The sequence below is a fragment of the Trichosurus vulpecula genome, chromosome 8, assembly GCF_011100635.1.
Source record: "Trichosurus vulpecula isolate mTriVul1 chromosome 8, mTriVul1.pri, whole genome shotgun sequence".
In the NCBI taxonomy this organism is placed as follows: Eukaryota; Metazoa; Chordata; class Mammalia; order Diprotodontia; family Phalangeridae; genus Trichosurus; species Trichosurus vulpecula.
The window spans coordinates 13,966,963-14,111,141 of NC_050580.1; the positions used below are offsets into that span (position 1 = coordinate 13,966,963).

A 144,179-nucleotide genomic window follows, 5' to 3' on the forward strand; every position below is an offset into this window, starting at 1 on the left:
TTCCCAATTTTTCATTTACTTCTCTTACTTGCCTTTTTAAATCCTTTTTGAGCTCTTCCATGGCCTGAGATCAGTTCATATTTTTCTTGGAGGCTTTTGATGTGGGCTGTTTGACTTTGTTGACTTCTTCTGGCTCTATGTTTTGATCTTCTTTGTCACCAAAAAAGATGACATATTCTGCTTACTCAAGTTCCCAGCCAATCACTTGACCCTTGAGATTTTTGTCAGGGTATGACTGCCTTCAGAATGATGAGTGCTTTGTCTCAAGCTTCAGGGGCTTTGTACCACTGTTTTCAAAGCTATTTCTAAGCAACCACAAGCTGTGCCACACCAGAGCTCCTCCTCCCCCAAGAACCACCAACCAGGACCGTGATCCAGATCCAAGCAGGGCAAAGAAAGAGAATCTTGCCTCTGTGCCAGCAAGGTGCTCCCTGCACTCCTTCTCTTATCTGCCACTTGATTCCTCCCACCAGGTGGGCCTGGGGCCAGAAGCAACCTCAGCTGGAGCTCTGGAAGCAGCTGCAGGAGCTTCCTGCTGCTGCAGCCACCATGCCTCAGCTGCCCCTGGGGCTGGGGCCAATTGCGCATTCCTCTCACTCCGGTCCAGCAGTTTTCTCACTGACCTAAGTTGTCTTTGGCGGTTGTGAGTTGAGAAGCCTGGTAGCTGCCTCAGGTGAGTGATTCAGGGCCCTACGGCTTGCTCCATCTGATTTCCTCAGTGCCTGGTCTGCCCTGGTGCAGCCCATGCTGGGCTGCACTCCGCTTCCAACACAGTGCAATAGACACTTCCCAGAGACCATCCAGGCTGTCTTGAGCTGGAGACCTGCTTCCCTCTGTTATTTCATGGGTTCTATAACTCTAGAGTTTGTTCAGAGCCATTTTTTGCAGGTGTTTGGAGGGATTTGGGGGAGAGCTTAAGCAAGTGCTGTTTTCCTGCCACCATCTTGGCTCCACCCACCAAATATGTATTTTTTTCCTCTTTTAAAAATAATCGCTTTGATATAGAGTCAGTAGTGGTAACACTGGGTCAAAGTGACTTTTTCAGTGTTTGCAATTTGCTGAGCAGAATGGCTAGTAGTGTGGCATTCTGTGGGAGTCCATATCACTGTTTGTATGGAGATGGAGAATTTTCTTTGTCTCTTACTGAAATGTTCTTGCTTTGAACTAAAGTTTTCCTGAACTAGACTGCTAACAAACATCAGTGAGGATTTGTGAGTTGTGGTTTTGAGTGAATACTGGTACAACATATGATACACAGTTGGAGTAATTTTCAGGAGGACCATGACTGAGAGGGTCTTAGGCTTTACTTGTCTTAATAAAATCTCCTTGTAGTTTAATAGTTCAATGGACTCAGGATCTCATCAATTTGAGTACTCCCTCTTGTGGTATATATCACCACTTATTCCCGCCTCCTCATTCCATGATATTCTCATCCATATTTCCTCATTGCCCTAACAAGGATCTCCCCTGCTCACTGAAGGCCTTCTTCTAGGTCTCACAGAACTTTGTGGGTACCAATGCATTATTAAGGCTACCCATCTGCTATTTTTTGGTCTCACTGAATGCCTATGTCCTTTTCTGATTGTACAAGTCACCCCTAAATGTCATAATTCTATATTATTGTGAGTTATGATGACAGTGATTCTCATAAACCCTTGTCAGGAAGCCAGGGGGACATATTGACTATAACTATTCATCGCTTTTTCTGGGAAAAAAAAGAACACCTCAAGCAGCATTACTTAATGGTTGCTAATCTCTGCAGGAAGACACACACTCCCATGCCCATCAGTGCTGAGTATCTAAGCAGCCTTAAATGCTGCGTGGAGAATTCAAGCTAATACTGCTTAATAACACTCCTCTGGCTGAGCACACTCTGCTTGCAGTCTAACTACCTTGGGGGAAGGATGGGCCTGAACTCATAATTATCTCTTCCGTTCAAGTTTCCTTGGTTGTATCCTCATGGTGATGGCTGGAAATTATTTCTCTGATTTTGTCTGTGCAACCAGAGGACTTGGAAGCAACTGCAAAGACAAGAGTGAATCAGATCTCATTTTCTAGACACTGAATGTTACCTGCATTCTGGCCTCCTACACAGTGCTGTGCGTGTATGTGTGTGTGTGTGTGTGTGTGTGTGTGTGAGAGAGAGAGGGGGGGGGGAGGGAGTGTGTGTGTGTGTGTGTGTGTGTGTGTGTGTGTGTTTTTGAGAGAGAGAGAGAGAGAGAGAGAGAGAGAGAGAGAGAGAGAGAGGGAGGGAGTGTATGTGTGTGTGTGTGTAGTTCTAGATGAGATTGTGAAGGGTGATTTCCGGCAGCATAAATGATGGCTCGATGGGCCGTGACTTTCAGTGAACAAAAATAGGTCTGGAAAGGACTTTAAAGCCCATTTCACATGCCACCTTCCACATGAGGCCTTTCATTATCCCCACAATGGTCACTGGTTGTGGTTTGTCCTTCGTTTTCAAAAAGGACCGTGACATCAGGGAGATGATGACATGACTTGCAACTGACTTTGATTTCAGTGAGGGAGTGCTGTGCAAGGTCACCAGCCTCACTTTCTCCTCCAGAGCCATTTGGGTCCAGTGGCCAGATATCTATCAGGGCAACTGGAGATGGCCCAGAATGCAGTGGGAGACCTTGGTCCTTTTAAGCTAAGGTCTTTTTATTTTGAGTGGGGCAATGTCCATTGGGTGAATAGGTCTCTTTAAGAAGTGAGTCAAGGGATGACCCCTTTAATTAAAAAAAAATCAAACTGGGAGAGGAAGCATTGCTAGCCAAAAGAGAAACAGTTACTATTTACATTCACTCTGAGCCAGGAGGGTCCCAAGAATGACCATGAAGTGGTGCTTGGGCAGGGACCAAACCATGAGATCCAGAGTGAATTGGGGTTTAAGCTTTGTCTTTGAGAAAGAAATCTAGCCAGTAAACCCCAAATCAATTAGGCAGCTTTTGACCATCAAAATTTACCTTCCTTTGGGAAGAACACCCTCAGGCAAGGGAAAGGAGAGAAGAGAGGAAATGAGAGGGGTGGAGATTAAAGGTACTTTGCATTTGCTTTCTATTTCTTTCTGAGAGGCAATGTGCTACAATGGACCTGTCATTGGCTTTGAAGTCAAAGAACCTGACTTTGAACTTGGACTCTGAAACCTACTGGTTGCGTAACCTTGGGCAATTCATTTCGCATCACAGAGCCTCGGTTCTACCATCTGCAAAATGAAGGGGTTAGACTTGATGGCCTCTGAGATCGTTTGTGGCCCTAAATCTACTTCTTATGGTCTGTGTACATGCTGGCCAGCCTCGAAAGCACAGAGACCTCAGGCACATTCTGGCTGCGGCACCATGGGCACTAAACCAACCAATGCCAGGACAAACCTTTTAGCCTCTGTATCACAGAATCTAATGATCTGTTTCAGTGGAGGGAATTTGTACACTGGAACTTCCAGGTCTGGACTAAAAAAAGATCTCGAGAGCCTAGCGTAGTGTCTTGTTCACAATAGATCTTCAGTAATATTTCTTGAGTTGAATTGTTGAACTAGAGATTACCTGTCCCAGAACCAGCCAAGAAGGTTCCGAGGGGCTGATGGTTAGAAGCTAGAGGATCAGGCGATGATTCCTGTCGGTCTCAGTAACTCATGAAGACTACTGTGGAAAGGTGGCAATTGTGTGTCAGAGAATAGATCACTCCCACACCTTGTGGTGAAGGGGAAAGAATATTGTTTTTGAGGTCAGAGTGATGGGGTACAGGCTCTAGAAACCGCCCTGAACTCTGCTTGAATTTTCCCACTTGATCTGAACCTATAATCCCCTCAACTGGCCTTTCATCACTATGCCCGATTCTCTGTTACCCTTAACCTAGTCCAGGCCTTCGTGGTCCATTATCTTTGGATTGTCTCCGGCTACTTCCCACCCTTGATCCTATCTAAACCCCATTCTCTTGGCTCCTGGCCTCCTCCTCTAGTCACTTCAGCCTACTGGCCACTCCCATCAAGATCCTCCCCAGACCCCTCCTTCAGTCACCCCAGACTAGTTGGCCAACCCTAGATCCCTCCCACAGTCTTTATATAAGATCAGTCTTGTTTACATGAAAGTGCTTAGATTCCTTAAGAGTCTGGCAGATATGGGAGATTTTTAATAAACCTTGCTTTTCTTTGGCTGAAAGAAGGCTTAGGTTGAATTCATTTGGGTAGGACACACATGTTGCTATTTTGGGGTCCCAGCACCCCTAAACTTCAACAAGAGTATCCTAGTTCAAAACCTGCTACTTACTTCCTGTATTATCTAGGGCCAGCTACTTCTCCTCTCTGGCCTCTGTTTCTTTAGCTACAAAATGAGGAGGCTGGACTAGATGAGCCTAAGGCCCCTTCCAGGTTAAATCTCTGATCTGATTGGGTTAAGGCCGGGGGGATGAAATCATGGGTCTTTTGAAGTGTGGAAGGCTGCTTATCCATGGGATCCACTTTGGGCCTGATTCAAATTCCTCTCAGCCAATAGGAATTAGCTGTGAAAATTCTTGTGGTCAGAGATAAGACTGGGTAGAAGCCCAGCTCCAAATGTTCCTGTGTTTCTCTTCCAAATAAAAGCATTTAACCATTGGTAAGTAAACCACATGTTTGTTTTGTGGCAAGGTCTTTTATAAAACAGTCAATCTTATTAAAATCTATAGTTACCAAGGCAACTGTCCTTATAGGAGACATTAAAACATCTGGTATTTGAGAGCTGAGAATTCATTGAGATAAGACAGCTCTAGGGGGTGATTCTAGAATGGCACCCAGGGCTTCACTAATGAGTGCCCTCAGAAGCCACCCACATGCTCTTATGCTCACATGGTGCTTCTTTTCTCTCTAAATCCTCCCCCTCCCCAACCCCTCCTGTATCCTTTTCTCATCTAATTTAACAGCTCACTCCAATTCAATAAACTTTTTTCCAATTTCCTACTGTATGTCAATTACTGAACAAGGTTCTGGGAATCCAAAGGCAAAATAACATGCTCCCTGCCCTCAAGGATCTTACATTTTACTTGGAGGTTGCAACATGTCCTCAGAGAAACACATACGAGCCTGGTTGGTGTCAATGAGTCTGGAATTTGAGGTTAAAGGACTTCGGTTGTACTTCTTATAAGCCGGATGAGCTTGGCCGATCCCTTCATTTCTCTGGGACTCTGTTTCCTCATATTTCAGATGGAGGATTGGTCAAATTGATCAATCCATGTCCCTTCTCATTCTAATTCTATGATCCTATAAAGATAATTTGAGGAGGGAGAGAGTGTTAAGAGCTAGGGAGAAACTAGACATGGTTCCAAATGTGTGCATGTGTGTGTATGTGTGTGCATGCGTGCGTGTAAAACAGTAACAATCTCTAGTCATCCAGGAATTTATATTCTAATGGGATCAGGAAAAGGTTCCTGTAGAAAGTCAAATCGAGTGGAGACTTGGAGTTCTCAGAGAACTAGGGAAGGGGTGTGTTCCAGATGTGAAGGAGGGCTTATGCAAAGGCACAGAGGTGGAAGACGCTATGTCAAGTTTATAGGACAACAACAATTGGGATGGAATCATCACTTCTTGGATCATGAGTCTCAGCCTGGAGCAGTGTGCCTTCCAGGTGCTTTGGGGGCAAAGACAGGCTAGTTAAAGGAAAAGATGAAAGCCACAGGTGCTTGGAATGTTTGGCACCTTTTGCCAATTGGGCAGATGTAAGCTGTACCAGGTGTAAGTTTTCTAAGCTGTCATTCTTGAAATGGCTTCAGGCTTGGACTCTTCTCTGACCATCAGAGACATGTTGACAACTGATGGAAGAGAATGCTAAAGGATTTCGTCTTCATTTGTTAGGAGTTACTTAGAGATGATGACTTTCAACAGAATTCTGATCTTTCTTCTCTATATGTTTCATTGCTCCTTGGATGTGCCCCTTATCAGAGAATCACACTCTTTTGCTGCATCATTCTGTCTAACAATAGACAACCAAGGGCACATTCAAGGGCAAAGTGTTTTACACATGTAAGGGTGGAGAGATATTGATTCAATGGATCAAGGACAGCCTCCCCTCCTTAAAGGCAAATGATACAGTGATGATCTCTGAACCAGGTGAGAGCACATCTCAGTCAAAGACTTTACATTAAATTTAAGTTAACCCTTGGATGTCATTGGATGAATTAGTGTGACATTACCTAGGAGGTGTGTTTGGATTGGTTGGCCAAGCCTTGGGTTATCTATAAAATAGTGAGCCAGTTTGGGATTCAGAGATTCAAATATCTAGACACACTGTGGTGGACATCTCCCGCCATGCCCCAGAAATGAGTAACTTAGGGGAAGGAGGGAGATCACCTCTGCCTCCTCTTTGCCTGCCTCCTTGTCTGGAAAAGAGCCTTCTGAGCATTGGAGGCTCTGGAGGATTTGGGAGTTCCATTCTTCCCAACAGCATTCTTGCATCACCTCTGGGACAACTGTGGTCGACAGTTTGTGCATTGGGAGCTGAGAATTGCCTGGATGTGACGATGGATGGAGATTGAGGACTCTATTAGGGACAACAAAGATTAAGTTACAGCATGTCTAAGTGGATTCAATAAGTATCCCCCACGGGGGAGAAAAGGTCTTCTGGTGACTTGGGGCTGAGTCACTCTTTTGCCACATCATATGCTCTGAACCCGAGTCTGCTTTTCCTTGGACTCTGCATGGACTTGTGGGAGGATATTCTCCTATTTAAAAAAAAAATTTGGGGAAAAGGAGATGTTTTGTATGAACTCTATGAACATAGTAAATGCATGTTTCTAAAAGCCAATTAAATTTAGCTGACTAACTGATATCACTGATGATTGGAGGTGGGCAGAACACACCAGTGGGGGTTCATGACCTATAGCACTAGAAAAGGCATCCTCTTTTCTGTGCTACCCCTAGAATCTAAGGGGAGGGAGACCTAGCAGCTGTTTTCCAGGCATTCTGCCTGGAAGGTGTACCCGAAACTTGGGAGAGTAAGTCCAAAGCCTGAATTTGTTATCCCTTTGGAGTTTCACAACATCCCTGTGAGGCACATTCCTTCAGGTATTTCTCTCTAGTTTTTCCTAGAGCTCTCTCCTTTGCTTCAGTTATTCCCTACCTTGGATTTTGCTTTTCTGTGTTTCTGTTGTGTCTTTGTCCATCCCAAGTAGATTGTAATTTGCCAGAAAGCAGGAACTGTTGTTTTTGACTTTCTAGCTTTATCATAATTCCATCCTTTTGCAAACTCTAGTATGTGGTCTAGCCAAACTGGCCTTCTTGTGGCTCCTCAAATACATTGTTCCATCTTCATGCCTTTGCAGTGGCTGTGTCCCCTGCCTGGAGTGCACCCCCTCCTTCCTTTCACCTCGAAAATCCCTTATTTCCTTCAAGACTCAGACCAACTGCTACCTTCTAGAATGAAGCCTTTCCTGAACTCCCTGGCTACCAGGGCTCTTTTTCCCAAACTACTTTATATTTATTCTGTATTTGTTCTGTATGTACTTAGGTCTCCTCTAATAGAATTCTAATTTTTTTATTCTGACCTTAAGCACCAAATAGAATGTAAGTTTCTTAAAGGCAGGGACTGTATCTTTTTTGTCCTTTATATACCCAGCATGTGTCACAGTGTCTGGCACACAATAGGAGCTTAATAAATAGACTGATTTCTATCCCAAACATCTACCATAAAGCTTCAAATATAGTAGGTGCTTGATAACTTTATTGGGTTGAGATGAACTGAAGAATAAGATTGGGGGAAAGAGAAGTGAAAGATTACTAACCCCCCTAATCCTGACTGGTAGGAACCTTAGTTTCTGGTAGAGTTTAGGATGCAGGACTCCCAGGGTGCAGCAAGAGAGCCATGCTCATTCATGCTCATTCTCCTCAACATCCTGCTTTCTTATCTTCTTGCTGGAGCCACATGAGGCCTCTGTGGTGTCTGTCTCAGGCTTTGCAGCTCCAGCAAATAATTTGTTTCCTCCTTATTTTTCAGAATCCTTAAATATTCATGAGGGAGCTTGCTATAGTGAAACAAGCAAGGTGTAAGTAGAGCAACCTAGACCCAAGGTGCTTGGGCAGGGAAGAAACAAGTGAGCTTGGAAGTGAGTTCTGAAGAAGAATGAGTTTGAATAGGAGATGACCAATTGGCTTTCTTCTCTGTGTTGCAGGGCCTCTCCTGCCCCCTTCCTCACTAAAGCGTGATAGTGGAGCAGAGGGGAAAGAGTGCTGGGCTCTTAGTTAGAAGTTCTGGGTCTAAGTTCTGCCTTGGACACTTAATAGTTGTATGAATACACAGCAGAAGGCTCCTGAGATTTGGAATCCAGTGGTACTAATCCCATTTCTGCCTGTGTAGGCTTGGTCCAGTTGTATTCTCTTTCTGGACTTTGGTTTCCTCTCCTATAAAAAGAATATGTCAGAGGAAAGAAGCTCAAGTTTTCCTCATTCAATGCCTACCATTCTATCCATCACTGAACCCTCTTCTCCCCACCTCCCCTCCCTAATAACTCAACAGCCAGCGTTTGAGAAGGCTTCAGAAGTCATCATTCTGTGGCCAGCCTCAGGAGGACTCACTGTGTTCAGCTAGTCTGGTCCTATGATGAGACTGCACTGTAGGTTGCCAAGTTACCTCTGGAACTGCTGCAGTCTGGTTGTCCTTCGGATAGCCTGAACTCTACTGGCATTGGGGTAAGGGCTTATTGCGAGACAGTAATAGTAGCAATGCTAATAAGAGAAATGATGGTGATGGTGATGGCGGCTTACATTTTCAAAGATAACACCAAGTTTTACAGCCATAAAATCAAATGTTTATAGCAGTAGAGACTTGGTCACTGAGAGACCAGCCTGTGGCACCCTCTAGTGTCAGGAATGACTCTTAACGTGAACATGAGAAAGAACCCCTTTGTCCATGAGCCACAAACACCGGTCAGAAAAAAGCAGAAAGAGTCAAAGCCCTGATCTCTGCTGCCATGGGGCTCTTCTCCAGCCCAGAGGGCAAGTGCACTGGGAATACTAAAGATAACAAGGGAGGGCAGCCTTCCTTGATGGAGGCCGGGAAGTGCAGGAGGAATCTACAAAAAGATGAGACAAGAGAGAGAAAAGTGGGGAGAAGAGGGAGGCTTCTCTAGATAGAAGAAGGGAAAGGCAGCTCCAGGCTTTAGAAGCAGCATCTGGGGCTGGTGAATGGCAAGTCAACAAGCATCTTCTATTAGGTACCTACTATGTGCTAAGCATTGCAGATACAAACAAAGGCAAAACAGCAATGAAGACAGCCGATGACAGAGATGGAGCTGTGTCTAGTGACTGGTGATTGATAATAATAGTAAATAATAACAATAACCTGAATATGACACTTTAAAGGAGGGAGGAGCTAGGTGGTACAGTGGATAGAGTGCCAGGCTTGGAGTCAGGAAGACCTGAGTACAAATATAGTCTTAGACACTTACTTTGCTGTGTGACCCTGGGCAAGTCACTTAACTCTGCCTCAGTTTCCTCATCTTTAAAATGAGCTGGAGAAGGAAATGGCAAACCATTCCAGTATCTTCGCCAAGAAAACCCCAAATGGGGTCATGAAGAGTCAGACATGACTGAAAAATGACTGAAGAACAGCAAAAGCTTTGCAAAGTACTTCATACTTATTTTTTTTTACCTCATTTGATCCTCACAGCAGTCCTATGAAAGTAGATGTATTCTTATGTCCATTTTATAAATGGGGAAACTGAGAAAGGGAGATATTGGGTGACTTGCCCAGAGTAATCAGCTGAAGGCAGGATTTGCAGTCAGTCTCAGTGATCCTAAAGCCAGGTCTCTGTCTCCTGAGTCACCTGCTTGCACGTGGGACATGGGACAGGGGTTTTGAGACTGTTCAAGGCTTCTGCTGGGGAGATACTCCCAGGGCTCTGTGTGTAGTTGGGGGTAGGGCTGGGCAGGGGAGGAAGTTGCCATCTGGTAGATTTCTATTTTAATGAGTCATTCTTGGTAAAGAAGCGCTAAGCTCAGTTTTTCTGAAGAACTGAAAGTGGAGTTGGTGTCCCTCTAAACTTCAGGTGCAAAGCCCTAGCTGCAGGACCCTGGGAGCATTTTCAGACAACTCCTCAGGGAAGGGAAACAGTATGTCATGCAGAAGTGCGTGTGTGTGTGTGTGTGTGTGTGTGTGTGTGTGTGTGTGTGTGTGGAGGGTGGGGTGGGGTGGGGAGGGAGGAGTCCTTATAGAGAATAGCATTTCAATGGTGTGGTCTAGCTAACAGTATGCTTGGCTTGGAGTCAGAGTGAATATTGAATCTGGGGTGCCTACTGGACATCAAGGAGGACACATCCTCCAGGTATCTGGTACTGTGAGGCTGGGATTCAGGCAAGAAATTAGGGTTGGATTTGTGCAGAGATCAACATTTAAGCCATGGTGATTGATGCCGCAGCTGTTAGAGGAGAAGAGGAGCCCAGAGGGTGGACAGCTGTCAGTGCTGCAGGGCTTCATGGGCTAGAGATGGCTGACGGTGCAGCAAATAGACTGTGAAGGGTGGGTCAGGCAGGCAGGAGGACCTCAAGAGGTCTTCCAAGGTTTTAATTCCGTCTCTGCCTCTTAGTCCTTGTGAGACCCTGGGCCAGTCACTTTGACTCAATGAGCCTCAGTGACTTTCTCTGTAAAATGAGGGAGGTGAATGGAGGAGCTTATGACCTAGAGCAAGACACAATGCCTTTGAGTCTCAGTTTCATCACCACCAAGATCAAAAGATGCTCCATTTAACTTTTGAAGCCCTCCACAGCCTGGTGTCCTGGCAGAGCTGAGCTGAGATGCCCAGTCTAGTTTTCCACCCCACTGGTGCTGAAAGCTCAGTGCCCTAGTTTAGCTTAGTCCCTACATGATTCTGCATAGCAGAGGCTCCTGGACCTTGTCACACCGGTGTGGAGGCAGATGACATTTTCTAGCATTCTGTCAAGACCTACCAAGGTTCACCTTGAAAGCTCCTGTGTTCAAACACCAGGTCCAATCAAGCATACTCTGCTGTCTCTATGTAGCTCAGAGTGTGAGAATTAGTTCTTATGCTCTTATGCTAAGGGAGCTCACAGGAGGTTGCCCAGCGTCCTATTGCTTGGTCATGTCCTGGATTCTGGACCAAGGACTGGCAGCAGTTCTGACCACCGTAGGGGTGTATGAGCCATTGACCATAGCGATAGCGGTATGGACAACACTTATATTCGCCTTTAAGATCCACAAAGCCACTTTGCATATGCTGTCTCGTTTGGTCCTCACAGCAATCCTGCAGAGCAAGTGCCGTTATTATGTCCATCTTACAGGTACGGAAAGCAGCTTAAGGGATTTACTCAGGACAAAGCAATTTACAAAGTATCTGAGGCAGGATTAGAACTCTTAATCTTGCTGACTCCAAGTCTACCCCAGGACCCATCTAACCAGAGCTGTACATTATTGAATGATCAGACATTATCTAGAACCCTGAGAGAGGCACATGTTGCTAGTTTGTTGTTGTTTGTCCTTTGTTTTTGAAGAGGACCAACACCATCATGGGTGATGTATCGAATCGTGGATGAATTGGATTTAAGTGAGGCAGAACTGCACAAAGTCATCAGTCTCCCTCTCTCTTCCAGAGTCACAGAAATCCAGTGGTGGGACAAAAGTCTAGACAACTGGTGATGGCCTGGGATACAGTGGATGACCATAGTGTCTTCTGTGTGTGTGTGTGTGTGTGTGTGTGTGTGTGTGTTATGAATGGGAAACTATGCTTGAAAGAGAGTCCTTTCAAGACCAAAGATTCAACAATTCAATTACACAAACATTAATTAAGCCTCTCCTAGTCAGATACTAATGAGAGGGACATATTTACTTAAGGATAGGTCAGTTAAGTCAAAGGTCCATAATTCTGGTATAAGGCAAAAAGCCTTGGCTTTGAAATCAGGAGACCAGGATTCAAACCTTGGCTTGGCCACTTACTAACTGTCTGAATTTAGGCTAGACCATGCATCCTTGGATGTCTGTCTTGTCTTTCTGCTCACATTTGCATCCTTAATACTTAGCACAGCGATGGACACATAATAAGCATGTTGTAAATGCTTCTTGACTTGACTTGGCTGCTAGGTGGCTTCCTTGACTCAGCCCCATGGTCTAGATGACTAGGAGAAGTCTTTCTTTGCTTTTGGACACATCTCTGAAGTAAAACAAACACTCAACATTTCTGACATTATCCAGACCTGAAACTTGGCAGAACTTCCAGTAACCTTCCCACCATTTTATACTCATGTTTATAGCTTGAAATACATCTTGTAGAGACATCACTTAGGCTTCCTGTGGCCTTGAGCATTTGGGCTCGGGAAATGATTACACTTTCTGTTTTGAATTATTGGTCTGGTCGATCTTTACTGTAAATACAGTAAAATCGTCCACAGGGACCCAGCCTCTCTGAGGCAAAGTCATTGTAGCTTAGAGAATAGCTATTGTAGACAGCTTGGCTTTGTATTGTAGACATATTGTAGGCAAGTGGCTTTGTAAACCTTTTCTACTGGAGAGGGAAAAGGCAAACCACTCTGGTATTTTTGCCAAGAAAACCTCATGGATGGTATTGGTGTGATACAGTTCACAGGGTCTGGAAGAGTCGGATAAAACTGACTGACTGAACAACAGTAACAGTTGTAGACAGCCACGTAGACTTGTTTCACATTATAACCATGGGTTGTGTTTTCTGGATATCAGCATGAAGACAGGGAGGAAAATTCTCCAGCTTACAAAATGCTAGGTCCTTCATATATTTCCAGTTGGTCTCTCTATATATCTATATCTGTATCTATCTATCTATCTATCTATCTATCTATCTATCTATCTATCTATCTAATCTATCTATACATCTGTATATGACACAAGTTACAGTTAGCCCAAGCTTAGCCAGGAGCTTGGGTGAACAACAGTGATGGCATCCTCTTTGTGACTTGTAGGTGTTTGATGCTGCTATTTCCAGGTAAATACACACACATACATACTTACATACATATGTATATCATTGGTTACGACTTTTGGTACGTGAAAATGCACTTTAATTTCCATAAATATAGAAAGAGTTCCACACAACTTCCATACCAGGGAGATGGTTTACTAAATATTTTCATATGCTTACATCCTTAACATGGAACCACTATGCCAAAACAAACTATTAGCCTTCAAAAATAAAAATGTATACAGAAGCACATTTATATAATTACTTATTATTCTTCTCTGTTGTGGCTGTTAATTATGTCTTTATCTATGATCAGGCCCTATATGTGTAATACTGACTTTCAAAACTACATTTTGATGAACTCGAACAAATCTTTGGAACTCAATAGTTTGTTTTCACATGCGATTTCTTTTTCGGCAGTCATTTTTTTTCCCTATAGAAAACTAAATCTAGACTTGAAAGAGATGTACTGAGCCACTTGGTCCAGCTTGCTCGTTTTACAGATAAAGAAACTGAGGCCCAGGGGAGTTAAGGGTGATAGGAATCATTGTATATATTTATAAGATCCTTTCAGGGCTCTTTTCCCTCCCCTCTTAGAATTTAGCATCTTGTTGATTACCTGCTAGGCACCCGGTAAGTACTTGGTGAATCAAAACAAGGAGCCAAGTTAGTTGGGGAATCTTACTTCCTCCACTAAGGAACTTGGTTTCCTCACTTAAAATGAGGGTCTGTCCTGCTTTACGCCTCGTGTCTTATCTATGTAAAGACTCTATGCTTAAGTTCATCAACTGGGGAATGTCCAGTGGAGGGTCACCAGGATGGTCCAGCTCCTCAAAATTATGCCTTGTGAAGAGAGATTGAAAGATCTGGGGACTTTGTAGCTATGGGATGCCTGGGTTCAAATGGAAGGAGCTTTGGGTTAGCAAGAATCACAGCACAGTAGCAAAAAGACCTTTATTGAATAGAAGTAGGCTCACATCTTCAACCTCAAGGAAAACTCCTCAGAGACCCTGTGAAACAGCAGCCTGTAGGGGAATCTTCTCCAACACTGACCCAGTCTGGCAATAGTGGAATTAGAGTAATCCCTTATACACAGAGTGCTTCTGGGTGTGAAAACTAAATAGTCCTGGTGAGCCTCTAGGCAGTTAGAGATGAGGAGGGAGTTCTGCTGGCCAGAGGCCTTGCAGTTACCTAGCTGAGCAGACCTTGCACATCATTCTGTTTCCCAGGCTCACACGGCCATCACTTTGTTTTTGAAAGGAAGGAGGGGACCAAGATAAATCCTTTTGCTTCCTTTGTCTGTCAGTATAAAAACTTCTGCAAATTCCTTGTCTCCCATAGATGTTTATCCTGGAAAAGAGAAGGTTTAGTGGGGACCATTGGTCTAGAGATCATTGGTATCAGAGCTCATCTGGTTCAAGCCCCTTCATTTTTCACTGGAGGAAAATGGTCAAGGCCTAAAGCAATCTCCAGATATCTGAAAGATTGTCATATGGGGGAGAGTTTACACTATTTCTGCTTGATCCAAGAGGGCAGAACAAGAACTAAGTGATGGAGATGCAAAAGGGCCAATTTAGGCTGGATATTAGAGAGAACTTCCTAATCATTACATCTGTCCCCCGGGGGAATGGGCTGCCCTGGGAGATTGTAGATTCCTCCTCATGGGGAACCTCTAAGCAAAGGCTGCTTGTTGGGTGTTTTGTTGAAAGATTTCTTCTTCAGATCTTAGCTGGACTAGTCAGTTTTGGAGACCTCTAGATCTTTTCCAAACCCTGAGATTGTGTGAAGTTCTTACCACAAAGTGATTGTAATGAGAAAAAAGCACAATGTACCAGGTAAATCTGTCTCCAATGAACAAAATGTTCTTTTTTTTTGAGGGGGAAGGCAGGGCAATTGGGGTTAAGTGACTTGCCCAAGGTCACACAGCTAGTAAGTGTATCAAGTGTCTGAGGTCACATTTGAACTCAGGTCCTCCTGACTTCAGGACCAGTACTCTACTCACTGCCTCACCTAGCTGCCCCTAAATGTTCTTTCCTTTAAAAAAATATAAATATTTTTAATTCTAAGTAATTAGGTAGAGGATTTCTGGGTAGAGATTTGTAGAATCCATTAAAAAAGTCAGTTAAAATATTTTCCTCCACTAGATGGCAGATTTAAAATTTCATGAATAAACATGAAATGGGAAACCAAAGACCTCTACAACTATCTATTCCATATTGCGACTTTCCACATTGTGGTTTGAATATATGGCAGGTTGGCATAAGAAATTAAATGGGAATTTCTTGGGAGTTTGTGTAAGCTGCAGATGACATGTGAAGGCTAGCAGATGACACAGAAAAAGTTAGGAACTCATAATGCCTAAAGTATCTGTATAGTATTTTATAATACCAACCCAAATTTTACAGTAAAGTACTGTAAACTCCCCACAAAAGAAAAATAAAAAATTGAGACTTACTCTCTGATACAGGAGGAGGGTCAAAATTTTTATGTGGATTTTCCAGATCATGGGGGTACTGCACACCTACTCCACATGATGTGGAAGGGATAACTATACTTCTTGAAAAAGTCAGATTCTGGGAAGCTTTTTATGTTGAGTTTGTCTCATTAAGGTTGTCTTATGCTGTAATGTCAACTTTTTGATTGCAGGGACCATCTTGCTTTTGTTGGGCAGAGTAAGTGCTTAATGGATGCTTCTTGTTTATTTAATCATATAAATTCCATCTATCTGTCTGTCTATCTATCTATTTCTATTTATCATCTATTCCTATTTATCTCTCTCTGTCTTTGTCTCTGTCTCTGTCTGTCTCTGTCTCTGTCTCTCTCTCCCCAGGTTAGTTTCCCATGAAAATGCAAGTTCCTTGAGGGTAGGGTCTATTTCATTTTTGAATTTGTAATTCCCTCCTCCAACCCAGAAGAGTGACTGGCACCTGGCAGGTATTTAATTAGTCCTTGTTGAATGACAGATTGGCTTCCCCCCTCAAAAGAACAATAACTCCTGTCCTGGTGAAATGGTGAACCTAATAAGGAAAGAACAAATCAAGAGCTCACAGGTTAATTTAGATATTTAATAATGCCTTACAAGTCAATTAACAGTATCTGATCAGCCTAGAATTATAGAACATTTTACAATTTTATGGTTCCATTTCATCGACTATTCCACGGTGCCCATTGTGTTTATTTATTCCAAACCATGATTGTTTCACCAAACATGTAGATGATGTAATTTTGACTCACTCCATTGTGGGAGTTTACAGTGAAAATACTATATAAATATTGTACTAAAAGGACAAAATAAGTGCTTCTCACACACTCTTAATACTGTTTATGCCCATTTGGTTTTGTTGACCCAGTGAGAGAAAGTGAACACAACAATAAAGCCAACATGGAACAACAACATGGGACTCATGCAAGAAATGTGTTTGTCCAACTGCACATTTTGTTTTTTTCTAAGGCGGGGTGGGGTCTGAAGTGATTATTTTGGGCAATATTTCCATTAGTGATATAGCCTTCCCCCCAAAGGGAGAATTTGACAGAGAGAGATACAACCGGAATCAAATTAAACACCCATCACTGGATGAAATATTCAGGTTTCTGATCCTGATGATTTGCTTTAAATAGCTTTCTCTGCAGTCTGCAAAAACCAAAGTTCTCCAGGAATTGGAGAAATGAATGCCAAGTTTCTGAGCAAAATTCACATTTGTGAGGAAATCTAAAAATAGAAAAGAGCATATTCATTCATTTTTCTGCCCTTACCACAGGCCAGCTCTGCTTTGTGAACTGCATTTTGCATCTTCCTGCCCAGGAATGTACTTGTGAAATTAAAAGAATAATGAACCTAATGATTTCAGGCTGATAAGAAGCTTGACTCTCCACTAATTAATATACTTGGGCAATTCTGGAATCTGCATTTGACTTGAAAATTATTTTTAAAAAGTATTTCCCTATTTTGTAACTTGTCTCTTTTTTGCTTAGTCATTTATTTGGCATCTCTCCCCACCCCCACCAAAATATTTGGAAGATTGTTTTAACGTGAAAAAAAAGAAGATCCAGCATTGAATTAATCTAAATTAGCCAACCCAGACCAACTGGGAGTTGGAAATAGAAAAATGATTGGAAAAGAGCAAATTTCTCATTTGAGGCCTAAAGTATAACTGTTGAAAACATATTTCCCCAAAGTTAAAGAAAACTCTTGGCTATTGATGGGTGCAAAGTTAGTGTAATTATATTTTTTTTTAAAAAAATGGCTGAAAATGCAGAAAGGAAGTTGCCTTGAAGAGAATATTCACTGAAGAACAGGTGTTTCCGTAGCCTCCAAGAGAAGACACAGTGCCTAATGCTTGCTGTGGTCTTCTACAATAGTGGTAGGAGAAGGAGGAAGAGGAGAAATTATTTTTTTTAAAGGCATGTTATGGGGTAGAACTAAGACTCCTTCCTCCTCCATCCTACTCCAGTTCAGATATTTTTATTTTAAAATAGGTGAGGGACTGCGATTTATGTGAATATCTAGAGTGGAAAACGTCCAAGACAAGGGATCACAATGGAAATAAAATGAAGGAATCTGTGTACTTGCCAGCCTGTTGTTTGAGAGAGATGTGGGACGGAAGGGGGGGGAGAGAGAGAGAGAGAGAGAGAGAGAGAGAGAGAGAGAGAGAGAGAGAGAGAGAGAGAGAGAGAGAGACTTTGTAAAGTGATTTTAAGGGTATGCTTGGAAAGCCCACTTTTCTTTGGCCTCAGTTTCCCCATCTTACAGATGAGGTAGGTACACTGTCCAATCTCAGATTTATGATACAGGTGGTCATCAGAGCTGTAACAAGGGTTAGGAAAGCAGGCACTTGTTTTAGATGCGCAAAGCCGAGGGTCATAGTCATATGTATTCTATTGTCTGCATGACTTTAAAAAGCAATAATGAAGGCTGAAGTGGAGAATTTAATAATCATGCTGTCGCTATTTCTTATCTTCCCTATACAACCTCAGGAAATCATGATGAAGCTCATGTATAGGCTGAAATGTCCATGAGTTTGCTTCCTCTAATAATATACTCCAGTTAAATATTACACAAAGAAGGCCACCAGCTGTACATTAACCACAAACATTCTATTTTCTTTCTAATTGCTGCTAGAAAAAGTTGGCTATTTTAACACATTTCTGAGCAAAATAATATTATTCTGCATTCATGTTGCTTTTTTTTTGGGCTGCATTTTGTTTCTTATATTGTGTGATTAACTGCAATCAGATAAAAGCAGGGTTTGGGATCAGAAAATCCTATTTCTGTAATGATTTTATATTTCTGATCTACTTTTCATCTAAGGAGGACAGAACACAGACATCATTTCACTTCCTATAATTATGTACTGGGGATATTCAGAGCATCCTCTTAATACTTTTAGAGTAAAGCTAAATCTCAGGCCAGATCTTCAAAAATCAGTTCCACAGGACCCAGCGTCGGATATTACTCTCCTGGTTATTGCAGTTATGGGTGAGCATTAGTTGTTCATATCCCACAAAATACTGAGCATGTTGTGAGGGAATTTCACTCACTCGTTTGCAAAGTATCTCAAGGCCTCCAGGTAACGATTTTTTTTAAAGTCTGATCACAGAGTTCATGAATAAGTGTGAAAGAGAGGACTATTTCTCCAACATGTATTTGCAATATCTAAAAAAATGCCAAGTCTCTTTTTAGGTTTATTTTTAGTATTCCTCTCATCCACTAATTAGTGTACATATATTGGGTGAAGAAGTTTAGGTAACACAATTAGAAAAGGTCTTTAGAAAGTTGTCTTTAAGACAACTTCATAACCAGGTACACTGGAATACAAGTTATAGAAAATGAAAATCTCACTTCATATAAGCAACTATGTGACCTTCCTTCAAGAAATTTAAATACTCGAGTGTTCACTTTTGCTTTTGAGCAAAGACTAATCCTAAAATTAGGATAGCCCTGGGGAAATGCGGTAGCCAGTTTGATGGCTCTGCATGGAAGCCAAGGCCAATGATAGGGATTAGCATTCAACAGGCTCTCACACTACTTAAAAGGCCCCCAAAAGCCAAAGAAATGAAAAGGAAATTCCAACTTTTAGAATACTCCTCTAACCCAACAAATGATTCAGTGCAGACTATTCCTGTCCCCAATCGAATAACGACTCAATAGCTCCAAACAGAATTATAAAATGGAATTCGTTAAAAGTCTAGTGACACTCAATATAAACTGAAATTTAGATGGATATTGTTTTGATGAAAGACTGGCCTCTGGGCTGGAAAGAACATGGGGCTGAGTGCTTCCATATAAATAGAATAATATCCAAGAAAAAATGTTTCTATGTGGTTAATGCTGGTAAATAACTTATAATCTCATCCCTAATTCAGTCCAAAAGAATACCTGAAATGTAGCTCAAAATGTAGCTTTCTCTTGTGAGAATTACTCTGAATCCAACATTTTCCTGACCTGAGGTAACTTCCCAGTCACTTTCTGGGTGCCTTGCTAACAAAATCATTAGCTAAATATCAAGACATTTGGGATAACATTGAACTAGGACTGGGATGATCATCCAAGAAGGTGATTTGATCATTGAAGTCAATGACTTCCTTCCAGTGGTAACAAGGGAGAGACAAGGCAACCCAACAAAGGCAGAACCATGACAAGCTAATTGGGACAAAGATAGCATAGGTTGGACTGCCTCATTCACGCTTAAGGGATGAAATTTACATTGGGCTATTTCCCCATTCCCCACATATTCTGTCTTTTTCTTAACATTTGAATGTCAAAACCTCCTCTAATGATTCTATGCTTCTGACATTGCTGTTCTGAATAGGGATGGGGGGTTGTCTTTTTTTTAGCTGTGTGACCTTGGGCAAATCATTTAAACTTTCTGAGCCTTAGTTTCTTCATTTACAAAATGAAGGGACCAAACTAGACATCCTCAAATATCCCCTGCAGCTCTAAATATGCAATTTAATTTTTTATTAAGAAAATACCTCTCGTGTCTTGGCCCAATGAAAAATTTTCTCCCCCTAAGAAATATTTCTCAATTCCAATCTCTTGTTGGCAGAAGTGATAGGAAGATGGGATGCAATGCTTTCTATTAAGAGGTGAATTATTTTTGTCCCTTGTCCTGGTTTTGTTTGTTTGTTTTTTCACTGCCTTTATATTAGAGTCCGGATGGGCGATTTCATTGGTAAAGGATATCCCTGGGTGAGGAATCACCCTCTCTGTACATTCTTGTCAACTTAAAACTTATTGAGTTGCCCAGAGCATTGAGAAATCCTGACTTACTCAGGGTTCCTAGTGCCTTGAACAGTACTTGGCACGTAGTAGGTGCTTAACAAATGTTTATCAGATTGGATTGGATTTGATGAAAAGAGAGGGAATTATGAATTCAAAGAAATAGGATTTGCACTAAAAGGAAAATGGATCCAAATTGGAGTCCCATTTCCCAGAGGGTTGAAAAGCAAAATGTACTTAATGAGAAAGAGCCAAAAGGAGAGACAGAGAGGCGGAACACTTCGGGGCTTTTAAGGCACATGTTGCCAGTAGGTTCTAACAATTTTTTTTTTTACTGCTGGGCTAGGCAGTGCCTGGGGGCTCATGGGGACAAGGTCAGCCTCGGTCTACTTTGGGATCCCATTATCCCTTTCGGGATCTGACATCATTTTCAGCCAGTCTTTTGATTTGCGTCTCATAAATGTTTATGGGGGCCCAGGGATTTCTGAATGGGAATTTGAGTACGTTTTATTGATTTTCCATTAATGAAACTAAAAGGGGGGGGACCTCATCCCGGAAATAGGTGCCTGAGTGGGCCCGAAGCACACGGGCTGCTTGGTCTGTTTCACAAACCATCATTCTGTCAAATGTGGGGATTGGGGTACCTTTTCTTCATCTCCTGAGCCCCCTGCTCCCCATCAGTGTGTCTCGGGAAGGGGAAACCCAGTCTCTGGAAAAATAGCTTGTGATTGTTGGGAGGATGGGGAAGAAAACTTTGCTGGGGAAGCAGCATGAAAAAATAACTCTGATTTAGCAACGTTGTTTGACGTTTGTGAGAACAGGAAGAAAGCTAAGGCAGTGAGTGCTCATGTTCACTGTCATATAATCAGATTTGAAAGAAGGGCCAGGGACAAACCCAAGAGAACTTGATGGTCCAGAAGACCTAGGGAAAAAGGAATAGCTCCTTCCTCTGTCTTCCTGCTGTCAAGGTTCATTTTTACCCAGTCCTCTGTATCTGGTAATTCAGTTCAGGAGACATAAATTGATCTCTGTCATATGATGAATAAAATACTGGCCTTGAAATAGAAATATCTGGGTTAAAATTCCACCTCTGACACTAGAAGTGGAAAAGTAGTTTAATCTGAGTCTCAGGCAACTTTCTTAGACTATAAGTTATAAAAGAGTGGCTATTTACCTCAGTGGAGGGATTAATCATGCCAGTATCCACACCAATTAAACAGTAAGTCTGATGCATTGGCATCTGTACAGGGAACTGTGTTATGGGCAGTGAGATACAAAGATGAAAAAAATGACAGATTCTCCTCTTGAGGAGCTTACAATCTTCCATAAAAGACTAGGTCAGTGACTTTAGGAGCAAACTGGGATCTCACTCTATTTCCTGATGTATAGGGCTTAAACAAAATGGATTCAAAAGAAATCTATCTGGGTGTCTATTGGAACTAATCTAAAAATGGAGTTAATAACCCAAAAGTTGAACCATTCTGTGTACACACACTGCGTTGATTTCTAGTGGGGTCACAGATTACCTTTAATGCCTTTATGGAAGATCTGGAGAGTTTCTGAGTTTACTAGGAAAACATTTGTCTTAGATAGAATGACAAGATCCAACAGTGATTACTGGGAAAATCTTTCCTGGCCTTTAACTAGGCCAGGCCTGTAAACAGAGCTCAGGGTAGAGTTGGGGCCTACTGGAGAGGGACCAGGGAATGTTAGTCCTCTGGGACTTTGCACCCCACAGGTTAGGTTAGCGTTTAATCTGAGTTTCTAGCCCCTCACCTCCATAAATGGCTCAGCCCAGGCTTCCTACTGGCTGAAATATTTGACTAATCTACACTTTCCTTTTTAAACATACCAAGGGGACTCCTAAGGTCTCCACTAATATAAGATATCTCCTGGGGCCAAAGTTGCTTCCCTTTCTACAGGAGAAAATGGATCCATAACCGTTTGATTTAATTTTGGAAAATTTGCTTAAACAACCCCACTGGCTGATGAGTAAGAAAGTTTAGGAAATGGATTACTTTAAAATTATGTAGAAAAATTAGGAGAGTTGGGGGAGGTTTTGTCTATGTTGAGCTTTGTGTCTCTTGTTTTTAAATAAAAAACAAACATACAAAAACAAGTCCTTAAAAGGTCCCATATCCATCTCCTCGAGCAGCCATCGCAAAGGCAGGATAGGCTTCATACGTAGCATATGCCGCCAAGTCTTGGCCCAGGGTCACAGCTTGTTTCAACTGGGCTGTAGTCACAGTGGCTGCTGCATTGGCAATGGCATAGCCTACAGTGAGACACAAAGGAAACACACTTTAGAAGGCCTGTCTCCCAACTTTCTGATTCACTTAGTTGTTAGAGCTCAAGGGCTTTTTCTGATCCATCCTGGCTAGGTGACCCCAGGCAAGATGCTGAGCTTCAGTGCCCCAACTGCTACTGCCATGGAGAGTTTTCTCCCTGAGAGTTTCTAAGCTAATTGCAAAAAAATTAATAATGATGCTGGGCACTCTAGGCACAAAGTTCTAGTCACTCTCCATTTCAACTTTGTTCAGAAGGTCTGTATACTAATTTTAGATTTGCTACTTAAATATCACATGGACTCTAAAATTAATTCCATCTCAAAGTCCATTACCCAATACTCATAGTCTGGAAAGGACCTAACAGGCTGACTATTACTGCCCCCCTCCCAATTTTACAGAGGTAGAAACTGAGGCCCAGAGAAATGAAGCAATGCCTAGGGTCTCTTCCTACTCTAGTCCATCTTCCTCAACATCAAATGGAGCTTGCTAAAGCACAGGTCTGACCATGTTACCTCCCTGCTCAGTAAACTCCAGTAGCTTCCTGTCACCTCCAGGGTAAAATATAAAATCCTTTGTTATAAAGAGACTTTGTAACCTGGTTCTCCCTCCCCACCCCAACAACTTTCCAAGCTTCTCATACCTTAGTTCCCCCCCCCCAACTCTGTGGTCCAGGGACACCTCCCCCATCTCCAGACTCCAGGAGTCCTCCTGGGCCATTTCACCTTCTTGGAATGTTCTCATTCCTCGTCTCCTCTTCCTGTGCTTTCAAATCCCATCTAAACCTAACCTTCTACAAAACGTTTTTCATTATCCTCCTTATTGTTAGTGCCCTCCCTTTGGGATTGTCTCCAACTTATCCTGTATGGAGCATAGTTGTTTGTATGTTGTGTCCCCCATTAGACTGTGAGCTCCTTGAGAGCGGGAGCAGGAGCTTGAGAACAGGGTTGTTTCTTCCTCCCTTCCTTCCTACTTCCCTTCCCTTCCCTTCCTACTTCCCTTCCCTTCCCTTCCCTTCCCTTCCCTTCCCTTCCCTTCCCTTCCCTTCCCTTCCCTTCCCTTCCCTTCCCTTCCCTTCCCTTCCCTTCCCTTCCCTTTCTTTCCCTTCCCTTCCTACTTCCCTTCCCTTCCCTTTCTACTTCCCTTCCCTTCCCTTTCCATCCTACTTCCCTTCCCTTCCCTTTCTTTCCCTTCCCTCTTCCCTTCCTTCCTTCCCTCCCTCCCTTCCTTCCCTTTCTTTGTATACCCAGTGCATAGCACAGTGCCTGGAACATAGCGGGTGTTTAATAAATGCTTGTTGACTGAGTTGGCCTTCCACTTCCCGGAGAACCATCCCTTATAACAAAGATTTAAAAAGAAGATGAAGAGAAAAAACTCAGCAAAATTAAGTAACACATTAAGAAAAAAAATATGATACTATAAGCAATGTTCCAATGGATCCCTGCCCTTGCAAAGATGTGGAGGAAGGAATGGTCTCTTATTTGGAGTCAAACCTGGTCTTTATAGTTTGGAAAAGTTTACTTTTGCTTCTGTGGTGGTTGTTCTTTCCACTCACACTATTATAATAATTGTGTTTATTGTTTTCTTGGCTCTGCATCAGTTCATGTAAGTCTTTCTGTGCTTCTCTGTATTTATCATGTTTGTCAGTTCTTGCAGTATAGTTATGGTACATTACATTCATGTACCGCATTTTGTTTGGTCATTCTGAAATAGATGGGCATGTAATTTGTTTCTAGTTCTTTGCTACCAGGAAAATGGTTGCAATATTTTTGTGTATGTGAAGTCTTTGTTTTTGTCAAAAGACCTCATTGATATATGTATCTAAATGTATATATTTACATACATACACACACCTAACAGTTGTTGTTTAGCCTTCATTTTTAAAGAGGACCAATAGCGTCATGGCGTGATGTCTTGAATTGTGCATGAATTGGATTAAAGTGAGGCAGAGTTACACAGAGTCATCAGCCTCACTCTCTTGTCCAGTACCATGGGCATTTTAACTGCTAAATTTGCATACCCCCAATTTGCTTCCCAGAATGGTGGGAACAATTCACGTCTCCACAAAATTTGGGTTATCCTTTCCAATGGCTGTTATTAGTTACAATTCTTCTTTTGAGAATTATTTCTTCATAGGCTTTGGCCACTTATCTATTGGAGAATGGCCTTTGGGCATATATTTCTATTAATTGTCTATGTATTTTGGATGTCAAAACCTCATCAGAGATGTTTGATACCAAATTGTGTTTTGCCATTGATGTGGTAGGCTGGTCCTGAGTATATTTCCTTCTACTATCTGAGATGCAGAAGATGAGAGAGAGAGAGAGAGGGAGAGGGAGAGGAAAAATCAAGGACCAGCTTCAAACAATGAGCCTATTTGGCTGATGTGCTGTGTAAGCCTGCCCAACACCAGACAAGTTGATTTTATGCATGTGTGTGTGTGTGTGTGTGTGTGTGTGTGTGGCTTTTGCAAATCTCTGTGGCAGGAAACTGGCTGGACCCCATCATTGTCATTTTTTCTAAAATTGAAACCACTCCTTAGTTATTCTTCACTGCATTTTAATGCTCACTAATCCACATTTCAGCTGAGTCTGTTTTTTGTGCCTCTTGAGAAGTGTACTGAGAATAACTTTCATACCCTAGGATACTTCTAAGAGAAATGATATAAATATACAGTCTAGGGAAGTTTACATCTCAGGGACTTCTGAATTTTCTATTTCACATGGGGCTGAGAACTCAAGTCTTTTCAGTCTTTGGAGAGAAGCTTTCCTTGGGCTCATTTCCTTGTCTTTGCTTGATCCCACAGGGAGCTATGACATATGACTGTATTCCTGCTAGTCGTGTGGTGATCGGGTAGCTCTCATGCCCTAAATACTTCTGTCTTTTGGCTTCAGGAAATGGAATCATGGACAAGATAATGAAAACAAAAAACATCCTTGGTGAAAAGAAAGTTTACTTATACGCGGAAAAGAGTTCAAACCTTTCTGGCTATTGATTAAATAAGAATATCTATCTATCTGTCTATCTATCTATCTATCTATCTATCTATCTATCTATCTACAAATGAGCAAACACATGCATTTATGTGTTTATATATGTGTACATACATATGGCTATAAATACAAATATATATCTTTGCAAACATTAATACACTACATAAATACTAACCAATATCATTGTTTTCCTCCATTTTCATCATCATCTGCCATTATCATCATCATCCAAGCCTGTCATTTCATCAGTACAGGGAACTCCCGATAAGGAAAGTCTCTCCATGAATGCAGATTGCTATCTACTCTTCAAGTTACAATCTTAGAGAGTTGCCTGAGATACTTAGAAGTTAAGTGACATGCTCTGGGTCTCACCGTCAGGGAATTAAGGGGAGGACTTGTTCCTCGGTCTTCCTGACTTTGAGGCCAGCTTTCTGTTTATTCTGTCCCACTGTCCCTCTTATCCTTACGGTGATCATTTTCTGTAGTAACCATGGCAAGTGGTTTTCGGGGTTTGGCTTCCTACAGCATGACAGATGGGTCATCCTGGTTCATGGGCCGATGGATTCAGATGACCCTAGAGGTCATCTAGTCCTAGCATCTCATCTTATCAGCAGTGGAAGAGACTGATGTCCAAGGCAGTGACTTATTCAAGGTCACAGGTAATAAGTGGCAAAATCAGGATTAGAACTTGGCCCCTCTGACTTTGGATCCAGTGCTCTTCCCCCTAGACCAGCACATGCCACCTTTCCTCAGACTTTGAGGTTTTCAGCTCAAATATCTTAGGAGGTGTTTTCCTTCATAAATTTCCTTTCCCACCTCCCAATCTTGCTTCCAGTGCCGATGCTTGAAGGGCAGGGCCCAATGCAGAAAGTGAATAGGCGACTTGCTCCAGGTCTCACACTCTGTTCCTTTCTTGGATTCTTAACTCAGAGCTAAATAAAGCCACAGGGAATAAAAATGGCTAGAAATGAAAAAAGTGTACTAACTAGTTACGAAAATTCATTAATTCATCCACCAAGCATTCACTAAAACCTCTTTGTGTAAGGCACCAGGCAGTGATTAAGACCCACACTCTGGAGTTTGTGATCTGGGAGGCATGCATCACACCCGGGCTCTCCAGTCTATCCTCCCCAATGCCACACGAAGATTCCAAGAGCAAAGTTCTGGTCTTGTCATTTTCCTGCTTCACAAGGGTCAGTGGCTTCCTCTGCTTGGGCTTTCAAGCCTTTCAAATGATCTGGCTCCAGCCTCTCCTTCTTAATTGACTCTAAGTTGCATCTATATATCTATATTCCAGATAACCTGGCATGTTTGGGGTTTCATGATTGTGACATTCTATTTCCTGCCTGGAAATATGTGACATTGATTGTGACATTCTATTTCCTGAGGTGAACTTCTAAGAACATTTACAGTAGAAGGTCTGCTAAATATTTTACAGCAAATTCATGCAAAATGGGTGACGTCCACTGTGAGCAAGTAGCAGATGTGGGAAAGTCCTTGGGAATATTCCAAATTGTTCATCGTCTCCCAGATTGTTCATACTCTCATCCTGACTGGTTAGGAATATCAATATACAGAAACCCAAACTTAAGAAACAAATCATAACAATAATCAAGGGGGGACTGGTTATTCACATTACGAAAATAATAATAGTTAATATTTATGTAGAACACTTCAAGGTTTGGAAAGTATATTACATATGTTGTCTCTATAGAGCTTCACAACCTTCTGAAGTAGGTCCAATTATTATCCTCCTTTTACAGAAGATGAAATGGAGGCAGACAGGTTAAGTAACTTGTCTGGGGTCACATGGCTAGCCTGAGGTAGGAGGTGAACTTATCTCTTACTAGCTGTGTGACCTTAGGCAAGTCAGTGAACCTCTCTTGGTCTCAGTTTCCCTATCTGTAAGATGGACATAATAAGGGACCCTGCCCCCCTGGGTTGTTGGGCAGATAAACTGAGAACGGTGCTTTGCCAACTTAAATGCGCTATGGAAATGAGAGCAGCAAGGAACCTCAGAGGTCATGTGGGCAGAGGAGGAAGCTCAAGCCTAGACAGGAGCCTGACGGACTTGCCCAAGGTCACACTGGAGCAAGCCAAAGAAGTGGACAGCAAACCAGGGCTGCTGACTCCAGATTCAGTCCTCTCTCCCCTGGACTACACGATCTCTGCCTTTTCTTTCAAAATAAATGGACAAAAAATTGTATCTCTCTCTAACTTTCAGGAATTCATCTAGAACGCCAAGTGAGATGGAATCACACTCTTTTTTTAGAGCTAGAGGGGCCTTTGAAATCACGGTTTTAATATTCTTACGTATGTATATGTTGTGATCTTGGGCTCTAGGGTGGTGTAGTGGATATGACTAAGGGCTGGGCTAGGAGTTAGGAAGACCTGAATTCAAATCCTGCCCAAGACACTTATCGCCTGTATGACCCTGGGCAAGTCACTCCAAGTCTTGGTTTCCTCATCTGTAAAAAGGAGATAACACCTGTAGCATTTAACTTATAGTTTTGTTGGGAGGGTAATAATACATGAGAAATAGATTTACAGACATGAATTGTAATCCACCTCAGACATTTACCAGCTCATCTTCTCCAGGTCTCTGCTTTCTTCTCTGTAAAATGCAGGTGTTGGACTCAATGACCTCTGAGGCCACTTCCACCTCTAGAGCTAGGATCCTACGACTTCCCCTATAACATGCAGACTCCTTGAGAACCAGGGGTTCTTTCAGTGGATTCTAAATTCTCAGCACACCACAATTTTTCTGTCAAGTATCAGGCTTTGAATTGCTGATTGACCAATGTGCTTCATTTTTCCTCCTTCCATTGTACGGATGAGTAAATTGAGGTCTAATGGGAAAGTGACAAGTCCAAAGTAACACAACTGGTGAGTTGCAGAGTAAACCCCAAAATTTTTAGTCTTGGTCCAGTCCTTTTCCATGAGAATATGCTGCTAATTTCCTTGGCAAACCCTTTCATTCATGTGTCCGGCAAAGGCAAACTTATCATGAGCATAATTCAAATATGACTCTAAAAAGGATGGAATTACAACTCAAAGGAACCTCAGAGATATTCTAGTCCAAACCTTTCATTTTACCGATGAGGCAGCTGGAGGTCAGAGAGGACAAGTCACTTGCCCAAGACCACGCAGCTAATAAGTTCTGGCTTGAAACTAGGACATTCAATTCTACAACTAAGGCTGTTTGAAATGGGACTTTCTCGGTGGAACACAAATTAGTGCCAGCTTTCACCCACCTGGAAAAGCAGCAGCAGCAGCAGGTGGCAGAGCCTCGGTTCCCTCCATAGGAATGCCCAGGGTTTGAAGGGTGTACTCAGCTGCGTATGTCTTGGCTTCATCAACAAAGGCACTAAGTTTTGGAGGAGTGAAGGGGTGACTGTAAAGCAGAAGTTATGTTAGATTTGGGGCAATTTCCCACATTCCTCGGCTAGATAGAGGTTGTTATTTTTAGGTTATTGCTATAGTAAAATGGGAAACTTTTGTGGACCTGTAGGATTTGAAATTGAGAGCAGGAAGAAACATGAAACTACTGACTGTTCAAAATGTATGATGAAGATGATGATGATGGTGAAGATAGTCTTTTTTGTGGAGCTGAGCTCCTAGGTGTGCTCATATTTTTGCAAGCAAATCATTTTAATTCTATACTCTAAGTTTTGATTACCAATGAAAACTGAAGGGAAATACTGACTTTAGAAACTGTCAGAAAGTAATGGCTACGCATATTCAACCCAAGACCTTTCCCAATCTCTCCACGCTCTGTCCCATACCAAAATGTTTTTATAATCACTTTGTATCTAGTTTGTATTAATTTCCCTGTGTATATATTCCTCCTGCCCCTACCCCAGCGGAATGGAAGCTACTTGAGCGAAAGGATTGTTTTGACTTTGTTTTCCTAACTCTAACCACCAGAAAAGGAACTGGCGTATCAAAAGGACAAGCATTTCTTAAATGCCTGCAAACAGCCCCTGTCCTCAAGAAACTTGTATTCTTTTGAGGGTTCAATAGGGGCTTGTTGAATTGGATTGAACAAAGAGAAACCACCACCTGGAGCAAACAGGAAAAAATGGAAAAACTACTCACATTGCTGGATTCTGGTTGGCAAGAGCTGGAATGGAGATTTTGTAAAGGAAAAGTTGTCTTTGGTCTTGGCCAATAGCTGAGTGGAGCTGGTACACTGGCTGCCCCCAGTTATTCTTCTGGCAGATTTCTTCTAAGACCTAGAAGAATAAAAATCATAACTTTTATTCTATGTTTTTAAAAAAATATTGCACTTGGATTACTTCTCTGACTTTAACAGTTTTATACTTCCATCTTCTGTATCCATGCTAATATAAGAAAGGCAGAAAGTGCCCCATGGTTTAATGACTTGTAGACCTTGAGTGGAACTCAATTGAAAATTCAACAACCATTAATTCATAAAGATGACTTTCCCACCATTTGCTCTAATACATTTTTGTTGTTGTTTAACTTTGTCCCAAGTGCTGAAAATTGTTATTTCTAGCTTTAACCTCCATTTTGTTTGTATTTGGATTGCTGCTGGATCAACTTTTCTTTCCTATGATCACCTTAATTTATGCATAGAACACAGGATGCAAATATTCCTTCCTTTCAGTTCACTGGGTCACAGCCATCAAATCTCACCTTTGTGTAGAAAATCTAAGAAATATGCTATTGTTTGTCCAGGGAAAAATTCCAAATGGGCAGTCCTGTATTGCTTTGTCTGCTCCCTCTCATTTCTCTGACATCATATTGACCATCTATGGAATCCTCTGCTTTTTAATCATTTCCTGCACTTTCTTTTTTTCTAAATATTTTGCCCCCAGACTTACTGATATAATTGTAATAACTGTATCAGTCTTTTCTCCAGATGAAAGCCAATTTAGATGATGACCAGTGTTTAGGGAAGACTACAGTAGAGCATTGCCCATACAATAACATGTTTCCAGAAGAGTCTACAAGGTACAAGGCAGAGGAAAGAACCAAGAGTTCAGGTATGTGGGAATAATCCTCTAAAACACCAAGTCTATAGAGGGATGTTATTGCAGTAGTCCTTTTGGAATTACATCACAAAATCACAGAATTTCGGGAGTAGAAGGGACCTCACTGGCCAGCTAGTCCAGTCCAAATTTGAACTGGAATGCTCTCTCTAAAATATCTAATGTTATATATAACATGTATAATGTTATGTGTAATATAGAATATGATATAATATATATTTTATTATTATTATATTATTAGATAATATATATAATTATCTGACATAACTAATGGTCATCCAATCTTGGCTTGATCACCTCCAGTGAGGAAGCCCATTCATTCGGGTGGCTCTAATTGTAGGATATTTTAACCCCTGAAATCAGCCTAAATTTACCTCTCCTCCTCTCCCATCCATTACTCCTAGTTCTTCCCTATAGGGCCTTGCACAGCAAGACTAACTCTCTTTTATGTAGAATCACAGAGCTTGAATTGGAAGAGATTTTAATGGCCATCTAGTCCAACCCATCAATGGAAGAGTCCCTGCTATAACATGCCAAAAGAGTCATCATCCAGCTAGCAGGGGGAACCCTCCATTCCTCAACACAATCCCTTCAGCTTTGGATACTTAAAGATAACGATCACATCCCCACCTCAGTCTTCTCTTTTCCTCACTAAGCATCCCCAGTTTATGCAATAGATTCTCCTATCACATGATTTTGGTAACCCTCACTATATTATTGCTCTATCTAGGTACTGGCTCTTAAGCTTTTCAAGGTTCTTTCTTTAATGTGGTCCAGAAGGCAACAGAACACTCCTGAGATAGTCCCATGCACTACTCTGTATGTGGTCCTATACTGCTTTAGATGTGGTCCCATTGGTGTTCCAGGCAGGTCCTCCTTGTCCTTTACACTCCAGGTGTGGTCCCACTGTGGCCCTCCATTGCTCCAAATGTGATTTGTTCTAAAGGCCATCTGGGTTCACATTTGGCTTTTCAGTTCACTCCCTTTCTATGTCCAGTTTGCAGGTACCACATTCAGCTGCCATTCTGGGAGATAACTAACTAAGCCTTGAACACCATGAAAACACACCACGTTTGAGACAGAGATTTCAACAGGAGCCATGCCTTCCCCTTCGAACTTGGGAACATTGTTGATCAGAGAGCCCTTGAATGAGTTAATATTCTCCCCCTGGCATAATTCTGTGGATTTTATTTTATTTTTTACTCACATCCATTGCCATTAAAAAAGAAAAAGAAAAACATAACCCTTGTAATAATATTGGGCAATTCTTAAACAGTGACATATAATAACTTACATTTATATAGCAACTTAGGGGTTGTACTTTACCTATATTATCTGATTGGAGCCCCACAAAAACCATGTGGAATTGCTATCATCACACCCATTTTACTGACAAAGAACTGAGTCTCTCAGAGGTTGAGTGACTTTCCAAAGCCACATAGATAGTAGATTTCTGAGGTGGGATTCAAACACAGATCTCCCGGTCTGCCCTTCTGGTACTCTTCACTAGACTAAACTGCCTCAGAAGAGTGGAGGGAAGTTTCGATTTTGCTAGATAGAATGGTAGAGTTTCAGATTTAGAAGGGGGCCCTGGGACCCTCAGTGTAATCCCATACTGGAAAAAAAGTATCCCTCTGGTTAACTCGGAACTGGACCAGTCTGTTTTATATATAGACAAGCGATAGTCCAAATGCAGATCAAATCAATGCGCCATCAGCAGGGACCCAGAACTGTAGTTACGGGTGTTTATAGATTGGGTATGATCTTCACAGTTTTTACTCAGGACCATCCTCTCCCAGGATTTCCCCTGAGAACATTAAAATTTGTCTCAGGCTCATATCTCTACAGAAAGAGTAAAGAAGATAGTTTAGGTAGCTAAATGGTGCAGTGGATAGAGCACTGGGCGTGGAGTCAGGAATATCTGAGTTTAAATCCAGCCTCAGACACCTCCTAGCTGTGTGACCCTGGGAAAGTTGCTTAACCCTGTTTGCCTCAGTTTCCTCATCTGTAAAATGAGCTGGAAAAGGAAGTATATTTATACTCTAATATCTTTGCAAGAAAACCCCAAATGGGGCCACAAAGACTTGGACATGACTGAAAACTAGTGAACAGTAGCAACAAGGTACAATGGAAGAATTTAAAGGCCCATTTGTATGACATTTTACCTGTCTAGGCCTCAGTTTACTTATTAGTAAAATGAGGAGGTTGGAGTAGATGACTTCTAAAATTCCATCTAACTCCATACTTATGCTGCTATGATCTGTGATTCCTCAGCTCCCAAGCAGGGCTAACAAGCTATGGAATACAGGACAGGTTTTACTTCATGCAACTTGTACTTGTACCAATACATAGTCAATACACAGCCCTCCTCCCACTGGCATGAGCTTCCACCTTTTCCTAAGAACATATAGGGTGTCCAAGAAATGACAAGAAATACGGAAATATTTCCATATGATACAGAGCAAAGGAAAAAGACCAGCAGTGTCCAGAGAAAAACAAAGCCAGTAACAAAATCTGAGGCCCACTCAAAGGGGACAGATTAACTCGAAGAAGATGCTTGTCAATTCAACACTATTGGGATTATTTTGACAAGCTAGTTGATGAGGGGAATGCTGCGGATACCCTTTGACCTAGATTTTCGTCAAAGCTTTTGATAAAGTATCTCAGAGCATTCTTATGGAGACTGTGGAGAGATATGGATCAGACTGATATAGTTGGATTCTGGTGGGACGTGTGGACTCAAAAAGTGGTTGATAATACCTCAATGTCATCATGGCTGGAGGTTTCCCTTAGGACACCCTAGGGATCTGGATTTGGTGCTATCCTTTTACACATTTTTATCAGACTAGAATAAAGGCATAGGCGGCATGCTCAAAAGTTTTGCCAACAGCACAAAGCTGAGAAGAATAATCAACATGCTGAATTCAGGATCCAAATGCATCCTGTCAGGTGAGGGCCAGAATTAAACAAAGATAAAGTCTTACACTTGGGTTCAAAAAATGAACATCACAAGTTCAAAATAGGGGAAGCCTGAGTGGACAGTTTCAAGATGATCTTGGATTTCAGCAGACTTGAAACTCACTATATAAGTCAGAACAATGCTATCTTGGGTTGCCTCGAGAAAAAGAGCTCTGAAAACTGTAATATACCTTCATGAGACTTCCTCTGAAGAATTGTGTTCAGTATCGTGGTTTAAGGAGGGCATCGGTTAAGCTATAATGCCGGGATGGCAACCAGCATGGTGAAGGATGTTGAGTACATGACACGAGGAATCATTGAAGGAATTGGACAGGTTTAGCTTGGCAAGAAGACTTGGGGAGATATAATGGCTTTCTTCAAGTATTTGAAGGGCTGCCATGAGGAGGAAAGATCGGCTTTATTCTATTTGAATCAGGAACAACAGGCAGGAGATGTAAAGAATCCAATTTAGACTCGATATTGGGAAAAGCCTTTTAACAATTGTAGCCACTCCAAAATGGATTGGGCTGCTTCCTTAGGTGTTGGCTCCCTCTACCTGGAAGGTCTTAGATCAGAGGCCAGAAAACTACTTTCTGCCGTGTTACTGGGGGAGGAGTTTTCCTTTCATATTTTTGTTAGACTGGGTAGCTGCTGGGGTCCCTTCCAATTCTCCAGTTCCATGATTCTATTCAAATTTACGTGCACTTGCCTTCCTTTGAACAGACTAAAATAGTTCAAAGGTTATAGTTTTCCATTCCATATTTTGTTTGGTTGTCTATGAAGTTAGTTATTTACTTTATTGTTTAAACATTTAAAGAAAACAGGGCTTGGTGCTTCTTCCCACTGCCTACCTGAGGAGCAAGTTTAATCCCTTGAGGCTTTAAGGTAACTGGATTCATGGGAGTGATCTCCATTCCAGGTAAAATGTCGTAGAGTTTGTCTTCTCCCCTCTTGTCTCCTTTGACCTGATAGCCACGCCCCCGGCCCGGGTAGGCCAAATATCCACGACCGCCCAGTCCTCTAACTCCCGCAGCCCCTACAGGGACATTCATGTAAATTTCTAGGAATGTAAGAAGGTATTAAACTGAATCAAACCACCAGAAAATCACCCCGATTCTTACTGCAATGGAAAAGTTAGCCCCCGTCACATTGATTATGCCCCTGAAGAGAGACCATGAGGTGGGATTCTAATGGAATGAAACTCAATGCAAAGTATAGTTCACAAGAAAAAAATGAGTGACCTTTGAAGGACATCAGTACCATGGAGATTTGCCTTTAGTACCTGTGGCAGGCTGGATCTCTGAGCTAGAAGTGACATTTTCAATTTTGGCTGGTAATTAACTTAGCTCTCAGAGAGATTTAGCCAGAGAGCAAGATGGTAGAATGGTTTATTCAGGCATCCCAATGCAATATCACCACCCTGCTTATAATATTTCATGTTGCCTTTGGACTCTCCTTTAGCAGTAAACTCAAAGTCATTGCCAGCACATTAGGACACTGGGCTTGAAAGCAAACCGCCATTTTGCTTAAGTTTCCCATATTTGCTTCTTTGTTCTGTCAATGTAAGGTTCAACTTTTCATTGAGTTCATGGGCAGATTACTTTTGATTTTAGCTTTACTATTTTTTTTGGTGTGTACACATTGCTGATATGATTTGCCATTGATGGCATAAAGGGATAGGAAAATAGTTATATTGATTACTCTTCCTTCAATCAGCATCATTGGTTCCTAAATAGTTATAAGACAGATTTTTTCACCCTTGGTTAAACCACAGAACATTCCCACCTCCTTCGTCTTCCCCCATGCACACATTACAACTGGTTCATTTTAAAGATATGGAATTTTGACTCTTCACTGACATGATTCCTCCCATAAGAGTATAGAGGGCTGCTTCTGGAGACAGAGGAGATCTTCAAGCAAAGGCTGAATGATCCCATGAGGTGTATTGTAAAAGAGACTATGAGAGGGTAAGGACCAAACAGCATTTAGCTCTGGGGTCCTTTTCTACTCTGAGATTGGGGTTCTATGCAATATTTGATTCAGAGTGCAATTAAATGTTCCTTAGTAGCCATCCTCTCTGCTGAAATGATCCAGGACTTGGAAATCTGCATATGTGTGGTTTTTTCCCTCTGCCTTCATTAGACGTTTTATAACAGGAAATAGACATTATCTGGCAGCCAGACTGTTTCCTTTTTTGATTGGAATTTAATTCCTCATTTTCTAATATGACTCAGAAACAAGTTAAGTTCCATCTTCACATCCCCATGAGGAGATGCAATCCATATTTCTAAATGGAGGTAAGATGAGAGCATCTAGCTATATTAGGTGTTATCAAATTAATAACAATGTGCTGTTCACAGACAAAGATGGTACTCCTAACCCACTACCAATAGAATGTGTATTTTGAATTGTTTCTCCATTAGTGGTGAGTGAATTATGCCACAGGATGCAGAGAAGAGAAGGAAGGGTCTTCCTATTTGTATCCCTGGCACTTAGTACAGTGCCTGGCATGTGTTAGGCACTTAATAAATATTTACTGAGTTGAAGTGGATTGAGTCTAGTCCTATCACCTCCTGGCTTATACAGGGTCCCATGGGTAAAAAGCAGCAGGGCTCTTTTGTGCTTTGGGGCACATTTATTCCCCCATCTCCTCCCTCAGATACGTATGGAGATGGTATTGGTTGTATCCTTGATCTTGCCAGCACTCTCAAGTGGAATACCCATAATATTCTACTTACATAGTCATGAACTCTGAAATTCCTTTATCTGTTCATAGTCTACTGTCATTCCACCTCTCCTTCTGCCCTACAACCCCAAACCCTGTTCTTGGTCCTCACTGCCAACTCCAATTCGATCACCTCTATTCTTTCCCAGGTCATCATTCCTGCACCAGCTGTGCTCTCTTCCCTTTCCCATCTTGACACTTTCATGAGCCAACTCAACACTCCACTGTTCTTTTCTCATTAGTACCGTGCCCCATTTCCCTATTGTTTGTCTTGCCCTGCCAAGTCTCAACCTTAGTTGATTCCTATCTGCGTTGACAGACAGAGTGCCCCATACCAATGAGCTCCTATCTCTATCCAGATGCTTATTAATGTGGTAGTGGGGGTTGAGCCATAATCTACATCTCTGAATGGTGTGTCTACGCTGATGAAATCACAGATGCTCTATGCTTTGAGTAACAGTAACTATTACCACTACTACTCTTAGGATTAGGATCCAAACTGGGATTTGGGCTTGACTCTGTGCTGTAACCGAATGACTCAGCTCAGAACAAGTCATTTCTCCATATTTAATTGACTCTCTACATTTTCTCTCTCTCTAAATCTCTAGCGAAAATGTTTACCAGTTGTAATGTGATTTAAAAAAAGATTCCTTGCTTAATACAGTGGCTACAACATGTGATTTTCAACGAACAATTTCCATTCTCTATAACTACACTATCCCCCATGTAAACCATCTAAAGCTATTGCAGACAAATTATTTAAGATCTTTCAATGCATCTCAGAAATTTCTAAATGTCAGATTTTACCTCTGATAGAAGGTGGCCGGATGATGGCTCTGTTGCTGAGGTGTCCCTTGGCCACTGGAAAGTGGAGGTTTGGAATGGCTGCATAGGCCTGTGGGGCATAGAAGACAGGTGCTCCCAGGTAGGCTGTGGCTGGGTCATAAACATGGCCCAGTGAGTAAGCGTATTCCCCTTGTAGGACGGTGCCCCGGCCACCTGTGCCTCGAGTGTATCTCACATAACTGTCTTTATCCACTGGCTTGGCTAAAGTCACTTCAATAGGAGAACCATCCAGCACCTTTTATAATAAGAAAAGGAAAGGTGAAGTGAGGAACGGCAAAGACAACCCAGTTCAGGTAATGTCTGCCCCACCTGTTGTTTGCTCTCACTTTCTAAGTTTAATTGGTCAAACGTACTCCATGTCTCATGGCCTTACGTAATAACCAAGTCATGATTAGGTGGAAAGTGGTGGGGACAACAATATGGCACCATAAGGGGCATGGCAAAGAATATATGTAACTTCCATAAAAGGTCCAACCTTTGGGGAGATGGGTTGAATAAGGAAAAAAAAAACCCTCTCTGACACTCGTATCTTACCTCCTGATCTGGATTCAGCTTGTAGCTGATTCCATACGCCTAAAATCAGTTTCCTGAACCTACCCAACTTTACATCTATAATTTTGATCCTATCATCTCAACCCTTTGAATACAAGATTGAGATCTGAAGAAATCCTGTACCAACCCAGACTTCCCATCCTGATTTGAACCCTACACATTTCCCCTCAAGGATTTCCTGCCTCTCCTACCCTGATGCTTGCCAGAATCATAGGCAACAATGGTGTTTCCCTGGGTGGGATACAGACCCCTATTCCCATGAAGGCTTACTCCTTTTTTCTCCCTCCTTAGTACATTCCCCCATTTTCACGCAAATTACTCTTACAGGACATGGGCTAGTTTGACACTGGTATGTACACCGGCCCTGAAGGCAGTGCAAAATTGGCTTAAATTTAGGCTCTTTCCCTAACCCAAGTTTGAATGGAGAATCAGAAGCTCTTGTCCTAGATATGGGATCAGCTGAGTTTCTCTACTCCCAGGCCCACTGCCAATGCAAGATAGGTATAACTCCATGATCAAATGATTGTTGACATGTGACTGAAATGTAATGAAACTGTTCCCAGAAGCAGCATGTGGAAATCACCACAACTTCTTGTTTGCACCTTGAATGTAGGGATGACAGGGAGGAGAGAGAAAGAAAGCCAAAAGACAGGTCATGGAGCATAGTGGAAATGTGCTAGTTGGGAAATCAGAGGCCTTGGTTTCAATGTTGGGCAAGGAATTTAACCCCTGCGGGGTCTCAGCTTCCTCAGCTAGTAAAGAGGTACTTGGGCTACATGGCTCTGAAGTCTCTCCCAACTCTAATTCTATCTGTGAGACTCTGACGTTATGGGGCTAACTAATACATTACATAGTCATGAATCCACATCAAGCTTCCACATTGCAGTGCAGATGTCTCTTTCCCCCCATATATGGAAGCCACTCATTGGCTCACGTTCATGCAGTACCTTCCCATTTAAAGCCTTCATGGCATTCACTGCATCTTCACGGTTATTGAAGTGCACGAAAGCATAGTCTCGGATTTTCTTCACTCGCTCCACGGAACCTACAAGGAATGAAGGAAAGTGAGGCTCTTACCAGAGGTGGAGCCACGTTGATTGCACATGGTACCTTCTTCTTTGGCAACTTGAACAGCAGAAGAATATTGAGGCCATGTAGTCCAACACCTTCATTTTATGTCATTTAAAAATATGTTCATTTAAAAATTATTATATTAACAGACACCAAACCAAATGACATTTTCATACACATTATAGTCCAGTAGGAGAGGATTGTATGTGAATCTGCAAATCTCTGTTATATAGACCTTGTGTTTCTTTTTATGTGTCCAGTAAATACAACACAGCCTTCTTTCTGTTCTCTTCCCTTTTTGGGAAGGAGCAAGAGGAGCCCATCCCTACCCTGCTCCTCTCTATGCTCGCTCCCAAAATGAAAAAAATCTTCTAAAATATTGATAGTGTATATATGTATGCACATATGATATATAGACTATATATGTTATTGACAGTGTATGTAGTATTGCTATATATACTATCAATATATAGTGCATGTGTGTATATACATATATGTATATGTGGATATGTGTCCATATATGTATCTATCTACGTACTATTGATACTCAATATTGAAGGACTCTTCAGTGGTGTGTTAGTGAGGGCTGCCATAACAAATGGATAGACCTTCAGGTCCAATTTCTTTCTACAATGAAATAATACTACACACATGTACGTGTATATACATAAATTATATATATAGTATATATCTATATATACACATGTATACATATATTTATATATGATGCAACCATTGTGGGAAATTGTGTTACCTATCAGTATTTCTAGAGGGTTTTTGACATATAAAATTTATGCATGCATACAATATATACTTTTCCATACATGTATATATACAGTGCACATATATTTAGGCACATATACACATATGTATATACACATACATTTCTTATGCTGTAACTCCCTCCCACCTTTGTATGAGGAGTCTGCTTCCTAACCCATGTGCTAGAAATGGAATTGGTTATTTTATTGCTAAGCACTCTTAAGTCTTTCAAAGTTTTTCTTTACTCTTTACTGCTGTACAGTTGCTCTCACGGTTCTGCTCCTCACTCCACCATATCTGTTCATTCAAGTTTTCCCAGATTTCCCATCCCTTTAATCATTCCTGATGAGATATTAATATTCCATTATACCCATATACCATACATGCATACATACATATACATACATATATATATATACATATACATATTCCACATATGAATCATTTTCCTCTTTCTTTGATCTCTTTGGGGTATATATACATAGCTGTGTGACTTTGTAGGCAGAGTTCCAAATTGCTTTCCAGAATTGCTGGACCAATTCACAGCTCTGCCAACTGGGGGTTGATGTGCTTCCCCCACCTCCAACCATTTGTCATTGTCCTTTTTTGTCATCTTTGACAATCCGATGGATATGAGGTAAAAATTCAGAGTTGGCTTACTTTGTATTTCTGCAATTATTAATGATTTGGAACACTTTTTAATATGGTTTATGATTTTTTGTATTTCTTCCTTTGAAAAACACATTTGTTTCTTATGACCACTTATCTCCCAGAGAATGGCTCTTATTCCTAAAAGTTTGAATCAGTTCCCTATAAATTTTGTATATCAGACCTTATTCAGAAATTTATTGTGAAGATTTTTCCCCCACTTAACTGTTTCTCTTCTAATTTTAATTATATTGGTTTTGTTTATGCAAAACTTTTATAATCAAGGGTCTATTTTATCTTCCATATCCATTGTTTGGTTATAAACTCTTTCCCCCTCTTCTGTTCAGACAGGTATTTTTTCCTTGTTCCTCTAATTTGTTTATAATATGACCTTTTATATCTAAGCTGTGTATTTCTTTGGAGCCTGTCTTGTTAAATGTTATGACATATTTGTCTCTCCTTAATTTCTGTCAGAATGCTTTCTAGTTTTCTCAGCAGTTCTTGCCAGATAGTGACACCTTATCCCACTTGCTGGGGTCTTTGGCCAAAACATTTTACAGATGAGGAATTGAAGCATAGGGAGATTATCCAACTTGCCTAAGATTTCACAGGTAACAATAACACACCGGCAGAGCTGGGGTTTCAACCTGGGTCATCTCTGTCCAAATTCAGCCCTCTTTCAATTGCCCCATGCTGTGTCACAGTTTGGCTTTGGTTGAAAAAAATGAAGCACACCTGTGTATCCAGGTGAGAATTAGGTAAGTAAAGGTCATATCTGCAGAACCACCAAAAAAGGAAGCCCATGGGGCTCTGCTTGGGAGAGGGTTCTATTTCCAGCCTATTAGTCCCTATAATGATGACAACTTGTCTTTGTAGGAGACTTTGGCACTGTTTTCAAGGTGCTGTGGTTAGAGGGCAATGAAATTTTAGATGTCTTCTAGGCACTGATAATTGAAAATAAAGTTGGAAGTTTCCCTAATCTACCCTTGCTGCTTGTTTTCTTCTTCAACTTTAAGAGAAGTGAGGCCTCAGTAGAGTAGAACTTGCTAGGACCTCCTGGTGCTTTGGGATCTCCACTCTGGAGGCCCTACTTTTCTTTCCATGAAGGCATTCACTATACTCCATCAGCTCTTTGCTATTTATTCTCTCCCAGAGCATGAAAATGAATAAGTGTGACAGGCATCATTAGGGAGCGTGGGAGCCTAGAAAACAAATTAAGGGACATATGCACAGCATCAACCCAAAGGGAAAGTATCTTTGGAGAGAAAGGTGAATGGTTTTTCATCATTCTTGTTTCAACTAATGGGATCTAGACACAGCCTTGGCTTACCAGAATGGGCTGAGAGGAAATGCTGATAAATGGCTAGCCTTTCAGCATTTTCTTTGAAATCTCTTTTAAAAAAAATCAGCTGTAACTGTTAAACATTATAAATACTATTTATTCCTGGTGGGTGGTATGATGCCTAAAAACAGAGAAGGAAAATGATTCAATTCACATAGATGCATAGGAATGTACATGTCTAAATATGACTATGATTATCGATATCTAAGTATGTGTATATGTAAGTGTATGTATGGGTGTATTTATGTTTTTGTATATATGCATATCTTTATGTGCATATGTCTATGTTTGTACACGTGTATATATGTATATGCATGTATGTGTACACACACACACACACACACACACACACACGCCCTCTTAATTGTAGCCTTCTGGAGGGGTGGGGGAAGGAAGGGGGAAAACAAAGGAAAAATTGCACAGCAGAGAACAAAAGAAAACTTACAAGGAAGCAAAGAAAAGATGGACAGCTCTCAACACATTACATAGTATTTATTATATAGGCTTTCTTGAAATGGAAATTTATTGCTATATATTTTGAATCCTCTCTCACATTCTGCTGTGCACATGGCAATGCTTTTTTTCCTTTTCTTGTTTTGTATTATTTTAGTTTTAGTATTTAATTTTAATATTTAGTATTTTTTTCTATTCTTATTTTGTATTTAAGTTTAAAAAATAGAAAATCATGCAAGCCACAAAAGACAAGCCAAATCTGAGTTGATAGGATAACCCCATAGCAGGTAACATTCCTCCCTCCTCTCAGTGGAGAGGCAATGGACTATGGGGGCAGAATGTTGCCACTAATGCCAGATGTGGTTGCTGTATTAGTTGCTTTTTTTGTTACATGGGAAGGTTCAATTCTGAATGAATGGGTGATGTCATCACAGAATCAGAGCTGGAAGGGACATTAAAGCCCCCAGGTCTAACTTCCTTATTTTACAGACAAGCAAACTGAGGTACAGAGACGTTAAGTCACTTGCCTAGGGTGGGGGATAGTAGGGAGGAGAAACAATATCCAGGAATAGCTGTGTTATAAACACAGGAGGATCAATTAAAAATGTTCTGAGTATTCTTAACTTCCTACCCCTAATCTGAACCAGGACTCCATGAAAACTGTCAACTGTTGTTACAGAACTACTAGTGGGCATTTTGGAGTCCCCTAACAATTGGAAAATTAAGGAATAGCCAACTAACTGACATTTTTATAGCACTTCATGGTTGGCAAATCGTTTTACCGTGCAGTGGATAGAGCGTTGGGTCTGGAGTCAGGAAGACCGGAGTTCAAATCTGACCTCAGATACCTACTAGCTGTGTGACCCTGGGTAAGTCACTTTACTCTTTTTGCCTCAGTTTCCTCATCTGTAAAATGAGCTGGGAAGGAAATGGTAAACCACTCCAGTGTCTCTGCCAAGAAAATCCCTCCAAAAGGGGTCATGAAGAGTTAGAAATGACTGAAAATGATTAAACAACAACAAAAACTATTGTGTTGGAAATATCTTATTTTGTTGGAACTATCTTATTTGATCCTTACAACATGTGTGTGAGGCCAGTGTCCCTATAAATATCATTTCCCTCATTTTCCAGGCAAGGAAACTGAGACTCAAAATATATTTTACTTGCTCAGGGTTGCAGAACAAGTAAGTCTGAAGCAAGACTTGAACCTGGGTCTTTCCTGACTCTGAGTCCGGTGCTCTGTCCACAGGACCATGATGCCCTTTAAGGCGGATGAACAATGGTTACGTAGCATCCTGGGGAAGTCAGCAGCCCTTTGACTTTCAACGTAAGGCAGCAATTCCTAGTTATGGGATTGAAGAAATTGATGAGGTACACATGGAAGTTTCAGATGAACCTGGTCGGGTGGGATCTATTAATGATTTAGAAGAGGAGAAAAGAATTCAGGATGACCTTGAAAAATTAGAGGAATAATTCATCTAGATCATAATGAAGTCCCGACGAAGGATTTACACTAAACAGTGAGCTATGGGGCCCAAAGCCAAGAGCCCACATACAGGCTGAGAAAAGACCCATGAGGCCTGAGTACAGTAGAGGAAGACTCGGCTTCTAGCGGAATACACATTAAATGTGATGACCAGAAGAGTATTCTTATAAGTTGAGACTTATGGATGAATGAACATTACATCAAACTAGTCTTTTTATAAACTTAATGTTTCTTATGCTTAACACACTAATTCATAGGATTATAGATTTAGAGGTGGACTGTTAAAAGAGCTGCCTTTGTGGTTGAAACAAAGAATATTATGAAATTAAAAGACGATAAGCTATGAGAGGTGGCTAGGTGGCACAGTGGATAGAGTGCTGGGCTTGGAATTGGGAAGTCATCCTCATGAGTTCAAATCTGACCACTGACAATTACTAGCTCTGTGATCCTAGACAAGTCACTTCATCCCATTTGCCTCAGTTTCCTCATCTGTAAAATGAGCTGGAGAATGAAATGGTAAACTGCTCCAGTATCTTTGCTAAGAAAGCTGTAAATGGGGTCATGAAGAGTTGGTCCTGACTGAAAGGACCAAACAAGAACAAGATATGAAAATAATGTAATTAATTGAATATCGAATAAATCCTAAAAGGAAAGTAAACTAATTTGGGATTTTTTTTTATTGTGGATGAATATGGCTTTTAAAATTCAAGTTATTAAGATATAGTTCAATGTTTCTCAAGTGTTTATAGTACCCAGGAAAACGATAGGCTTATGTGCTCTACTGTGGTCAGATCACATCAGGAGTGTTGTACTGAGAGCTGGGCACCACGGTTTAAGAAATGGCACTGATAAAATGGAGAGCCTGCAGAGGAGCATGTGCTCTGTAAAGAGCACTTGAAGGAGCTGGGGATGGCTGTCTTGGAGAAGCAAGGGCCCAGAAGAAGGGAGAACAAGATAGTGCCCTTCAAACATCTTAAGAGCCACCATGCAGAAGAAGGGTTAGTCTTGTCCATCTTGGTTTAGGATCAATGGGTCAAAGTTGGAAAAAGGTGAATTTGGGCCTCGTGTACAGCTAAACTTCCCGAGAACAAGAGCAGAATGGGCTGTCTTGGAAGGCAACAGGCTGCTCCTCACTAGAGCTCTTTAAGCAAAGGCTGGATCAATACGAGCTGAGGGTGTTACAGGATATGATATTCTTTAAGCAAGAGCAGGCTTAGATGCCTCTGAGGTCCTTTCCAATGGAAATTCTGTGATTCTGTGACCTTGTTTAGACATTCATCAGATAGACAGCTGATGATACAATGCCCAGTCATTCTCCATCAGCATAGAGATAAGAAAAGTTCTTCGGTTTTAGCCAGGGGGATTTTAATGATGTTTTCATACAAGTGGTGTAGTCCTTTAAGCTCTGTGTACATGATAGCTCAGGATAAGGAATTTATTTCCTTGAAAAGCAGGGGAACATAATGTTTCCATGGAGTCTTTGGTGAGGCAATAGACTTTCCAGGTTGCCTTGGCAAATGTGAACAGAAACACCATGTTATAGTGTTTCTGATCCAGTCTTAACCCAGATTGCTTCCAATGCTTTAAGAATTTTGCAGAGAAAATAACATTTGGATTAACTTAGAATATCAATACGGAAGCTCAACACTGGCTAGGACTCCCTCAGGGTTCTTCTTGTCCTATTAGCTCCCCCAAATAAATCCTTTTCAAAATCCCTGACAATTGTTGTTCCTATCTTTGCTTAAAGACCACCAGCAAGGGAAAACCCCCCACCTTTTGAGGCAACTCATTTCACTTGGGAACAATTTAAATAGTTAGGAAGGGCTTCTGACAGCAAGCCCAAGTTTGCTTCTTTGTAACTTCTACCCAGGGCTCCTCTTTCTTTGCTCTGGGGCCACGCAGAACAGCACCAATGCCCCTTCTACAGCACAGCTTTTCAAATACCTAAATACCACTCCCATAGTTCCCTGAATCCTTTCTTGTCTATACTAAGTCCTCAGTTTCTTCAACCCATCCTCCTATGCCATGCTCCCAAGCAGCTTCACCATCCTGGTTGCCAATGCCCTTCTTGAACTGTGATGCTCTGACCTGAACATAATACCCCAGACTGGCCCACCCAGGAGGGAGTATGGGGTCCTGCACACTGAGACTTCTTAATGCAGCCAATAATTATATATGAGATATGGCTACCATATCTCACTATTGACTCATTGGGATTATGGTCTACTACCCCCTAGATATTTCTCTGATGAATTACCTTCTTGCCTTAATTCAAAGGCTGAGTTTTGCCATATAAAGCTTATTTCACCTTTTAATTTTCTCACTAAACATTTAACTATAGGACTCTCTGAATGAAGACTGTCCTGATCAAAGTTGTGAAGGCTTGTATCAAGGCCAAATGCATGGACCTCCCCGTCCCTCTCCCAACATAGAAGAGTCATCTCCCATTAGACCTACCTGGTCTAATATTGTTGAATTCCTTTTCAATGGTCTCTTCAGATGTAGATAGCATGAGGTTTCTCACATAAAGGATTTTCACAGAAGACATTGTATCTTCATCAACTTCTACTTCTGGTTCTGCCCAATCTACTGCAATGGGATGTCCCCACAACTGAATTCTCCCTGTTGAGAAGGACCAGAAGAATGATTGATAAAAATGGTAATTTAGGTAGCAGGCTGCCTTGGTCCTTTGAGTGGCTTCTTACATGCCATTAATTATAGATTCAGAGAATTAGGTCTCAAGGGAAACTTAGTAATCATCTAGTCCAACTCCCTTATTTTACAGATGTAGATACTGAGGCCCCAAAAGGTGAAATGACTTGTCTAAGGTCAAAATGGCAGAGCCAAGATTTGAACCCGTCTCCTCTGACTTAAGATCCAGCATACTTTCTACTATACCAGGCTGTCACATACAGGAATTCCATCCATGCTTCTGTCCCTTTAATAATTATTAGCTTTATGAAGGTTACTTTCTTTCTTTGTTTCAGATTCCCCCTTTATAAAACAAAGAGGTTGGACTAGGTGACCTCTAAGGTTCTTTCCAGCTTTAAATGCATGAATCTAGAAAACAGAGAGGAGGAAACATTTAGAGTAGAAGGTAGACCTTGTGATACATCCGGATCAGACCTAAAAGAAGTCAGATAAATCATCATGATACATGTGTCTGTAGAAGTGGAGTGGAAATGGAGTTTGAAAACAGGTATGAAGGATCCTCCAGGATATTTTTAGTTCCTAAAACTTATCTACTGAGTTAAACAGTCAATTAACACTCTTAAGTACCCACCAAGTGCCAGGCACTGTACTAAGTACATGGGATATAAAGAAAGGCAAAAGACATTCTCTCCTCCCAAGGAGCTTACAGTCTAAAGGGGGAGACAACACACAAATAATTCTATACAAATAAGGCATAGGGATAAATGGAAGATTATCAACAGAGAGAAGGCACTAGAATTAAGAACATTCAGAAGAGTGGGATTTTGTCTGGCATTTGAAGCTAGGGAAGCCTGGAAGTGGAAATAAGGAGGGAGAGAATTCCAAGCATAAGGAATAGCCAGTGAAAATGCCCAGGGTTTGGAGATGGAGTGTTTTATTTGAGGAATAGCAAGGAGGCCAGTGTCACCGGATCACAGAATATGTCAGTAGATGGGTGGGATATAAGGTATAAGAAGACTGGAAAAATGGGGAGGTGGATTTTGAATGCCAAACAGAGGATTTTTTATTTGATCCTCAAGCTCATATGTAGCTACTGAAATTTATTGAGAGGTGTGTGTGTTGTATTGTATGTGGTGTGTGTGTGTGTGTGTGTGTGTGTGTGTGTGTGTGTGTGTGTGTAATGGGCAGATCTACACCTTAGGAAAATCACTTTGGTAACTGAGTTGAGCACAGACTAGAGTGAAGTAACCTTGTTCAGGGAGAGCAAGAAGGAGGCTATTACAATAGTCAAGGTGTGTGGAGATGAGAATCTGCCCTATGTAGGTGATAGAATCAAATAAAGGGACATGTGTGAGAGATGTTATGAAGGTAAAATGGCAAAGCTTTGGCAATAGATTGGATATCAGGTGGAGGAGTGGAAGCTTGAGGATGTCATCTGGGTCTTAGCATAGATGACTAGAAGGATGGTGGTTCATTCAACAGTACTGGGGAATTTTGGAAGGGGCAGAGAAAGATGAGTTCAGTTTTAGACATGTTGGATTTAAGATGTCTCCTGGATATCCAGTTAGAGATATCTAAGAGGCAGTTGGAGATGTGAGACTAGCACTAAGCAGAGAAGTTAGGGCTGGATAAGTAGATCTGAGAATCATCAGCCTAGAGATGATCATTGAATTCATGGCAGTTAATAAGACCACCCTGGGAAATGCAGTAGAATGGCCTTCACTAACATCATCTCCTGAAGTCTCATCATAACTTGGAGGTGACCCTGAGTTCTGGCAGGCCTTTCTAGTAGAGCACAAAGTCTAATATATCTAACCATACTGAAAAGATGAAGATAGTTCCAGCAATACATTATACTTCATCAGATCCATTTTGCTGAGTTTGGAGATGCTTCTCACTAAATCGATCACAAGGTGCTCAGCCAAAGTCCTTGTTCAAGGTTGCCTATCAAGTCCTAGTTCATGTTCTGTGTCCATGGTAGGATATTCCCCATTGATAAAAGAAAGGCTCCTTGGAGTATCACAGTATGTACCAGAAGGGAGATGTCTGTGAGGGAAAATTCCAAAACTGCTTAGTGTTCTTGGCTAAACATGATCTCACATCTCCATTCAACGCCTCAATATAGCCATCTATTGAAGGGAAGGGAAGTAGGCCACTTAAAGGAAAAAAAAAAGATTGAGGAAGCATTAGTTTCTTCTTCCCAGGCAGTTTGGGGTAATGGATTGAGCGCTGGAATTAAGATGACCTGGGTTTTAATTCTGATTATGGCAATGGCCAGCTGTGTGGCCCTGGGCAAGACTCTCTCCAACTCTTGCTTCCTCACCTGTAAAATGTATCAGTATGGTACAATATGGTGCAGGAAGGGAGGGCATGACACTGGGAGCCGGCCTCACAGTGAGGAAGACCTGGGTTGAAGTTCTGCTTTTGCCACATACTAGCTGTGTGAACCTGGCTAACTTGCCGCACCTCTCCTTACCCCCCAGCCATTTTCTTGCCAGCTACCTTGCTAGCTGTTCAACCCTCACAACCTCCATGATCTCTCCAACTCCGGAACCATAATGAAATCCACTTTGCCATTGCTCTAGGAAAGGGTCTATCAGTATATACCTATGGGACTCCTCTCATGATTCCTGTAATTTTCTAAATCAGAGTACTCCTCCCTGACCAGCACCCCCTTATATGTGTTCTCCCTCCCCTCAGAATGTAAGCTCTTCAAAGGCAATTGCCTTCACTTTTACATTTGTATCGTCAGTGCTAGTGCAGCATTTGGAACTTAATCTGCACTTGTTAAATGCTTTTTTATTCATTCACTCATTTATTCATCAATTCCTACATTTATTCAATGTTCTAGGAGACTGTCTTAGACAATAAGTTGTGGTACTGCCTCTGACCTAAATTGGTAGAGGGAGTTTCCCCACCAGGAGTTCCCTATAGCAATGGAACAATAAATCTTCTTAAAAAAATACCAGTGTTGTGAGGTTTAAATTAGACAACATACGTTAACCATTTTGCCAATGTAAGAAGGTTACGCACATTTCAGCTGTTTGGTCATAAAGCAGGATGTATTTTACAAGCAACAAATAACATGTCAAAGTAAATACAACAAATCTAGATGTTGTAAGTTTTGGGGTTGCTTAATTAAAACATATGGGAAACTATCATCTCCATTCAAAAACTATTTTTGTTTGTTTTGGAAAATAGTAAAAGCTTCCAGGATATGGAAGGAAGGAAGGAAGAATGGACAGATGCTGTCCACAGAGAATCCTCTATTTTCCATGTGTTGTTTATCTAACACATCTGGAGGCTGGTTCCTTGCTTCTTACTGCCTAGGTGTATGACTGAGCACTCTAGTTGGAGTGCGTACAGTACATGGGATATAAAGGGTGAGACCTTTACAATTAAATGTTGGGGTTCCACTATTGCTGAAGGAGAAACTGTTAGAGAAATCTTGACAGAGCTTTACCATTTTTGTCTGTTTATTGTCCTTCTTCCAATATGAACTTTAAATACTCTTAGATGATTTGTCTTGACTGGGCCTCTTTTGAAAAATACCAATCTGCCTATAAACTTATTATTACCTCTATGATTTCTTTCTGTTTTCATTTTTACCATTTTCCCTTGTTGGGCATTGATTTTGGTCTTTATGCTGACAAGTCAGTTGTCTGACTGTACAAAGACATGCTTTGAAAACTGCTGCATCCATTGCCAGTCATTTCCTGTCTGTTAAATTATAGTCAATTTCATTTTTGTGAGGTTGTTTGAAGCTTTCACATCTTGTGCCACCTTATGCTTTTTTCCATTAAAGATTTCATAATACATAGGTCTGATTTATCACATAATCTGCAAGCTTTGGGACCTCTTTTGTTTCTTAATCTTCAGCCATATTTTCCAGCATATCTTCTTTTGGGCCATGCTCTGTGTCCAGGATGCATTGAATTAACAGAATATTAAAATATATATTGATCTGATTTGCAAGGGAATTATTGAGTTCTTAATGTCTTTACATTTTCATTTCTGACACAGACACTAGAACTATCTTCATGGTTCTTTTTTGTAAAGGTACTATAATATGAGATGACCAAAGGGGGCACTAAAAGATATTTGTTATTTTTCTTGTTGTTGTGCAGTTGTGTCTGACTCTTCATGACCTCATTTGGGGTTTTCTTGGCAAAGATATTGGAGGGGTTTGTCATTTCCTTCTCCAACTCATTTTTTTTTTACTAAAGAAAGTTTTAATAATGTTTCTCCAATTTATTTTGCAGATGAGGAAGCTGAGACAAACAAGGTTAAGTGACTTGTGCAGGGTAGCACAGCTAGTAAGTATCTGAGGCTGGATTTGACCTCAGGTCTTCCTGACTCCAGGCCCGGTACTGTATCCACTGTGCCACCTAGCTGCCCCATTATTTTCCTTAGATGTAGGATAAAAATCAACTTTGCTATATTGCTTCTCTAAGGAGAACCTCTGAGTAATCCTTTCATTTAACTGCAAATTCCTTTTGCCTTCTGTTTCATTTATATCAGGGATGTTGATATAGATATGATCTAGCCTCTACTTTTATTATGTCAATACCTATTTGAGATATACTGGTATGATTTTACTTTGGACAAGTAAAACTCTTTTAATAAATTGACTTTTCCTGGGCACCTCTGCTTAGGGATCGCATTTATACTCATTCTGTTCAGGTCAGACAGAATCGTTGCAAGTATAAGTTCAGGGCTAGCATAAGTTAGCTTCAAGGTACCCATGACTTGCCGAGATGAAAGAGTATAACGAAAAAAGAAGAGGGAAAGCCAAATATATCCCCAGTCATCCAAAAGGGAGCTGGAGCTTTCCTTACTACTCCTACTGCCTCTCAAGTGAGAAAACAGGTCTGACCTAAGAAAAATGCGTCCTGTGCCAAGTTTGTACTTTGTAGCCACAGGCTTACATTTCTAGCTGTATCAGCACCCTGGTCAGGGACAATGACAAACCTGAGGGTGGTGAGCTGAGTCAGCATCCAGGCAGAGTTTCTGAATACTCTCAGTTTTGCTACAGGGACATTATGGAAAAGGGAGGAGGGTGAAGTGTAGTGGAGGACTTAAAGGAGATTTACAAAGATGTTTGTCTTCAAGTATTAAATGGGGGAAGTGAGATTTGGCTGTGTTTGGTTCCAGACAGCAGAGCTAGGCACAATGGGTTGAAATCAGAAAGAGTTTAGGCTTGAGGTCAGAGGAAGAAAAAAAAAGTTGACATTGAGAAGTCTCTAAATGTGGAATAGGATGCCTCAGGAAGTAGCTGGAGGTCTTCAAGCAAAGCTTCATTCAAGCAAAGATTAATGAATGTGTTCTAGAGAGAATTCTTTTTCAGAGCTGGACTAGATGGACCCTGTGGTTCCATCTCATGCTGTGACTCTATGATTCTCTGAAAAAGAGTGGACTTAATTGCTGATGTTAGGCAAAAACCATCATTATGAAACCTTGAGGCAAATATCCTTGAGGTTGCACACAGAGTGTCCCAGACCCAGGTCAGCCTCCATGGTTGGGAAAGGTTGTGGCTGCACTTTGCAGGTTCCCAGGAGATTTTCCTGATGTGGGCATGTCTCTATAGACCTTAGTGGGATGCTCTTTCATATCTAAGAGTCTTGTGCTAATTTGAATCCATCTTGTGTGGCATATGGAAGGCAGCCAGGGCAGCAGGGCCCCTGTCTGTTTTGCCTTTCCTGGATTGCTATGTGTGTTATGGCTATGTTTGGTCCCTCTCCACTGGCCATCTGTCAGGCTTCTCATATCATGTGTCTGTGATTCCAAAGACTTTCTGAGGCAGCCTAGGTCAACACCTGTCTGAGACTGCCTGGTCATTTCAAGGGTGGTGTGAGAACTCAGACATAGTACTCTGTCCCCATGCTGGGGGTGAGGATTGCATAAGCCTGTTCTTTCTTCTTCTTGCTGTTTCCCAACCAGGCATGGAACAGAATTTCTAGTTGGAGGAATAAGTGGAAATGAAGCTCTGATAGCATAATAATGACTGGCATTATGTAGAGTTTTAAGGTTTATAAAGTGCTACAATTTTATCATTTCCTACAACAATTTTGTAAGGCAGGTGCTACTGATATCTTCATTCTATAGATAATGAAACTGAGGCTCAGAGCAGTTGTGACTTGCCCAGGGTCACATAGAATTCAAATTCAGGTCCTCCTGACTCCAAGTCCAGTGCTCTATCCACTATGCCATACTGGAAGCCCCAGCTGTGGCTGGTTACTTCTGATTAGCCTAGTCTGTTCTTTATGAAATCTGGCAGGAAGAATTCATTTTGGCCTTGTTTCTAAGACTGATTTAAATGACCAGTGATAGAGTGGACTTTGATCTCTTTTGTAACTTGGTCTGACTGAGACTACAGCTTGCCTGAATCCTTAAAACACAGTAAATACTTCTGGGTTGGACTTGGAGACAGGAAGACAAGGGTTCAAATGCCACTCTCTGTCATTTATTGACTATGTGATGGGGGAGACCCTTAAGCTGTCTGAGTCCAAGCACCTTCCTCTGAGAACAGATGCCTTTTGGGTAATGCTGTTATTGGGTAATGTTAGGTTCTACTTCAAAGGGTCATTGTGAGGCTCAAATAAAAAAAATTTCTAAACTTTAAAGTACAATTCTTATAATTTTATCATTATCCATCTTGTCCTTCATTTCTTTTTTGAGGTGATGCTCTTCAGGACTCCCTCTTTAACATGAAAAGCATACTCTGGCTCTGTTTCAGACAGGTGGTAACAGGTGAAGGGTGGGCAGAACCACAATGGACTTAAACTATTTCCCCCCAAAGTGTTGTGTTTTATATCAGTTGTTTTTGACATTTTGCATGGAACTTGAATTCAGACTCTGACTTTCTCTTATATGTGTGGCTTGACTAGGTAATTTCAGTTCTAGTTACTTCAACTGTAATAAGAGAACATTTACCTAGATGACCTGAAAGGTCCATTCCTGTTCTACATTGACATTCCTATGACCCAAGGCTGGCATGCTTTAAAAAGAGACTTTTCATGAAGATATCAAATCTTTTGGTATTTTCTCTATATTTGGGTCTATTTTATACCATTTTAGTACATTAACAAACCTTGAGTGTGGAACTGATTCAAAGACTGTGATAATCAATAAAATCTGGGTAAATGTTGTGGCACTTTAAGGCAACTTGTTCAAAGATTATACAATTGTCAAGAAGCATCCACTCCCATTCATGGGTCCCTTTAGTGTACTATTTTTTTCTCCTTTCTAGTTTTGCAGGGGATGTGAAGTTTCAGCCATTTCCTGTGATGTAATGGCACTGTCATTCATGAGATTAATGGTGGTCCAGCTTTCCATTTCTCCTTTGAGTCAACCTGCCTTTTTGCCATTTTGGGTGTTTTTGTGATCTTGCAGTTAGGCAACAATTCCCCATATCCTCCATCTCCAGACAGCCTCTGTCTCCTTTGATTGTTGCTCTAGTAAAGTTTGTGGTCAGTCTTAAATCATTTATTTTGTTTCCTGCAATGTGTCTTCTCAATATATTGCTTAATTCTTTAGACTTTTGCTTTTAGTTGCTGATAAAGAGAATCTGGAGCTTCTGATAAGCTTTTGTTTTCTAAATCCATCCTTCTTTCCTTTGTTCCTTCCTCCCTCCCTCCTCCCTTCCTTCCTTCCTTCCTTCCTTCCTTCCTTCCTTCCTTCCTCCCTTCATTCGTTCGTTCGTTCCTTCCTTCGTTCCTTTGTTCCTTCCTGTCTGTCTGTCTGCCTCTCTCTCTCTCTCTTTCTTTCTCTCCTTTCTTTCTTCCTTCCTTCTTTCCTTCCTTCCTTCCTTCCTTCCTTCCTTCCTTCCTTCCTTCCTTCCCCCCTCTCTCTTTTCTTTCTTTCCTTTAATTGGGCCAAGTGGAATTCAAGGTTTTTGTTTGTTTTTTGTTTGTTTGTTTATACTGTGAATACTGGTTAGGTATTGATGGAATCTTACAAAACATTTTCACATATCTTCAGTAGCTGTCTCCAGAGTTAATTCTACCATGGTGGCATCCTTAGGAATAATGGGATAATGGTCAATAAGAGCCCAGTTATCAAGACTGAGCAAGTTATTTAATCTTTACCTACCTTGGTTTCCTTAACTGTAAAGTGGATATAATAATAGCATCTGACTCCCATGATTGTTGTGAAGATCAAATGAGATAATGCCTGTAAAGCACCTTGTAGACCTTCAAGGGCTTTAGCTATTAAGAATTAATGCCTATAGTTTTGTGTGTAGCTTCTAAACTATTTTAACACTTTTGTCAAATATTGTGGGAGACTATGTTTGCTCATGAAGGTTATTGTGATTACAGCTATTTTCAATAACTCTGGTTGGATATGATTATTCTTTCTAACTGGTTGGACTGATGCCAACAAACTCCAAAAGGACTTTTTTTTGAGATTTTAGTCTAAGCACATCCCTCTTCAAAATAATTTCAGACAGCAGGATTCTTTTTGCCTTTTGTTTTCCCATTAGATGGAACTTGGGGGGTTTGTGTTGTGCATTTCAATACCTTCAGATTCCGTGGCTTTTCCCTCTTTTGATTTAAGTATGCTCACAATTTGTGCTCTTTTAAAAAAAATCTATGCTAGGTCTAGGGATAAAATGATATCTTATGATTGATCTTAGTGCTCTGCAATTCGTTGTTGTATGACTTAGCACTGAGGATCCCACCAACAAAAAGCAGTATGGAACCCTTGTCTCTAACTTGTAAGATCTGTATAGTTTTGAGACCACCATCATCATCATCACCATCACCATCACCATCACCACCACTACTCCCATCACCAACGTCATCCCAAACTCAGATGAGTAGCAGTATAAGGACCTGAAACAAGGAATGTCCCGATTATTGTTGGTAGTGGTTTAGAGAGAATGTATTTCCAAGGCAAGCACTGAAAAAACTTAATGTTTTCACTGGTCAACATTTAGTCATGTATATATATGTATGTATATGTATGTATGTATATATATATGCATACACGTATGTATATATATCATGCATGTGCATGTATGTATGCACACGAATATACATATATGTGTGTATATTTGGAAATTGTCAGGTCAACTTAATGTGTTTATGTTTCTGAGTATAACTTATGATATAAAAGAGGGATGAGACATCCATTTTAGGATCCTGGGACCTGAAGCTAGAAGATAACTCAGAGATCACTGAGACCAACTCTCTCCTTTTCTAGGGGAAGAATGTGAGACTCAGAGAAGGGGAAGGGAAGGCCTTGCCCAGTGTAACACAAGTAATGAGTTGCACACCTGAGACCTTAAGCCAAGGTCCTCTGACTCCATTATTTTTTCTCACGTGTGACTTGTGTAAAACATTCTAAGATTTAAAGCACAAGAAGAAGCCCAAAAGAAAAGAATATTTGATTTGGAACGGCAAAGGAAGAAAGCCTGTTTTCTCTCATTCCCAGCAACAACTGTAGAGAAAGGTGTGGTGGGTTTTGTCCTTTGGTGGGGAATCTGGGGAAAGCTACAAACCTGGGAGTAGTTTCCTCCTGCCCATGGCTGCGGCTCGGTGACTTTCATACTCTACAAAAGCAAAGCCTCGGTTCTTGGTTTTGTCTGCGGCGCTGGGGTAGACGATGACATCAACCACACCTTCTGTGACCTTTCTCATCTCTGACAAGATCTCTTCCCTCTTTTTGGTCTTTGGGATTCCCCCAACGAATAATCGACAGTTGTCTACACTGGCACAAACCCCAAGGAGGCGTCCATTCCTGCAAGAAAACAGTTATTTTACTTTGTGAGAAGCCCCATCTTGCCAAGTCATAAACACCTTTGGTTCTCCAGATCCATTGCTTACTCATCTATCCCCTGGTGGAGCAGGAAGGGTCCTTAGAGACACTGGCACTGAAACTCTCTCACATTTCGTGTGAGGTCGAGTGATTTACCCAGTGACTTACCATACAGAGAGTGGTTGAAACAGTAAGGCAATAAACACAATATCAATAATAATCATGAGTATGCCTATGTAGTTCTGTACTGCAAAGTATGGAGACTCTCCATAAAGAAGGCAAAAGAAGTATAACATTTATTCAGACACCAGAAAATCATATCCCATAACCAAATGTTCAGCTCCCACAGCCAGTCAGCCACTTTATCATAACAGCAAGGAACTTAAAACACCATATAACAGCCTGGAGCCTTCCCATCCTAAAACCTCTCTGACCCCCTGCTGGGTCTTCCCCAAAACAAACTCACAGTACAGCTAAGTCAGTCTGCTCAGTTCCAACAATCACGAGGGCAGCCATTAGCAGGCATTAGTAGCCATAACTTGTCTCTCTCTCTCTCAGCATTTTCTGTGACATAACTTCCTTTTCCTGTCAGGAAGCTCCTCCCACCATGTAACTTAGGCTTCCTGTGATGTTAGCAGGTCACATGGCTTATTAATGGGTGGGAAAGAGCTTCAAATCAAAATTGCTAATACAGTGGTAAACACAGGCCTAGACTCTAGGATTCCTGTTCCTTGTGTAGATAGTTCACTTCATCACCACCATTCTGTTTACATAAGAAAGGCAGGCAATCCTGGGCAATTCTGCTTAAAAAAGCTAATGGTTAAGTACCAGACCTGGGATTTCATTGAAATGAGTAAGTTGCAGATGCGGTAACACCCTCTACCAGTGCGGGTCCTCACAGTCTCAGCAATGGACGGTTTTAGAGAGTTGCTCAGGGCACTGAGATGATAAATAACTTGCTAGGATCACTAGTCAGTGTCAGGGGAGGACTTGAATGCAAGTCTTCCTGACTGCAAGGATGACTCTGTTTGCTCACTGCCTATCAACAGTGTAACATGAAGGTCAAAAAACCCTAACGCAATCTTGGACTGCTTTAAGAGAGGTGTTTACACTTCTCCAGGAACAAGGAGGTTACAGTCATGTTCATTTCTGAATACTACATTTTTGAAAGACCAACGTTAAGCTAAAGAATATCCAAAAGAAGTCAAATCAGATGGTGAAGAGCCTTGAGTGCACTGCACATGAGGGCTAATGAAGGAACTGGAGATGTTCAGCATAGAGAAAAAAAAAAGGCTGGGAAGGGGGATGATTAATATATTTGATTATTTGAATTATCTATCATGTGAAAGAGTTGACTAAATATGTCCTATTTGGCCCTAGAGGTTAGAATGGAAGAGGAAGAAGGAATCTATGGAGGCAAATCTAGGCTTGATATTAAAACTTACTTCTTCCTCCTCTTCCTCTTCCTCTTCCTACTCCTCCTTCCTCTTCATCCTCCTCCTCCTTTTCTTTCTCTTCCCCCTTTTCCACCTCCAGAGATTATTCCAAATAACTTCCTAATGGTGTGAGTGGAATGGGCTATCTCAGGAAGTGATGGGTTCCCCATCCTCACAGACCCTCAACCTGAGATTGGATGACCACTTGCCATGTGTGTCAGTATGGGAATTCAGTTTTTAGTCATGCTTAGACTGGATGGCTGTTGAGGTCCCTCCAAAATCCCATACTTTTGTCGTAGCTGCCATTTATGTAAGCTTGCATTCTTTTCATACTATGACCCTGTGTGGTAGATACTCTGGGCCTTCATTTCCCTCCTGACTTTGCTCCCAACTTTCTAGGCTTCAAAACCAGGCTATGGTCTCACTCTGGAAGCTCCATTGGTACCTCAGGCCACTTCACCCTGGAACATCCAATTCACCTGCAGCCTTCTAACCCTGAAATAGTTCTCTATCAGGCTGTCCCACTTCTCCCATTTGTGAGTTTCTTCTGGGGCTTCCATTTTGTGGAGAGGCTCAAGCCAGCCAACCTTCATTGTCCCTCTGGCCCTGTTCTTGAATGTTAGGACTTCCAAACCATGCTCCTGTACTCTCCATCTCTCCTTGTCCTTCCCCATGCTCTTCAGCTCCCTTTTATGTGTTGTCTCTCCAATTTAGAATATAAAGTCAAGGCCTTTACTCCATTTTTTGTTTGTATTTGTATCCCCACCTAATACCATGCACACAGTAAGTGTTCAATAAGTGCTTGTTTTCTTCCTTCTTATCTCCATTTTATAGATAATTAATAAATAATAAACAATGCCATTGACCTGTCTTCATAGTTAGTGGATGTCTGAGGTGGGATGTGAGCCCAGGTCCTTCTTGGCCCTAATGGCAGCACACAGACCATTATGCCAAGTTGATTCATGCTTACAGTCTGATGGATGGAAACCCTGATGGTGCAGTCCTGATGACATGCAATGAGAGGAGTCTTACCTGATTTCGTAATTATTCAGCTGCTTGATGGCATTTTTGGCTTCCTGCTTGTTGGAGAATGTGACAAAAGCATAGCCTCGGTTATTTCCATTAAAGTCCATCATCATCCGCATCTCATAGATTTTACCAAACTATAAAAATACAAAACAAAGAGAAGTTTTAACTTTTCAGCACTGGGTTGGGATCCCATGTGATCCCAAAACCCTTTCCATTTTCACCATGGCATCCGTGTTCTGGGGGATTGGTTCTTGGTTCAAATCTACTTTATGTGTGGTTCCCGATTCCTTCTATGCCTAGGCTAAAGCATCCTTCTTCAGGGGATTGGGGTAATGGGGGTGGGTGGGACAGAGTTGGGGGAGGACCTAGATACATTTTCAGAATTCTGGAGGGACCTTAGAGTGCAATCATCAGCAAAAGTCCTAGTTCCAGGAATTGACTGGGTCCTTCCTTCTAAAGATAGAATCTCTGGAGATGCTGACTCTCTTTTTCCTTCTTTTATTTAGGAAAAGGCACTGGATTTGGAGTTAGCAGTTCTATACTTAGATCCTTGCAATGTCACTAATGGCCTGTATGACTTTGGTGAGTCATATCGCTCCTTTGGGCCTCAGTTTCCTAGGTGGGAAAACTAGGTTGGACTGGACTGCCTCGAAGGTCCTGTCCAGGTCAAAATCTGATGATCCAATAATTTTCTTCTCTGTGAAAGGAGGTACAAATATCAAGAAATACAATAAGAAATGCAGAGTATCAACCAACCATATACTTAGAGAAAGGGATACCTATTTGGAGCACACCAATCAGAAATGGAACTATGGTGGGGCTGCCAGAACTTTGTCACAGAGTGCCAAATTTGAGATTGCTAACAATTCTTACTAGACCTTTGAGGTCCTAGAAAGAGAACACTGCCCTAGCTCAACTCCAGTTCTCTATAGATGCCTTCCCATGTTGGTATTTCATGGCTTCCACCCCTATCCCCAAGTGCCACAGTCTGTGGCACTTGCCCCAGGCACAAACATTCCTAGTTACAGTTGTGGTGACTTCTTCCTCTGACCTATTTCTATCCTCATTTCCATATAAAGCAAAGTCTCTAGTTGATGAAGACAGCTGTCAAGAGAACCAGCTGGGAGCAAGCCAGTATCATCTTTGGAAAAAAAAATAACGTTGTATGAATGTAACTTTGAACAACAAGCTAAATTAAATTTATACTTGTAACTGATTTGCATAGAAACATATATGTATATATATGCATATTTCCTTTTACATAGATACAATTAATCCATATACCGATTTGAGTCTGCTTTCTTCACATTATTTTGTATGTTTTCACATTCTTTATATTCTAATAGTAGTAGCAGGAGTAATAGGGTATTTGATTTCATTGAAAAACCAGGTTGTTTAGCTATTCTACAATTAATGCTTGTTTTATTTCTTAAGTTCAGAATAAAACAAGTATAATGGTGCTCCCCAAGTTTCTCCCCCCAGTTATAAATAATGTTAACATAAATATATTACAGCACAATGTTCTTTTAGATAATTCTGATGATTTCTTTAGGATTTATTTCGTCTAAATAAAATTATCAGGTCAAAGAACATGGTTATTATGGTAACCATTTGGAATGTTTAACCAGATTATTCTCCAGAACAATCCCGTGAATTTGAAATTTTGTCAGCAAAGTATAAGAAATTCATTGAATGTTAAGATGGAAAGAGCTGTAGACATCATCTAAATGAAGCCTATAATTTGCTAACAGTAGAAACTGAGGCTCAGAGAAGTTAGATGATTTATCTGAGGTCACATAGTTCAGAATAGCCCAGGTTCTTAGAAGGAAAATGCAGGGATCTTTCCATTTCACTCTCCTGTGTTTGTTTTGCCCTAGCCCTGCCTACATTGGGTTTAAGCTATTTTGGGGGGAGGGTCAATTGGTTGGTTTGAGCTGATATTTCAAATGGTTCCAATTTGCATTTTTTATTAAAGAGCTTGAAGAGCTTTAAAAGTGTTTATAATTTATTTTGTTAATTGTCTATTTATAGTCTTTGAACATTTTTCCACTCGTGATTTTGTGTTTTTCTGGAATAGGATTGGTTCTTTGCATAATTTAATGTCAAATCTGCTCTTCTTGCAATTACCATAAATGTTTTCCCAGATTTGTTTTTATCCAACTGTGCCCCATATAATTTGTTCTTTGTCAGTTCTCCTATTTGTTTAATAGACATTTCATTTCAAAACATTCATTAAATCAAAAATAATTTATTTTTTCTGTTTTTTTCATTTTATTCTTTCTTCAAATTTAAATTTATTTTCTAAATGTATGGAATAAAACAAGCATTTCCATAACATAATACAATAAAAAAGGAAATTTACAAGAAGCATTTATTAAACCATTTTATTCATATTAAATCATATTCATATTAAACCATATTAAACCATAACACAGCTAGCACTGTTTGCTAACCTACAGAAATACAAAAAAAGGAAAGGGTCTCTAACCTCAAAGAGCTTACAGTCTAATGGGGAGATGTTATGTAAATAATTGTGTTTAGGAGGCATTTCTGAACCATTATACACCAAGTACTATGCTAAACTCAGGCTAAAAAGACAAAAATGGATTGGTCCCTGTCCTTACATTCCATGGGGAAAAGCATGTACAGCAAGTGCAAAATATATGCAAGTACAAAACACATGCAGAGTAAATACAAAATTATGGGTTGGGGTAGGATGGTATTATGTGCAGGTGACATGAGATGATCCTTGATGGAATCTAGAGATTCTAAAAGGCAGAAAAGAGGAGGGATCACATTCCAGGTATGGGGACAATGTGGCCAAAAGCATGGAGAAGGGAGATGGAGTGTTGTCTATGGGGCAGATCAGAGAGTGAATGAGGGGGAATAATCTGTACTAAGTCTGGGTAGGTAGGTTTGTATTAGACTGTGAAGGACTTCAATTACTAAACTAGGAAGTTTGTGTTTTATTCTAGAACTAATAGGGAGCCACAGGAGTTTACTGAGAAGGGGAGTGACATGGTCAGATCTATCTATGAATCAGGAATATCACTCCTCCTGCTGTAGGGAGGACGATTGGAAAAGGAACACAACAGACTTAGCCAAAGGGCTGTAGAAGAAAGAGTTTTAGAAATAATCTGAGCAAGAGGCTGATGAAACTAAACTTCGGAGGCAGACATACCGTCCTGAGTGGAGAGAAAATGAAGGATGCAAGTGGTATTGTGGAGATAGAAGTGACAAGATTGCCAGGCACTGCGTTAGGCACTGAGAACAGAGCGAGGCTTATTGAAAAGGAGCTTATATTCTAAAGGAAGAGACAGCAAGTTACATGGAAAGAGCTTTGTAAACTTTAATTCTATAGAAATGGGAGGTATCTTCTTCCCTCCCCCATCAATGTATGCAGGAAAGTTTCCTCAATGACTCAATTGCTTTAATTAAATAAAAGCATACAAGGAGTATGATTGTATTCTTCCAGTATTGCAACAAAACCCTGAAATTAATTTTTATTTCCTCTTTTTCCCCAAAGAAAATATTAAAATGAGTTTGGACATGTTGAATAAGAAGTGACCAGAAAAGGCTGACATATGAGCCTCAAAGGATACCCACAATTAGGGAGAAGCAGGTGGAGGCTGAAGAGCTGGTGAAGAACAGGCCAGAGGGACACTCAAAGGAAAACAGTTGGTTCAGAGACTGCCAGAAATTAGATGATAGAGGGTAGATTATAAAAGGGATCACAACTCACTTTTTCACAAAGTGGTATGAGTTCATCCTCAAAAAGGTCTCGGGGGAGTTTTCCAACAAAAATTTCACAGCCCCGTTCTGGGGGTGCAGCATCCCAGCCAGGGGGAGGTCCACCATATTTTCTTTGTCCATTCTCCTGTAAGGGGAGGGAAGAAGGGAAAAGAAACATAGTATGAGATGCTTCATCTCTGTTCTCTTTGCAGAATTATACCACGGTGTGTAGCATATATCATATTATTGCAAAAAGAAGACAGAGCACCAAATATAACCTCAATGATTTGAGTTCTAGTCCTAGTTTTATTAGTCATATGATTATAGATTCAGAACTGGAAGAGACCGGAGATATCACCTAGTCCATTTTCATCATTTTACAGCTGAGGAAACTGAGTAGCAATAATGAACCTAAGGTCACACAGCTATTAAATATTATAGCCAAGATTTGGATCCATGAAGCTAAGGTGGCCAAGTGAATAAGACTGCAAGGCCTGGAGTTAGCAAGACCTGAGTTCAAATGTGGCCTCAAACACTTTCTAAATGTGTGACCATGGACAAGCAATTCACTTAATCGCTGTCTGACTGCTTTCCATACATAAAACGGGGATAATAAGAGCACCTATCTCCCAGGGTTGTTTTGATGATAAAATGAGTTGGTAAAACCATTTGCTGTACTGCTTCAAACCTTACCACTCTATATAAATGGCTATGATGATGATGATAAGAATAGTGATCATTATCCTTTGCTCTTTGGTTTGTGGATATGTGAAGGCATCACAATGGAGGCTTTAGCATATCTGATGTTTAGACCTTTAGGATTACAAGATAACAGATTAAGACTTAGAAGGGATATTGGGCACCATTTTGTCCAATCTCTTCATTTTTCAGATGTGGAAGCTAAGTCCTTCCTCACAGAGGGAGTAAATGGCAAAGGTAAGATTTGAATCTGGGTCCTCTGACTCCTTATTTGGTATTTTTTCCGATGCATTATGCCTTTTTCATTATTGTAATTTTTAAAATTCAATTTTGTATTATTTTTTATGAAGTTCTACTTTTTCTCCCACCTCCATCTCTACTGCTCACTGAGAAATAAAAACCAGAAGAATAAGAAGAGAAAACACCTTGATTACAAAGATGTAGTCAAGCAAAGCAAATCCTGATGTGCCCGTCCCCACTTCATGTATCTCAGTCTGCACTCGGAAGGGTAGGCAGTGCGCTTCATGTTGAGTGCCTGGAATTGTGGCTGGTCATTGTATAGATCAGAGTTATTGTTATAATTGTCTAAATTGTTGTTCTCTTGGTTCCACTCACTTCTGCATTAGTCCATACAAGTCCCAGAATTTGCTGAGACTATCCCCTACAACTTTTCTTATAATAAGATGGTATTCTATCACATCTATATGTACTATCACTTGTTCAGCCATCCCCCCCATTGATAGGTGGACATTCTCTCAGCTTCCCATTCTTTGCCACCACAGAAAGAGCTATTGTGCCATATTTATTAATTTAATCAAACAACATTTATAAAAAACCTGCATTAGGTGTTTAGCCAGATATAAGATTTCGATACAGTACAGTCCACGCCCTTCTAGGATTTACAGGCTAATCCAGGGAGAAAAACATTTCCCCTTTCTGTGCCTTGATTTTTCTATATAACAAACAAGCAGAGATACAACTATGGTGGAGTAACTGGGCACTATCCCAAGGCAGAAATTAAAAGTGATAATTTAGAGGGTTCTTACCGCCATTTCAGTTGAGAAGTATAGAAACCAATGGATTTAGAAAGGAGGTGACCCCATGGCATTCACAGGGAAGGTGCGAGGGGGAAGCTCCTTCCATGCCAGTTTCCTCATAACAACTTCCCCAACTATAACCTTTGTTCCGTGCCCTGGAGGCCCCGAAAGCTGAATCATGGACTCACACTGTGTAGCCCAACTGAAATAGAGCCAACTTTAGTGAGAGGGCCTGAGTTGTAATGCAGGTTCTGCTCCTTAATGCCTGACCAATGTTGGCCAAGCCACTTGCCTGCTGCGGGTCTCAGTTTTCTCATTTATAACATGTGGAGTTGTACTAGATGGCCTCTGAAGCCCCTTCTAGCTCTGGACTCTTTAGAATTCTTTAAAACAAAATAAACATGTTGAGTGGCTGAACTTTCCTATTGAGAACCACAATTGACTCACATTATTCAGGATTTTCTCCAATTTCCATCAGTGGCACACAAGGAGAATCTATGATTTCATCTGTGGGGTCAGCTCCCAGCATGAGAACTCCCTCCAGGGAGTGCTCAACCCATCTCTGACTTAGTAAATGACATTTAGTCTTTAAAGAAACAAACTGACTTCTCCAGTGTCACACAGCTAGTGAATGTCAAGTGCAGCATCTGAATTTGTGCCAGTCTTTGGAGGTCTTCAAGTAGAGAATATGTGACCACTGGCCAGGGAGCTTCTACTGACATGGGTTAGACCAGATGGCCATGGTGCTGCCCCCAACCCTTAGACTCTGTGCTTCTTTGAGGTCCAATCTTCTGGATATAAGGCTAGTATCCTTTCCACTATGCCATGGTGATCATATGAAACTGACATTAGTTGTTTAAAACTAAGGTCCTCTAGCTACTAAATTATGCCAGGGCTTGTCCTCATTCTGTTGGCTGTCCTGTTTTCTTATTCAGAGTGTTGCTTTATGAGGTAATGGGTTAATGTGGTTTAAATGATGCTAATGGTGAGGACTAATTATGATTTTAAAATACACTGTGATGTAATTATTTCAAATATAGCAGGGAACGGAGATGGGAATGTTTCTCATGCTTTAATTTTAACTTTTGACTTCAAAGAAACTGGATTCATTTCTGCTACGTTAAATATTTAAATTTGCTTGCAGATTCTAGGCCTTCATTCTTTCTCTATATTTGGGCCTAATTACAAAATCTCCATTTTGGTAATATGAGAGGTGATTTACTTTATGCTAACAAAACTCTTAGATGTTCAAAAGCCTAGACTTATATGAAAATTAATCACAAATGATGTTTCCAGAGTGCTGGTAATCTCAGCTGAGTCTCCCAACCTTGTGAGGCCGTTTGGAGATGCTGTTACCCATTTTCTAGAAAAAAGAAACTGAAATAACTTACTTAGGGTTACAATTAGTAAATGGAGGAAGCAGGATTCGAACCCAGGACTTCCTGACCGCAAGTCCAATGCCTTAGCCACTATACTATTCCTTTGGTGCCAAACATCTTCCCTTTAAAGAATTTTCACCATGTCCATCTGACATTTCTAGATACAGTCCACGTGTACTCTCAATATTTTCCTGAAGAAAGGATATTTTATGGTACAAAAGGTCTCTCCACTTTATGAAACAACAGGACATGTTTCTTAAAGCTATAAGCCTCCTGGGACATTTAAAATAGGATCTATAGATCATAAATCTAGACCTAGAAAAGATCTCAGAGATCATCCAGTCTGGATCTCCCCAAGTTTTACATGTAAGGAAGTTGAGGTCCAGGAAGTAAAGTCTCATTGGTTTGTTCTGCAATAGTCACAAAACTTTAAGGGATACACATGCTCATGGTGCACAGTTGAAGCACACACATATTCCACAAACATTTCTCTTAATTCAGAGAATAAGTTTTTATTCTGACCACATTGTTTTATAAGACACTTGTCAAGGCTCAGCAAAGGCGTTGCTTTGTCTCTGAAAGCTTTACTGAGTCCCCCAAAGTTAACATTTTCTTCCTTTTTCAGTTTTCATTGTATTACACTTGGCTGTGACCATGTTGAATCTGCAATGTCCCCCTTCCCCCTCCCCTCCGCATCCCCCACCCAGTAGAATATATGTTCCATTGGTACAAGGACTGTTTCTTTCTTTGTCCTTGTATTCCCCAAACCTGGCACAGTGCCTGGCATACAGCAGGGGCTTAACAAATGAGGAGGAATTGAGTTGACTTTTGACATTCAATGAAGCATTAGGATAAACTGAGTACGACTTTTGGAGATTTCAAAATGAAGCATTAGGATAAACTGAGTACGACTTTTGGAGATTTCAAAATTTCAAAAAATTTTCCTTCCCTCCTTCTCCTTCCCCTCTGCACCCTTCCTCCACCCCCAGTTCTCCTCTCTTTTTTCTCAGAATTCCATCCACTGGTAGGTAACACTGATTTTCCACAATTGTCATCTAATTTGATTTATATCTTATGATCGTCTAAAATAGAGAAGCCATCAACAAGTCGGGCCGTTCTCAACTTGCCCCAACTGCTAAAAACTGCACCACCAAAATGGTGCCATGCATGTCTGGGAAAGTCCCTTGCCATTGCTGGGTCCCTTCCAGCCCAGTACATGGACATAGAAGGCTTGGTTTCCTTAGGAAAAGAAATGATTGGATGGGAAGCCTCATGATGTCTCCTCCCCACTAAGTCTTGGTATGGCTTCTCTTGCCACCAGGAAAAAAGACCAGGGGATCCTTTGAGGTCGGTAAAGCCCCTGGCAGGCCCAAAGATGCTGCTAACTCAACACATGGGGGGGCAGTGTGCCATGTGAATGCTGTTTGGAATTTGCCAAGGCCTACGAAAGACAGGTGTGGAAAATGAGTCACATGAGGACAGAGAATAGCCCTCCGTTGCCCATTGACGACAGATGAGGCCTGGAACTTTGGGTCTTTGGGCCCTATTTTTATAAATCAGGGGATGTAAATAGCCAAAGCCAGCTTAAAACTACCTTTTACCAGCTAAAGTCCTTCTCAGATGACACACTCCCCAGAACAGGAAAGCTATATTAATAGGAGGCCTAGCAATGCTCAAAGAAAACTAGATATCTCTGGTTTTAAGGCAGGAATGTTCATTGAGCAGTCAGAGGGGCCCAAGAAAGCCATTGCCCTCTAATGTCAAATAAGCAACAGAAAGCTCTTCTACTCCAAGTGGGTTAAACATCCAAAATCCAAGGTTCCCTCTCCGCGTTTCTCACCTCCCCCCTCAAGTGGCTGCTATCTTTAAAATTAGAGATTCTTTCTAAATAAAGTTAAAATGTTAAACATATTAGGAAATGGCTTCTGTGTTAGCGAATAATAATAATACTGGTAAGAATATTAATAATAGCTAGAATTTATTTGACCTTTAAGAATTGCAAAGCACTTTACATATTCTGTCTTATTTGATTTCCACAACAATCCTGAGAGGTTAGGGCACTAAGTGACTTGCCCAGGGTCACTCAACTAGTTAGTATCTGAGTCAGGATTTGAACTCAGGTCTTCTTTAGTCAGTACTGACCCTATATCACCTAGCTGCCCAACTTTCACCACGAGACTGTAACAGCTTTTAGAAGCCACTTGGCTCATTTTTTTTTTTTTTGCTCTTAGATACAACTTCAGAAAACTAGTCAGATGAGCATCGATTTCAAGCTAGGAGTGACCTTCGAGGTAATCACAGGCTCTTGGATTTCTGAAGATTGTGGTGTTCTACAAAGCACTATTCCATGGTGCATAAATATTTTGGGATGGTGATGATCTTTTTTAGGGAAAGAGATGTACAATGGAAAAAAAGATGGGCTGGTCACATGAGATAGCATGAGATAACCAGTAGGACAGTGCTTGTGCTCCCCTGGCATCCACCCAATATTAAAGGAAAGTGAGGAAGGCCCCCAGAAAGTTGGATGGCTCCCTTGTGGTAAACCGGGAAGAGGGCCAGGATGTGAGAGTCCCTGGGGCGGGATATAATCAGCTTCACTGTAGGAATCCTCCATCCTGGTGAGAGCACAGAATTTTGAGTGTGTGGTGTGAAGGGCATCTGTGACACTCCCAAAAGGAGAGAAGGATGAAACGGAGCACGACAAGAAAAGGGAGAGTCAGGGATTTAAGAACACAGGTGAGGGTGGAAGGAGCCGGAGACCGCGGGAAGGCCGCGTGCCAACATACTGACTGATTTCACCGGGAAGCTTTGGCCAGGTTACAGGGCTGTGATAGATGCAGTCAGTTCTAATCTATGGGAGGCAGTGTGGTGAAATGGGAAGAGCCTGGGCCTCAGTCAGCATTTTGACTCTCACCTTTGACACTAACTCTATGACCTTGGGAAGGTAACTTAGCCTTAGGGGACTTCGGTCACCTCATCTGCAAAATGAGGGGGGTGGACTCAGTGACCCCTCAGGTCTCTTCCAGCTCCAAATCTCTGACCTTATACACATATCAAACACTGAAACATTTTAGCTGGGTCTGCATCATATAAAGACTTCGTACTGAATCTCATGTAGAAGTCACATGGGTACGGAAGTCAAGGCACGTGGACACTAGTCCTGCTTTGTCGCTTAGCTGGCCCTGGAAATTTGAGCAAGTTCCCACCCATGTTCTGGCCCCTCTCGGCTTCTTTGCCTGATAGATTTGGGGCTGGGATTGGTATGGGCAGGGTCCAATGTGGTTTAGTATCTAGAGTCACTGAACCTGGGTTCAAATTTGCTTGGGACATTTGCTCCCTGAGGACCTTGGGCAAGCTGCTGGAGCTCTCTAGGCCTGTGTTTTAACATCTTTACCATGAGGGGATTAGACTAGCCTGTTCCAAGGTCCTTAGCAGTTCCAAATGGATAGTATCCTACTATATTAACTCCTTACCCTCTCTAGGTCTCAGTTTCTTCATGTGTAACACGAGAGGCTTTAGACAAGATCCTTTCTAAGGACTCACTGACCTCTAACGATCTAGGATAGCAACATCACATGACATTTATAGCACAATTGAAGGTTTCTAAAGCACTTTACATATGTATAGCTATCTCATAAAGATAGGTACTGCTGCAGTGAATAGAACACTGGACTTGGAGTCAGGGAGACCTGAGTTCAAATTTTGCCTCAGACACTTCCTACCTGTGTGACCCTGGGCAAGTCACTTAACTTCCTTCAACCTCAGCTTCCTTATTTGTAAAGTGGGCATCTACCTCATAGGATCAAATGAGGCAACATCTGTCAAGCACTTTGCAAACCGTAAGGTGTTAGATAAACTATTATTTTGAGTTTATTTTATTTGTTTATTTTTCCAACAACCCTCTGAGGTAGATGTTTTTTGATCACCCCCATTTTAAATTTGGGGAACCAGAGGCTCAGAGAGATTCTTTGCATACAGCTCCAAAGTGCTTGAGGTGAGGTTTGAACTCAGGGATTCCTAACTTCACCTCCCCAGCACTCTTTCCTCTATGCCATCTTTCCCTGTCTCCCTTCCCATCACTGGACCTCTGCGTTCTTATATATGAAATGAAGGAATTGAACTAAATTCAACAAAGATTGATTGTTTTGCTGCTATGTGCCAGGCATGTGCATGGTGCTGGAGACAGACAAACACAAAACAGTCCTTGTCCTCATAGAGCTTATATTCTACTGGGGAAACAAGATGGACAAAAGCCATTAAAGACAAAGTATTTTAAAGAGGGGAAGGGCACTGGAAACTGGGTCAGGGGGCCAGGGAGGGCACTGGAACCATACTTTGAAAGAGACAAGGGAGACTCTTAGGCAGAATGCAAGGAAAACATTCATTTTAGGTATGGGAGCTACTTGGCAAAGACCTAGAGGCTAGAGATGAGATATGTACAAGAAGCAAGGAAGAGTCAGACTGATTGGAAAAGAGAATGTGTTTTGGAAGAGCAACATGTCATTAGCTGGGAAAGGTTAGTTGGAGCCGTGTCTTGGAAGGCCTTCAGGGTCAGGCTGAGGATTCATTATTGTGTCTTAGATTTGTGGGGAGGGGATGGAAATGTTCAGATTGGAGATTTAGTAATATAAAAAATCCTCTCCAAGCTCCCTTCCAGTTTGAAATGCCAGAGTGGAAAATTGTGAAATCCATGCTGTAGTTCTGTAGTGGAGAAGAACACTAGGCAAATGAATGGTTATGATTATTTTATACCTAGAGAGGCTCATTGTTTAAGACCTTTCCCCTTCACCTGAGGTGCTAACATTGTAACTCGAACTGGCTCTGAAATCAGCAAAAAGAGATCATTGGATTTGCATTCAGAAAACCCAGCCTTGAACTCCCACCTTTGCCACTTGCTGGCTTGTACGATATAGGGGCATTGACTGCATTTTAAGCCTCAATTTCCTCACTTGTAAAATGGAGATAATTAACATTCTTCAGAGAGGTGAAGTATGGTCACACAACTAGTCACTTTCCGAGGTGGGGAAGGGACCTAGATGTTCAGGACTCTAGGCTGAGCACTACCCAATATGAGATACTATCTCTTCTAATGACCAAGATGAGAGTGGCAAATTCGGGAATGTTCCTGGAATGCTATCAATGTTGTTTGTCTGTGGCTGAATTGATGGAGGATGAGCAGTCACCTCCTTTGTCTTCCTCTTTGGTGTTTTCATCAGGAATGCACTGTTTTTGAGTGCTGGTGATTCCATTCTTGAACTGATACTTTTGTAAAGATGGACTTTTGATGTTTTTCCTCATTGTTGTTTGTTGCTATATTGCAAAAGCCTCATTTTCGAACACTTCCAGGGGTCAGGAATAGATTTTTTTGACCTTTGCAACTGGCAAGAGCTTCCTACACCTGAAATTTATGGCCATGTCCTAAAGATTGTTAGTTAGAAGGGTTGTTGTTAGCAGAGAGCCTCTCAAATGGCTCCAGGGTGTACTTGGTGATTTCTGGTCCTATGTTGGTCAGGAACTGGAGTGACACCAGCTCAGTTCCAAGGGCCTCTTTACTTTGCAACAGAGAGTCACAATCTGACGTACTCTGGAGGAAAATATTGGTTTTGGCCTGGTTAGAGTTTTCTAGACTCAGCTTGGTTCCTGAGTGAGCTAACAGGCCAAGGACCACCTTCCACGACTTGAGAGTGAGCTCTATGTCTTTGGAACTTCCCGAAGAAAGCAGAGCACGAATGAGTTTGAAGCTTTGCTGAAAGCCCGAGGGATATATTGGAAAGAGCCCGGGACCTGAGGTGAACAAAGGCCAGGTTCAGATCCTGCCCCTGTGCCCAGGCTCAAGTCATTTCAGTGGCTTGCTCTTCCCTTCCCTTTCCAAGTCTCAGTTTCTTCATCTATGAAATGGGGATAAATGACGGAGCCCTTTGCAGTTCCGTGTCATAGGACTATTACAAAGAATGTTTACGAGGTGCCTTGCCTCACTGATTTTTTGTAACTGATTCTGTGAACAGTGGCAAGTCCTTGACTGGCTGAGTGAATTTCTTATCTGTAAGATGAATGGGATGAGCTACAAGCTCTATGAGATCTCTTATCACTCTGAACTCTTATGTTCTAAGCTCTGTCTTCTCTCAATCAATAAAGTGTTTATTAAATACCTACTGTGTGGTAAGCACTGTGGTTACAAAGACAAAAACCAATTAGTCCCTTTCCTCATTGATCTGACTTCTAAAGAGGGAGAAAGCATGTTCCATACTTATACATATATACGTATACATGCATATAATGTATGTTTACATGCTTATGTTTGTGTGTGTATAATCTCCTAGATAGCTATGGGTAACGAAGTAACCTTGGAAGGGAAGGTATTAGTAAGTAGCTGGGGGGACCAGGAGAGGCTTCTTGTTGACCTTAGCTCTGATGTCCTTTGTTCTTTGTTCTAAGTTCCTCCCAGCTCTAACATCCGTGTTCTATGCTCTGGTGCTGTTCTGGTTCTGGTATTCCATGTTCAGTGTTCTGAGGGCCCTCCAAGTTCTCAAATTCCATGTTCTATATTTTAGAATCTTTTCCAGCTCTGGTATCCTACTTTCCAAGGTCCCTTCAGATTCCTACATTCTATGTTCACATGTCCCTCCTATCTCTGACATTTTTTGTTGTAAAATTCCTCCCAGATTTGGCATTCTGTGTTTCAAGGTTCCTTCTAGATTTGACTTTCTCTCTTCTCAAATCTCTCCCAGCTCCAATATACTGTGTTCTGAAGTCCTGGCTATCTCTGATGATCCATTGTTTTAGGTTACTCCTAGGTTGAATATTGTGTCCTATGTTCTGAGGTCCTTCTCAGCTCTGATTTTCTATGTTCTAAGGGTTTCTCCAGTTCTAATATTTTGTGATTCTAATCAGTTCTTAACTTTAACCTTTACTCATGTCTTTCTTCCCTCAGACTTCTCATTCCATGTTGTTGAATATTCATACCAAACGACTATTAAGATTTTTGCTTGGTTGGCTTATCCATAATAGACAAGGATACAGGGTCATTTATTCTGATTTTTTTCTTCTAAAAATCCGGAAGCTGCCTGTGAGCAGAGCACTGGCCCCAATGGCCTCTCTTTGCTCCCAAATATTGTAGGCCATGAAGTTCAGCTAGGTCTTCAAATCAGAACAAACAGCAAAGACCTTTCCCTCCCTCTTCTCTGAGAGCTACAATGACCCCTAGTTCATGAAGCTCCAGAGCAATCCCTTAAAGGTCACCTAGAAGGGGACAGGGATGATTTAGTGATATGACGTCACTAGAATGTGAAAATAACCTCTCAGATCCATTTCCTTTGTGTGGTATGCTAGAGCGCCTTGCTTCATCAGGCTGTATACATGCCATCTACCTATTTTAATGACTTTAAATTGCTCACTCATTTAGACACATCCACACCATGCTCTGGCATGTCCGGCCAGTGGATACAGGGATTCTTCTGAGCCTGAAAATAGCGCAGGGGTGTGGGTGGCTGGAACACAGAGCTTAGGGAAACATGTGGGGTGGGGGTGTGTGTTAGTGCTCCACTGGCCCAATCTGGCCCCTACGACTTCTGCTACCTATTTAAGACATTGGTGATCATGCATTGTGTGCATGAGCTAATGTCCTGGGATGGGCAGCAACTGCCAAGCAAGTGAAGAAGAAGGCCCTGGGGCTTAGATTTTATCTTCCAAGAATATAACTATATTGGTCACTGGCAGTTTTGCACAGTGGTAGGGGAAGAGTCTAAATGTCAATGTATTTTTCCACTTGCTCTAATGTGGAAGAGACAGCTCTAGGGCCATGATTCTTTTCTGGGCTTTTGGAATTATTTATTTGGTAATTTCTAGAAAAAAAACCTGGCTTGGTGGTGGTGATGAAGCCCCCATTGGGGTGATGTTCTGGAAGGGAATCATCATCGTCAAGCATTTATTAAATACCTTCTATTTGCCAGGTATGGTGGAGATAAAAACATGGCCTCTCCCCTCAAGGAGCTCACAGTCTAATGGGGAGACAGCATGCAAATTGGTCATGTACGCACAAATTAGATACAGCGTACAAGGAAGGATGAGGACAAAGGTTGCACAGGATGGATAGGCATACAATGGCTGCAATCTATACCACTGAAGGGACCACCCACATTGAAGATATAAAGGATCCATCGAAATATTAGAATATTAATGAAAATAATAACAACTGAAAGGAAAGGCAGCAACATGGTGGACAAGCCAGGGAGACAGGAGTTAAGTCCTGGCCATGTCACAGTGGACACCCTTCTCTGTAATCTAGTTAGCTCTCTAGGTTATGGAGTTGTCAACACTCATTTCTAAACCACAGGGTTTAGTAACCACAAGTCTAGTTCTTCCCCAAATAATAAAATAATGATAACACTGGTTGATATTTATATTGTATTTTGAAGTTTACAAAGTACTCAATGGGTACTATCTCCTTGGAGCCTCACCACAACCCCACGAGGCAGACGCTGTAGTCCCTTTAATCCCCAGACAAATGAAAAGACCATCACTGGGAGAGTATGGCTTAGTCAAGGCCACACAGTTGGTGATTGTCAGAGGTGATATTTGAGCCCTGGTTTTCCTGGCCCCAAGTCCAGCACACTCACTAGTCAACCACAAAGTGGCAAGAAATCCTTGAAATCGCCACTAACGGGCATCCAATGGGCCTAATGGAAGAAGAAGTTGATAGTTGAATTAATGTCGGGATTATTTTTCTGTAGACCTAGATGCAATAGAAGACATATGGAAAGCAATGTTGTGAGGTTCTAAAATTCATGACACCTGGTTGGAAGATAGAAACAACATGGTCAGGAAGCTAGATGTTTCCCAGATCTGCCCCTCAGAGAGAGAGGGTGCAAGTGAGCCCAGCAAGCCCTTACAAGGCCAGAGTAAACAAATCCAAGAGTATCTCAGCTGTGCCAGTGGCCTGGGTACAAAAGACATTCAATTTAGATTTGGAAGCACCTTTAAAATCATGAAGTCCAGTCTCTCCATTCTTACACGTGAGGACGAAACTGAAAATTGGATCAGAGATTGAGAGCTTGAAGGTCCCGGAGGGCATCTAGTCCAATCCTCCCATTTTATATGGGAGTAAGTGGAGGTCCAGCTACAAGCATCAGTGACCTTACCCAGAGAGGACTAGCTTCCTGGAGCTAGGAAATGCCATTGTTTCCTCCCTTCATCACACTTCACGTGGAGTACTCTGTTCAGTTTGTTGGGCAGTTCCGGGCACTTAGGTTCAAGAAGGACCATGGATAAGCTAGACAATGTCCAGAGAAAGGCCATCATTACTTGAAGGAACTGGGCTGTTTACCTTAGACAAGAGAACTCTTGAGAAGGGGTGCATGATAATCACATTTAGCTATTAGAAGGCCTGTCAGAAGAGGAGGGCTCTGGAAGGGAGAAGCAATGGCTGGGACAGAGGCTTATAGTCAGGAAAGAAAGAACAGAAATGAAACCTGCTAACAATCAGAGAAAATCTCAAGCAGGATGGGCTGCCTCTGGAGGTGATGGGTGCCCTGTCCATGGAGGTCTTCAAGCAGAAACTGGTAAACCACTTGTTGAGTTTATTAAAGTGACAATTCTTTCATGTTTGGGTGGGACTAGATAGATCCCTTCCAACTCATTCAGTAGGTGGCTATGTGACAAGACCAAGGTCGTATTGGTCATAATAAAGAGAGCTAGGATTCCAACCCAGGACTTCTGGCTCCAAATCAAGCTCTTTCCACTGTACTGCATTGCCTCCCAGAAAGAGGACAAAGGAACTAGCTCCAGTTCCTTTAGCTCCTCTCTGAGGCTTTGCTAGACTTTTCAATTGATGACTCACCAAAGTCCCCACTAACCCACCCCATTACATATGTTTTGCAAATTCTGCTTCTTAAAGAGTTATAATTACAGTGAATCAGTGCTTGCGTTTTTGGGGAGAAGAGAGTATAAAGATGGAGATGGTGTGGTAAAAAGAGCCCTGGATTTACAGTCGGAAGAGCTGAGTTCAAACCTTGACTGCTCTATTTCTACTTGCCTTGGGCAAGTCAATTAATATCTCACAGAATCCCAGGCTTAGGAGGGAATTTCTGACCCCTTTCTAGCTCTCTATCCTATGGTTCAGTCCTTTTAAAGGGGATCCAAAGTTAGGGGATCCATTGTCAGGGATTTCCCTAAAAAAGAGTATGTCTCAGGATAAATCACTTGATTCCCTTATTTATCTGGCTGACAGAGAAGTAGGCTAGGAGTCAGTTGATTTTGCAAGAGGAAGTGCTCAACCTGTGTGACTTTAACTATCTCATTTAACTTCTTTGGGACTCAGTCTCCTCACCTATGGGCATTGGACTAGGTGACCCTCAACAATATCCATTCAAGTTCTATGTTTCTATGAGACCTAGCATCTTCTATGAACTAGCTGTGTGACCTTAGAAAAGTCATTTCCTCTTTCTAAACTTCCTTCAGTTTCTTTATTTGTTAAATGAAAGGTTTGGATGAGATCATCTCTAAGGCAAAATGAATCCCCACTCTTCAGGAGCTCCCATTCTAATGGAGGAAAATATTTAGATAGATACAAGGTTTTTGATGACATGGATGCATAAATGAGAGGCAGCTTTTGAGAGGGAGGCAGGAGTTCCTGTGAGGGAAGGGACTGAGAGAAATATCTTGTAGAAGTTGGCTTTGGAGCTGAGTAGTGAAATAAATCAGGGGTTCTAAAAGTGGGAGGCAGAACATTGGAAGCCTGAAGGACAGCCATTGCAAAGGCATGGAGGTGGGAGATAATGTCCCGTGTGAAGAACAGGTAGCGTAGAATAGCTGGGCCATTGAGTGCAGGGAGCGGTGTGTATGTGTTGGGATGGGGGTTGTTAAAGAGAGGAATGATAGGAAGGGGCCAGGGCAGAAGAGCTCTCAGTGCCAAACTGTGGAGTTTACATCTGGCTCTATCATCCGAAAATTTCACAATAGCAAAGAGGCAGATTTAGGCTTGATGGAAGGAAAAACTTTCTATAACTCAGTCACCAAAAAGTAACATGGGCTCTACCTCAGATATTAATGGGCTCTGCCTTAGACGTTAATGGGTTCTGTCTCAGATGTTAATGGGCTCTCTTGGACAGGCTTCAAGCAAAGCCTTGTCAGGTCCATTGTAGATTTCAAGTGGGATTCTTTTTTGGCCATGGGTTAAGCTAATGGTAACTGAGGTCTCTTCACAGCTCTGAATTTCAGAGATTTTGTGATATCATCCATGATCCTGATTATTTCCCATATATTCCACCTCCAACCCCATCTTCCAAGTCAGAAAGTATAATGGCTCCATAGAACAATGTTCAGGCTCTTTAGCATGGCCCTCTTCAGTCAGGCCTTTTGACCTCTTCAGCCTTCATTATTCAACAGGTCCATAGTCACCATCTACTCTGCCCACTCAGCTACCAAAGTGCAGGGCTGATCATGGCTCCCACCACTGAAGGCTCTCCAGGAGCTCCCTATTACCTCCAGGATCAACTAGAAAATCCTCTGTTAGCTCTTACAACCCTCCACAGCCTGGTTTCATTGTAGCTTTCCAGTCCCCTGCATGAGGCCAGTGATGCTGGCCTCCTTGCTCTGTCTCAAACATGATGTTAGCTCCCAGTTCTGTGTGTTTGTGCTGGCTGCCCATTCTGGGAATGCTCTCTTGCCTCATTTCTATCTCATCACTTCCTTGGTGACTCTGCTCAAATCTTATCTCATACAAGAAGTCTTTCTCTGCTACCTCAGCCTCCACTGCTCTGAGATTTCCTCCTTTTATACCCCACATAAATCTTGTGTGTACATCATTGTTTGCATATTGTCTCACCCGTCAGAATATGAGATCTTTGGCAGAGACCATGTTTTTGCCTCTCTTTGCATCCCCATTGCTTAGAATGATGCTTGGCATATAGTAACCACCTAATAAAAGTTTGTTGACTGACCATCAGTCAATAAAACACAGTGATAAAGGCTAAGGGTCGCAAAGCCATCTCTGCTCTGCTCTGGTCAAACAGGCCAAATGCTTTAAAATTAGGAGGCACCAGAGAGTCCATCTAACCCAGCTCACTCATTTTATGGAGCAAGAAGCTGAGACCCAGTGAGAGGAAACATTCAGTTGTTTCAGTTGTGTCTGACTCTTTGTGACCTTATTTGGAGTTTTCTTGGCAAAGATATGGGAGTGATTTGCCCTTTCCTTCTCAAGCTCATTTTACAGATGAGCAAACTGAGGCAAACAGGGTTAAGCACACAGCTAAGGCTGGATTCGAACTCAGTCCTCCCTGACTCTAGGCCTGGTACTCTATCCACTTCACCACCTAGATGATTTGGGTTCATAGGCTTGGAGATACAAGAAACCTTGAAGATCACATAGTCTAGCCACTCCCAATCCTCCAATTTAAAGATGAGGAAACTGAGTCCCAGAAAGAAGTGTCTTAAATTTACAGGATTTAAAAGTGAAAGGGACCATCATCTAATTCCCTTCATTTCTAGATGACGAGCTTAAAACCAGAAAGAAGGAGCTTGCTCAGAATTACTCAGGTAGTAAGTGACAGAGGTGCTATTAGACTCAGATACTTCAAATCCAGATTCTTCCTGTGCTACTGGACAGGGCCAGCCCCCTCATCTTCCATATGAGGAAACTGAGTCTCAAACTGACTAAATGACTGAACACAGATAATATTTATCTGAGGCAGGATTTGAACTCAGTTCTTCTTGAATTCAAGCCCAGCACTCCACCCTCTAGTACTTAACACAGTATTCCACCATGCTGTAAAATAAGTGCTGTGGTTCTTATTATCCCCATTTTGTGGGTGAGCAAACCAAAACCGAGAGAGCTCAAGTGTTTTGCCCAGAGTCACACGGCTAATCCATGTTGGAAACAGAATTCAAACTCAGGTCATTGTGACTCCAAGTCTAGCACTCAATCTACCATACCTCATCACTTCTTAAGTACAAGTAGAACCAAATCCTGGAATATTTCTTGGCTCTGTCTTTCCTCCATTGAAAGTGACACCTCTAAGGACTTCTGTTTCTTCCAGATTGGGGCAACGCTTTCTCAAACTTTAAAGTTTTACTCGTGCAGGTCCCAATCAACTCACAGGAATAAAATGCCATTAAATGCAGGGGTGCTATTTGTTTCAGGCATTTCTTCCAAGTATCTCTATGGATTTGTCTAGTAGCAGCATCCAAAGCAAAAATGCCGTTGTACAACAGGGTTTCTTGAGGTTTGTGTGCGCACTTGGGTCGGCCAGCAGCTGGGGAACTGATTGGTCACTGTTATCAAGTAACCTACAATGCTCCATCACAGACAGCTGTGTTTGTCTTTCAAGATGATAAGAAAAGGAGCCCAGAAATAGAAACATTTAGGTAATACAGTTCCTTCAGCCTTGCCCTAATCTCAATCTTTTTTCTGGTGCAATGTTAAATTATTCAACTTGACCTCAGAAATTTTAGGGCCATAGATTTAAAGCTGAAAGGGAACTCAGAGACCATCTAGATCAACCCAATTTATTGTCGAGCAATCTTGGGAGGTCCAAGGAGTTTAAGTGACTTGCCCAACGTCACATGAAAGGAGCAAAGGCAGGATCGTGGAAGATGGATGGGAATATTCTGTTTAACCTCAGAGGAGAGAACTGGGACCAACAAGTAGAAATGGCCAAAAGGTCAGTTTTGGAACAATGAGAGCTGTCCCAGAGTGCAATGGGCTACCTTGGCAGCCGGTGGGTCTGTCTTGATTGGAAGATTTCAGGCCAATACAATATGATGACTTGTAGCTATATTGTAAAAGGCATTCCCAGTCAGGTATGGGTTTGACCAGATGGTCTCTCCGGTTCTTTCCAATTAGGAGGTTCTATGAAGCTGAGGCCCAAGGAAGTCAGGTGACTTAATTCAGATCATTCAGGAAGCAAAGGGGCAGAGCTAAAATTTGAATTCAGGCCTTTTGATTCTGAATCCAGTTGCTGTGACAGTTCTTCAACTATGATGCTTGAGATTTCAGTTAATTGAAAGGATACATAAAAATTTAGATTAGTCCTGAAAATACAGCCAGAAAAAATATACCAAGTTGAAATCCCATAGTAAAATATTCTCTTTGTATGTGTTGGAGTATGAATAGTTAAACCTGCTGCTATCAAGAGCACAGCTCTTCCTTCTTTGTCTTCCGGTGGCATTGAACAAGAAATATAATTGTACTTTTCTGTGCACTTGTAAATCTCAGCTTCCTTTGTTAACATTTGCTACATTTGTAACATCAACAGTTGTTACATTGTTACTCTTTTAACAATGGTGTGATGTGTTACATTTATAACATCACATACATTAATATTTACCTGACTTATTTGATTTAATGTAGCAATACTGACATTTGTTACAGTATTTCTTTTCTAATAGCAACAGTTGTTTTGCTATTACTTTTGTAGCATTGTTAACATTTAATGGAATAAAAGAAGTTAAATGTACAGAAATGGCCACTGATTTTTTTATTCTTAATTTTTTTAAATCCTCAGAGCAGTCCTATTTTGTTATAAATAATAACAAAAGGGAAAATGGTTCCCCCCTCCCCAATTCTATTCAGCAATTCCCATCCCAACAGACAAACAAATGTCTTCATTATGCTAAATATCTTTGGTTCTGTACTAACAAAATTTTTGATGACTAAATTTCCCTCTAGAACTAGAAAAGCATCTCTTTTCTCAGTGGGCAGCTTTACAGAACTTTGTCATCAGCCACTTAGAGACCTGTACAGATTACTTATCTGAGTGGGGACCATGTTCTGTGTTCAGTATTTCCTGAATTTTGAAAACATCTTGAAGATCTGTATTAAAATCTTAAATAAAACTTGAAAAACTAACAAGAACTCTCCTAGCCAATATGAACTCTTGAAAATTGAACTCAAAAAAAGACTTCCTAATATGTCAGACACTGTACTAGGGTCTGGGTATTTCTAATCAACAGCAGAATTATTATTGCCCTCAAGGACCTTACATTCTAGAGGAGGACACAGCAGGCAAATGCACTGACATATGCAAAACACATGCAAAGCAAATGCCAGATGATTTGGGGCAGGGGAGAGGAAGAACCACTATTTGGGGGCACTAGGAAAGACTTCTGGAGCTTAGCCTTGAAGGAAATGATGAATTTGCTGAGATAGAGGTGAGGATGAAGTGCATTCCAGGCCTCCAGAATGGCCACAGCAATGCCATAGAGATGGAGTGCCATCTATGGGGCCAGTAAGTGAGCCAGTGTGGCTGGATTGTAGAGTTTGCAGAGGAGAGTAATATATGATAAGGTGAGAAAGGCAGGTTGGAGTCAAGTTATGAAGGGATTTAAATGCCAGAGAAATTTCTATTTGATCCTAGAGGTAACTGGAGCCACTGGAGTTTATCCAATATAGATGCTTTCACCATTAGCTTGGTACTTTAGGAAAATCACTTTGGTGGCCCTTTAGAGTATGGACTGGAGTGGGTTAAGATTTAAGACGGGACTAGGAGATTCTTGCAAGAGTCCAGGTGTGGTTTGGCAAGAGGTGATGTGCTCCCGAATGAAGGTGCTAACTGTTCCAGGGCAGAGAAGGGGCCTTACATGAGAAATGAGGCCAAGGGAGAAACAAGAAGATGTGGCAATTTTTTGGACATGGGAGGTGAGAGAAAGTATGTGTGCGGAGTCCAGGAGGTCACCAAAGCTGGGAGAAAAGAAGTGCCCCCAATAGAAATAGGAAATTTGAGAAATGGTGAGTTTGGGAGGGAAATGATAATTTGTTCTGTCTTGGACATGTTTGTTTTGAGTTGCCCATGGGAAAATGTGTGTGTGAGTACACACATATATACACGCATACATATATACATCCATGTACGTGCATATACACGTATACATTCTATGTGTATAACATTTTAATTTTAATATTCACAATGTATAACCCAATCATGTTATTTCTATAATATCATATACAATATATTTATATACACATTATAAATATACATGTATACACACATTCTAGGTATATGCTATCATTCATTTATAATAGTCACAATGTATAATTTATTCATAATATTCATATTATATAATAATATATGTATATACATACTTACATACATAATTCCACAGGCAGAACAAATTATCGTTTCCCCCCCAAACCCACCCTGTTTCTAAAATTTCCTATTTTTGTTGGGGGCATTGCTTTTCTCTCAGCCCTGGTGACCTCCTGGACTCCTCACACACACACAGTCTCTCTCTCACCTTGCATGTCGAAGAAGCTGCCACACCTTCTTGTTTCTCTCTTCACCTCAGCTCTCACATAAGGCCCCTTCTCTGCCCTGGCACAGTCAGCACCCTCATTCAAGAGCATATCACCTCTTGCCACACCCCACCTGGACTCCTGCAAGAGCCTCCTAGTTGGTCTGCCTGTCTCAAGTCTTAACCCACTGCAGTCCATGCTCTGAAGGGCCACCAATGATTTTCCTGAAGTGCCAAAATGATGATGTCAACACAAACACATAAAAATGTCTATAATGTACACACACATATCTATGTGTACATATACATCCATGAGAAAAGAAGGCCCAAGTGAGTGATGACAAGCTGTTTTCAGGCGCCCGAGGGGCTTGGATTGTACTTTTACTGCTTGAATCCAGAAGGCAGACTACTTAGACACAATGAGTGAAAGTTTTGGAAGAGTTGATTTAAGACTGGTAACTGGAAAAATTTCCTAATAATTAGTCATATCCCAAAGGGGAATGAGTTGCTTTGGGAGGTAGTGGGTTCTTTCAATCGACCTCTTCCAGCAAAAGCTGGATCACCATTTGCCTATATTGTAGGAGGGGCTTTTTTCAGGTATAAATTGGACTAGGTGGCACTGAGGTCCCTTCCAACTCTGAGATTCTGTGATTTCATGACCTTTTCTCACAGGCCAAGGCATTTTCAGATTGGATGGAAAGTCAACAATGAAGAGAAAATGAAATAAATGTTTGATAAGAAAACTGACACATGTTTGAGAGTTTTGTTGTCTATGCGTGAATTAGTTTATATCAAGATTAGAACTATGGCTCAGAGGAGTTGGAAAAGCACACAGGAGAAATAAGATGCAAGGATAAAGAATTAAAGAACAGTGCTCTTTTGTTAGAACAGTGGGAATATTGGATCGTCAACTAATTGGTTTAATTTATGTCTAAATCTGCTTCGGTTTTCATTGTATCCCCAAAGAGAGATGATTAACAGCTTCATGATGCTGCTGTTTGTTATGTTTAATGAAAATGGGAAGAACTTTCCCATCCATTAATAGGGCTATATGACCTTCTTGAGTCACATGGAAGCCTGAGTCACATGAGTCTGTGATGGGAGGAGTTTGCTGAAAGGGTGGAGCTCGAAGGGGTGGAGCAAGGGTGGAGTGAGTCAGAGCTGGGAGAGAAATGGTGGGAGTTGGAAAGACAGAGAGAACGAGAGAGAGACAGAGAGATCGAGAGAGAGAAAGAGAGAGAGAGAGAGAGAGAGAGAGAGAGAGAGAGAGAGAGAGAGAGAGAGGCACAGGCAGAGCAGTGAGCATGAGTGAGAGAGGGAGTGATTTTGCCCTTGTTTGTGGGGAAGCCCTAACAGGGGGAAGGCTTGGGGGTGACGATGCCCCTGCATTGATAATGTGTATAGATTTCTTTGTTGCTATGATGGATTTGGCTTTTTGTGTTGGAATAAATGTTTTGGTTCTGTCTTCCATGGAGAGAGTCTGTTATGTTTTGCGATTCAGAACTATGCCGGCATATTCATAACAGCCACAGCCGCTGTGGGTATTGCATTGGTGCTGTAGTGTTGATGATGAGGACAGTGATTAGAATTTATGAATATATAGATTTAAGGTGGGAGGGTCTTTTTCTCCTCAAAAACAACGAGGTAGTGAATACTAGGGCCCCCAAGGTCAGTCATTTTGCTAACCAGCTGTCCCCATACTCTGGGTTGTTTTGATCCTGATTTTATAGACTGGGAAAGCAGAAGTGGGAGTAGGTGGTCCACCCAAGAGGTGGTCTGTTGGGTTCCCAGCTGTAGATGATGTTCTGTGGCTACAGCAGTGTCCTCAGAGGCCAGAGAAGGGGCCCACCACCAGCCAATTCCCAGCTATATTTTTTTGATCCCTAGGGTTTCAGGATGACTGAATATATGTTATTACCAGATTTCATAGGCTTTAGAGCTGGAAAGGAGCTCAGACATCATCTAGTCCAACTTATTTTACAGATAAAGAAATTGAGTCACAGAGAGGTTATAGTGTCTTGACTAAAGCTATTCAGATAGCCAGAAGTCTTACACTGGATCTCTTTGACTTAGATTTATTCAAATATTTAGTGCCTGGAACATAGTAGGTGCTTAATAAATGTTTATTGATTGAAGAGCTAGCTTGCACATGAGAGACTGGATGGATTCTGCCTGGTTATCAAGGGCCAAATGAGAGACAGCATGGTGGAGTGGAGAGTGTGGGAGCCTTGGAGTCAGAAAGATGTGTATTTGAATACCTCCTCAGACACTTATTAACTGTGTGACCTTGGGTAGGTCCCTTAACCTTTCTAAATCTCAGTTTCCCCACATGGAAAAAGGGATAATAGCACCTACCTCATAGTTATTATAGAAATCAAATGAGGGCACAGTGCAAGCCTGAAAGCCCTGTTAAAAAGACAGCTTTCACTATCCCTGGTGTTAATGAAGGGTAATGGTGAAGGTTGCTATGAGGCAGATTTCTGCTCACTGTAAGCAGAAAGTCCCTAAAAATTAGGATGATCTCATGCTGTTAGAGGCTGCTTTGAAGGACAGGGGGCTCTATGTCACTGCAAGTCTCCATGCAAAGATACAAGAACCGAAGACAGGTTGGAGACTGGTAGAGGAAGCCTTGCTCAGTTCCACATCGGACTAGATGGTCCCCAAGGTCTTTCCTGATGCCCAGATTCCCTGACTGGTGTTCTTTCCTGTAGAAGCCTGAGAGGCCAGGTGTGGAGCCATGAATCAAAATCATATACACATAAAATTGGATGAGATTTTTGGAAGTTCTCCCCTCCCCCCCACCAATTAGTGGAAGAGCTGGAGCCAGAGTCCAATGTCCTGAAATCTAATCTAGTCCTCCTGCCACTTCATGAGGTTCAGAAAGATACCGCTTGTGCTTATCCTGGGCATTCTGAAGCTGTCACAGCCTCAAACACCCAAGACATACTCTTACCCTCTAGATATCTATGAAGGCTTTTCATCAGAAGTATTTGATGCAAATATACCGCACCCCCCCCCCCCCACCATTCAATGGCTATTTTCTTATTCCAGTTACATTTTTAATGGAAATAATTTTAATTTTATGACATTGAAATCATCTACTTTGTCTTTTATGATTTTGTTTCATACCCTTGCCTTATTATATGATGCTGGAATGGAGCTGGAATGAACTTGGTCCAACCCTACCATCGCTCATTTTGCATATGGGGAAACAGACCCAGAGAAATTAAGTGACTTGTCTAAAGGGACCCAGAAAAGGAGGAGGCAGAACTGGCTCCTGTAACTCCAGAGCCTGTGTCCATGCCACCGCACCCTACTCCCTCTTTCTCTATCTCTTCTTTAGTTCTAAATTCTCTCCCCACTTCCCAACCTGCCAATCATTGCAATGACAGGGAACTCCTCCTGTTCTCTCATTTACATACGCACATTGCATCAGTAGATGCAAAAAATTGCCTTCAACAAGACCCAGCCCTCATATTTCTTAAAAACTCTAACAAATATTGTGTTGGAAGGGGCTTTATTCAATAGGATTCAATTCTACTACCTCTACATTTCTGTTTATGTGTTCTATTCGATTCGACAAGAGTTCATATGTTGTATTCCCCAAGTCTACCAATGCTGGTGGGCAATCCCTTTGTAACTTACAGTCTTTGAGAGTTGTTAGCAGAAGTGGAAGTTATAGGACCCTCCCCACTTTAGGGGCACATAAAGAGCATGTGACAGGTGATGACTTTCACCCCTCTCTGAGGTTCACCCTCTAGTTTTCTCACGGGAGCTCCCTACCTGGATGAAATCATAGGTCTGTACAAAAAAATGGTCCCAGTAGAATGCAAACTCCATGAGGGCAGTAATTGTATTTGATTTCAGTTTCATCTTTCAAGCTTTTAACACAGTGACTTGTACTTAATAGTTGCTTAATAAATGTTTGTTGAAGTGAGTTAAATTGAAATCAAAGTTTTAAAAACAGATGTTCAAAAACAAACAAAAATGTTTTTGCATGCAACAAGAAAATAAGATACACAGGCAATGGGGCGAAAAAATTTATCTTGCCCTACAAGAAAGGAAGGGAAAAGGGGATGAGAGGGGAGTGGGGTGACAGAGGGGAGCACTGACTGAGGAACCGGGCAACCAGAATATATGCCATCTCGGAGTGGGGGGGAGGGTAGCAATGGGGAGACAATTTGTAATCCAAACTCTTGTGAAAATCAATGCTGAAAACTAAATATGTTAAATACATTTAAAAAAAATTAAAAAAAAATTAAAAAAAAATTGAAATCGATGTTATGCCAGCTAGGCTGATACCTCAGGGTGGAAGTAGCACCATGGATGGAATAGGAGAAAAAGAACTACCTTGGAGTCAAATGACCTGAGTTCAAATTCTGTCTATGCTATTTACTCTCCTAAACTCAGACCCTCCATTTCCATATCTATAAAATAAAGAAGATGTGCCAGACAGATTCCAGGTTCCTTTCCATCTCAAAATCTGTGACCTAATTCCATCCATGGAAGGCAAAATCACCTCTCCAACTGGAGAAAAAGCTTGTCTTAGTAACTTTCCCACTGGGGACTTCTTACCTTGAAGGAGATCACCCATCTGTGGAGTCAGATGAGCAAATGTTGACCTCGTGAGGCCATAACCCCACCAAGACCAGACACATGCAAGGTTGCATAGACAAGAGCTCTGGAGCGTATCACTGAGAGTTCCTACCTGGACCAAGCTATATCCCGTGCGCTGAATGAGTGCGCGGAGGGCTGCTTCTTTCTGAGTGCCGCTCAATCCATCCCCGGATTTTTGATTTGATTCCATTGAGAGTGATTATCAGCAAAAAATCAGGTTAATTAGGGGTGCTCACTGCAATCAAATTTAAGATAAATTAAGAAAATTAATATTGCCAAGGTGACAAATCTTTTTGTGGAGGGTATTTTTAATCAACCATTTAAAATAAATCAGTCATTCATGGTTTAATTAACACACAAAGTCCTTTAAACATTACACCATTACATTTGTAAAACATTTCCTACATTGCAAACTGGATTCACAGACCTTAAGTCATCTGAAAAAATGGGGTCTGAGTATTATCACTGCCCCCTCTTCCCATTCTAAGGATGAGAAAACTGAGGCCTACAGAAACTAAATAACTTGCCCACAACTGGTAGCCTCCCCACAGCTGCTAAATGAATATTCCTAAAGCACAGTGTGGCCACATCACTTCCCTTCCTTAAAAAGTTCCAGTGGCTCCCTTTTGCCTTAGGACCAAATACAAACTTCTCTTTTGACATTTTTAAGCCTTTTACAACCTAGCTCCTTCCAGCCTTTTGCTTATTGCAAATTCCTCCTTCACTAACTTTACATTCCAGATAAACTGGCCAGCTTCCTGCTCCTCAGGGATGACGATCCATTTCTTATCTCTATGCCTGGTCCTCCATGCCTGTAATACACCCCCTCTTCCTCCTTCTCTCTGGTGCTCTTCAAGGCTTACTTCTAGCCCCATCTTTGGCATAAGGACCTTTCCAAGCTTCCCAAATGCTAATGTCCCCAAACATTGCTTCATATCTATTCTTGTTTAATTTTGTATTATTCCTTCTCCCTCCTTATAGAATATAAAATCCTTGAGGGCAGACACTGTCTTCGTATCTCTTGCACAGCATCTGGAACCTACTTGGCCCATCACAAACATTTGTTGCATTAAAATGAATTGAATGAAACAGAATTGAAATGAAATTAATTGAAGGCTTCTCTAAACCACAGAGGCACATGCTAAGGCAGACTGAAGTAGCGGGGTGGGCATGGAGACAGAGGGCAGATGCCATTATGGAGGCAGAACCATCCAGACTGCCTATGCCCTGGGATCTTCTGGTCTCTTCTTCTACATTACTGACCATTCATCTTTGACTTCTCTTCCGGGTCCAAGTCCATGTGCCATCACCTACACATGTGCTCACCCCAGGCTTCTGTCCTGGGCTCTCTTTACTGCTCTCTGCACCCTCCCATTCTCCCAGTAGCAGGTAAGTTCTTTGATGAGAGGGAATGTGTCACTTCTATATTTGTATCCCCAGCACCTGACAGTGTCTGGCAGATAGGCGTATATTCATAAGTACATTCAGGTCAAGACTGAGTTGGCAGAGGGGGAGATTGGCCCCAGTGCTACTGCCTCTGAGCTAACTTCCCAACCATTAGGCAATACTGCCTTATACATAGAACACACTTAACTGTTTGTTGCATTGACTAACTGAATCAAGCCACCTTTCTCTGCTTTCCTTTCATTATTTAAAAAGAAAGGGGCCTGAAATAATGTTATCTAGTAAACCTTCCTGCTCTAAATGAGAGGGAGAATATTATCATAGGCAAAGAGCTAGTGCTGGAGTTAAGAAGTCTTGGATTCGAGTCTAGCCTGTGACAGATACTTGCTCTGGGACACTGAATGTGTCATTTGGTCTCAGTGCTCTGGACAACTTTCTAAATCTCTAAGCTTCAGAGAAAGGTACCGACTTATGTTGGCCAAGGGAGTTTCCTCTCTGGAAGTTTCTAGTACCACGGGGATCAATGGTCCAACCGAATCTTACTTGATTCGGTTGATTCTAATACACTCACCATGTGAGTGCAATGCGTATTATCTCTGGTTTTTAGATAAGAAACAGAGGTGAAGAGAGATGTGTTCTTGGTCACACAGCTAGTGAGTCTGCAAGGTAGAACTGGAACCAAGCTTCTCCTGACTTCATTTCCATGCTCCTTCATCCTTTTCCAGTTTATATCCAGCATTTCCAGCCTCTCCCAACTACTCCTAAATACTACCCCCTGATTCAACACAATTAGAAGGATTTTAGGTGTGTATATGTATGTGGAGGGGGAGGGACTGCAGGAATTCATCAAATTACACAAAAACTGGGTGTTGCAATCCCAGAGAGGTCAAGAATTAGGTACCAAGATCGTGTGATATCTGAAATCATCAATAAATAAATCAGGGCAGCCTGTGCAATTCTGGGCTTCCCAGAAACCAGCTGACCAGAATCTCCATCTCTCATACCCAAATAAACAGGAGCACTGGCTGTTAGCCTAAGGTACAATGGAAAGACCCATCTCTGAGTGTTGGCCTCACTCTTGCCCTGAGTTGCCCACAATCGCATTCTCCATTTCCCCCTCTTTGTGTCTGTTTTTGAGAAAAAAAAATGTGCAGTATGTCCCGAACTCTATTAAATTGGACTTTATATATCCAGGTTGTCAAGATAATTTTGGCCGCTTATTCTGTCATTCAGCGGGCTAACTACCCTATCTCAGCTTCATGTCATCTGAAAATCTGATAAATATGCCATCTATGCTTTGATTGAAACGACTGTTAAAATGTGGAACAGCTCTGCATCAAGCATTGATCCTTGAGATCTGCACTGGAGACCCACTTCTGAGTGGCCATGGAACCGTTAATGACTACTTTGAGTCTAGTTATTCATTCATTTTAGAATTCATCTTACCTTATTATCATCCAATCCATACTCCTCTATCTTTTCCATAGGAATACCCTGAGAACCTTAGTGGTGAAGTGGATAGAGCACTGGACTTGGAGGCAGAATGCCTGAGTTCAAGTCCTGTCTCAGACATTTTCTAGCTGTGTCATCCTGGACAAGTCATGCTCTCTGTATTCCTCAGAATCTCCATCTGTAAAATGGGGATGAAGATAGCTATCTAATTCACAGTGGTTTTGGGAGGAGCTGAATTCATTAAAGGCAGTTGGGAGTCCTCTCATTATCTTCCTTCTTTCTCCTTTGGCATCTGATCCCAATCCATGCCAACCCACCAGTAGCTGATTTTTGAAAAAGTTTGAATCAAATGCGTCTCAGGATCCATATCAATGGACACAGATATCTAGTTATCAGCCTAATATTTTTTTGAGCACAAAAGGATCTTTTACTTTTGTAAAAGACAACACTCACTTCTCTTAGGCATTCTCTTCATGTCTTTATATCTTCATAAGACAAGGCTTAAGTCAAATTCCTTCAGAAAATAAGTTCTTTCCATCTGTTTTCTTTGTTCTCACTTGAGCCACCTTCCACAAGGATCGGTCACCATGGCCAAAAGAGTCATGACCTCATGGCCCATCATTTTGTGATCAGCCTCTAGTACTTAGGTTGGACCTGGCATCCAACAGTACATTGCCAGGCCCATAACTGAAACCATTCCAACTCTGTAATATTCAAACCAAGCTGGTTCACTTTCTATTTCCTGAGTGCTGAGTCCTATTCCTATGTCTCGTCTCCCATTTCTATGCCTTTGCCCAGGCTGTCCCCCATGTCTGGGATACTTGCCTTCATGACTTTGGCTTCTTAGATTCCTTAACTCCTTTCAAAACTCAGATTAGGTGCCAGCTCCCACAGGAAGCCTTTGCTGATAAGCTTTTAATGTGTTTTATTTTTTGGATAGTATATAACCTTACTGAGGTTAGAGACTATTTTGCATTTTTCATACCCCAGCACCCAGCACAGATTTGTACATATAGTAGGTGCTTAATAATTATTCACTGGATTTTATTGGACTGATAGAACCTGCCAGAGCTTACATTCCACATGGCACAACTGTTAAGAATGCCAGGTCACCCAGATGCCACCATGAAATGACAGAAAAGGATGGTGGTTGATTTTTTTCTTTACTGAAACTTCCTTGCCCCCTATTGAGGTGCTATTTAAATTAAGGTATAAAACGAATATGTCCTTGGAAATGTGGAAAACGTGGGTAAATAATTCATAGCATCTAAAACCATAAGGGACCTTAGAGATCATCTGGTCAGACTCTCTTTTAGCAGAGACAGAGCTGACGCATGTGAGACCTAAGATCACAAGGCAAGTACAAAGAGATCATTTGAACCCCCATTGTTCAATTTACCATCCAGTGGTTTAGCCACCGTTCTGTCTCCTTTATTGGATCAGGTTGGTTTCAGGGGGTGGGGGCCAGAGGAGAATCTTCTAATTGGGGGTTACAATTTCAGCAAATCAAAACTTTAAGATGTAAAAAACTTTTTAAAAAAATGGAAGAAAAAGCCCTTAGCTAAAAGATAATTATTAGGCAAATAATTTTTAAAATGCAACTTATAGAACCAGAAAGGAACAGGCCTGCCCATTTCTCATAGAAGGTTTTTTCCAGGGCCACAGAGGGAAGTTCCCTTTGGATTATAAAAAGGGAAAATTTTATTTTTTCCCCTTGAATAGAGCATAGAGGGTAGAAACAGGATCCCTCAGCTGTGCAGATGCTTAGGCAGTAACATAAGGGCCCATTCATGTGTATAATTTCATTTGGGCGACACTGTGTTGAGGACACTTTGGAAGGCTCCAAACAGGTTAACATTCTCGTCAGTTTCCATAGCTTCCCTTAGGTAAAGGCTTGTACTAGTGTGGGCCTTATGGGGGGACCCAAGGCAGTGTGGCTCACATGATAATATCAACCCATCAGAAGAAATTTTCTTTCTGACTTCACAGAATCCTGTCCAGGAAAGTATTTTCTATTCCTCAAAGCCGTCCAGAAGTGTGTGTTATATTCTGAAATTGTGATATGTTGTGTTTGTATTCCTTTCACAAATGATTCTTGGAGTCCTGTCCCAGGGTTATTGGTGACAATGATGAAGATAAGGAGTGATGGTGTTTATATAGAGCTTCAAGGTATAGAGGGCACCTGACATATATTGTCCCACCTCTGACGTCTTCTATCCATGTGACCTTGGACAAGGCACTTCATGAGAGTCATGATCAGAAGCAAAATGGTAAAGTATGTTGGGCACTGGATTTGCAGACAAGAATACCAGGGTTCAAATCCCACCTTAGACATTTACTAGCTGTGTGACCCTAGACATTTAATCTCTCTGTGCCGTAGTCCTGTCATCTCTAATAGGGGGAGACAGACTTGATGGCCCTTGAAATCTCTTACAGTTCTAAACTATGGTCTTATGATCTCACATAAACCTTGTAGCATCCCTGGGAGGTGGTCCTATTATCATCCCTATTTGATAGACGAAGAAACTGAAGAGAAATGACATCATATGGTCTCACAGAAAAAATGTATCAGAGGCAGGACTGGAATTCAGGCTTCAAGTGGTATCAGTCTAGTGCTCTTTCCATTAAATTCTCTGAAGCTGGTTACCAAGCCCAGCACATAGTAGGTGATCAGTAAAATTCTCAATACTAACTATCATTTGGAAATCAATTTAGTCGATAAGTTTTTGGTACAGCATCCAGGAGAAAGGGAGCTGACGGTCCCACTGCACTCTGCCCCGGTCAGATCACAGCATGAGTGTTGTGTTCAACACTGAGGGAGCCATTTGAGGAAGGACATTGATTGGCGAGCTGGAGGGGGACCAGAACGGTGAAGGCTCTCAAGGTCTTAGCACGAGGCTCGAGCAAAAGAACTGGGACTTTTAGCCTGGAGAAGGGAAGACTTAGGGAGAACATGGACACTGGCTGCGGCTGTTTGAAGGGCTCTCAGCTGGAGGAGGGATCGGGCTTGTGGCCCCAAAGCTCAGAACTGGAAACAAAGGGACAAAGTGGCAAGGAGGCAGACCCAGGGGTGAGAGAAGGGAAAAAATCCCAAAGCAGACGTGCTCTTCCCTTGTGAGAGGTTCTCACACAGACACTGTATGATAGTGGATTGGACTGGTTGGTTAATAATGAATGAATGACGACGATGATGATGATGATGAAGACGATGATGATGATGAAGATGAAGAAGATGATGATGATACTGAAGAAGATGAAGAAGATGATGATGAAGAAGAAGAAGAAGAAGATGATGATGATGAAGATGAAGAAGAAGAAGATGATGATGATGATGAAGAAGAAGATGATGATGAAGATGAAGAAGATGATGATGATGATGATGAAGATGATGATGAAGAAGAAGAAGAAGATGATGATGATGAAGATGAAGAAGATGATGATGATGATACTGAAGAAGATGAAGAAGATGATGAAGAAGAAGAAGATGATGAAGAAGAAGAAGAAGAAGAAGAAGATGATGACGATGATGATGATGATGACTATGGTAGTATTTCCACAGAGCTTTAAGGTTTGCCAAGCACTTCACACACATGATCTCATTCGATTCTCACAGCCACTTTGGGAAGAAGGTGCTGTCATTATCCCCATTTTACAGATGAGGAAACCGAGGCTGATAGAAGTTAAGTGACTGGCCCAGGGTCACACAGCTAATATATGTTTAAAATTGAATTCGAATGGAGGTTTTTTGACCCTAGGACCAGGGCTCTCTCCACTGCATTATCTTGCTGCATATAAGTGCAGAGCCCTTCCCAACAGCTTTGATTTTCTGAGCTTCTTCTATGTGCTCTAGACTTTTCATCCATTCCTCCTGATTTGTCTTCTATCTCAAACTGGTCACCAGACTTACCAATTTTCAAACCCCACCCCTTTTGCCATCTCCAATATTTTAGTCAAGCCTCATTTCTTCATTCTTAAACTACTGCAATTGCCTTTCAACTGGTCTCCCTACCTCCATCTCTTCAATCCATTTTGCACAGCTACTCTCAGACTAAGTAGCTGAAAGCACTACTTTAATCGTATCATCCTTTTGCTTAGAGGCAGCATGGCATAGAAGAAAGAATTTAGACAGGGGATCAGATGGTGTCTCCGACACCAAAGGGCTTGTTTTCCATATCATTCCATTTCATTCCAGTCTACAACCAATTATTAAGTGACTACTTTATGCACAGCCCTGTGTCTAGTGCTTGGATTTACAAAGACAAAACCACCAACAACCTTTGCCTTCAAGAAACTTATGTTCTGCAGGGCAGATACAACATCTATGCACCATGGGCTACTCTACTCTTTACTAATTAGGATCAAAATGATATTGTGTTGAAAAGCTTCTGGAAGGGGGTGATTAATTAGCTCTAATCTTCCTCAGGACCCATTAAATAAGAGAATTCTCCATTCAGGAACAGGGTTCACCAACAAAGCCAGAGAGTCAGGAAGACTGGCTGGATGTTTAAGGGATGAGGGAGAACAGAAGAAGATTCAGCTGAAATGAACAAAATAAAGAAACAAAAAATGAAGAGGCACAGTGAAGCATTTTTTAAAATGGGAAAAAGCAGAAGGAGTCACAAACAAGTGTGACAGTTTGCTTACTATTACATAGACTTTCCCCCCCCCCTTAAAACTACATATTTTAATAAGAAATAAATTCAATTAAAATGCTAATACTGAGAACCAAGGCATTAGAGATTTCAAAGGTCAGCCTTTTTTTAGTTCTAAAATTTTGTCAACTAAGTTTTCAAGAGTTTTAGAGCAAACATTACTCATAAATGTCACACATATTATGCAGAATTTTAAAAGAAACCTATATAATATCCATTCAGCTATTCCTTGATAGCATACACATACAATCCTCTTTCTCTTCTTTGTACATTGACATGTTCATATTTCTCAAGTTTATAATGAAAAACAAATTTAAATAAAAAACTCTGAAAGTAAAAAAATGAAAACTATGAAAGATGTAAGAAATAGTTGCTAAGAAAACCTACCCCAAATAAACTAATTCTCACGTTTATCCTCAAAGTCCTCAAGAATATGGTTGTTGATGAGGATAATGACCCAATTCTCCCTCCAGAAAGTGACCTCCCAGGATAAGCAAGAGGAAGGCAGAGAGGATGGGGAGCCTTGGACCTTATCTGTGGCTGTCTTAGGGCTGTTTGTGCTAAAGGCCACCTTTCCACTGATAAGGTCACAACAGATGATGCTAAAGTGACAAGTTCATACTTGCAAAATCTGCCTCTCCTTTCAGTTAATCATTAGAAGTGAAGGTGGAGGATGAAGGTACTTTGACATCAGTCAAAGTCTTTGATGCTGAGTCACTCCCAACTCAGGTTTTTGAGTCACACATGAGAGTAATATGATAGAAAGAGCACTGGCCTGGAAGTTGGAGGACCCGGATTCAAATCCTCTAACATTTAGAACCTGTGTGACTTTAGGCAGTCCTCAACTTCATCTGATCTCATTTTCCCTTCCTACAAAAGGAGAAGTCTGGTTCCCTTCAGTTTTAATTCTGTGACCCTATGAGAACACTGACTTCAGATCCACATGTTGCCTCCAAGTGAGAATGAAATCTCCTTTCTTCTACCCTTGGGGACTTCCTCCCCCCTGCCCAAGTAAGCATTTCTTTCAAAAAACTAAATTTACCTTCCCCCATCCCAAATTTGGCCAGTGGGAATTAGCAGTTCCCAGTATATTTGCAAATATCAGGTTGCCATGGTCAAGTCCAAGACACCATGTGTCTTTTTTCACATTTATTTATTTTATTTTTAATTTATGGAATAAAAATAAGCATTTTTATAACATAGTATAATAAAATATGATTGCACATGGAATTGTAAATCTGTTATGTACAACTGGCTATTATTTTAAAAATATCATAAAGTTGTCATGTAAATTTCTTTTTTTTCCCCTAGAGATGGCTACCATTACCACAACTCAGGAATAAAACTTGGTTATAATAGTAAGCTGCTAAAAATAAAACTAAAACAAAATAAAAATAAAAATGAGTAATGTCAAATGGCCCCAAGTCCAAAAAGAGCTGTTGGAAGGACTTAAAAAAGAATCAGAGTCCAAATAAGAGAGACTGAAGAAAAAGTGGGAAAAAATAAAGCAATCCAAGAAAGTTATGGAAAGAAAGTTAATCAACTGGAAAAAAGAGGTACAACATCTTAAGGAAGAAAAGTAACTCCTTGAAAACTACAATTGGGCAAGTGGAATTGAATGATGTTATGAGGCAACAAGAAATAATAAAACTAGAAAAAATAGAAGAGAATCTGAAACATCTCATCAGAAAGGCAACTGATCGGGAGAACAGATTGGGGAGAGACAATATAAGAATTGTTGTGCTACATGAAAGTTATGATCAAGACACCATCTGTCTTGTTGGAGGAAGAGCACAGTGGAGGGGCTGGTACTCTGCAGCACCAATAATGTCCCAGGCAGCAGAGAGCACAGCTCCACTCTGAGTGACATTATGGTAACTGGGAGAGAAGGAAGGATCAGGGTCCCATGGAAAGGGCCTCTCCTACACTGTAATTGTATGGGCAAATGAATTACATAATTTACTAAAATGAGCACAGATGAAGGGATGAGGCAAAGGCCTAAGAATGTGTGAGCATGCACACACACACACACACACACACACACACACACACACACACACGACAATGAGGTTCAGTGGAAAGAGTTGCTATGTTGTATGCCAGAAGACCTGAGTTCAGATCCCAACTCTCTCACTATCTGTGTGGCCTTGGGCAATCCACTTGACCTCTCTAACCCTCAATGTTCTTATCTGTAAAATGTGGGAGTTGGACCAGATGGGGCCCAGAGAGGCCCAGGGCCTCTGAGGCCCTTGCAGCTCTAATCTAAATACTTGTTGACTTGACTCACAGAGAATGCTTTCTTCTGAAGATGCCCTATCTTTTGGCACCTTCTTGGAATCTGGCGACTCATTTCCTATACTCTGGTACAGAGAGGGCCAAGAGAAGGAGTTGGCATCCCCTTCTTGCCTCCCATGACTAACTCCTCTGGGGAGCTGCAGGAGACAAATTGTAGCTGCCGATGTTTCATACAATTTTCTCTAAGGAGTCTCTTCTAAATTTTGAGCGAAAAGAGTCATATCGTTGGATTTAATTACATCGCTGGGAATTTATGGCCAACCTTTGTCCATTACCTGAGGGTGCTAAGTCAACAGTATTTGAGGGTTGTTGATAAAAGGAATAAAGGTTAATCAATGCAGGAAAAAATGACCGTGAAAAGTGTATTGTACTGTTAGAATGCTAACTATTGGAGTATGGCAGGACTTAACAAGGGTCAGTCCAGTTTTCAGGTAGGTCACAGGCGCAGCGCACTTTATAGTTTACAAAATACTTTCCTCATGACAATAGTACGGCAACGAAAAAGAAAGGCTGCAGTAAGAGCCCCCGGCTTTAGATTCTGATTGCAAATCATTTCCCCTCTCAAGGTCTCAGTTTACTTATTTATACAATGGGCTAGTTGGGCTAGATACTCACTGAGATTTCTTCAAGGTTGAGAGCCACTGCCAGTCAGCAAATTAGATGCTAGGGATGTAAAGATAAAAGTCAAGTAATTTCTGCAGTGCACATTCTGCTCATGTGTGAGGAAAGCATTTTGTAAACCTTGAAGCATTACACAAATGAGGGTTACTGTTATTGCTATCAGCAGTACTTCTTATGTATCCCCCTTCTTTCCTGTCAGTACTGGGCACACAGTGGGCCCTTATACATACTTATGGCTGGAAGCATGCACCTGTGCTGGGGGGATGGGAGATGGGGCTCATGCTTCCTCCTTCAAACTCCGTCCCTCAGGCTGCCAGCTCACCTGCTATGGGCAGTATGGGAACTATAGGTTCTTTGAGGAAGAGGTTAAGGGGAAAAAGCCAGGAGGCCAGGAAGGAGGTGGACTATGGTGTATAGAGTCAATATGACGACCTTGCCCTTAGCAGAGGCCGAGTTATGAATTTTTCCTTTGGCTCTTACTAGCTGTGTGCCTTTATTTCTTTAGGCCTCACTTTCTTCATCTGTAAGATGTAGGTAATAATGTCTTTCAGGGATGATGACAATGACCTCTCAGGGATGTTGTCAGGATCAAAGTGGCTAATGTATTTTATAGAGGTTAGTAATCATTAATTTATGAGAGAGAGAGGGAGAGAGAGAGAGAGAGAGAGAGAGAGAGAGAGAGAGAGAGAGAGAGAGAGAGAGAGCATTTACTACAGCCTTGGGACATAGAACGGACCCTGTCATCTTACAGAGAAGGCACAGACAGAGTTGAAGTAACTTTCCCAGGGTCACATTGATCCAGGATTTGAACCCAGGTCCTTGGACTCCAAAGTCTCTTCCTATGATATCAGTTTGCCTTGATAAAAAGGCAAGGAAGTTCTCAACAACATGCTTTTTTTTGTCCAAGAGTTGAACCCAGAGTTTCAAGGAAACAGCTAAAATGACTCTTTCAAAAGCACCCATTTCCTCAGGGTCTGATAACTATTTTTGGGCTTGTGTGCCTAACACCCACACCAGAGCTGTTGCATTCTATGGGGCTCAGTGAATGTTGAATTATCTGAACTGATGGCCAGGAGTTCTGTGCTAATTGACAGTGAACAGATGCAGAGTTTCATGTGGCCATTTTCTCCTTGACTTTCCCAGTAACCTGTACACTCTTTTTTGACAAGCCCACATCTCTGGTTATCTGAAATTCCATGCCACTGACGAGGGTTATGTGAACTCCTTTGGAGCAATGTCTGTCTCTTGTCTGGGCTTCAACACCCTCTGGCCTGGTTCCCCTCCTCCCTCTCTGACTGCTCCTTTGCTGGATCCTCCTCCAGATCATGTCCTCTAAATGTAGGTGTCCCTTAACATTCTGTCCTGGGCCCTCTTCTCCTCTCCTTCTGTACTACTTCACTTGGTGATCTCGTCAGCTCCCATGGACTTAATTAATGTCTCTATGCTGATGATTCCAAAATCTACCCTTCCTGCCCCAATCCTTCTGTGGACCTCCAATCTTGCTTCTCTAACTGCCTTTCAGACATCTTGAACTGGATGGCCAGTAGACACCACAAACTCAATATGTCAAAAATAGAACTCATTTTTTTCCACCTATAACCCTCCCCCCAACCCCATTTCCCTTATTACTGTAGAGGACAATGGGATGCTTAGCTTAGGGGTAGGGCTATGTTTCTTTCTGTCTGTGTATCCCTAGTGCTTAAAACAGTGCCTTCTATATAGGAGGCACTTAATAAATATTTTTAATTGAATCAAATAGCCTGAAATCAATCAGAAGTCACTGTGCAGTTACCATGAAGGACTACAATGTTTTCACAAGAAAACTTGGAAATGCATAAGGTTGGTCCAATTGAAAAAACATCTGTGGGATAGGACTAGGAACTGTGCAACCGAGTCAGAGGAAGTTTGTGTCAAAGTTTGTGTCCTTCAACCCAAACCCATCTCATTCCATCCAGTCCAGGCCAGTCTTGCCTATTTTATATAAACCAATCCAGCCCAGTCCTATCCTATCCTATCAATCCAACAACCATTTATTAAGTATATTCTGCATGGTAGGCATGAGGGTTTGGTATGAGGGGCATAGGTATTTGTAAACACAAAATAGAGTCCCTGTACCTAAGGAAATTGCCATCTATTCAGAGAAACAATGTGTGTGTACAGAAGCCAATGCAAAAAATTACCAATTAAGCACAAATCACTTTCAAGGTAAGGACTAGAGTCTCCCAGGGATTCTGAGTTCACAGTCCTGGGGGCCTGACCCCAGAGGGGTTGGTTTCTCTCTTTGGCTTGTTGTCAGAGTTTTAGTCCAAGAAATTTCCAAAATAAAGTAAACCTTTGTTCCAGCACATGTCTAGAATTTCTCAGATTGAGTAACAAGGTCCTCAGCTCCTGCACAGACACAAAATAAGCTAAAAGTACCTTGGGTCAAGGACAGCCTTCCCCTCACCAAGTGCATACCATTCAAAGTACTCCCAGGAACTCAAGAACAGATGATGAAATAAAGTGAGCACACAAATAGCCCATCCTTCCTCAGTCTTCCCAATCTCCTGACCTCCAGGGACCTCTATGGGAGGAGAGCTAGAATGAATTAGGAAATGCTAGACTGATGACACTTCCCAAAATCTTACATATATTAGCTGGTTGTCCCCAGGGGGCATTGAGACATATTGTGCAAATGTCTCAGCTTGTTCGTGGACAAACTATTGTCTACAGCCCTGGGACCAATTATTCTGTGACAAAGAGTAGAGTCATTTCAAGAGTTATCAAGATTATATTTTGATCATTTCCTGATGGACTCGTTTACTTCTCTCATTTTCAATTATATCTATATCATCAAAGCCTTATTTTTTTTGCCTTTTCTTTTTATTATTATTTATTTCATATTTTTAGTTTTCAGCATTGATTTCCACAAGATTTTGAATTACAAATTTTCTCCCCATTTCTACCCTCCCCCACATTCCAAGATGGCATATATTCTGATTGCTCCATTCCCCAGTCAGCCCTCCCTTCTGTCACCCTGCTCCCCCCCATCCCCTTTTCCCTTACTTTCTTGTAGGACAAGATAGATTTCTATGACCCATTGCCTGTATATCTTATTTCCCAGTTGCATGCAAAACAACTTTTTTGAGCATCTGCTTTTAAAACTTTGAGTTCCAAAATCTTTCCCCTCTTGCCCCCCCACCCTCCCTAAGAAGGAAAACAATTCATCATAGGTCACATGTGTATCATTATGTAAAACCCTTCCACAATACTCGTGTTGTGAAAGACTAACTATATTTTGCTCCCTCCTATCCAGTCCCCCTTTATTCAATTTTCTCCCTTGACCCTGTTCCTTTTCAAAAGTGTTTGCTTTTGATTACATCCTCCCCCTATCTGCCCTCCCTTCTATTGTCCCACCTTTTTAACCTCTTCCTCCTTCTTTCCTGTGGGGAAAGACACCCAATTGAGTGCGTATGCTATTCCCTCCTCAAGTCAAATCCAAATAAGAGCAAGATTCACTCATTCCCCCTCACCTGCCCCCTATTCCCTTCCAACAAACTGCTTTTTCTTGCCACTTTTATGCAAGATAATTCACCCCATTCTATCTCTCCCTTTCTCCTTCTCTCAGTATATTCCTCTCTCACCCCTTACATTTATTTTTTTTTGGATATCATACCTTCATATTCAATTCACCCTGTGCCCTCTGTCTACATATTTATGTATATTCCCTTCAGCTACCCTAATACTGAGAAAGGTCTCATGAATTACACACATCATCTTTCCATGTAGGAATGTAAACAAAACAGTTCAACTTTAGTTAAGTCCCTTATGATTTCTCTTTCTTGTTTACCTTTTCATGCTTCTCTTGATTCTCATGTTTGAAAGTCAAATTTTCCATTCTGCTCTGGTCTTTTCACTGAGAAAGCTTGAAAGTCCTATATTTTATTGAAAATCCATATTTTGCCTTGGAGCATGATACTCGGTTTTGCGGGGTAGGTGATTCTTGGCTTTAATCCTAGCTCCATTGACCTCCGGAATATCATATTCCAAGCCCTTCTATCCCTTAAGATAGAAGCTGCTAGATCTTGTGTTATCCTGATTGTGTTTCCACAATACTCAAATTATTTCTTTCTGGCTGCTTGCAGTATTTTCTCCTTGATCTTGGAGCTCTGGAACTTGGTGACAATATTCCTAGGAGTTTTCTTTTTGGGATCTTTTTCAGGAGGCGATTGGTGGATTCTTTCAATTTCTATATTACCCTCTGGTTCTAGACTATCAGGGCAGTTCTCCTTGATAATTTCTTGAAAGATGATGTCTAGGCTCTTTTTTGATCATGGTTTTCAGGTAGTCCAAGAATTTTAAAATTATCTGTCCTGGATCTATTTTCCAGGTCAGTGGTTTTTCCAATGAGATATTTCACATTGTCTTCCATTTTTTTCATTCCTTTGGTTCTATTTTATAATATCTTTATTTCTCATAAAGTCACTAGCTTCCACTTGCTCCAATCTAATTTTTAAGGTAGTATTTTCTTCAGTGGTCTTTTGGACCTCCTTTTCCAATTGGCTAATTCTGCCTTTCAAGGCATTCTTCTTCTCATTGGCTTTTTGGAGCTCTTTTGCCATTTGAGTTAGTCGATTTTTTAAGGTGTTATTTTCTTCAGTATTTTTTTGGGTCTCCTTTAGCAATTCATTGACTTGTTTTTTATGGTTTTCTCACGTAACTCTCATTTCTTTTCCCAGTTTTTCCTCTACTTGCCTTACTTGCTTTTCCAAATCCTTTTTGAGCTCTTCTATGGGCTGAGACCAATTCATATTTTTCTTGGAGGCTTTTGATGTAGGCTCTTTTAGTTTGTTGACTTCTTCTGGCTGTATGTTTATATCTTCTTTGTCACCAAAAAAAGATTCCAAAGTCTGAGTCTGAATCTGAGAGCATTTTTGCTGCCTGTTCACGTTTCCAGCGAACTACTTGACCCTTGAGCTTTTGGTCGGGGTATGACTGCTTGTAGAGTAGAGAGTACTTTGTCCCAAGCTTAAGGGACTGGGCTGCTATTTTCAGAGCTACTTCTACACAGCAGGCTCTGCCACACCAGCACTCCTTCTCCCCCAAGAACTGCCAACCAGGGTTGTGGCCCAGCTCCAGGCAGGGCAAAGCCCGCTTTGCACTCCTGCTCTAATCCGCCACTTAATTCCTCCCACCAGGTGGGCCTGGGGCCAAAAGCAACTGCAGCTGTAGCTCTGGAAGCAGCCTCAGAGCTACACCACCTCTGCCATCCCTGGGGCAGTGGCTGGCCATGAACTCCTTTCACTCTGTCCCGGCAGCTTTTCCCACTAACCTTCTCTGTTGCATTTGGTGTTTGTGGGTTAAGAAGTCTGGTAACTGCCACAGCTCACTGACTCAGGGTGCTATGCCTGTTATGCCTGGCTCCTGGTCTGCTTGGTCCTGGCATGGCCCACACTGTGCTCTGCTCCGCTCTGCTCCCACCTCCATGTGATAGATCTTACCCTGTGACCATCCAGGCTGTCCTGGGCTGGATCCCTGCTTCTCTTTGCTATTTTGTGGCTTCTGCAGCTCTAGAATTTGTTCAGAGCCATTTTTATAGGTTTTTGGAGGGACTTGGGGGGGCAGCTTACACAAGTCCCTGATTTACAGCCGTCATCTTAGCTTCACTCCCCTAATCCAAAGCCTTCTTTTTTGAACTTATCTAGCATTCTCAGGATATCTCTCTCAGTTCTCTGATCAAGTACATGCTTTTGCGCATTAGCCAGAGCAAATGGAGCTGTGTCCCAGAAGCCTACGGGCAGGATTCCCCCTCCCACTTGCTAGCCCTCTCTCTTATTGGGTGTCTTCCCTCTGGGTCAGATAGATGGTAATCCCTCTATTAATGCTATCCCAATGAGCTTCTGGCTTTAGGGTTCCAGGTCATTTGAGAAGCAGTGGATCAATGAGAGGCATGAGAGGCACCTCCTTAAGAATCATCTGTCCTACCACAAGGCATCCAGCATTTTCTCAGAGAAACGACCACCTCTTGACATAGCCCACTCCACTTTGAGATGGCTTGGATTGTTAAGATGTTTTTCTTTACATTGAGAAGGCTAAATTCACCTCTTAGCAACTTCCCAATTGCTCCTGGTTCTCCTTTTTGAGTCCAAGCTGAACAAAGCCAATCTCTCCTCTACACGTTCTCTCTTCAAATGCTTGAAAAAAGCTCTCATATTCTTTGCAGTCTTCCCTTTGGTAGACCAGGTATCCCTAGTTCCTTCATTCAATCATATCTGACATGACCTTGAAACCCTCTGACAGCCTCTTTGCCTCATGTTTTAAATAAGTTTTTATTGATTACTTTCTTTGTTTTACATCAACATAATTTCTCCCAGTATTTCATCCCCACTCCCTTAAAAAGAATCATCTCATATAATGAATAATAGTTTTAAAGACAATAAAAGGAAAAGAGGAAAAAAATCAGCACAGCTAATTAATGCATTGAAAAAGTCTGAAAATGTGTGCTATGTACTTCTAATCTCTGCTATGGTTGGGGTAGGGGCATCTTCTCATATCTCTCTCTTGAGCCATGCTTGTCATTTATCATTTTTATTATTCCCTTTTTTGGTGGTTGATTTGAATTTACATTGTCATTGTGAAGAGTTTTCCTGGCTCTGCTTCCTTCAGTTTGCATCAGTTCACTAGATCATTCTAAGCTTCTCTGTATTCATCGCATTTGTCACTTTTCAAGTTGCTGGGGAGCTGTTTATGGGCTGTATGCTCCTCATTGTGTGGGAAGGGTGTTCCTTCAGCATTGCACCCTTAGTTCTGCTCCTTCTTTCATGATGAAAAATCGATCCATATAGGAAGCCAAGTTTTCTAGGAGAGGTTCCAGGCAAATCAGAAGAAGAGTAGTAATAAGGATAAGATTAAGCTTCTACAAACTCCTCTTCTGGTGCCCCCTCATGACATGACAGTGACCCTGAATTCTTGAAGCCCAGGCCAGTGGAGACCAAATTTGAGCAGGTCCTACCAAGCTGGAAAGATTTTAAGCAGAGTCCCAGCAACAAGCTGTCTTCTATCCAAGGACCAGCCAAGACAAGTATGGAGAGGCTCATTGTCACCATGATGTCATGAGGTGGTGATGGATTCTTTGGCCATGTCAACCTATGCAACAAAGAAAAAATACCAAATGGCCCTGAGTTCTGGGCAGCTCCCTGCTGCTTCTTCAGTGACAGTGATCAAATCCTGGAAAAAGTGGCAGAAGGGGCTAGACTTCACAGTTTTTTTAGACCCCCGTAAGCATTGTTTCAGCAATTGATGCTCAAAGTTAAGATCCTTTCCCAACAACCATTCATTCAATATATTCCTGAGGTAACTACAGTATGTCAATATTGACATTCTGACTGTAAATTAGAACAAAAGACAGAAAGACGTGACGACTATATGCAAGGACAGCACCATGTCTGTGATTCTATGGTGAACCGAGTTGTGCTGAGCTATAAATAGGTGACAATAGTTTAATGTATTACCAAAGTATTTGCATTTTAACAGAGGCCTTCTGGAGATATAGTGCCTTAGCCAAATGGGATAACTCTAATGGAGGGAGGCGATTCTGGGCATTTGAACTTGCCTCACATCACACCTCCAAGTAGGACTGGCTTTGCAGACATACCTACATCACAGAAATCAGCTGATCTGCCTAATTGTCCCTTCCACTGTAGGAAAAGTAGATTTTCTGTAGAGAGATGACAATTTCCTTCCCCTTGAATACTAAATCACTGCCCTGCTCTGAATTCAGGTTTCTTGACCGATGGATACCTGCTGCTACACACGCTACTGCCCATTTCACCTCAATATAGTCATTGCCTTCATGTACATTTTATACACTCAGAAGCCTGGAGTCTATCTAGAGTCACACAATACATTTCCTTTCATCCATAAGTCAGCTCACTTTCTGGCTACATCTGAGAAGGTAGGGAAATCATGGTTAAGTGGAAATTTGTCTGGAAAAAAAGATCTGGGGACTTTAGCAAATGGCCAATTCCATACCAGGCAAAGCATACCAGGGACAGAGACTGGCCTTGGGATTTCCTGGATATGGGAAACTTCTGCTCAAGAATCTCCCTTTCCAAAGGCAGGTCAGCAGCTACTCTGCAACGTACAGGCTTAGAGAGTTACCTGGGGCACTGAGAAGCTAAGGGACTTTCCCAGGGTAATACAGTCAGTAGGTCTCAAAGTTGAGACTTGAATGTAAAGCTTCCTTGCTATTAAAGCACATAGACACTCTAGCCTACTCTATCCAAAGATATGATAATGGCAGTTAAAAAAAAGCTAATGCTCTTAGCTATGATCTTAGGCTGTGTTAAGAATGGCATGTTGTCCAAGACTAGGGAGATGAGAATTCCAGTTTACTCTGTTCTGGTGAGGCCACATCTAGGGCATTGTTTTTGGTTCTGGGCAATACATTTTGTGGAAAGTCATTGATAGACTCTATGGTGTCTAGAGCAGCCTTGTACCATATGAGTACCGGTTTAAGGAACAGGGTAGATTTGACTTGGAGAAGAGAAGACTTGTCGGCACAGGACAGCTGTCTTCAATATTTCATTCTCATCTCTCAAAGAAAAAAGATTAGGCTCCTTCTACTTGATCCCAGTGGGCAGAGCTAAAAGGAATGAGGGGGAAACTACAAAGAAGAAAATGGGTTTGATACAAAGAATTCCTAATGCTTGGAGTCACCTCAAAGTGGCCAGGACTGCCTCTGGAGACAATAGTTTCCTGCTCATTGGAGGATGCCAGCTCACTGGGAGTATTGTCAAAGGCAGTTTTCTTTCAATACAGGTGAAATTGGATGGCCCTGAAGGACCCTACCAGCCACAAAATGCTGATTCTTGGATTCTGGCCAGGACTCTGGCCATTCAAGAAAATAACCTTGAGAGAAGATGGAAAGGGAGACATTTCCTCCCTGGGAAGCTTTCTTCCCTCAGGGATTAGTAAGTTCAATGAGACAAGTTAGAAGTCCCGTTCAAGTCTTGTTCTATGTCCTTATGGCTAATAATATCATTGCAGATGTTTCCTTCTACAGAATCAGCAAGATGGCTTTCTCTCTCCTGTTTCATATGCACAGAAAGACATTATGTTGTTAGAATGACCAATAAACTCATGTCTTCTGGGGAGAAAGGCCTCAAACACATTTCTAAATGTGCCATGGATGGAAGAGCAGACTGGAGGAATTCAGAATATTGTTTGGAGAAGACAAATCTAAATGGTTTGCTGGCTAAAAGCATTCACTTCTAGCTCCCTGTGAGGGTTTTTCTGAGTAGTAATTAGAGGTTATTCTCACATTCTTCAGAAGACAATGATTGGAATGCACTCACTCTCTACTCTTTTTCTTTACTCCTCTAGTCTTAGGATCAGTTTAAATATCAAAGCACAGTGAAGGGCCTCCAGTCCCTGCTATATGGTGGTCAGTTAAGGGAGCTGGGAGTGTTTAACCTGAAGAAGAGAAGACTTTGGATAGTTGTCTCCAAGTATCTGAAGTGATGTTAAGTGAAGGAGGGATTGGGGTTGTTCAGTTTGTCCCCAAAGAGCAGAATCAGGAGGCCTGGATGGAAATTGCACTTTGTAACTGCTGCTCTGCCTTGTTTCAACTCCAAAGAATGAGATGCCCCTCCCAGGATAAGCTCACCATTTCTCAACCCACTACCATGCCACTGACTCTAGCTTTGATTGACACTACCTCCCTCTGCCTCCTCTTCCATTTCATTGGAGGGCTTGAGGGCAGAGGACAAACTCCTCCTACTGCCTTTATTTATAGAGAGCAGAAACTGAACTCTCAGATCTCTCCAATTTGTATCTGCCCCTCTGCCAGAACAAGATGTCCCCTATACCAGGTCCCTCCTGGACCCACTTCCCACTTTCCTGTCTACTTTTGGGTGTTGTCTCTCCCTTTCAATTGTAAGCTTCTGGAGAGCAAGGACTGGCTTTTTTATTAATTGTATTCCCAGTGCTTAGCATGGTGCCTGGTACATAGTAAGGGCTTAACAAATGTTTATTGATCATTGGATATTTCAAAGGGGCAAATTTCAGATTAATATCAGGAAAACCTTTCAAATAATGACAGTTGCCCAGAAGTGAAAGTGACTGCATACAAAGGGAGTGGATTTCTCATCACTGATGTTTTCAATCAAAGCCTGATGATCCCTTGTTGAAGATATCACAGAGGAGGTGCCTCTCAGGTCCCTTTCAACTGTGAGATTCTGTAAACCTACAGATATTTCAGTAGCAGTCACAGGTTGATCTAGATGCCTCCTAGGGTCTCTTTCAACTTAGGTACAATGATTCTGTGAAATAAACTTGCAATCTTCTTCTTAAGGAACCTGATTGGACTTGGCTTCCAAGCTCCCTTCTCCAGCCTTTTATCCCTTCTGTCCTTGGCTCTGTCAGTTTCCATTGTTCTATGTCAGTCAGTCCACATTTTTTGGGAGCCTATACAGAAGCTACATAGAATTAAGTTTACAAAAACTGGGGTAGAATATCTTTCAACTAATTGAATACAAGAGCAAAGATAAATGACTCAATTTTATCGAATTCTCCTACTCCAATTCATTTTTGGTAACCATAAAAATCCTATTTTTTTGAATAGAAAATGGACATTTTGGGGAACTCAATCTCTACCACACTTTTTGCAATCAATGTTTTACCCATTCCGTGGGTCACCATGATATCAAAGCATTATCAAAGTTTGATGGGAAAAGGAGGTGTATGTATGGTGGAAACAGAGGATGATGTCATTTTATCAGGGTGGGGAACCCTAAGGTGCAGACTGGTCACTGTTCTGGAATTTACAGTCTTAGGGAGCTGTCCAAGGCCTTGAGAGCTGAATCTGCTTGCTCATGGTTATGTAACTTTGGCCTTAAGAGGTAGGATTAGAATTCATATCTTTGTAACTGCAAGGCCAGCACTTTCTCTATTTAGTACCTAGTTAGCAAGAATAATTAGTTCAATTAGGAAACTACTTGATAATAATAATAATATCCATTTGCAAGTCATTATAGTAATTAATTCCCCCTCTTGAGCAACTAAATTTGTCTTTATTAATTTGTACTTTGTTTTTACATCATGAATTCTACAATTTGATTTGAGTTGCTTTCATGTTGTTTGCCCTGCTCTCCAAAATTAATGATTACAATTTGACCTTTGCTCACGACCTTATTGTCCTCTACCTCCCAAGACTCTTGCAACCATCTCTAACTGGTTCCTTACCTCCAGTCCCTCTTGACTCCAGTTATACAGCTGCCAACTTCATCTTTGTCATCAACAGCTAACTTCTCTGCTAAAAACCCTACAGTGGCTCTCTACTAACCGCTGACAGAAGTCTGAAGTTCTGAGCTTGGTTTATAAGACATTCTACAATGTCACACCACTTTCCCTTTGTAGGCAGTCTTACCTAAGAGAATGGCTGTTCATTTGCATTATGTTTCCATCTAATTCCCTGCATTTGTCCGTCCTTTCCCTTTGCTAATGCTTTTCCCCATATGTAGGATGCTCAAAGGATCTCATCCTTAATAAATTCTCACCAGTCCTCAGGATCAATCTTTACCTCCTCCTCCAGGAAGCCTTACCAAATTCTCCAGTTAGTGTATTTCCTTCCTCCACCCTCACACAATTCTTTGCAGCCATAGTGGGCACTTTTATCTCTTCTATACTGTACCAGAATTTCTGTCCAGTTTTGATATCATATGCATATTCCAATATGTTTAATGGACCCCAATAGAGTCCCCCCTGCCATGAGGGCAGGGGGACGGTCTTCCTCATCCGGAAGAACTTCTGATTCCCTTTACCAATGCAGATCAACACCTGCTCTGCAAACTTACAGCCTTAGAGAGTTGGGTAATCTTCCTCTAGGGCAGCCAAGTTACTTGTCCTGGGTCACGCACTCAGTGTATGTTAGAGGGGAGACTTGAACTCAGGTCTTCTGGACACTTTCTCCACTTAGGCAGCTTCTTATCTTGGATATAGTGAGTTTTAAATAAATCCTTCTTAAATGAATGAATGTTAGCTGTTGGAAAATAAGGGGAAAAGAGAAAGGCTGAATTGAATTGAATCGGAAGGATATGTGAGGCTCCCATAGTTAACACATCTTTCTCTTATTTTTCATTCATCAGGGGAACACATGCCAAGGGGAGCCCTAGAGACTAGCACATGGTTATCTCCTCCCTCCAGGAATGTCTGGCAAGCCTCTCAGAAAGTATTCCAATGAAGGATGTGTCTCCTGGCTTAGCTGTCTGGCCCTACACCTCCCCAAACATCTGTAGTGAGAAGTTTTTGGGCTGACCTGCTGCAGGGTCTGGATATTTAGCTCTTTAGTTTTTATTATCCCAAACTACACTCTTCAAAATCTGTCAGGGGTCCTGGAAATATAATTGTTTTTGTTTTTTCAAGTTGGAAAGATTAAGCCCCAGTGAATGTTGTATTGTACAACATTCCAGCAGGATTCCCTATTGGCAGTGGAAAACTTGCTATATAGTCACTGCACGGGGCAGAACACTGTGAATAACCTTCTTGATACCTATTTCTCACTTAGTGGTATCAGATGCTATAGTCCTATTACTGGGAGCAAATCAGGGAATTGTGTAATTGGTGATATTGACTTGCATGAACAAAATAAGGATTACCAACAAAGTAATGTTTACTGCATTAAAAGAACTCCACAATTGATGGCTTATTTACTTTTTCTGAACAAGTATCATAAGAATAGGAGAATATTTTCATTTCTGATGGATTTAAAAATAATATTTAAGACTTTTAAAACTCAATTGTTCAAGCCAATTTCTTCTATCATTTTGCAGATGAAGAAGCTGAGGTCCAAATAGAATCCAACTAGACTTTCCTGGTTTCTACCTCTATCCTTTGACTGAATTGCTCTCCAAAATTGCCAATAATCACCCAGTCTATTAGTATTTTCTTAGTCCTCATCCTTCTTGATTAACTTATATTACTTGACAGGTTTTTCCCCACACTATCCTGAATCCTCACCTCCATGGGTTTTCATGAGACTGCTTTCTCTTGGTTTTCCTCTTATGTACCCGATCATTCCATCTCAGTCTCCTTTGCTGGATGATTCCCCACCCTCAATTGTGGGTCTTACCTAAAGCTTTGTATGTGATCTCTCTCCCCTCTTTTTCCCTCCCTCTATTTCTCTCTTCCTTTTCCCCTCTCTCTCCTTCCCTCTATCTCTCCCTCCTATATCTCCCTCTTTCTTTCTTTCCTTCTCCCCCTCTCTTCTTCCCTCTCTTCATTTTCCCCCTTCCCTTCCTCTGTCCCCCCTCTCTCCTCTCCTTTCCCTTTTTTTCTCTCCCCCTCTCTTCCTTCCTCCATTTCTCTTCCCATCTCCCCTCTCTCTTCTTCCCTTGCTCTTTCTTCCTCATCTTCTCTCTCCTCTCTCTCCTTCCCTCTCCTTTCATCCTCACCTTCTCTCCCTCCCTTGCTCCCTTCTCATTCTCCCCTTCCTTCCCTCCCTCCCTCCTCTCATTTTACTGCTTCCCAAGAGCTCAATGATCATCTCAACACTGATGAATCAGACATCTTTATATCCAGCTCCAGTCTCTCTTGAGCTCTGATCCTGCATCACATAGTGCTTTTTGGAGCTTTCTAATTATATATCCCATAGACATTTCAATCCAAAGCAGAACACATCATCTTTACCCTTAACTCATCCCCCTTTCCACCTTCCTTTTCTTATAGTTTTTTTTTTTAAATTTACAATGTCAGTATTTAGGAAAGTATCTGGAACATAATTGAGGATTAATAAATGCTTATTAAATAAATGAATAGATGTGGGACAGATGGACAAGCAGTTTCTGTTAAGAGTACCATTATTCTTTCAGTCCTCCAGGTTCACAACCTCAGAGACAACTAGATCCTCACTCTTCCTTGTTTTTCCAATAGTCAGTCAATATCCAAGTCTTGCCAACTCCATCTTCACAGTCTCCCTTGTGCCCATCCCTTTCTCCTTACTCACATGGTCACCACCCTAGTTCAGGCTCTCATCACCTCTCACCTGGACTATTGCAATAGCTTCCTAATGTTTGATGATGCCTAAAATTTCTCCCTTCAATCCATACTTTCCATAACTTCCAAAGTAGTATTTGTAAAGAAAGGTCTGGCTATGTCACTTCTCTGCTCAAAAAGCTCTCATGGCTCCCCTTTGCCCCAAGGATAAGGTCCAGAAGCCTCTTTTGGCATTTCAAGCCTTTCAAAGTTTGCAGGTATATTGCCCATTACTGTCTATTCTCCCTTATGTTCCAGACAAACTGGACAACTTTCTGTGCCCTGTACTTAGCATTCCAGCTCAAGCCTCGTCCTCTTCACCTCTGGCTCTTAACATCCTCTGTTCCCTGTACGTTCAATTCAAGCACCGCATCCTATGTGAAGCCTTCCCCGACAGCACAAATGACTTCATATTTATGCTATGTTTAAGTGTACATATTTTCCCCTCCCAAAAGAATGTCAGGTACTAAACAGTTTTTGGCCTTCTCTAGCATTTAGCACAATGCTTGCCACATGGTAAACACTAAATAACTGCTTGTCAAATGAATGAGTAAATAGAGTTTTGGACTTGGATTTCTGATGAGAAGGCTAGTGTTCTTTTTTTAAAAATATTTTTTTTATTTTTTGTTTACATCACTCAGTTCCATAAATTTTTGGGTTCCAAATTTTCTCTCCCTCCCTTTCCTCCTCTCTCCCCTCCCCAAGACAACATGTAATCCAATGTAGGTTCTACATATACCTTCACATTGAAATTATTTACATAATAGTCCAGTTGTGAGGAAGGATTATAATCAGTGGAATGAATCATGAGAAAGGAGAAACAAAACTAAAAACAAAGGAAAAAAAGAGAGCAAAATGTTTGCCTCAATCTGCATTCAGATTCCATAATTCTTTTTCTGGATATGCGTAGCTTTTTCCATCATGAGTCTTTTGGAGCTGTCTTTGGACTTTGCATTGATGAGAGGATTCAAGTCTATCAAAGTTAGTCCTTATAGATACTGTGTATCTGTAATCATGTATAATGATGTCATGGTTCTGCTCCCCTCACTCAGCATCAGTTCATATAAGTCTTTCCAGGTTATAATGAAGTCTGTCTGCTCTTCATTTCTTATAGCACAACAGTATTCCATTACATTCATATACCAAAATTTGTTTAGGCCTTCCCCAATTAATGGGCATCCCCTTGATTTCCAATTCTTTGCCACCACAAAAAGAGCTGCTATAAATATTTTTGTACATATGAGTCCCTTTCCCACTTGTATAATCTTTTTGGGATATAGCCCTAGAAGTGGTATTGCTGGGTCAAAGGGTATGGGAAGGCCAGTGTTCTGTCCACTGAACCACACTGATTTATGGTATGGCAAGAGCAAAAGAAACTAAATGGTGTTTCAGATTAGTTTGTGGTGGGTCTGGTAAAAAGCAAAAAATCCAAAATATCCAAAATGATATTTTTTAAAAGTTAATTTTTAAATTAAAAAAATTAAATTAAATATGAATTTTAAAAGTTTGAATCCCCAATTATGACCTTGGACAAGACACTTCTTCACTCTGGATCTCAGTTTTCTCAACTATAAATTATAAGCGCTGAACTAGGTCATCTCTAAGGTCCCTTTCAGCTGTAAATATATCTTAAATCGATACTAATAGGTTTGCGTATTTTGGAACATTAAATCAGATTTGGAGAATGGATGGACAGAATAATGAAAATCCTACAATCTTTGTCCCACCTCATTCTAAATTACAAGGAAAATCTTGGATAACAACAGCAGTTACCCATTTTGGAATTGAGCAAAATCCTGAGCCCTGTGGCTCCCATTCACTGAATACAATTACCCAACATCCTGAATAAGGCCTACTTTAAGAGAATTTCATTTACATGATTACCACAGAAACCAAGAAACCCTGTGGGGTGAGGCCCCTGCCTGTATTAACCAATTTCCCTTTCTATTCTGCATCATACAGAAGAGTTGATAGTGGAGTAAAAGCATCTCTTAAGGGGAAGATGAAAGTTTGATTTAAGATAGAGAAGGGAAAGTGAGATACTCCTTTCTGCCTGCTTTCTCTGGGAAGAGTTGTGACTGTTAGAGCTGCTCTTTAGAGGAACCTGGTTACTGTTCTGTGAATAAGATAACAAATGGTGTTTATCATTTGCCGATCAATACTGCCTTGTTTGAGCTGTTGGCGTTACTCAGAAGCATAAAAAGTAATGTGAACCCTTGGGCAACAGTACTAATCCCCAGAAAGGACAGCAGCACCTTCTTCTCTCCCTTTAAGACTTCAAGAACTTTTTGATTTCATCTTTTTTTAAAAGAAAATGCTTTCCTTGCACTTTAAAAAGCACACATATTTGTCACTTCCCAATGACTTCTTGCCTCAGCAGAAAACTTCCTTGTAACAAAAAAGTAGAGGGAGTGGAACTATCATTTTAGTAGTATAAGCAACTCCCAAGCGAGTCGAGTTCCTCCACCAGTGCAGGTCAACACTTTCTCTGCAACTTATAGTCTTAGAGTACCTTAGAACACAGAGACATTAAGTAGCATACAGCCAGTATGGGTGAGAGGTGGTACTGGATGGTCTTTATCCATTATATCAGGATGCCTTATGATGTGTGATATATCCTGCATCAGAGGACAATATATTAAATTGATGTTGGACCAAAAAGCTGAGTTAAGCTAAAAAATTCAATATATTAGCCATGGCTTGAAAGTATATATATATATATATATATATATATATATATATATATATATATATATATATGTTATTCCATGTCTTTGTTTAGAGTTGGGAGGCCATGCTTCACTATTAGTGCTGTGATGTTGTTATAGGCCAGTATGTTCTCTGCCTGAATTTACTTAGGTAGGTTTTGAAAGAGATCATTTTTGATCATCCAGTTGTGGGAATAGCCTATCTCACATCAATAGGGGTTCTTTTAGATCATAGGACAAAGGATATTATGGCTAACTGTGAAGATTTTCCTCAAAATCTGTCCAAATCTGGGACTATGATCATAGTCCCATAAAAGTAACATGGTTACAAATTTGGTAATAATTATGGAATCCTTTGTAATAGTTCTCCTCAAATTATATTGTTTTATGTGGATTTTTGTGAAACACTAGATATTGGGTTAGCTAAGAAGTGAACTGGACCAGATAAGGACATGGAAAATATCCTATGCCAACGGTGTGAGATCTCCATTGCTCTATGAGTCACCCTTGACTTTGATTCTTTGGTGACTATGGTGTTGCAAGGTTTGCAGCTATGCTGTATTATAAGGAAAATATTTGTGTTAAAGAGATAGGTCCTTGTGCCAGGGAACAAGTTGGGGGTCACAGGTTCCCAAATTCAATCCAATGCACTTTTAACCTCTTATTTAATTCTGGTCCAACTTATTGTTCATTTGTCCCACATCTATATAACTACAGTTTAACTCATTACTTCCTTAAATAAGCATTTATTAAGCACCTAGTACGTGCTTGGTATTTTCCTGGGTGCTTAGGGTATGAAGACAGAAAATGACACAATTCCTCTTAATAAGGAACTAATAATAGACTGGCTACCCAGCTGTGTGAGAAGAAATAATGGACCAGAAAAGGAATTGGTCCCATCATATAGCAAGAGAGAATGATGCTAGAAGAACAACCTGAGTATGCTGGTCCCCAAGGGCTGTGAGAAGTTCTAGAGGAAAACCTCTAGCATTTTGGAGGGATCTTCTTTGGAATATCAAAGGGAGAACTTTGCTAAGAATTATTTCCGAAGATATAGATATATTGAGAAGATATTTTGCATATATTATCTCATTTGATCTATCAATCAATCAACAAATATTTATTTAGATTTCGGTATGCATCAGGCTCTCCACTACGCACCATGGATGCAAAGATCAAAGTGACACAGTCCCTACCACCAAGAGCCTTACATCATAATGGGGGAGACTAGACACACATACATATATGTATATATGTGACCATACATAAGTATGTATATAATGTATTCAAATGAAGTCAAAACAAAATAGAAGAAGCACACGATTTTCCAAAAAACAATGAAGATCCTGGAGGCCAGGATGAGATTGGAACAGAGAGAGTAGAATGGGTCTAGATCTGTGATTTCATCCACACTGGGAACTTGGGAGATAATACTGGCCTCTAATCTCCTCCCACTGATACAGATCAGAAACTTTTCTCTAACTCATAGCCTCAGAGAGTTGATCCAGGCACTGGCTTATCTACACAGTTAATCAGCCAATAAATCAAGCATTTACTAAGTACCTACTATGTGCCAGGCATAGCATTTCACATTAGAGATATAAAACCAAAAGCAAAGCAGCTAGTTTTTGTTAGAAGTAGAATTTGAACTCAGCTCCTCCTGATTCCCAGGGCAGCCCTCTGTCCATTAGGCTGCACTGCCTCATGAAGAGTTAGCCTCGTAAGGAGCAAAGTGCTCCCATTTGTTTTATCTCTTTACGACACCCCTTCCTCATTTTGCTGTATAGTGAGTAGGGGGAGGGAGTCATTACTAATATTCAGGCATTATCAATATCTTGCCAGAAAATACAGTCCCATGAAATAGACCTGAGGTTTGCAGCTAAGTGGCACAGTGGATAGAGCACCAGGACTGCAGTAGGAAAACCTGAATTCAAATCTGGCCTCAGATACTTACCAGCTGTGTGACCTTGGACAAGTCACTTAACCCTGTTTGCCTCAGTTTCCTCATCTGTCAAATGAGATAGAGAAGGAAATGGCAAACCTCTCCAGTGTCTTTGGCAAGAAAACCCCAAGTGGGTCATGAAGAGTCAGACATGACTGAAATCATTCAACAACAACTTGCATGTTTGCCTCACAGTTTGCAAAGTGAAGGCCTGGACACTTGGAGAACCATGTCATATTACTGTTAACGATCAATGAATCAAGTGAAGATTTATTGAATCTCTACAGTGAGGAGGTCCCTAGGGACACACATGCAAAGAATGAAAGAGCTCCTACTCTCAAGGGGCCTACAGATGGCAGAGATGTATTCATAGCTAAGACGGCCAGAGTGCTTTATTATACCCATAAAAAACCAAATCAGCCTCGAAGCGAAGGGCCTCCAACATGGTTAATGGATCCCCTTAGGTTTGATGAAGCCATGCTAGAAAACTCACTTCCTGTTAGACCAGAGTGAAATAAACTGTTTATGAATCATCAACAGCTCCTAAACCAGTCCAAATGAGTGACTGTCAAATTGGGAACTTTGGTGCTTCCTGAGAGAATATTCCCTGTAGACGGCTCAGACTCTTCATGCTAATAATGCCAGTTTTTAAAAGCATAACCCAACTTTCATCAAGGAAGTTGATGAATTGAGCCTTTCTTTTCCAAGTGAGCAAAGTTGGGAAGGGACAATATTGTGAACAGGCTGTCTGGGATGACACCACTAGCCAGGTCACCATGGAAGAGGACCGTCTAGTGGTTAGCTTGACCCATCTAAGCTTTAACAGGTCCAAAGAAAACTTTCCCTCAGCATACCCCACTACCCAGTCCTTCATTTAATCATTCGTTTATTTGACATGAGTAGAAAGTGCTCCATGTAAGGGCATCCACACCCTTGTGCAGGGGGAGATTTTGGTAACATCTTTGAAATAACAATAATTATAAAATAATATTTATTATTGCTAATAACAATTACTAAGCATGGTAGAATTGACTTGGCATCCAGGGAACTGGGTTCATTCAGGTTTGGGTTTTGTCATATGTTAGTAGTGTGACTGTAGGCAAGTCACTGAACCTCCCTATGCCTCAGTGTTCTCATCTATAAAATGGAGTAATAATAATTGCCTCACAAAATTGTCTCCTGACCTCGAGGAGTAATTTGTGAGGCATACAACCACAACCACAACCGCAGCAGCAGCGACAACAACTTATTATAGGCTTTTCAAAGCCTCTACATACATTTGCTCATTTGAATCTTACAATAACCCCATAAGGTAAGTGCTATAATTTTTAACATGCCCATTTTTTCAGGTGGAGAAGCTGAGGCTCAGAGGTATGATGAAATTATTTTCCAGGGGCTGCACAGTTAAGAAGTGTCAGAGTCAGGATCCGAACCCAGATTTTTTTGACTACAAGGGTTCTACTGTGACAGAGAAGTCAGTAAGTATGGCCCTGGAGTGAGGAGGGAAGCAGTGAGGAGCTAATAATTAGTTGGAAATTGAAAGCAGAGTTTGGGAACTGGGGACCTAAAGGGAGATGACAACGTCGAGTCTCTTGAATCCTCACTTCTTTGATATATCTGAGAGAGCAGGTCTGCAGCCCACCCTGCAGCCTGTCCACTGCTATGAATGGGCCAGAACCCAGAGGGCCAAGTCAACACTTTTTTCCCTTCTCAGAAATGCACTCGGCATGTTCAGCTAAAGGGCAGGCCACCCTATTACCCAGTGACACAATGTGTCCAGTGCCTCCTTTTCCTTCAGGGAGAAGCAAGACTCAATGAGCCCAATGAGTCCAAATGAGGCTCAGAGATGCCCTCACCCAGCGCCCACTGCTCACCCACTGCACAGATTCTAAGAATTTAAATGGCAAGAAACAAAGCCCAGGTACCATACCTGAGCCCTTCCAGCGATCCCCACCCGGAAACTTGTTCCTTGGTTATGGAGAACTGGCAGCAACGTGTCACCCTGCTTATCCTCTATTCACCATATCAAACTCCAAAGGTTCAGTGCCTCTGAGTTTGGTTTAGAATCTCAGGAAGTTAAACGTTAACTCAGCCTATCTCCCCTGGCCCAGCAGCCCTTTGACCAGCTCACCAGGTCACTAGAGCCAGACAGAAGCTACGAAGCCACAACTGTTTACAGAAGCTGCTCAATTTTGTTTGCAAAACGAATCATCCCAACTGATATCATTTTGAAACCCATCTGTCCCAACACAGCGAACCCTAAATTTCTTATTAGGAATCAATCATTACTTTGAGGAATAAATACTTAAAAAACCCTTCTTACTACAAACTAACATAGGACCAAAGATTTAAAGCTGAAAGGGATTTTCAATGCCTCCTAGTCCAACACCTTATTGTACAGAGGTGGAAACTGAGGCTAGGAGTTCAGCATTCTAATCATGAGTCAGAGGTAGGATTTTAACTCGGGCCATCCTGATTCCAAGCACTGGCCTTTTACACACTTGACCATGAGAAGGACCTTTGGCTTGTCCAGACTGCCCATTTCTTAGACATGTTCTAAGTAAAATATGGTATATGCAGTAGATGATGGGGCAAGACATGTAGGTGAATGCAAGGGTCCCAGCACAGTAAATGCAGTGATGACTGTGATCCCCACAGTCTGCTAGGCCAGATGAAAACATGAAGAAGGGCTTTCTTCTTGGAATTATTGGATTATTAGAGACCTTTGGAGAGGCCTCTGAGTGACCAGAGTGGACAGTTCCCTACGAAAAAGGTCAGGATTGTGAGATGAGAGATGCCGCTCAATGCCGCTCAAAACCTCTGTGGTAACTAGTTCAAAATTTGGTTTGACCTTAGACATTCCATTGCTCTTTGTCTCAGTTTCCTTATATGTAAAATGAAGGCCTGCCCCCTAAGGTTCCTTCTAGCTTTATGATTCTGTGATCAGCAAATATTTATTAAGGACCTACTGTGTGCCTACTGCCTAAGGACCTACTACTGAACACTGGGGATAGAAAGACAAAATTCAACAGCTTCTGCCCTCAAGAAACTTCTTTTCTATTGTGGGAGATAGAGCATCATATAGATACATAAATATAAAGGATATACACGCTAATACAAAGAATGTCAATAAAAGGGAGGTCTAATAATTGGTGGGGAGGGAGTTAGGAAAGGTGTCACGTAGAAGGGCAGAAATTCTATGAGCTGGGGCTAAAAAGAGTACTTCAGGTATAGGGAGGCATTTGGCCCCAGGGTTTAGAGCTGGAAGGGACCAGGCCATCTAGCCCATCTCCCTAATTTTATAGGGACATCCAGAAGTAACTCACATGATGAGTTAGTGATCGAGGGGGGATTTGAACCCATGTCTTCTGACTCGAAATCCAGCCCTCTCCTCCACTGTACCACGGCTGCTTATTTCCCACTTTCAATTCATTTCAATACAAAAAAATACATTTACTAAATGTAAAGCCGGGCATTAGGGATTCACAGAGAAGATTGAACCAGGCCCTGCTCTCAAGGAGGTTCCATTCTTCTTGTGCCGAGGCAGAGAAGTGGGTGATGTCATATTCAGGGATATAGTCAGCAAACCAGTTAGTTTTACTGGAGCAGTTTGCTTCCTTGTGAAAAACAAAACAAAATAACTCTATCATCAGGGAAGGAAGCCATGGATTCTAAATTCCTCGATACCTGGGTCCCAGCCTGCATCTTCAGTTTGCCTCCCTGTGAAACAAAGCCCATTTCTTTTTTTTTAATTTATGGAACAAGCTAAGATTTCCATAACAGTACAGTTAAAAAGATGATTGCACGTGAAACTGCAAATCTCCTACATACAACTTGCTATTTCTTTCAAATAAACAAAATTATGGCATATTTTTTCCTTTTTTCTTCCCTCCTTACCTGCTCCTACCCTAGGGAGGGCTGCCATTAGACACAAATAGACTATATATTTATGTATGTAAAATTGTTCTCCATATACTTCTATTTGTCAGTTCTTTCTCTGGGTGCAGAGAATATCTTTCTTCATATGACCTATATAATTAATTTGGGTATTTACAATAGTCTAAATAACTTATTTGCTCAAAGTAATTCTTAAAACCATATTGCTATAACCGTATACAATGTTCTCTTGGTTCTGCTCACTTCAATTCTTTCATGCAGATCTTTCCATGGTTTTCTAAGATCATTGATCTCATAGCTTCTTATAGCTCAGTAGTATTCCATCACAACCACATACCACAACATTTTTAGTCCTTCCCCACTTGATAAGCATCCCTGCATTTCCCAGTTCTTTGCCACCACAAAGAGAGTAGCTATAAACATTTTAAAACATATGGGTTCTTTTCCTTTTTCCCTAATCATCTTTAGAAATTTCTTTTTGAACAGTGCTCCTGAAAATCAAGGCTCCATCGCAGCCAACCCTGACACTTGGGTTACATTTCTACCTTGACTGACTTTCTATTTCAGGAGTTTGAGTCTCATTCTCTGTAAGAAAGCCCTCAGCACAGTCTTATTCCAGGGGGCGAGGGACCTCAGGGTGAGTCAGCTAGCTATAATATTGAACACACACAGGAACCAAATGGACTCCATAGAAGTGCAGAAATAAGAGATGAGAAGGAGGTTCCAGGTATCCTGAAACACAGGCATTTTGATTTTATTTTTCTACATCTAGACATGTTCTCCAGCCAGAAGGAGGTCTGAGAGACTTCCTCTGCTCCCATAGTGGTGCCTGGATGGATAACGTTTAAAACAGTATGTGTGGATTAAAAAAAACATCAGAGGAAGCCATCAGGGTGCAGTCTGGTAAAGCACTGGATGGTACATGTATGCCAGGCCAAAGAGTGCTGATGTAGACAGAGGCTGCTGTTCGTGGAAACATTTGTGGTTAGTGTGGTCTCTCAACTATCCTCCATACACATGATCCTCATGTACCAGGCAGGTTTTAGCAACTAGGCCAGCAAAAGCATTCACAGAAGAGCAGAATCTGAAAGTTGGATGAGAGATGTTGGTTCAGTCAAGCAAGTCAATCAATCATAAACATTTATGGAGCATCCACTGTGTGCCAGGCACTGTGCTAAATTCTGGAGAGACAAGGGAGACAGACAGTCCCTGCCCTCAAGGGGCTTACTTTATAATGGAGGAGACAACATGCAAACAACTATTAACAAATCAAGCTTTACACAAGATAAATAGGAAATAATTAGCAAAAGGAAGACACTAGAATTAAGAGAAGCTAGGAAGCCTTCTGGTAAATATGTAAAGCATTTATTAAGCACTTGCTACATGCCAGACACTGTGCCATGTGCTGGGGATACAAATACATTAAAAAAGAATGACAATCTCTACCCTCAAGGGGCATACACTCTAATGGGAGAGGATGACCCATGGTAGGGGGAGGGTGGGGAAAAGGAACCTCTGCAGGGGCACAGTGGCAAAGTCTGGAGAGTAATCAAGAATGGTCAGCTTGGATCATTCCACAAAATGGATATCCCAGAAGAAACTCCTGAATGGGAGGAGGGGGCTGCAAGGGCATGGGAATCTTCAGGGTGAGAAGGCGGCTGTGGCATGGTGGTAAAGTCCAGAGAGTTAGAAGTAGAGGCAGGAGAGAAATGCCTTCAAGGTAGAGGCAGGCTGGTATGTAGATAGAGTGCTATATTTGGAGTCAGAAAGACCTGAGTTTGGATCCTGCCTCTGACACTAGCTCTGCGACTTTGGGCAAGTCACTACTAGTCTGGGCTGCTTCTTCCTTTTTAAAATGGGGACAATATAATGTCTCTAGCCCCTACCTCACAGGGCTGTGTGAGGATCAAATGAGATCATAGTGGTATGTAAAATGCTTTGTCAATCTTAAAGCATTTCATATGAAATATACTCTACTATGAGCACCTAATAAAATACTTGTGGAAATAAAGTGAAATGATGCTGTCTTGTCTCAGCGTAGCTGATAAGTGTGCATTTGTTGCATGTAAAGAACTTTGTAAACCTTATGGCAAAGTTATCTGTTATTATGAGAACCATAACCCATGGAGGATCTGAGAGATCATTTTGTTCTGAGTCTACAAACTCTCAGTCTACAAACAGGAAACCTGAGACTTGAGGAGGGCAGCTGGGGAGGTGGAAGGATGAGCTGTCTAAGGTCACATCACTACCAAGTGGAAGAGCAAGCACTCGAACCCAGGTCCTCTGACTTTAAATTGAGCACTTATCCTCCATACAGGAGGGTGACCACTGAGATCCCTTTCAACTGTCAAACTCTGTGATCCATACCCATCATCTCATTTCATTTCATCCTAGCAATAGTCTAAAGACAAGTCTCTACCCCACTATTATTCTTTTCTATTTAAGATTGTTGCACAGGTGGATAAAGTGATTACTTTTTGTGATCCAAGGATCACGATGTCAGCTCTTCTCTTGTAGGTTCATGAAAGCATCCTTGGCACAACTCCAGTAGTGGCCAAGGAAAGAGGGCAGCTCGTCCGGTTCCCATTTTTGGTCTTTTCTACTGGATCTCCATATTTGGAAAGCCATTCATTCCATGTGTGAAAGAATGAAGGAGAAAAAGAAAAAAGAGGGGGAGAAAAAAAGAAGGGAAGAAGGAAGGAAGAAAATAAGGGATGGAGATTAAAAATCTTTAGGGTAACATTTATTAGAAATGTTCTTAAGTTTTTAAAAATCAATATTACATCTGGGTGGTGTTTCAACAATCCGGCTAGCAGCTGTTGTGGGGGTGTAAGACCAACACAACCCCAACAACAAGCACGCCACAAAAGCACAGGTTCTTTTGATCTGCTTAACTAAGGAAAGCTACATGAAGGGGTTGACAAGCTTACTTTAATTCAGCATACAAATATCATTCACTTAGTTCAGGGGAAAAAACCAGCACCCTGAACTTCAGAATAAAATACAAACAAATTACAAACATCAACAGACAGACCTTGTCTGATTCAAATCCCAATACATAGTTACCAGAGTTCAACAAAGTCTCAACATCCGGGTTTATGAGCTGGAGGCCTCCTTAGCTACAGCTGCCCAGAGTCTCTGCATCAGCACCATCACAAGTGAGAGCCCTAAACAAATTACAAACACACAGACCCAATACAATTCATAGTTACCAACATCTAGGTTCAGCCTGGGAGCTCAGAACAAGGGCTGGCCCAGAGTCACGCATGCCACTACGGCTGTGGGTAAGAGCTCCAAAAAAGAGAAGTCCAACCCCTGGTTTTATATGTTTTCCAGCATCAGGGGTGAGTCACACATGCGACTCACCCACGTGACCTAGAATCGTCACAAAGAGGCGACTTAAACCTACCTGGTCTAAAAGCCTCTGCCATCCCAGACATGTAAACTAGGCCCTCCCTGGAGTTAGCCCCACCTTGGGCCCCACCCCAGTCACCAATCCACCCCCACATAGGTTTTACACCTAACAGGGGTTTGGGCCTGGGGCTTAGCACCTAGTAAGGCTCAATGAAATACACTGAATTACTCAAAGGGAGCAACAGCCAAACTCTCTTCAAGGGAACTTGGTTGAACTAAGTGCTGAGGAGCCCATTTTGCTTACCAACACAGGTGGTTGTGGGCAGTAGTTAGGTCCATGATAATGGTCTGCTTCCAATACTATTTATTGGCTGAGTTCTCTGGGATGTTTTGAGATAAATATTTGTAGTATGTAGATTTTGTTATCTGTCAGTCCATAAAAGCTAATGAGCTTTTTATGCATGATTCTGGCTACATGCTCACGTTTTGTGAGGCATTCAGTAGGTGCAAAATTTTGCAACTTTCAGTGACGTGCTGCAGGTTCTATGGTGTGCATGCTCAGCCTGTACTGCTTATCAAGTCGAGGCTATCATGTGGCAGCACAGCATGTAATAACATGTCAATCGGAGACCACTTCCTGGCAGCCTGGAGCGGACTTGCACTAAGACTAGGCCCTGTGTGCTCAGGTCTGAGCTTACATACAAAACTAAAAAGGGCTTGCTGCATATTAAAAATGTGTTGGTTTTGTAACTGGAGCCATCTAGTGTTAAGTTGATTTAAAAAAAAGCAGCCACCAAAATATCCAGACAAAGTTTCTGATTTGGTTCTAGTGGTAACCTTGTTTGACCCTTTGAAAATCACATACTGGTAGCCACAGCTCGAAGAATCCTTGAGAAGTCGCCCATTTCTTTTCTTGAGTTCAAATCTCATCTCATGCTTTTTATTCGATTATTTTTACAATTTCATACTCTTTCTTCGGACTCATTTCTGCATTTTACAACCATCCACACTACCTAGTGGTGGTGGTGGGGACAGCAAAGAATGCCTTCAGAGTGACTGCTTTTTGTTAAAGGAATATTGTTCCCACAAATCAAACCATTAGCAATTAGAAGCTTCTGGGGATGGGATATGCCAGAGGAAAGAGTGGGCAGAGTTGAGTGGTATCCTTAGGTAGACATTAAAGAGGAATGAGAACTATCATCACTGGCTGCAAAGAAATTTGGGAGCTCATGAGATGATATAGTACATAGAGGTGGAAGTACCATATTCACCCTTTAAAATAAAAGGCAGGACCTAGAGCCTGGGAGGGGCTTAGAGGTCACAGAGTTATATGGTCATAGATTTAGAGCTGAAAGGGTTATCAAAGGTTGTTTAGCTCAATTTCTTCATTTTACAAATGGAGAAACTGAGGCCCATGGAAGTTAAGTGACTTGCCCAAGATCACACAAATAGTAAGCATCAGAGACAGGATTGCAATCCAGATCCTTTGACTCCAATGTACCACATTGCCTCAGTTTACAAATGAAGCAACTGAAGGCCTGTGTAGTTAGGTGAATTTATTGAAAGTCAGACAGGTGGTAAGTTGCAAAGCCAGGACTGGAACCCAGGTCCTCTGATCATCCAGTCCATTCCTCTGTAACCAGGAAGACTTAAACTGTTCCAGCCTGAAAAGATTCTCTTCTTCTGTTATTGTTTGTCCTTCATTTTTTGAAGAGGACCAGTGACATCATGGGTGAATTGGATTTAAGTGAGGCAGAGTTGCACAGTGATCAGCCTCACTCTCTTTTCCAGGGTCATTGAAGTCCAGTGACAGGACAAAAGTCAAGATGAATGGCAATGGCCCAGGATTCAGTGGATGACCTTGGCATCTTTGAGATCTGATCTGCAAAGCACCTGCTTCGGCCAGCTTCATGGCCATTGGGACAAATTGTTCTCATCTGCCCATTCCACTGGGGGATGTCTTCACATGCTTGAGCTAGATGTCCCCCTGCCCCTCAACTCACCGAGGGGTTTGAGGACTACTGGTTACCCTCAACCTGGTTTAGCCAATTTCCCGAGATGGTTTTTTGCTGGAGTGTGACCGCTGAGAATGCTCTAGCTTCTCGGAGTCACAACTGAGAGATGGGTGGCAGGTAGACACCAAAGGTGAATGTGGGCTGTTCAAGGAGGATGAACCCTTCTGGGGTTAGGGCTTGCTGGGTCCTTTTCAGGGCTGCTTATCCACGTTTGGTGCCCACCTGATCCAACCCATTTCTTAACTGTTGAATAAAGTTTTCTCACAAGTCAGAAGCTGGACTAGAGCCATAAATTTATTCAGTTGTGAGAATTGCAGGAAAACCTTAGTGCATCGTCTGAACATATCCCCATGTGGCTTGGAAGCTGGGAAGAAATGGATGACTTCTTGAGGTTTCTTCTACCTCTATCTGATGCTAGGAGACCCTTAACTATGGGCCTAGGTTACGTTGACCAGAAGCTCAGTCAGATCCAAAGACTGATGCAAAATTTCACACAATTATAAAATCTCATACAATTCGTATGTCCTATCTGAAAACTGGCTCCATACTGATCAGTTAGATAACGTTTCCATGTTCTTTTTATTGTTCATAGGCACTTGGGGGGAGTGGGATACCTCTTTTTCTGATTTCAGGGAACTGTATCTGTTTCTTCTCCCTTTCTCAACTTGGAAAGTCCCTAATTTTCAATCCAATTAGAAACCAGATTATCTGATATATTGTTTCCTTTTAATTAACTTTATTGGTCTTATTTGATTAATTGTTTTTAATGTACAAAAGTTTGTCTCCCCTCTATTCAGGGTCCAGGCCTAAGTTGAGGAGGCCTAGTCTTGATTTATTTGGCAATTGGCATGCATTACTTAATAAATCAAAATGCTCAGAAGTTTGGACCTTTATGTCCCAAGTCATTTCATCTTTCACCCACCGTGGTAAAGATATCTATTATATTGCCCTTGAATCTTTTCTTCTCCATGTTAATATGCACAGTTTCTTCCAGCAGTCTCCATATTATAATGGGCCTAAGGCCCTGTATTATTCTGGTTGCCTTGTAGACATTCTCCAGTTTAATTAACTTCATTTTTTAAACTGTGGTGCCAAGAATTGAATACTTTACTTCAGAAGAGATCTGACAAAGTCAAAGTACAAAAAATTATCACCTGTCTGTTTCTAGAAGTTATACCTCCTTAATGTAGCACAAGATTTCCTTAGAGTTTTGGCTATGACATCATACCAAGTGTTCATATGGAGTCCACTAAAACCCACAGATCTTTTTCAGAATAACTGCTATCTATCCATACTTCCTCCTCTATGTACAAAGTTGACCTTTTTTGGTTCCTAAAGGCAAGATTTCACACTTGTTCCTGTGAATTTCATCTCTTTAGATTCAATCCAATATGCGAACCTTTTCGATCTTGACCCTTTCATCCAATGTGTTAGTTATCCTGCCTAGTTCCCTGTCATCTGAAAATATGATCCACTCCAGACTCAGAGCTCATATCTTGGGTTTATTTTGTAAGAATTCTTTAAATGCCTCTCCTTTATTGAACGCCATCTTTCTTCATGGATGATTAGGCTCAGGTTGGTAAGACGTATAATTTTCCTTTGCATATTGAAATTTTCAGTTAAAGATATCACATATTTTTTTTTGCAGTTTCAGGTGGGTTCAGAGTGACATTGTATTATTAGAATTGCTTTTCCTTTGTATTTTAAAGCTTCTTTCTGATCACTTGCGGAATTTGCTGTTAGTCACCGGACTTGTTCAATTTAACGACTGTGTCTTGGAGTTTGTTACACAGTATTTTTTCCTGGAGGTTATGCATACATTCTTTTGATCTGTGCTTTGTTTTCTCTTCTCAGAAGTTCTAGGCAGCTTCCTGGCATGATTTATGGAATTAGAATGTTTAGGTTTTTTTGAATTGTGTTCTACTGGGAGGCCTTTCATTCTTAATCATACACTACCTTTAAGAGTCATGTGTTTTGCTTATAAAGAGATATGTTCTTTTAATACTATTGCTTTTTTTTTTACTTCTTTCCTTCTAGATTGTTTTTTGGTTCAGTATATTTGTATCCCATAGCTAAAGCTTTCTCTTTTGGTTCTTTTGAAAGACTTGCCACAATTGATTTTTTTATTTTGTTAGTTATTTCAGTTCTGCAGGCTAGACATTTTGCCATGCGTTCACATGTAAATTCTTCTCTCAGGATTCCAATTTGTTTCTTGAACTGTTCTGGAACATACTGCTATAGTTTCACGCTGTCTAATTGTATCAACAATCCAGCTAGCAACTTCTGTGGGGGTGTAAGATCTACCAACAACCAGCATCCAGAAAGCTGCCAGCACAGGTCCTTTTGATCTGCTTTACTTAAGGAAAGCAACTTTAAGGGGTTAACAATCTTACTTTAATCCAGCGTACAAATATCATTTGCTTAGTTCAGGGGAAAAAACCAGCACCCTGAATTACAGACCAAATACAATTCAACATTTGGGTGTACAGCTGGGGAGCTCATTATAAAGGCTGTCCCAGAGTCACGCGCCACTCCTGCTGTGGCTCAGAGCTCCGAGTGAAACGCTAACCTGTGCACTTATATATCCTGTTCAGGGCCAGAGGGTCCTGACCTCACCCAGGCTGGGTGTGGAGAAGTTCCCCACCCCCAATATCACATCAGACACAAATCAATGGCTCCCAATTGTCTCAGTGCTGAGAAATACAAAAACATCCCACTTTATCTGCCCCATTCAGACAAAGGCCAGAATCATTAAAGGTCAACAGCCAAAAGTCCCACCTTAATTACTATTACACTTATCCACAAGATTGTGTGTTTCATCAGGTGTTGATTTAACTTCTTTTGTCTTACTATATATATTTAGAGATATTTGTGATCTTTTAGATGCCATATTACTCATCTTCCCTTCTAATTTATCTTCTTGGTTGACTTTTTTTTCTGTCTGTTATGGCTAAGATTCAAGCCCAGGTTTTATGAAGCCAGGTCCTGTGTTGTCCTACACAGCCACAACCACTTTTTAAAAAACTATTTTCTCACCTCTTTATTTCAGACTACAGAAAGTTCCAGTGGAGTGTTACCTGAAGATCATTAGGAAGGGAATAAGCATTTATTACTAAGTGCCAGGCAAATGTGCTTGGAGCTTGTAAATATCTCCTTTGATCCTTACAACAAACCTGGGAGGCAGGTGCTGTTATCGACCACATTTAACATTTGAGGAAACAGACAAACAAAAGTTAAGTGCCTTGCTCAAGGTCACACAGCTAGTAAGTATATGAGGCTGAATTTGAACTATCTTCCTGACTTTAAGGTCCAGGGCTCTATCCACTAAGCAACTTTGTTGCCATGTAATGGAGAAGTCCATACAGAGTGTGACCAGTATATAACACATTACACTTGAAGAATTGTGTAGGAGAAATGGTGTAAAAGATGTCATTTAACATGCCACAAGTTGGGGATACAGTAGTGAAGAGAATAGTGAAATAGTATCTGCTCTCAAGGATTTTACCATGCTGGTTCTTACATTCCTCATGTCAGAAAGATGTAGGAATGGAAAAAATGGGCTAGTGATATTAACAAGGACAAGGAAAAAATCCTGATGTTATGAGCAGCATTCCCCACCTGTGGATGGCCTCACTGCATTTCTCAACCCTGTCCCCCATGTCACCCTCTTATCTCTTCTCTGGGGCCAAGCTTATTCTTTATAATTTTGTAACATTCATTTTTGACTATGTTGGATGGCCCTTTCCATGTACATTGTTATTGTGTATATTGTGCTCCTGGCTCTGCTTACTTCATACTGCATGAGTTCGTACTGTCTTTCCATGCCTCTCTCTTTTAATATAGTATCTAGGCCCAGGGGCCTAGAGATAGTTAGCGGTTAAGCCAGAATTCAAGCCCAGGTTCCCGGACCTACAACTTTGTCCTCTATCAGCTGGACTGTGCTACCTCCCTGCAAACATCCCTTTCTCTTGATTCTTCTCTGGGTTGAAAGGCTACAGAAGACACAGAACACCATGACTATTTTCTGAGTGGTTGGTAACTCTTCAGTCCATTCCAAGAAGCATTTATTAAGTGTCCTATGTGCCAGAAACTGTATGAGACCTTGGAAATACAAAGACACAATCCAAAATAGTCCCTGCCTTCAAGTAGCTTACATTCTTTTGAGTAGATACAAGATGTACCCAGATGGGTATAGAGTAAATGCAAGGACTTTTCAAGAAAAAGAAAACACTCATCTTTGGAGAGACCATGAAAGGTCTCATATATGAGGTGGCACCTGAGCTCTGCCTGGCATTCTTATGGAATAACAGTTCAAAACCAAAGCATCTAATGTTAATATCAATTCCCCAAGCAAAAAGAGGTTAAAGAAAATGAGTTTCAGGCCTGCTAATAAGTTAAATTATGTTAAATGGGAAGAACATTTCTTTTGAATTATTGTTGACTTTGGAAGGCTGTCAACCAATTGCAGACTTTATTTTAAAAAATGAAATTTACACCTCCAGAGACTAAACTTGATTTGCTCTCACTTATGACTATACCTAGAAAAACTGGAAAAAAGTATGGTTCAAAATGTAGAAAGCATGGGATAGTGGAAATGTACCAGATTTGGAGGCAGTGATTCTAGGCTCAAATCCCTACTTATTATCAGTATAACTAGCTTTCACCCTTTTGGGCCTCGCTTTACTCATCTGTAAAATAAACAGAATGGACTAAATAGTCTATTGGCTCTCTTCTGACTCAAAATCTCTGATGCTTTGAAATCTCCATGAAGCTATGAAAAGGATAGCTATCCTTTAATCATTTGGAAGTCTACCCAAATTCTCCAGTTCTTAATATTTTCCTGACCCCCTCTACTACCCTAAAACCACCCCCTCTTGTTTCTCCATAATCTCTCTTTCTTATGTGTGTGTTGGGAATCATTGCTTCATTTGAGTCACACTCTAATGACACATGATTTGTAGTGAGGGCAAGATCACAGTTGGACGTTAACAATGCAATGATTCGGAGTGAGGGGAAGGACTGAGGAGAGTGATGTGTGTCTGTGTACTTGGAAGAGGTGAAGACATCAAATATGCCTTCTGCTGCTTTATTCAGGGCTCTTTAGCATCAACATCAAGAAAATCTTAAATAAAAACAATTTAGAATATGACAGCCCACACAGCCCTGTGGAGAGGCCCCATGCTTCCAGGCCTAGTTTCTCTTTCAACTTTACCAAGACTTGGGTGGTGAAGATGAATAAGAATGGGAGGGAAAGGACTTTCTGGGGGAGAAATGGGGATCCATAAGGGCCAAAAATAGAAATGTTGGGCATTCGTCAATTTGTGAGAGGCATATATGCCAATAAAATGTAGAAGTCATTTCTGAATGTTTTCTAAGGATGGATAACTGTGTTGGCATGGAATCATAAAATGTTAGAAATGAAAGAGATCTTAGAGGCCAGTTACTCCAGCATATACCTAGACAAGACTCCCTCTAAAGCAGAACTATCCATCCCTCTTTGGGGTGACTAGCTGCCCCAGTAGGGTTTGGCGATCACTTAGATATGGGATTTGAGAGAGGTAAAGAGTTGAACATAACAACTAGGTAGTGAGTTTGAGTGACTAGGAAGATGATGGTATCCTTCACAGCAATAGAGAAGTTAGGAAGAGGGGAAGGTTTGTTCAGAAAGATAATGAGTTCAATTTTGAACATGTCTGAGATATCCAATAGGCAGTCAGAGGAGCAAGAATAGAGTCAGGAGTAAGTTAAGTGCCAGACAAATAAATCTGAGCTTAATCTGCATAGAGGTTATAGTTGAATCCATAGGAACTGAGGGGATCACCACATGAAATAGTATGGAACACCCAGGGCAGAGACTTAAGGGAAATCTACAGTTAATGGACATGGCCAGAATGTAGATACTAATAAAAGGATTGAGACAGAGTGGTCAGCCAGGCAGGAGAAGATCCAGGAGAGAGCAGCATCACAAAAAGCTAGAGAGAAGAGAGTATTAAGGACAAAGGGTTATTGATAGTGCTAAAGCGGGTAGAGACATCCAGGATGCTGAGGTCTGAGAAAAGGACATTAGATTTGGCATTTAGGAGCTCACTGATAGCACTGAAGAGAGGAGTTGCAGACTTGGTTTTTTTTTAACCCAAGGGCTGAAATGTACGTTTATCCATATTAAATTCAATCTTATTCAGTTTGCCTCATTATAAAGATCTTTCTAGATAATGAATTCATTATCCAATATATTAGTTATCTCTCAGTTTTATGTTATCTTCAATTTGATAAGCATACCATCTATATCTTTATCAAACTAATCGAAAACACTGTTAAATAGTATGGAGCCCAGCACAGATTCCTTGGGCACTCCACTGCAGACATCTTCCCAAATGGACTTGAATGAACATTGTTGAAACTAAGGAATAATTAGGATAATTATATTTCGACAGAGAAATAGAAATAGTTTATTCATGGTCAAAAATGCAAATAAAGAAACTCACTACTTTTCCTGCAAACTCACAAAAGAATTGGCAATGCCTCAGGAGTGCAGCAAATCCTTAATCTCTTGATTTGAGGTCAAATTTCACAAATAGGCAAAAGGTCAACATTGTGATGTCTGATAAATAATGTGCACACAAGTGAAAGTCCATATTTACCAACAGGTCATATGGGTTCAAGTCCATCAAAGAGTACGGATGACCTTGGATTTGAGTCCTGGCTCTGTCAATAACTGTGAGATTTTTGTGGCACATTATGTCCCAACTCTGAGCCTCTCTCAGTTTCTTTATCTGTAAAATATAAAGGCCAGACTTACTGATATGTGAGGCTTCTTCTGTTCCTAACATTTAGATTTTTTGCTCTGTTCTGTGCTACTCTCCTCCACTCTATTCTACTCTACCATTCAGAGAATCAGAGATTTCGAATTAGGAGGGATGTTAGGACCCATTAAATTCCATTCCATTCCATTCATAGGTTAATTGACATTAGAATTGTCAGGAACCTGGAGATCTCTGTGCTCTAACTCCTTAATTTTATAGATTCATCCTAAATTAACACATACTCATAAGGACTTACTATGTGCCAGGTTCTGTGGTAGACCAAGAAGACATAGAGATGAAAAAGTAAGAACTAGGAGCAGCAGGAAGAAGTCAATGAGGGTAAACTCAAACTTGATAGATGCAGAAACTTCCTAACAGAGCCAGACAAAAACAGAATGGGCTTCTCTGGAGGTAGTGGGTTCCCTGTCACTAGAGGTCTTTGACCAAAGGTGAGCTGAACAATTGTCCATTATTTTGTAGAGGGGATGTTTTTCGAACCATGACTTGGGTTATAGCTCCTTAAAGGTAAGGACAGTTTTGGTTTTGACTTTGTATCCCTAGTACCTATTGGGTAGCAAGGTGGCACAGTGGATAGAGAGCTAGGCCTGGAGTCAGGAAGACCTGAGTTCAAATCCAATCTCAGACATTCACTAGCTGTGTGACCCTGGGCAAGTCACATAATGCTGTTTGCCTCAGTTTCCTTATATGTAAAATGATCAGGAAGAGGAAGTGGCAACCACTCCAGCATCTTTGCCAAGGAAACCCCAAATGGGGTCACGAAGGGTTGGACACAACTGAATAGCAACAAGTATCAATCACATAGGAAAGAGGGGAAAGTGTTTGTGAATGGATTGATTGCCTAGATGGACTTTGAGATCCCTTCAAGCGCCGACATTCTGTCTTCAGAGGTTAGGGCTGAGGATATGATCAGAGAGGAGCACGCCTTCATGGCATGACTCCTGGACAGGGGGACTGGATTGAGATGGATGGCACATCTCTTTGCTTTGACCAGCCAAGTTTTCACTGGACCCAGTACTGAGCACTTTCTGACCTGGTTCTGGGGTCCAATTATTTCTAACCCATTAACAGAACACAATGAAGCTCAGTGCAGCATGGAATAACTGCTCTGAACTCTAGTTCTGTGTGATTTCCCACATCACTGAATCCTCATCCCTCTCTGATGGCTTCTTCTCAGTCTTTAAGCTCCTGTAGGACAGCAGCTTTGTGGACATGCCCTTGGGAAAAGGCCACTCGACAAAACAGCCTTTACGGGTGTATTGGGCTCAGAAAAAACCCCACTCTCCAGGGTTTCATATGATCATGAACTTAGCCTTGGTTCTGAATCTAGGTCAAGTCTTCACTTTATAGAGCAGGGTACTAATGTCCCTGTAAAATAAATTATTCAGAAAGCAGAGGATCTCTTCAGTCAGGCAAAGGGGCCCAAGACATAGTCAATACTGACTAGTTTCTAAAAAAGCCCTCCCAGGAACCAGGAGTCCTTAGTGTCATGACCCCTCTGCTGGTGCATATTATGGTGTTATGCTTGACACTACCTTTCAGAGCTGCCACTCTTTAAAAATGTTATTTATTTTTTAACATTCTTCTCTTTAAAATTTTGAGCTCTGAATTCCTCTTTCCCTCCCATCCCTCTCCCACTCACTGAGGCCAGCCAAATGTTATCAATTATGCATGTGAAATCATGCAAAACATATTTCCATATTAGCCATATTGCAAAAAACCAAAAATACAAAATAAAGCAAGAAAATTATACTTCAATTTGCAATTAGTTCATCAGTTCTTGCTCTGTGCGTAGATAGCATTTCTTCATCTTAGATCCTTTGAAATTGTTTTGGATCATTGTCTCGATCAGAGCAGTCAAGGCTTTCCAGGTGACCATCACTGCAATGTTGCTGTTACAGTGCACAATGATCTCCTGGTTCTTCTCACTTTACTTAACAACAGTTCACTTCTGTTTTTCCCTGAACCCTCCCTCCATCATTTCTTATAGCACAACAGTATTCCATCACAATCATATACCACAACTCGTTCAGCCATTGACCAAGTGCTGGACCTCCCCTCAATTTCCACTTCTTCGCCACCACAAAAAGAGCCGCTATAAATATTTTTGTATGTATACATCCTTTTCCTTCTCAGGGCTCTAATTCTTGAGATGCTAACTCAAGGCATTATGAGCACCCCAAAATGGGGCAATAGAGGAAGAATGGACAAAGAAAGTACCTCCTAAATTCAGTTTAGTAAATGCAAGTATGAAGCTATCTGAAATTAGTTTAATCTGAATTAAACTTCAGAGGTCATTGAATCACAGAATTAGAGCTGAAAGGGACCTCAGAGACCATCTGGTCCCTTTATATTACAGGGGAGGAAATTGAGGCCCAGATAGGTTAAATGACTTTGCCAGAATCATACATTTAATAAATGGCACAGCCAGGATCAGAACCCAGGACTTCTGGCTGCAAATCCAGCCTTGTTTCTACTATGACATGATACTTCTTTTAGTGTAACCCATAGCTAGTTCATTATTTTTACAGTATGAATCTATCTGACCCACGAAGAAACCTTGTAGGGAGGCCTAGGAATCTTGATATAGTACATTCTAGTGGAGATAATTCTCCAAAGTCAAACTTTCTTTACCCTTTATGTCAGATCTTTAAAGCACATTTCTCAAAATTTGTAGCAGGGTTGTGTGTTGAGTTTGAAGTCAGAGGACCTGGATTCAAATCTCAGCACTGCCAACTGTTATCTCTTGTGACTTAAGACAAATAATTTAACCTCTCTGGGTCTCTGTTGTTGTTGACTTATTTTCAGTTGTTCTGACTCTTCATGACCCCATACGGGGTTTTCTTGGCATAGGTACTTGAGTGGCTTGCCATTTCCTTCTCCAGCTCATTTTACAGATGAGGAAACTGATGCAAACAGGGTTAAGTGACTCGCCTAGAGTCACACAGCTAGTTGGTGTCCAAGGGCAGATTTGAACTCAGGAAGATGAGTCTTCCTGCTTCAGGCCCAGTACTCCATCCCCTATACCACTTAGGGGCCTCATTTTGTTTATCTGTAAAATGAACAATTTGGTCTAGCTGACTTTTAAGGTCCTTGCAAGATTTAAATCTATGATCCTGTGATCTTTCCTAAGTAAGTGGATCAGTGAACATCAAATTATGCAGCAAATTATTTGCAAAAAGAAAAAAGTAACCTATTTACAATGATTTAATTAAGAAATAGGTATAAAATACTTCCTTTCTCAGACTACTGGATTCCCTACTACTGGACGTTCAATGCTGTTACAACTTAGAATTTTCTAGTGGTCAAACATGATTCCTGTGTCAACAATAACATGTGTTGGGGGAGGGAGGGAAATATGGAGAACCTGCCCTGTGATTCCAATGGAATAGGGAATTCCCCCAAGGAAATTCTCTCTCCCAATGCTGCTCAGCACCTGCTCTGCAATTTATAGACTCAGAGAGTCAGCAGTAATGCTGACCTTAATCTGGAAGCAGTGTGGAGTGTAGATTGGAGGGATGTGAGACCTCAAGCAAGACCAGTTGGGCTATGGCTCCTTCAGGATCATGTTTGGGGAGGTAAAAGGGACATCAGAGGTCAACTAATCTACCCCCCATTTTCTAGATGAGAAAACTGAGGCCCAGAGAGGTTAGGTGACTTGTGGTCACATAAGGTATATGTGGTGGTGCCAGTTTGGAACCCAAGACTTCTGACTCCAAAGTACAGCAATCTTTCCACCACTCTGTGGTTCTTGCTTTAGTCCAATCCATTTCTGGAAAAAGAATTTTTCTACAAGATTCCTAACAAATGATATTCACCCTATGCCTGAAGACCTTTGGTAGAGGGTCTTGTGGTGAAAAAAATCCTAGCTTCAGAGTAAGCACCTGGGTCCAAATATTACCTCTGATCACTAACATTTGTGTGACCCTGGGCAAATACCTTAATCTCCCTAGGCATCAGTTTCCTTGGGGAAATCCCTTAAATTCCTAGGCATCAATTTCCTCCTCTAGAAAATGAAGGAGCTTACCTAGACAATGCTTAAGGTACTTTCAGTGTCACATCTATCATCCTGTGACCCTCCCTTTCTCTTTTCCTCTTCCATAGATGCTATCATCTGTCACTGTTCCAGAATGGGGCAGAGTTACTGTGATTCCAGCAATCCATCCAACAACCACTGAGGATTTACTAAGTCTACTGTGTGAAAAGTACAAGATAGTAGAGATATAAAGGTAAAAACAAAACAAAAATGGTTCCTACCCTCAAGGAGCTTATATTCAACTGGAGTTTGCATTCATGAATCACTGAAAAATTATTATAGTTTTCTGTGAAGTTTCCCCACCCAAAGAAATATACAGGGTGTTCCCAAAGTCTGGACACATAGGCAAAAATGCATATTTTCAAGAAATGAAATGAATGAAATTTTCAACAACATTTTATTTAATTGGAACATTACCAAATAACATCGACAATATAATTTCCATTATTTGATATGCACAGGTTGATGTGCTTTGCAAGATTCATGAGAACTCGATGCAATAACTCCATATTTCCTATGTGTCCAGGCTTTAGTAACACCCTGTGGAGTCTAACAGGGGGATGAAGTGTAAACACAGAAAAGTGTAACAAACATGATAAATATACTACAGAGATGTGACCAAAGTGCTGCCTGAAATTCTGAAAAGGGAACTATCTGGAATAAGAAGAGAAAGCTTTGTGAGTAGATGTTATTCAAGTAATACATTAAAGAACAGGTATACTTGTGGAGAAGGTGGTGAGATATAATCTTGATGATAGTACACTTAGGTGAATTCAGAACTGGTTGTATGGCTGGACCCAAAGAGTGATCAGTAACTATTTGATGTCATCCAGGATGATGTCCATTGGAATGCTCCAGGGATCTCCTCTTGATCTTCTGTGGCTCAACATTGTTATCAATGACAAATACACATGGTAGTCTTACCTAATTTGCAGATGGCACAAAGTTAGGAGAGATAGTTAACACCCTGGTCCAGGGATGGGGAACCTGCAGCCTCAAGGCCATATTTGGCTCTCTAGGTCCTCAAGTGTGGCCCTTTGACTGAATTCAAACTTACTTGGATTCTGTCAAAAGGCTGCACCTGAGCACCTAGAAGGCCACATGTGGCTTTGAGGCTGCAGGTTTCCCACCCCTGCTCTGGGTGATAGTGTCAGAATGAAAAAGAAAAGCCATTATTGGGCTAGAATGTTGGCTCGAATATAATAAAGGTGAAATCTAATGAGGAGAAATAGAAGACAGAGGAGGAATATGGGGCAGGGAGTCTTTGTGGACTGCAATGTCAATGTGTGTCAATAGCCAAGAAACCTAATGTGATTATAGGTTGTCAAGTCAAGACAAGTCAACAAGCTTTTATTAAGTACCTACTTTGTGCCAAGCATTGTGCTATATACTGGGTACAAAAAGGCGAAAAGAGGGGTGATGTCCAGAATGGAGAGGCAATGGTCCCACTGTACTTTATTCTGGTTTTCAAAGTTGGAGCAATTTTTTAGGCAGAATATCGACAAGCTGGAGCACATGGAGAAAAGAGCAACCACAGTCATGTCAGACATTGATCAAGTTATATTGTGTATTCCAAACTGCACTAAGACTTTTGGGATACTTTGTGTAATTGTCAAGATAAGGAATGGATACTGTTCGGCTTCCAAAAGAGATTCTGCATGGGGGAAGAAGCTAGCCATCTTCAAGTATTTGAAGGGCTGTTAGTGTAAATGGGATTCTTTTCTTTTTCTTGACTTGAGTCAAGCTAGGAGTAGTCAGTTAAGGTTCCAAAGAGGAAAATTTGGGCTCAAAAAATTTCCTAATGATTTGAGCTACCCCCCAAAAGAATGGGTTGTCTTGGGAGCTAGTGGGCTCCTCTTCTCTGGTGATCTTCCTTAATGACCACTTGGGCTTCTTCTAGAGAAGATTTGTGTTCTAGGACTGGTTGTACTAGATCACTGTTCTCCAAACTTTTTGGTTGTTTATCCCACCATTTTGGGCAGCGGCAATATTTGTACATATGCTAACTTATAATTTAGATGTATGTATTACTATATAATAATTACATATTTTATAAACCTTGATAAAATAGACATTTTAAAAGGATGAAATAATATTTGATCTTAGATTCAACGTGCAGCCACTAGCACTTACTGGTTAGGAAAATGACATAACCAGACCTGTGCTTTGGGAAAACCACTTTGGCAGCTATTTGGAAGAAGGACTGGAGTGAGGAGAGGCCGGGAGACCAATGCGGAAGCCATTGCTGGAGTCCAGACATGAGGTGATGAGGGGTTCAAACTAAGGTTGTGCACTTGTGGATGGAGAGGAGGGGGCATACATGAGAGATGATTTGTAATTAGAAATGATCTGGTAACTGATTATATATGGGAGGGTGAGGGGATGTAAGAGTCAAAATAATGCCAATGAGTGTAATAATTGCCTGGAAGGATGGTGGTGCAAGAAAGAACAATGTCATGAAAAGCTAGAGAGCAGTAACAAGTTTTTTTTTTTGAGTGGGGAAGAGAATGGTAAAGTGGCAATCAGGGAAGACTTACAGAGGAGGTAGTCTGAAATGTCCTTTGAATGGATGTAAGAATTCTAAGAAATGGGGATTACACAATCATAGGATCTCAGATCTAGAGCTGAAAGGGACCTGGCAAACCATCTAGTCTTATTTTACAGATGAGGAAACTGAGGCCCATAAAAGTTAAATAATTTTCCAAAGTCTTTTGTGAGGAAGGGACATATTTCAGTCAGAGAAAATAGCCCAAGAGGCCAGAGATACTGTTGTGAGTTCACAGAACTGAGGGTAGTCCAGTTTGGGTGGAACACTGAATATGTCCAAGAGAGGAGTAATGTGAGAGAAGGCTGGAGAGGCATATGAGAGCTAGACTGGTGCATCTTAAAAATAAGAGGAAGAATTTGTATTAAAGCTGTGAAGTCATAGGAAGCAAATGAATGTTTGTGAGTATGGGCAGGGATGACACCATTAGACTGATGTTTTAAGAAGATCCTTTTTGGCACTTGTGTGGTTGACTGAGAGGAGGAGAGCCAGAGTGCAAGACCACCAGTTCAAAGGTCACACCAGTCATCCATGGACATGGAAATGATGGTACTAGCTGTGTGAAGGGAAAGGAAAGGATTCATTTGAGAGCTGCTAAACCCATCATCTGATGAATGGTTGAATTTTAGGCATGGTGGCAGGTCAGTGGAAGAGATATTTAGGGGACAAATCACAGCCCACATGCACCCGGGACCCAAGCAGGAACTGAACTGCTTATTCCTTGAAAATAGAAATTATATAGACCCTTCAATTTAGCTTTGAAAACTTAGAAAACACCTGAGTTAATCTGAGGATGCATCAAGAATTCTGGCCGTCAATTCTGCTTTCTGCAGAGCCATCAGGACCAAATCCCTGCACTTCGTTCATTGCACCACAGGGGACTTTGTACTAGCCGCAGTGATGTCTTTGGGCATTGGGGTGGGCTATGGATTCTCTCATACTTCTGTAAATGGAGATTAGCTAGGGGTATACTTAGGCTGCATCATTGATGGTCCAACTTTAAGCAATTGGGGAGGAGAGCAGAGAACAGACAGCCAGTCCTTCCCTTCTGTGCTTCGTTCCAAGGCTAACACTATATAATAATTACATCAAGAGACGTCAGTGATGGAAGAGGGTGTCTAGGGATTAAGCTTTCCAAGTTGGATAAACTACTCAATGCCATACTAGATAGATCCTGTAGAAAGAGCTACAAAGGACCTTGGGGATCTTCTAATCCAATCCCTTCATTTTGCCAACAAGAAAACTGAGGGCAGAGAGGGAAAGTAATTGGCATTACATAGTAAGTGGAAGAGTTGGTGCCTTTAAATCTAGTGTACCACACTGCCTCTCAAAATGGACTTGAAAAGATAGAGATGGGATAGGATGAAATTAATTAGGAATAAGAGGATCCCTTTATATGTTTATGTGTGTTTATTTAACAAGAATCATCATGGGGTAGTCTATAGTGTCATGAACTCAGAGCCAGGACTTTGTTTGAGTGCTGCCTCAGATAATTCCTAGCTGTGTGTTCATGGGATAGTCACAAAGCATCTCTGAATCTTACTTTCCTTGTCTATTAATGGAGAAGATAATACTTCTGCTACTTACTACAAACGATTGAGATAAAGAAAGTTCTTACAAAACATAGAAAGCCATAGCAATGGTATTGCAATGATTTTTAAAATAAGCTTGAAATCACTGACCCAGCACTTTACATGTACTTAATGGATGCTTGGGAGTTGACTTGCCACAAGAACATAGCAGGCTTGCAGCCCCTGAAGGGCTTGGCAGAGTGGAAATACCCCTGGGTTTGTAGTTGAAGGAGAAGAATCTCCATCTGCCTTGATGACCTTGGGCAAGTCACTTTAACACCTATAGCGGTAGAAGGTGGGAGCCCAATTGGAGGCCGCTACAATTATCCAGGCAAGACATCATGAGGATTTGAATGAGGGTGGTAACCCTAGAGTAGAGAAGAGGAAACAGATGTGAAGTCTGTGAAGATCAATTTGACAGGACTCAGTAGCTAACTGTATATGGTGGTGAGGGAAAATGAAGGCACAAGAAGATTGCTATGTTGGGGAGACTGGAAAGATGGCGGTACCTTCATGAAAAACAGAAGTTCAGAAGAGAAGGCGGTCATCACACTCTTTCCAAGATCCTAGATTTAGAATTGAAAGGAACTGCTCAGGCCATCTAGTCCCACCCAACTCATTTTACAGATGATGGAACTGAGGTCCAGAGAGAAGTGACTTGCCCAAGGTCATACACATAATAAGTAGCCCAGATGGAATTTGAACTCAGGTCTTTTGTATCCAGATCTAGCATCCCTTTCATAGTATCTTAACAAATAGTCTCCTGAAACTCCTCCATCTTTCTGAGGGTGCCTGCACTATGAGGGGAGCTGAACTTATGATGCAATGCATTGTGATCAGCAGTAGGGGCAGGTGCCCATGTGCTCAGTACTCCCAAGGATCTGTTATTTCTTTGATTCGAAAGTCTCCTTCCTGTGTGACCCTTGTCCATGCACTCCCACATGTTCTCCTTAGTGGATCTTTTCAACATACTGAGGATCTTCCTTGATTTCTCCTGAGATAGAACCAATGGAGCACTGTGGCTTTCCACTGGTCACCCTTCACCTGCACCACCTGGTCAGCTCATCGTCTTTTCCTGTCATACCTTTCATTAGTGATATCTTTTGCTCATTTAGAGGTTTTAATTGGTTATACACTGTAGCCTGCTCGCACATACCAGGCACTTTTGTACTGATGTCTGTGTGATGCACATTTTTAATTATTTAGAAACTATTGTATTCTGTGTCTTGATATCATAGAGTGACATGGGTAGAACATTTGTATTGCAAAGATACATGTTTGATTTCATGGAAGCTTGATCTCAGTGAAGTAGTTTCCCAGTTTTCTAAATGCGATACACTCCATTCTGCTCCTTTTCAATTCTGGGCCCAACTTATCCATCTGTATTATCCCTTCTGGACTTATATATTGGTAGACAAGCTTTATGTCCAGCCAAACTCATGGTGTAATTTGGGCAAAAGCATTCATTATCCACTTGGTCTTTCCTGTGGGGATGGTTGAGTCAAATTCCTCTGAATGATTATTATTATTCCTTTTCTAGGAAACTGTAATGTTCCAGAGCTTGATTCAGTCATCACAATATCATTCATGAACATAAGCTTATGGAGGACCTTATCATACACAGGAAACCCCCTTTGACTTAGACTCTGCACAGGATCCCCTCGATCACAGCAGAGAATGCCTTTAGGGAACATCCACCTTCCTATTTATATTTATTATATTTATTTATGATATTTATTATGAGAGGATCCTTGAACAGAGTTATTTATTCAATATCTTCAAGGAAACTTGAAAATTTTGATGTATGGATTTTATTTTGTAAAAGCCTCTAAGGCAGTGGTTTGTTCTACTAAATCAAATGCTTTTTAACAATAAACAAGTAACCATTACAATGGGACCTTATATTATTGATCCTTTCAGTTAACTGTAAAAAGGTAAAGGTGTAGCTCATTGCTGAAAATCACTTGCAAAGGGCTAATTATTATCTATTATCCTCATTGAGTATGGCTTGCTTTGTGCACAGATGACTCACGAAGATACTGTAGAGATGAGAAAGGAGGAGGTAGGCATACAGTTGCTTTTTTAGGTAGCAAGGAGTTCCAGGTTTTTTCCACCCCCTTGGGATCTTCCCTTCTTCTGGATTCCTTATAAATCACTCATTCATTGCGCTCACAATTGTGTTACCTCCAGCAGGTATCACCTCTATGTACACTTGATCCAACCTAACTGCCCTTCTTGTCTTTGTTCTCTTTAGGGTTGCCTGTTCCTCTTTGATCAGCCCTGCCAGGCCTGATACTGTGTCCAAGGCCAGGGGTTCTACTTCCCTTAATGGAGAAAACAGTTCACTAATATGATTTTTACAAACCTTTTCCATTTCCCTTCTGTTGTCATCTTTCCATTTTTATCCTTGAATAGAAAGCCCTTGGGATGACTTTACTTGGTAGGATCTCTTCCCAAGCTTTCAAGCAATTTTATCCTCCACTACTTCCCTCTATTGCATGAGCAGGGACTGCTCATAATTCTCCATCTTCTGGTATAAGACTTTATAGTTGGAGTTCTATTCTAAAATGGTGTTTCTTTCACAGTCATCCCTCTCTTTTTGGTAAGTAAGTCAGATGGTTGTTGCTAAAGAGGTCTTCTGTGTTCTTTTTATTTCCTGGTTATGACTATTAATTTATATTGGTTAAATTTTCAAATGAAACTATTACAGTTGGTTTTAATGTCATTTCTGTTGTCCATTTCCCATTTGCATATGTCAATAACTTACATAAATAGTTCTTAGTTAAGTTGTTTCAAAAGCATGCCATAATCTCTCTTCTCATTACTCTTTCTTGTTTTTGTTTTGATACTTTTACTAATTCTGAACTTGGCTCTGAAAAATCTGATAAAAGCATCAGGGGTACAAAGATAAAACCTAACATGGTCCCTGCCTCCAAGAAGCTTACAGCACTTGTGAAAGCATGGCAATGTAGCATAGTGTTGGAATAATGTTGGAATTCAAGTGAAGAAGGCACTGCTTTAAATCAGCCTTGAACACTTATGAGCTCTGTGGCTCTAGGCAAGCTTTTTACCCTCTATAAGCCCCTGTTTCTTCTTAAAAGTGAGGGCAATAGTTCCTGTAGCACTACCCCACTGGACTGTTCTGCAGCTCAAATGAAATAGGGTCCATGAACTGCTTTGAAGACCTTAGTCAATCAGCTGAGCAGCATTTATTAAGCATTTACTGTGTGCCAGGCACTGTGCTAAGTGCTGGGGATGGAAAGAAAGTTAATACATGTCAGTTGTCTTTGCTCTAATATAACAACAACATAAGCAGAGAGTGAAGCTGAATAAAATAAAAGGGTGGGAGAGAAGGGGGGAGAACACGAGCTTCAGACAAAGCTCCAGAGCAACTTGAGGAGGAAACATGTTTTGCCTGGGCAATCAGGGCAAGACGGAGGAAGGCAGAGAGGTCTGCCCTATGACGGACCGTGAGCCCCTCTGAACACTGTATGCTCCAGAGGGTGGGGGCTGCTTCATTTTGCTGGGGAGGGTCTTCATATCCCCAGTGCCTAGCAGAGTGCCTGGGACAGAACAGGTGGTTAAGAAGCATTTGTTCATTGACTGATAGGAGGCAAACTCCTTTGGGAGAAGGGTTATTTTATTTTTGCCTTTCTACCCCAACACTAGCAGAATCCCTGGTCCATAGAAAGAGTTTCATTAAACCTACTGAACATAACTGACTTGAAGGACAAAAGAAGAGAAGGATTATCATGGGGGAGATAAGGGTGGCCTGGATTCCTGCCACTGGGAATGGTTCAGTGAAGGTGGTGAAAGCTGGTGGAGATCACGGTACAGATAGCATCTCAGTTAGTAGAAAATGCAGAATCTGTTAAGGAAAGTAAATGTGAACGATACTCAGCAACTGCTTTTAGATCTTTTCCCAGTCTTCCTTTTTATCAGCCACAATCTGGTCATTTCCCAGTCATACAATCAATTCATTCATCCATTCATAAAAAGGGCAAGGTGGTGTAGCAGGAGGGGGCCTGGATTTGGAGTCAGAGGCCTTGGGCTGGTAACCTAATTCTGGTAGTTACTGCCCAGGTGACCTTAGGGAAGTTACTACATCTCAGGGGTCTTTAGTTTCTTCATCTACAAAACAAAGTCAGTAGACCACCAGAACTGAAGCCTGTGGTTCTCAGTTTTCCCTTTCTCAGTCTAAACTTTATTTGGGCTTACTTTCCCCCCTAGCCTATCAACCTATCCTCCATTTCTGTTTGCAACGGGTCCCCCAAGCTATTTGTACCCACTTCAAACAATCTCAGCCCCAGATTGACACAGAAATAACTCCTAGTGTACTGGCCTCTCATTTACTGCCTTTGCCTGTGATGGAAAAACAGGTCAGTGACAAATTTAGGACTTAATTCCATCGGGCAGGCTGGAAGGGTGCCAGCGTGTCAGCACAACTCCTCTGGAGTCTTCTTTACCCACCTCCCTCATAGCGGACACACTCTTAATGTCCTTTCCTCCATACACAACAGTGGGAAATCTCCCAGGTGAAGCAAGCAATGGTGCTTTAGACTTGTATTTTCCCTGAGGCTCTGCATTCAGATCAGAGAGCAGGACCACTTGTGAGATGGTGAGCCTCATCTAAACCTCAGGCTGGACTTTCTCCATGACCATTGTTTGTTCTTTGTAAGCAAGAGGAGAGCAGTATGGACAGAGAAAAAGACCAGAAAGACACATGCCTGGGGTGGGGGAGAGTTATGTAGCAATTGAGGGCCCTTAAAAGCATGTCATGGGCATCAGAGCTTAGAGCTGGGCAGATTCAGTTATGGGGGGATGGGGCAGAAAAGGGTTCTGTTTCCCTCCAGAAGATATAACTACTGTAAGATCAATGGGTTGAAGTTGCAAAGGGACAAACTTAGACTTGATATAAATAAAAAAAATCCTTTAACCATTAGAGATATTGATAAATTAGTCAACCAATCAACAAGTATTAATTAAGTGTCTCCTATATGCCAGTTGGGGATATAAGCACAAAGATGAGAGAGT

The 144,179-nt window shown here is 41.3% G+C and overlaps 1 protein-coding gene across 6 annotated transcripts; it reads right to left on the reverse strand.

Annotated features, from left to right (window-relative positions):
• Positions 1 to 13,690: 13,690 nt before the first annotated feature.
• A1CF (APOBEC1 complementation factor) lies at positions 13,691 to 116,924 on the reverse strand. 6 transcript variants are annotated; one of them, XM_036734750.1, is made up of 13 exons: positions 116,837 to 116,924; positions 85,914 to 86,057; positions 61,877 to 62,011; positions 58,138 to 58,268; positions 55,413 to 55,651; positions 45,716 to 45,880; positions 38,444 to 38,541; positions 36,906 to 37,179; positions 34,225 to 34,433; positions 29,499 to 29,635; positions 28,655 to 28,794; positions 22,234 to 22,397; positions 13,691 to 14,253 (listed from the first exon to the last, which is right to left on the reverse strand). In XM_036734750.1, exons 2-12 carry the CDS (start codon positions 86,010 to 86,012, stop codon positions 22,246 to 22,248), a joined length of 1,779 nt encoding a protein of 592 aa, XP_036590645.1. In that variant the 5' UTR covers positions 86,013 to 86,057; positions 116,837 to 116,924; the 3' UTR covers positions 13,691 to 14,253; positions 22,234 to 22,245. The 6 variants fall into 6 exon arrangements, with proteins under 6 accessions (XP_036590645.1, XP_036590646.1, XP_036590642.1 ...); XM_036734751.1 differs by lacking the exon at positions 13,691 to 14,253 and adding an exon at positions 15,955 to 16,612 and having other exon boundaries at positions 34,225 to 34,409; XM_036734747.1 differs by lacking the exon at positions 13,691 to 14,253 and adding an exon at positions 15,955 to 16,612.
• Between the last annotated feature and the right edge of the window lie 27,255 nt (positions 116,925 to 144,179).

What these genes read in the sequence shown, in the direction of transcription:
- A1CF (XM_036734750.1), bottom strand. Translation starts at nt 86,012, where the DNA reads ATGGAATCAAATCAAAAATCCGGGGATGGATTGAGCGGCACTCAGAAA. An exon ending in GGATTAAACTTGCTCCTCAG is followed by an intron (nt 29,636 to 34,224) that starts GTAGGCAGTGGG and finishes TTATTCTTCTAG; the next exon opens with GTCTTAGAAGAAATCTGCCA. An exon ending in GCCAACCAGAATCCAGCAAT is followed by an intron (nt 28,795 to 29,498) that starts GTGAGTAGTTTT and finishes TCTGCTTTACAG; the next exon opens with TCACCCCTTCACTCCTCCAA.